The sequence below is a fragment of the Lissotriton vulgaris genome, chromosome 12, assembly GCF_964263255.1.
Source record: "Lissotriton vulgaris chromosome 12, aLisVul1.2, whole genome shotgun sequence".
NCBI classification, from domain to species: Eukaryota; Metazoa; Chordata; class Amphibia; order Caudata; family Salamandridae; genus Lissotriton; species Lissotriton vulgaris.
In genome coordinates this window covers 587995624-588139802 of record NC_141700.1, presented here as the reverse complement: position 1 = coordinate 588139802, position 144179 = coordinate 587995624, and positions in this window count along the sequence as shown.

Here is a 144179-nt window from a genome sequence, read left to right as displayed (position 1 = left end):
ACCGACGGACAGGTAAGGACGCTGGGAACCCGTTCGTGATCTTTTACCCGCTAGCCACCCTAGTCTTTCTTTGTAGCATTACTCATGTTATGCTCAACTATTTAAACTAGGCGACAGATATGCGCGGTTTTGGGACCTGATAACCAACTTTTGATAACAACACTGAAAATATAAGTGCTGATCTCAATACACAGACTCCCAAGTTTTCTTCAGAATTTATAATTTTCAATTCTTTAAACTAAGAATTATGATTTAATAATAATTTTTAATGGGATGCAGCCCTCTTAGTGCAGCGCATCGTGGTTCTTGAACTCACGGGCTATCTTGAACAACCAACTTCTTTTATGTAATATAATCTTAGAACATATTCAGATAGTGACAGTCATCATGTCCTGAAATTGTCCTTCTCCATATGTCTAATAGAGCGGGGCCTCAGTATCCGAGCCGTTGCCGGGTGAGGTGAGGCTTAATTCCCACACAAAGCTGGGTAAGTGTATACGAGATTTATTTTCATATTGTACACAGATTAACTGTATGTGACTATTCATAATGCACAGGATATAATTTGGCCGTCAAGAAACTGACTGGCCCACTGAGTGAATGAATATGCCATGATCGGAGTTCACATCACATTCATCAAAATCCACGTTATTTCATTGTTGACAAAAAAAAATTTCTGATGTCCACAGGAAAGGACTCCTCGTTATCCAGTTACTTACGAGGAAACGGTAGGGTGGTCTATCTGGCCACACCATTCCATCTCTACAATAATTATGTTTTCTTGATTAAATTATTATTTTTCACACTAACTATGGTGGATGTTGCAGTAGCGAAAAATTCAGCCTGACCCTGAAGAATGCCGGTAAACTGATACCATAACGGCAGAAACATGTTGGCCCAAATTTCACAAGCTTACTGTACAGTGATATTCTCACACTGTCATCACACTGTTTTTATATTTGACGTCTTGGTAGATACCAATAAACACATTTTTTTACCTTGACCGTCATTTTAAATCACTATCACGTATCTTTTTGAGCACTGCACTCTATTAGCACCACTTGCAGTGAGGACACATCTTTTTTCAGAAACAGGATCTATTGGTACCAAGCCACTATCCTTGGGCTTGGCCACACAAGAACCTGTTGATAAGGTCCTAGATGACGATGTTCCGCCACATGGGTGGGCTGATAGGACTTCTTTACATTTGATGGTCCCTCACCGTTAGTTGTGACTGTGGTGTGTGACTCTCCTTTGTGGCTACTTCTTTTGCTCAACCTTCCAGACCTTCAAGCTTCTTTGTTGTTGTAGCATAGTTCATAAGGGGTATGAGCTTGACAGGTCGGTAAATCTAGTCCCCTAGACCCTCATTTGACAGTTGTTTTTCCGGCTTCCTTCACAACCACAGTCCCTTTCACAATGTGCCACTATTTGAAGCATTGTGCCCCCTCTCATTTACTGTTGTGCGAGATGAGAGGCACATCCAATTTCTATCCTTTTAATATTGATGAAGCGGACAATGTGTATCTTAATGTGCAAAACTCCTTTGCACAGAAACATACTATTGAAAGCTTTACTTTGCAAAGAGTGGATCTGTTCTTTGGCATAAGGCAAAACATTGAACTGCTAGGAACTTATTTGTAACTTAGGCCCATTGTTATGGAAGGATGTATGGTATGAGTTAATACATAGGGTGAAAACAACAACTGATTGGTATAAGGAAGTCTTGGAACACAAACACACACATGCATAATGCACACACATACACACACGAGATCTACACTTGTAAAAACTAGTAACAAAGCAGTGTTTGGAAGCATGATATGCTAAAAAGGAGCCCAACACAACACTGCACCATAATATATCATATAAGGTTGAATCACACTTTTACATACTATTTTATGCTTCAAAATATTGCACATGCATCACGTCTCTACACCACACCACTCATTCCACCATCACATCAGACTAAGCTTAACAAGAGAGTAGTATACTGCAGCACACCATGTTCTACTATGCTACACAACAGAGCACCATATCATAATACAGTACTCCACCCCACACCATGGTTGTATGTGATTGCATAGAAAAATAATTGATGGCCTCTCAGAGAAACTATTTCTCATAAACTCTTTACTCAGATTCTTTCAAATTGATTAACATTTACCTTTTGGTAGAAAACAATTGTTAGACCTAGCTTTTCCAGGGGGTTGATCCTCAGACCTTTTTGTTTTTTGGCCTACAGTTTTGGACCCTGCTTTTGTTCGTTTTATGACTCTAGGCACTTTACCCCTGCTGATCAGTGCTAAAGTGCATATGCTCTTCCTGTAAATTGTGTTTATGGATTGATGATTACATGATTGCCATATTTGATTTTACTAGTCAGTCCCTAGTACAGTGCACTGTGTGTGTCCAGGGCCTGTAAATCAAATGCTGCTAGTGGGCCTGCAGCACTGATTGTGCCACCCACATGAGCAGCCTGTAAATGTCACTCAGACCTGCCACTGCAGTGTCTGTGTGCAGTTTGGTACTGCCATGTCGACCTGGCAAGTGTGCCAGGCCATTTACTGAGGTGTGACATGTCCTGATTTTGACATACAGTGTATTTTGTTTTTCACTATTGAAAGGCTATCTGTTATGTTATGTAAAAATATTTATAGAGTGCATGGCTGCCCCAGCAACGGGGCGTCCCAGCGCTAACTGTCTAGTATGGTGGGAGGCAGAGGCAAATGAGTGATTGGAGAAGAGCAAATTCTTCACCATCCTTCTAAAGATCCAGTGATCAGTGATGCTATGAATAGAAGGAGGTAGGGAGTTCCACAGGTCAGGTGCCAGTGCTCTGAACGAGCGGCCACCCGCTCTAGCCCTCCATATCCGAGGCACTTGTGCCAGATGCAGATATGCTGAGCGCAAAGCGCAGGTGGTTACATAAGGGGAGCACATAGAACTCAGAATCCCAGGGCAACGGGCCAAAAAGATCTTATGGATAATACAGAGAGCTTTGAAGTGAATTCTTTGTTCCATGGGTAGCTAGTGTAGCTGGCAGAGGAGTTCTGAGACGTGATAAATGTTTAGGAAGTGCAACCAGAGCGTGGGCTGCTGCACTCTGGGCAAGTTGGAGCCATTGGATCAACACTTTGTTCGATCCTAGGAGTAGCACAATGCATCTGTACCATAGGATAGAATGAGAGTTTATTTATAACATCTTTTAAATATAACTTCCTATTGGGACAAAGTAGAAAGATGGTGTTTAGTATGCTGAACTCAGGATATAAATATGCATCTTTTACTAACGATTATTTTTATATTCTGGATTTGAAAATAACATTTTTAGAAAGTGGATATCTTTTTGCTTAGCCATCCTGTGTGCCTCTGCTAGGTTTGGGTATTGACTGTCAGACTTTGGAGTGACAGGGGCTGGGGATGTGCTTTCTGTTCAGACAGCCACTTGGGGGGGTGAGGTGTGTCCTGTCTTTTCAGGGTGAGTCAAGGCTCTTCTGAATAGACCTGGGCTGCGTTCAGAGTAAGGGGAGGAGATTTCTTTCACACCTGAATGGGCCTGGTCTGCCTTGGACAATGCTGCCAAGGAGAGGAACTGTGTGTGCATCATGCTTGGGAAAGTATCTTCAAGGGCATGGAAGTGGAGCTTGCCCCCTGTTCAAGAGGTCTCAGGAAGAGCAAAGACCTCACCACCCTTCTGCACACCATCTCTGGAACTGCTGGTTTTAGCCGCCACAGAAGAAAGGAGCAGCCGACTCTGTCACCGAGTCTGTGGCAGGGTTTCGTATAGTGAAGGCATCACAGAAGGCCCATCACACTTTGCACTACATCCTTGGTCTCACTGATGCCATCTGGAAGATTGTCACCAAGCCGCTGCTTGCACTGCATCCTGCGGGCACCACACTCTGCACCACCTTGCCTCACCCTGCCTGGACGTCACCGACACCGTCGCTGCACGACCTCGACATCGACCGGCTCCGTGGCCTGCACCGCAACCTGCCAGCACCTCATCAAGCACTGCCTCACCCTGCACCGTAAGCCCTGCTCTCACAGACGCTGTCTGGGCGATCGTCACCGAGCCACTGCCTGCACTGCATCGTGAGGGCACCACACTCTTCACCGCTTCCATTTTGCTACGCAACCACAGCGGTTGCCCCAGACTGACTCGCAGCAACGTGACATTCGCAATGAGAAACGTACTGTTCATGAATCTTTCAATGCTTTAGCTGGCCCATACAGATGCGTTTGGCTGGACCTGGTAGACTCAGTTGTTTTCAGCATCACAGTAGCCCCGGACGGAGCTACCGCCTCGGAAGAACTGTGTTTTTCAGCTATTTCTGCAATTTAAAAGGTTATCTTGCAAAGTTACTATTTTTACAGTATTTTATGTTTGATTTTTGTCGTACTTGGTCTTGTTGGTTTGGATAAAGTTTTGATTATTTTTCTAAACTGGTGTGATGTCCATTTGTACTGTTTTCACTGTGTTATTGTATGCATGCACAAATGCTTTACATACTGCCTCTGAGATAAGCCTATATGCTCATGCCAAGCTACCAAAGGGGTGAGCAGGAACTATTTTAGAAGTGTATCCCCCTTACCCACCCTGACTAGGAAGAAGATTCCCTACTTGGACAACAGTGTAAACCATTGCCAACTAGAGACCCCCATTCTAACAACAATTATTTGAATTTTTTCGAAATTACTATGTACATGCTTATTTGTTTCTTTATAAATACCAACCTTGAAAATTTACTTTCTCTTTTGATTTTTCTACAAATTGTGCTGTTGATTTTTCTACTAGGTTGTATTGATTAGTTCCCCCTTCCCATCTCTTACCTGCTGACATCCTGTCACTGAGTGATGTTTCTTATATATTTTTTTAACTTTCTCTACCGGGATGTTATTCGCCAAACTCCCCTCCCTCTTTCCACTGATTGTTTCCAGGCAACATTCCTTCTCCCACCATTCCTTTTATTCTCCTTCTTCCTCTCTCCCCTTTTTCTAAATGCTCTGCCCCCCTCAATCCCCTCATTCATCAATTTCTAAAATTTGCCCATTTCCCCTCTGCCACTAATCCTCATTTTTTCATCCTTTTTGTTCTGTTGGCCCCCTTCTGTACCTTTATTCCTTCTTTTAGCCCTTTGTCTACCCTTCATCTCACAGCATATGTTGCTTAAATATGTTTTCCACTTTAATATTAAAATTAACCAGGATCGCTAAGGGGTCTTCATTTTTTTCTTCTTTTAATAACAGTTTAAAAACATGGGTTTCCTACTTTTTGGGTTATCAGAAACATACATTTAGTATTTTGTTTTTTAAGAATGTACACACTATACAACACCAACCAAAACCAGCATGCCAAAAACTGGCACATGTAAAAAGATGCCACTGTATATCAAATCAACATCACCAAGACACACTGCACCACATCACACTGTATTGCACCACACCATATAACTCTATACAAACAGCTCACCTCGCCACACCACACCATCCTTACCTGCTACCTTTCCACAACACAACACAACACAACACAACACAACACACAAGATCATATATATTATAACACATGATGCAATACTCCATGCCACCCCAATTGGCACTATGTTACACCACATTTAGCACACTGTCTGCAACAAACCTAATACAGTCATTGCTACATAACAGCTTATTGGACTGTATAACAGCATACCCCAGCAAATCACACCATAAGGCTGGTGTTCTGTAGTAACATACCATGTCACTACATACCTCTTCTTCTGCACTTAACAATCCTCTTCCTCTCTTTGCTTGTGATCTAGGATTTGGGATGCTATGCTTACCTTTATTGTCCCTCATGGGTGCCCTTCTCTAAATGGTCTAGGTCAGAGATATACATTTAAGAAGAACTGATACTATCACCCCACAGCACTCCTCACACTTCCCTTGAATTTTGTATTGCAATCCTTTTGATTACTTTCTTTCTATGGGTAGGCTCTGCTCATGGTGCTCTCATTCGCTGAGGTCTCCATGCTTGCTCCTACCCGGTACACCTTGGGGATCCGCAAATACCACTCCTTTGGACCAAAGTCAATGGTTACTTCCTCTTGCCTTTAGTTCCAGGTCCTCCTGTATACAAATGCTCCCCTTTCTCTCATCTTTCTTTAATACAGAGGGCCACCTCCTTTTGATATTGATGCCCCTCGCCGCTACAATCCTCTTGATTTATCCTCTTCCACTATTTTGAAGGGAGGGTGTAGATATTCACCCCCATTATTGGTCTCAGCATTTCAAGTTCTCCTCTGAAGCTGTGACCTCACCTCTGTTTAGGTCTTCTCAGCCCATGGTGGCGTTTCTCAATTGATGTCCATTGAACATCTTTGGCCACTGGTGACCTTTCCCCCTGCCATTGTATCAATCCCCTTAACTTCCAGAGTCAGCTGCATTCACCGCACCGCCTCTGGTGTTGTTTCAAGTTCATCTCAGCATGAGCGTGGCTCCAATGCTTTAACCCCGCTCAATACCCCTCTTCAGCATGGAATCAGGGTAACTGGCCTTTCCCTTGGTCCCAACTCCTGCTTTTCAATGCGCCTCCCTAGAGTCTCATTTTTTGCATGCTGCGCTTTTTCCTTTTGACCTAAGGCATCGTGCCTTTCACCTAACATCCCAATGTTTCTCCTTCTTCTCTTGATATTGCCTCAGTACTCACCGAGCTCTCAATGTCTCTACCCAGGTGCCTCCTCTATACCTCAATTTTTCCTGCCACCTCAACACAGCCCAGTCATGCTCTCTGACCATTTGAGACAGCCAGGAGAGAAGGGACCTCTGGTACTGACTGCATGTTCTGGTGAATCATATTTTCATTTTCAAAGCCCACCAGGAAGATGCCTATAGCATTATTTGAGGACCCATATTGCATATTTCTTCCCTGACCCCCTCCTGCCCCATCCGCCACCCACCAGTAGTCTCACTCTGGGAGACACCTTCTATCTCCCACCCTTTTGCTAGAAAAAGAACTCCGCTCTAGTGAATTCTGTTGGTTTCCACATCTCCACCACATATCTGTTGTGCTTCCAGGTCCCCAAGTTACATTCGCTCTTTAAAGTAAACAACCAAGGAATTTACAGCACTTCTCTGATTGTAGAACCATGCATTGTAGTGCTTTGGTGAGATTGATGAGCCCATGGCTAGGTGCTGGATATATATCTAAGTAGAAAATAAATTGGCAGCCGGAACTGGAATATACTTGCAGTTTAATCCTCCTCCTGAGTAAACTAAGGGGAGCACGTGGATGCAGAAGTGGACAGAAGACTTCAAAGAGATTGATACAACGTTATTTCATAAAAGCATGAAGAAACCAGCCACCCAATCCACAGGGGTGGGAAAAATCACCTAGTACTGGAAACAGCGCAGAGAGACGTAGTATTACTTTCTAAGGAGCAAGGAAAGCTGCCTAGGTTGGAAGAATGGAAACTCATCCTGGGCACTCTACTCTCAAAGAGGACCTGGGTAAATTCTTTCATTCACAAGGTCTAGTAAGCTTCCTTCCTACATGTTAAAATGGGCAATGACATATTAATGCACAGATCTTCAATGCATTAACACATCTAAATACAAGCACGTAAGGTCACCCTTTCGCAAGGGATCCTAAGACAATGTAGCCCAGCACCAGCTCTCCAGGCACAATTATCTACTGCAGTGGTTCTTAACCTGTGAATCTGCGAGGCTTACCCAAGGGGACCAGCAACTGCTTAACAAACAAAATATTATTAACAGATTAAAAAAGACTATGCAAATAACCATTTAAAACATTAAGTAGATTTGAATGAATCTGCAGTTGGAGGCTGGAAATTAAGTTGGTGTCCTCAAATTGATTCGTGGGAACAGTGTAAATGCATCAAACAGAATAGAGTAAGAGGAATTAGTGGCCTCAGTTGAATTTAGAAACACACACTCTTTTCCAATAAACAGAAAATTAGATTTATTTTATATTTGTTTGCTAAATAAATATTTCATAATTTGTGTATTGGTGCTTTTGTTTGCTGAATGCTTCTTTGCCTATTTTTGAGTATTGGTTTTCTGTTCAAATCATTCAAATGGCTTTAGCTGGGGTTCCTGGCTTCCAGGAATGCATCAGTGGGGTACTCAGTTTCCGAATAATGATTCAGTGAGAGTCCCAGGATTCCAGTAATTATTAAGTGGGGTTCCACAGAACTTAAAAAGCTAGGATGTAGTGTGTTTGAACTTAGCCTCACCCTAACACATTTATCACCTCCCATTCAACAAAACAGAACAGACACACGATTGCACAGGTTCATGCAACCAGCACAGCACACAGAGTTATATACGTAGGAAACTGATGCTCTTCAACAACTTTCAGTTACCACTCAACAGACCAATGTACACCTGCACACACGTGATAAAAACGCAACTCAAAAGAATACACTGGCAGACCATGTAAATGTAAAAATGTAAATGTAAATTGATACTTGTATAGCGCACTACTCACCCGCAAGGGTCTCAAGGCGCTTGTACGAATACCACTGTGGAACCCATCCTGGCTTTCCCTGTGAGGCGTCCACTCCTGGGCACCCCCAAGGTGGAGGCCAGGCATCCTTAGCGTTGTGGGGGCCGTTGTCCGGGACCATGTCACGCCGTCACACAAACAACACAAAACAGGCATGTGGCTGGCATGGGGATGTTGTTCATCAACACTAAACTCTGCACCCAGAGTACACTTTAATAAGACACTATACAACAATAAACCCCCATCAGGCTGCAAAACCAACATAACAAAAAAACAAGTAGCCAATATAGTGCCCATGCTACAGAGCGTATTCCCCCAGAGGAATAAACATACATACACAACCACTCACTCAATATTAAGAAAAACGCAATAATGTATTAATCTTAGGTAGACAAATATATCTCCAAACAACTAGCTACACATTGTACAATAGCCCTGGTTTGAGTCTCACTGTAAAGGGATAGAAAAAGGCACACACTTCCCTGGTATAGTCACTTCATTATAACCAAGTCATCATTCACTGATTACTCATCAAACAGTAGGAACACCCTAGTCCTTACATGCAATGCAGACTATGTCCTCAATACACATTTATGGGCCTCTCTTCCCACAACAACCAATTGATACACTATGTACAGGCATCACACTAGACACCACAAGGAACATCGATACCTACTCTGATCAGCAAGAAAGTCCAGACTGGGGCCACAGTGAATTGCTGTTTAACACTTTATAAATGATGATGCAGCACAACCAAACACTGCTTACCAACACTACACTATAGCAAGCCATACCACACTGTGCAACATATTGGAATAGCATACCCCAACACATCACATCAAAGCACATCCCACCATACAGCATCATACATCACTACATCATCCAACTACACACCCTGCCACAACATGCCAACTTTACCACAGTATATCACAAAACGACATCAAACCACATTGCAGCCACTATAATGTTTAGATCTATGCAGCACTCAGAAATGTTGGTTGTCCCCTACATGGGCATGTTACATTGTCAGCGTAGTTAGACAATGCCACAGGATTGCCAAGGCCCATTCAGCACAAAGCACGCATTCTCACATTCTTCACACCTGATCACACCACAAACTCTCCAATCACACATTCCTCTCTCCTTCAGCATGTTAGGGAATGTGTTAAGCATACTGATCACCATTTACTTGGCCTCTTATGGCTATAAACTGTCTGAGAATCTTAGAAGAATTACTATTGACATGTGTGTGTTTTTTCAGTGGAGCGACCTCTGTAGGTGATTTCAGTCGAAGTTTTTTAAGATGTAAACGGGCCTTGGGTGCGTGTTCTCTCGGCAGCTCATGGCCAGAGCCGTCCTAGAGTTTATACTGCCAGGAGTGAAAATGAGCAGGTATGTCACATTACACATCCCCATCCCAGCAGGCACGAGCACGCGCACAAATCCACATTTATTTAACACAAACAATGCTCCCATGACTAGGGCCGTTTGCACTAATACATTTGATAAGACATGCAGAGTTCATAGCACGTTATAACACTGACACACAATGAACGCGAGGCTAATGAACGAAGAATGCCGTGAGGTGTGCACTCAATCTGAACATCTTTACTTTAAACTCGTTACATTGATGTAAGATATGTAATAAATGCATGTATGTAGGACTTATGATCATTTTATATTTTTATTAGCGCTTTGATGCAGCCAACTGCCTGCTTCAGTGCTGCATGGCACCAACATAGACAATTAACATTATCATATGTATGAATATGAAAATAATATTTAGATGTCAGTTTCACGTTATCAGTCTTTCACAAGTAAACGAATAATTGAACTTAGACCTCACTCGATGTGAAAACATTTTAAAACAAGCAGGGTTACCTTTATTAATGCATAATCGTGCACTTTTACTGGCAGAAAGCAAACACGCTGGTACGCAATCGTCAATGAAATGATGTTGTGCCCCCTTACCTCCTGTCCCCTGAGACAAATATCTGGGTGTGGCTCGGATGGTAAGAGGGACCATCCTGGGTCTGGCACAACTGTCTCCCGTCTCCCCATGGTTTGTTACTGAGTGGTGCTTATGCACACAGAGAGTCTGGCGAGACCCTGGCATCAACAGATTAACCCTATCTTTGCCTGGTTCAGCCAACTTCCCATTTTGCACTCGCTGTCCCATCCAATCAAACAATTGTTCATATAAGATTTCCTGGCTGGCTGGTATCAAGCCACTGTTGACAGATATGGGGATGGGGGACCTCTGGCCCATCCGGACACAGCCGAGTTTCCATCAAAAAAAGTTTACAGCGCTGTGTTCTGGGAGATGATGAAAGTTAAGAGATTCCCCTCCCATGTCAGTAGATCTTTGACAACAGTTTTCCTCGATACCAAGGATGAACCCTTCCTGGAAGATTACTGGGATATCATTACGAAGCTTTCCGACCGCAAACTTTATCACCAGTTCAGAGTAGGTACCTTACTACTACAATGGTTATCTAGTAGATGGAACTCTGCTGCTAGCGATAAATGTGTATTTTGCCCAGATCACATTGATACCATCGATCATTTTCTATTTGCTTGCCCTGTGTATCATCAACAAAGGCGCATCTGGTTAAAACCTGTATGTTCGCTTATGGGAACAAGATCAGCACTGGTTGCAAGTAGAATACTGAAAAATTATACCTCAAACTTAGTTGTAATTGGTGTAGCAAAGTTTTTGAGCTGGGCCTGGGTTCATCGGATTAAAAAAGGGGGGTATGGCCAGCAGGAATGATTGAAGCTACGGTTATCTGAAGTAGGGGCTGCTGTTGGAAATTAGTACAGGATTGGAGAGTTTACACTAGAGATCTTTTATATTAGATATGTTTAAGTCTATTGCTTATTTCTGCATTTAATTCTATTTTAGGGATGGTTTTATAATGTAAATATTCATGTATTTATTTATTATTGGATTTTAGAAATGGGTTTAGAACCTTGATTATGATGAATTTTATCTTGTATGGAATTTGTATTAATTTGTTATAGATTGTCTTTTATGATGAAGAATCGCAATAAAGACTTAATGACTGACTGACTGAATGTGAAAATAATATTTAGGTGTCAGTTTCACTTTATCAGTCTTTCACAAGTAAACGGATAATTGAACTTAGACCTCACTCGATGTGAAAACATTTTAAAACAACCAGGAAGTTACCTTTATTAATGCATAATCGTGCACTTTTACTGGCAGAAAGCAAACACGCTGGTATGCAATCGTGAATGAAGTGATGTTGTGCCCCCTCACTTCCTGTCCCCTGAGACAAATATCTGGGTGTGGCTGGGATGGTTATAGGGAACATCCTGGGTCTGGCACAACTGGCTCCCGTCTCCTGTGTATCTCACATGCCTTCGGAGCTTGTGCATTTCAGTGAATTAACCACATCTATTCGTGGGCAATGTTTGCATCGCACTGAAGAAAGCCTTGGCTTGTTACTGAGGGGTGCTTATGCATGCAGAGAGTCTGGCGAGACCCTGGCATCAACAGATTAACTCTATCTTGGCCTGGTTCAGCCAACTTCCCATTTTGCACTCGCTGTCCCATCCAATCAAACAATACACTTACATGATATCAAACATCCTTTAACATATTCATGTCACATGTTATGTTATGTTAATAGATGCTTATATAGCGCACTACACCTTTGAGTTTCATGGCGCTGAAGACCAAATGCTACAATTGCGAGGTTACTAAACGTAGGCTTGCTCAAATAACCATGTCTTTAAAGCCTTCCTGAAGCGTAGGAGATTTTCACAGTTTCTGAGTGTCAGAGGGAAGGAGTTCCAAAGCCTAGGGGCCAGGCAAGAGAAGCGGCGACCTCCCAGACGCTTCCGTTTGAAAGTCAGAATGGTAAGCAGGCTGACATGTGCAGAGCAGAGGTTGCGCGTGGGGCTATGCTTGGTGATCATACTGCTGATGAATTTAGGGCAATTGCCCTGCAGAGCCTTGAAGGCTAGGCATCCCGTCTTAAAGGCTATACACTGGGCTATCGGAAGCCAGTGTTATTTCCTCAGAACTGGACTGGCGGACGTCCATTTGGGTTGTTTTCCAATCAGCCTTGATGCCTGGTTCTGTACCATTTTAAGTCTTTTTTGCAGGCCGATTGGCAATCCCAGATAGATGAAGTTGGAGAAGTCAAGCCGTGAATGGATAAGAGCTAGCACCACCTGTATTAGAACAGAGTGGGTCAACAGGTGAGCAGTTTTCCTGACTTTCCGGAGTTGGTGGACACTAGAGGAGATTACAGCTCCCACCTGTCCGCGGAGCGAGAGGTCAGCATTATTGATGACCCTCAAACTTTTCACTGATGGGGTGGGGATACGGGGAGACCCCAATTCCACCGGCCAAAAGTTGGAGCTCCAACTGTTCTCATTCTTCCCTGGCAAAATCAGCTCTGTTTTCCCCGGGTTGAGCTTGAGATGGTTCATGTCCATCCAGCGCTGGATGCGGAGCATGGTGGACTGGAACTCCGCTACGGCGTTAAGGTATCAGAGTGGGAAAATAAGTTGGAGATCATCTGCATAATTGAAGAGGGTGACGTTTCTGTTTTTTAATGAGTGGATCAGAGGTCTTAGGTATAGGTTAAACAGCAGTGGGAATAGGGACGAGCCCTGTGGTACCCCACAAGCAGAGGCGAGTTTTGGGGCGGTAAAGTTCCCCAACCTTACTGCTTGGGTGCGATCGGCAAGGAAGGATTTGATCCAACCAAGTGCCGGGCCCCGTAGGCTTGCTTGCTCGACACGGTTCAACAGGATGTACGGCAGTACAACGCGATCAAAATGATCGTGGTACTTCACGACGCAGCCATTACAACGCAAGTCGTTACTACGACTTGCGTTGGATGGGGCTGGATTGTGGATTAGTTTAATTTTCTATTCCAACTCCAGCCCACGTAACAGTAGGGAAGGTGTTGGAATAGAAAATCAAACTATTCCTTTACCAAGAGCGCCCTCCAAAGCAAGTTGTAGTAACGACTTGCGTTGTAATGGCAACGTTGTAAAGGACGCGCAGTGTAAACACCGCATCATAAAGGTTGTTTACCGGTTCAACAGGATGGTATGGTCGACCGCGTCGAACGCGGCCGACAAATCCAAAAGCACAAGTGCTTGATGGTCACCCCTATATGCCGTTGCTCTGAGCGTATCCAGGATTGCAAGGATCACAGCTTCCGTAGAGTGTAATGGGCGGAAGCCAGCCTGTTTAGGCTCTAGGCAGTTCGAGCGTTCAATGAAACCGGACACACACCCGGCTACGTGAGCTTCTAATGGTTTTGACAAGAAAGGGAGGAGGGATATGGGGCGATAGTTAGCTGGATTGCTAGGGTCGGTCCCAGGTTTTTTTATGAGGGGTACAACCATAGCATGCTTGAAGGCGCTGGGGACTTTGCCCTGGGCGAGCGATTCGTTGAGAAGTGGCAGCACACTGTGAGGCAAAGAGGTAAAGATATCTTTCAGGGCATGCGGAAGGCAACAATCCTGTGGGGAACCGGATTTAACACGGGTCGTGAGTTCTAATAGTGTGTTGGGACCTATGGGTGGGAACGTATCTAGCATGCATTGATTGCTGAAGATGTCGTCTAGAGGTTCCCAATTGGTAGTGCACGGGAGACTGGCTCTGATAAAGGAGACCTTTTTTAAAAAGTAATCACTCAAGGTGTTACTGAGATCCTGTGTAGGGGTCTGGGGAGGCAAGGCTCTGGTATCGTTGCATAGATCATTCACAATTTGGAACATTTCTTTAGATTTGTTATGGGCATTAAGTAATTTTTCGGAGAAATAGGCCGTTTTGGTGGTCAGGATGGTTTTCTTGTATTCGCGACGAGCCGTCGAGAATTGTTCCCTGTCTGTGGGAGAGTATTTCGATCTCCATTTCCTCTCGTTTTGACGCAGCTCAAGTTTTTGTTTTTTAAGGTCCTTCGTGAACCATTTATGAACATCAGAATGGCGAGCAAGAGAGAATTTAACCTTAGGGGCGTGAATATTGCTGGCTGATAGTAGCCACTCGTTGACCTTTTCCTCCAAGGAGTTAACATCCTGGCTAAAAGTGGGTAGGGAGTTCTCCAGGGTGTTAATGAAGTCCACTTTGTTTAGTGAATTCCATTTCTGGTAGCTCCCCCCGCCAAGGGGGTTGATCTTTTAACACCGTTGTAGGTAATGGTAAATTGTATTAAATGATGGTCTGACCAAATGCATTGGGAAATTAAAGGAGTGGAGAGTGAAATATTGTGGGACCAGATGTGGTCCAAGATGTGTCCTTTTTCATGGGTGGGGGAATGTACATGTTGGACTAAGTTAAGATTGGATAATAATTCGACTAATTCGGTGGCATGAGGCCCGCCCAAGACCTCGTCCAACCAGTAGTTCAAGTCCCCAATCAGGAGTACCTTAGCATGGTTTATCACTAGATAGGCCATTTGTTCACTGAGAGACGCAGGGAAAAAAGGCATTGCCTGCGGGGGGCGGTAAATGAGAACCAATACCAGGGAGCCTGAGTCCATGTCGAGTTTTATGACCAGGTTCTCTGCCTCGGGGAGGTTGGGAGAGGTCATGGAAGAATTTTTTTTTTTTTTATTAATTATAGCCGCGACCCCTCCTCCCACCTTCCCATGAGCCCTATTTTCCGACAAGATGTAATAGTCGGAGGCAAGGGCAGCCAAAATGTCAGGCATGGAGTCTTGGGTGAGCCAGGTTTTAGTAATAAGGAGAATATCTGGTTTCTCCGAGATAAGCAGTAGAAAAATGTCAAGCTGGTGTTTGGGTAAAGAGCGAGTATTAAGGTAGAGGAAGCGTAAGATGGTCTGCTTGGTTGCCATGATCTTACTAGCGGCATGAGGATGTGGGGGAGGAGCTTTCTCTAGCTGAGACGGAGGGATAACGTTAGCTAAGATGTGGCTGCAAATGATGGAATCCAGGGGGGGACACGCACTCACCGAAGATCTTAGTGCCCATAGCTCTTCAGGGGCATATCTGATGATTTGTCCAGGGTCCCTGGCCCCTGGGCCCTGTCGGGTGCGGAGGGGCGCACACAGGTTTGCCTTTGGCGCGCCATCGGCGTGCCCGCTGCGCTCATCCGCTGTGCATTCCCACCATGGCCTGATTATATCTGACCGGAAGAAGGGGGTGTGTCTTGCACTACCCGGTCCGCCCTCCACTCAAACAGCTGTCAGCTGCGGTGGACCGGGGACGGAGCTGGAGGTGTGCGGCGCGATAAGAACAACAGCGAGTCAAGGTATTATAAAACAAACAAGTTGCCAAAATGAACATAAATGTTTAAAAAGTCCTAATGCCAGAGTACAGCGCAGGGCACAGCCTGCGGTAACGCTGCTAGTGAAGCTTAGGTCTATGCCTATGTAAACGTCCTCCATGTTTTCTTTGGACATTCACCACGTATTACATGTGATCATCTGTCATAGCCGGTATCTTCTGCCTGCCTGCCTATGGTTGTTCCCTGTGCAAGCAATGTGTTTCCATGGCGTTGCTGTTATTCATTGCCTACTCTGTGGCTTCTGCCTACCCTAAGCTAATACTGGTTTGGTTGCTTGAACATATTTACACTACATCCTGGTATTGTTCACCAACATCACTATTTTTGATCATTTAACATGTTCTTCTGCACTTACTGTTTCTTTCTCTTACAAGATTATGCAGGCCTCTGTGGCACACTCTGCCTACCACACCCAAACATTGCTCCCTGTTTGCATTCCCTTCATTTTTCTGTCATTGCCGCAATTTATTCCCTACAAATTGACTCTGGCTACCTTACCTCAATATTCATTCCCTGTGCATACACTGTGATCTCTAGCCAATGCTGTTAGATATCGCCTACAGTGTGACCTTTACTTGTGCATGCACTGTGGTCTCATGTCGCTGCTGTTTTCTATTGCCCATGTTGTGATGCCATATTGAGATGTGTCATGATTTGTTGATATACGTACTATTTTCTTTTGTGTTTAGCAAAACAACATCTCTTTACCCTGGTCCTGCTTGCTGTTGTTCCCAATATGCATCTTGTCCCTTTGCTATAGGGCCCTGTGACCTCACTAACCTCATACTCCTGCGTCAAACACAGCATGCCTACAATAGATACATTAGGACCTCCAAAGCAGCGTTCTTTCAAAACCAACTTGATCCCGCTACTAACAGACCCAATAAACTGTATAAATCATCAGAAATCAATCGACTTGTAAAAGCGATCCCACTTCCTCAAATAACACAGCACCCCCTAACCATGAATCTTTTGCCTCCTTTTTGGCTGAGAAAACAGCGTTAATCACCAACAAGATCCAGATCACACTTAGTCTTCTACTGCCCCAGCCCGTCCACTCGCCCCCAATGGACCAGGATGCTCGTCTCTATAACTCACCTAAAAAGGATGCATCCTGGTCTAGTTTCATGATTCTTGATGAGATTGGCACGCTGAATCTTTTGAAGTCCTTGAAATATTATAACCACTTCATTGATCCCCTCCCCTCTAAACTCCTTAATAAGCCCATTCTTCTCTTACTCCCTCTGTGGATTAAGATAATTAATGCCTCCCTCTCCCAGGGCTTCCACCCGATTGCCTTTAAATGGGTCAGTTTACCCCTATCCTAAAGAAACCAAACTCTGATCCGTCCAATCCTAACATCTACAGCCCCATCTCTAAAATCCCTACTCTGGCCAAAGTCTTAGAAAAATGTGCGCACTTACAGCTCCTCAATCACATTGAACAATTCCAACTCCTCGACCAATGGCAATCTGGCTTTTGGTTGGGTAATAGCACCAAAAGGGCCATGATCTATATTGTTGGTAATGTCCTACGCTTGCTTGACCGGAATGAATCTTGCTTCTTGCTTCTTGATCTGTCAGCAGCCTTTGACACCATCAATCATGCCACCCTGCTCAAAATTCTAGAACATAAGCTGGGCCTCTCCGGCACTGTGATAATCGGGTTCTACTCCTTTTTACAGGTCTCAGCACTTCCTAATCAATCATACCTTGTCTGAGCAGACCCCACAATCGCTGGCCGTCCCCCAGGGCTCTATCCTCTCTCCGACCCTATTCAACCTCTACATGGAGCCCCTAACTGATATCCTCAAATGCTCCTGCATCTCCTACCATATGTATGCTGACGACACCCAACTCAACATGAGAATAACCTCCACTGAGGACATTTTCACCTTCAATAACAATCTAATATTAACACAACAATGGCTGACTCACAATCACCTCAAACTCAATGCCCTTAAAACTGAATTCTTACTGATCGTTCCACCCACTTCCACCTCTAACGTCAAGGAATGGATGTCCCTTCTCTCTGCCTTAAATTGCAACCCTCACATTGTCAACTCCACCAAATCCCTAGGTATCATTCTAGAGAAAGACGTCTCCTGCAGAAACGTATCAGCACCATCACCAGATGTGCCAAACATCAGCTGCATATGCGTAGACAATTAAAACCTTTCTTTCCTGCAGCTAACCTCATACTGGCTGCTCGGGCACTGGTGCTTCTGAAACTAGACTATGGTAACACTACCCTATGGGCCTCCCGAAAAATCTCACTTGCCTCTCTTAAGAGCACTCTTAATTCAGCAGCCAGGCTCATCATGGGATCTAAAAAAATTGATCACATCACCCCTGACCGTCATGCTTTGAATTGGCTGCCACTTGCGGCTAGCATACATCACAAAATTGCCTGCATAACCCATAAAGCGTTGCACCACAACACCTCTTCCACCTGTCCCAGAAACTAACTCTGTTGGGCGGGAACACAAGCTCCATACTGCACAAACCACAAAAATGTAAGGAGAAGAAAAGTCACCCTCATTCCTTCTACAGAATGGTCCCTAATATCTGGATCTCTCTTACCACTGAGATCAGATGTAACCCCTCTTCAAGATAGAAGTTAAAAATTCCTATCCAACAAATTCCTATTTCACTGAAGACGTGGCCTCACTCCGCTCCCTGTTTGACCTTGCCCCCCCATTCAGTCGGCTGACTTCCCTCACTCCGTAACTTACCTGAGTCTTGGACTTATGTTTCATTTAACCCCCTGTTATCCTTCGTATCGCTACCCCAGGGATAACTGTGCCACTAGTCCCCCACCCTGCTCCCTCCCTCCTTAACTATCTCAGTACTCTTATGTTCTCTGCTGTTCATACTCTTCATCGTTCTACTGTCTATCTGCACAGCTATGTACACTTTTATGTAACTCAGGCACCACTGCAATTCTACTTCAAATTCAAATTCAAAAGAACTTTATTCGGTTTTCGTGGTGAAAGCCATAAAAGTACAAATATACACAATAAAAAAGAAGGAAAGTTATTAATAACATTAGATTCATAATGTATTAAAAGTTAATCTCTCACAGAGAGCACTATACTGTCTCTAAAGTCTGTGTTTAATGCAGCTATATGGTTTTCATAAGTTCGTGCGATGCCTGAGGCACAGTTTTAAATAGTGTGCGACAGATTTCGTTGCTAAGGTGTTTTCCAGGAACTGTAGCGCCAGGTACGCTGGGCGGCATCTGCGGACCTTCATGACTTTTAAAATTGGTATAATCCACCTTTTGCGAAGTGGCGTGTAAAATCTGCAAAAAGAAGTTCAAAAGTTTATTATGTTTTGGCTCTCGATGAGGGCCACATAAAGTAAAACACACAGTATACATCACAAAAAAACAACAAAGTAAAACCATACAGTCGAGCATAAGCGAGGAGACACATACAATCATTAGACGAGCAATCCCCAGCAATTCCCCGTGCATTATTAATAAATATCTAAAAAACTTTTTAAAAAATTAAAAATTCTGTAGCAAAACATTTCATTAGGCGGGCAATAAAGTGCATGGAGAAACGTATTTACATTTAAAATTCCTAGTTGCAGACAAATTGGTTTTAGCCATTTAAGGCGAAAAGGGCGCAATACCTTACATACAAACAAAACATGGTTACGATTCTGTACAGCATTATGACAGAAATTACATACAGGAGACACACCGTACCATTTTGCGTGAAGAGAATTTAAAGGAAGCAGATCTTGTCTCAATAAAAACCATAACCTTCTGACTCTATGAGGGATGTTCCAAATAAGATATTGTTGGGGCTGTTTAAATAAATATGTATTTAACAGAGATTGTCTTTCTTTTTTTCTTGATTGGGCTATCCTATCTAGTTTGTAACATAGTTCCCAGGATGCATTTTTTAATTTCATCTTAAGTTCAACAGGGTCTAATAAGAACAAGATGTTTGCATCCAACTCTAGTAGACTTACAGCCATTCTAAAGTTTTTTACCAATAAAGAGAAGTCGTTGAGATCCCCCAAAAGTTCTCTTTTAATCGCTTCTCTAAGGGAACCAATTTTACCTCTAACCAGACAGGCTACCCATCTTACAAGGGCAATCAACCCCTGTACCCAACCACTTCTCAAACCAAATTCTAGCCTGCATGAAATGTCAGAGCAGGCCGTATTAAGAGAAGATATTTTCCTTAAGATCTTTCCTTCTGTTTTCTGCACAAATCCCCAGTGTTTTAAATCCACTAATTCAATCCCATACAGGAGAGTAGCGGGTATCTTTGCTTTAAATACATCAAGGAATAATGTGAAATGTCTCTTCCCCGTAGCATTATATAAGGAACACAATCCCATCCCATGTGATAATGCTTTACGAGAATTGTGCTCTATGTGGGCAGTCTCACTTATGTTTGCTGTAATTATTTTTCCTAAAAAGGTGTAGGTTTTAACGACCTCTAATTTCTGTCCTCCTAATATCCAGTTATAGTTTGCAGACCTGCATTTTTTCTTACCGAAAATGCACATAATCTTGCTTTTAGTAGCATTAATCTTCATAAAGTGTGTTTCTGCGAAGAGTGTTAATGCATGCAGGCGATTTGACAGGCCCTTCGGGGTTAAATCAAGCACAAGTATGTCGTCTGCATACATTAAAACAGATATCGGTACTCCCCCAATTTTTGGGGCTAGTCCTCCACTAGATGTTATTTGGGAAGGTAGGTCTGCTGTATATAGGGAGAACAGTATAGGGGCCAATATGCACCCTTGTTTTAATCCATTCGGGGAAGGGATTGATTGGGAAAGTCCCCTTTCCCCACCTAGTAACAACTTGCACCATGTGTTGGTGTGAAGGGACTTTACCAATTCTAGTAAATATACTGGCATACCCATTGTGGCAAGTTTTTTCCATAGCATTGACCGATCTACCTTATCAAACGCGGTTGAAAAATCAATGAATGCCACATATATTCCGCCTCCTCGAACACGGACATATTTGTCTACAAGCACCTGTAAGGCAGTTAAGTTATCAAGAGTTCCATGCTCTTTACGAAAGCCAGTTTGCTGCATAGGTAAGATATCATTTACATCTATCCATTTCATAATTAATAGTAGAACACATTTTGCGAAAATTTTCCCTATTGAATCTAAAAGTGCTATTAAGCAATAATTCTTAGGGTTATCCCGTTCTCCCTTTTTAAATATGGGAATCAGAATACTACCCCTCCAAGAATTGGGGACTAATTTAGTAATAAAACATGTATGAAACAGTGGGAGTAATATCTTACTCCATGAAGTAACATCCTGCTTTATTATAGTCATGGGCAATTCATCCGGGCCCATGGCTCCGGAAGAGCGCATACTTCTTATCACAGCTGCTATGGATTCCTCAGTAGGAAGATCTCACAGCTGCTATGGATTCCTCAGTAGGAAGATCTGCAAAAGAAGAGAACGTGTATCGTGGACTGAGATGAAATAGAGTCACATGGGCATGGTGTCGTATTGGGTGTCCAAATATTCTGTGACGGAAATGAAACCATAATGTGAAAGAGATTGAACCTGAAGCGGGTGAGAAGAAACTTTTCAAATTCCGTCAGGTCGTACTGCAGATACGGTTGAATAGATGGAATCAGTTGTATCATAAGGCAGTGTTGAACTGATGGCTTTCCTATTTCGGACATCAGTCGCAGTTGAGTTAAATGAGACAGGCATAGCTTTTTTAAATCTTTCTTTGCTATGTCTGTTACTGACTGTGGTTCTTCGAAGAACCTCGAGAGACCGATATCCGCAAGGAAGGATTTTACATAACTTAGCCACTTTATCTTATTCATACCGTCTAGTTCCATACAGTCCTCGATGATTGCTCTTGTGAGGTGGCATTCATCTGTTGCCCATATTCTGCGCCACAGCATGATGGGTTGAATCTTGATGAGATCTGAAACATGATCCAATCCAAGTTCCAAGTGGCAGCCGAACGTAGTTGTTGTTTTAGGGACTGCTAGTAAGAATTTTAGAAAGAGATTTTCAATTTTCTGTATTTGTTCAGCGTTGGCTGTTCCCCAGACTCCTGCACCAAAAATGGCCGTGCTGATGCATTTTGCGTTATAAATTTTTAACATCTCTGTTATAGGTCTTTTTCCTAGACGGAGGGAGAACGCTTTTAAAGCACCAATTGTTCTTGTGAGAGATAGCTTACGCGAAGTGATTGCTTGTTTCCAGTTAAACTCTTCGTCAATAGTGATGCCGAGGTATGAGTACGTTTTAGTTCTTTCAAGAGGGATTTTATCCACGAGTATTGACTTTACTTTTTTCCTTTTGGTACCAGCGTGCATCACAAAGGTTTTTTTTATATTGACTTTTAGGTTGAGACTTGCCATGAAAGTACAATAGTTGTTTAGTGCTTTTTGTAACTGGATCGGGGTTCGTGCGAGGATCACCGCATCGTCGGCGTATAACAATGCTGGGATCGGTCGCCGACCCACTTCTGGCAGGTCTTTTACGCCCTGTAGCATAGCAGCTTCGAGTCCGTTAGTATAGAGCGTAAATAAGAAGGGGGCCAATACGCACCCTTGCCTGACCCCCTTCTGTACTGGAAGCTGTCTGTGAGTTGGCCCTCCAATCCATATCGAACCTTTCCCTTGGCTCCAGAGTATAACTCACGCAGGACATCTATGATTGCAGGCTCGATCCCCATTTGCAGCATTATTGCCCAAAGTTTTGAATGTTCTACACAGTCAAACGCTGCCGTAAGGTCAACGTAGACCATGTGTAGAGTTGATTTTTTTGCTGAGGTGTATTTTCCAGCCAGTAGTGTTAAGTTCAAAACTTGGTCCACAGTGCTCAGTCCTGACCTAAACCCATATTGAAGATCTGATAATGCCCCGTGTTCTGTTGACCACTCCTGGAGACGGTCTAGAAGTATCCTCCCTGCCATCTTTCCGACCGAATCCAGGAGGGAAATGGGACGATAGCAAGTAGGAGAGTCTCTGTTGCCTTTCTTAAATATGGGGACCAGGATCGATGTAGACCAGGAGTTCGGGAGGCTGATTTCCTTGGCTGCATTTAAAACCTTGGTTAAAAGAGGGGACCAGAGATCAGGAAGTGATTTGTAAAGGTCCATTGGGACTGAGTCCGGTCCTGGGGCTTTGCCATTTTTTGCAGTCTTTATCGCTTTTGTTACTTCGTTCATAGTGAAGTGAATTTCAATCGGGTAGTTCACCGGAGGGAGGAGCTGGGGAGTAGGGACCAAGTCTCCGGGTTTATCCTTACCGAAGACCCCTGAGAAATGTTGCACCCAGTCCTCGGCGTTAATTGCAACATCCAGCGAAGGACCGTCATTGTTTCCATTTAAGAATGGCGATTTTACGATTTTCCAGAAGGCTACATTGTCCTTTTGTGTGCTGCTGTTTAAGAGTTGGGTCCAGAGATTACTTTGTATCTCTTTTTTTCTCTGCCTAAGTGAGAGCTTGTATGTTTTCCTTAATTGCACAATCTCTTCTCTGTTCCGATCTTTCTTTGCTAAGGCTTTCTTTAATGCTGAGTAGGTTTTTGTGCACTGGGTGTTAAACCAACCTTTTCTTAGAGTGTTGTTTTGTTTCCTAGGTTTGGTTAGTTCTGTACCGATGGCTTTCACTATCTCATTGTAATTGGTCAGAGTTTCCATTGGAGTAGCCAGAGGGTTTAGACAGTTGTCAATATGAGTCCTGCATTTTTTGATTATACGTGTGCAGGTTGAGTCTTGGTCTAGGTTACCCCATTTGAGGGTGAAACCGTTCAGTCTGTTTAATGTGAGGTTTTCTTGATGTAGGAGGCCGGTGTAATCCTTAGCTTGCATTTTATGATGGTCAGGCTCTAAGTAGATTAGTCTAAGTGGATGGTGGTCACTAAGTGCATTGTTATCCACTGCAAAGTGCTTTATGCGTGTGGCGCTGTTAATGGAAATTAAGATGTAATCAATTAATGTTTGGGCGCCTCTTCCATGGAACGTTGGTGTAAATTGGATAGTTGGCGTCGTTAGCAAGTTTGCAAACCCTATGTCTAACTCAGACATGATAGCCTGTATGATGTTTCCTTCCTCTGTATGGGAAAAATGGGTAATCGGGTTATCTTGTTCATCTATGATCCCACATGTTGGGGCGTCGCTTTTGCTACAAATATGAAGATTGAAATCTCCGCCCCAAATTATGGAGTGGGTAACTTTAGCGTGTTTGATTTTTAATTCATTTGTTACGTCGCTAATTTCGCTTAGAGTTTTGGTAAATTCCGGCAGGGTCATATTGTTCTAAAAGTTTATTGTGGTGTAGGTGACTTGGTGTGATACCTTTATATCGATGATCTGATAATTCTGATGGAGTGCTATTGGCGTTATGTCCTGACAGGGCCAAAGGTTGGAGATATATGTAGTTAGACCCCCTTTGCTTCTCCCAAAGGATGATTTTGTTGCTTGGGAGAAGTAGGTTCTGAATCCCACCAGATGAATTGGATCGTTCAGCCATGTCTCCTGGAGGCAAACCAAGTCATTTATGTGAACCAGATCTAAAAAGGTTTTTTCGAGATACTTGGTTGCCAGACCCGCCACATTCCAGAATAGCATTTTCCTCTCAATTTCTGTGATGGAGTTGGCAGATTGAGACGGCGGATCAGGTTGTTCTGCTTCTAGAATCGGATTTAGATGGTCTGTGTTCGGAGTTACCTCGTCTAATATGTCCGTGGAGGGGTGCAGCATAGACTGTGGTCTGAGGACAGATTTGCAATGGTGAGGACGATCGTTGGTCTGATTACTTTCATTTTGAGTTGTAATTTCTAAGGTAAGATCGTCTTTTCTGTCTTTTTGTGAGCTATGGACCTTGTCAGACGGCTTACTCTTCAGTTTGGTTGGTGAGAGGGAAAATTGGAGTCTAGGACTGTGCGGAAAAGTTGATGTGACATGCTGTGATAGTGGTCAGTCGACCATGTCTAAACAGCTGTAATGATTGAAGGTTGGGATTCCGGTCCAGGGTTCTCTGTACTGGTGTTGGTACGTCCTCCTGCCGTAGTTGTTCCAATCACCTCGTTCTCTGTGGTCATATCCCCATTCTCCCTGCGGCTGGAACCTTTGGTGATTGCCCTGCCCTCTGTCGCCCTGATTCCAGTTTCTTGGACCTTGGTCGGGTTGGCTCCATGACCAGTTTGATGGCCAGCTGGGGTCCTCGAAACGGTTGGTTTGTCGAGGATAGAAGAACGATAATCGTTTGACATTTATACCATCGCTCTCTTCTGGGCTGTCCCAAGAACAGATGTAGTCCACTGCCCGTGGATTTTCAAAGTTAACTATTATACAGTCACCGTGAATTGTTTTTGGCTGGTGACCTATCCAGGACACCCTTCTCACTGTGGTGATTCTAGTGATGGTGTTTGGGTGATTGGGCCTGTTGATATTTAGCCAATAGCGTGCTTTGTTTAGTAGAGACCAGGTAGGTTCATCTGTGTCTTTACTTAGTTCTGGGACTCCGGTTAATATAGCAACAAAGGGTGCTGCTTCCGGCGGGAGATTTACTACTTTGGCCATCTTTTATTTGTACGCTCTGGTTTGGTATTTGTTCTCTGCGGTACATCTTGTCGGGGAGTATTTGATACAGGTGGATTAGTAAAGGTAGTTGCTGATAATATTTTTTCCGGAATCTGGTTTGAAGGTGGTTGGTTTTGTGGGTCTGTAGCGGTTTTTTACTTTGTCCTGGTTAGGTTTGGGTTTCGAGGGGACAGTTGGTTTAGTTAATGTTCCTTTTCGTTCGCTTGTATTTGTGTTTATGTTGTTTGTAGGTTTTGTAGTAGCAAGATTGTTCACTCCCTGTTTCTGAGTGTTGGTGACATTCGTTTTACCAGGGTTAATAGTGAGATCTGATAAAGTTGAAAGGTCTTTTTTCTTTGAAGTGGTAGTTGTATTTGCTGTGGCAATTAATATAGCCATTTGCTTTTCTATTATTTCAAGACTTTTTTGTATGGGGTGAAGGATTCTACATTTAGATTACTTGTGGTTTTTGTTGAATATTGAGCCGATTTGTCTTGTCGAGATTGTTTTGAATTAGGTCTGTTCGGGTGATCTTCAATTATAAGTACGTCAGACATAATATTGTTAGAGTGGTCTGTGTTGAGAGTATTCTGTAGGTTTAGAACCTTTGAAGATGATTCAGAATCAGGGTTTATGAGAGTTGTGCGTGTTGGACTCATAGAGCGTAGTCCAGGTTGGGTCTGAGTTTTGGGAATAGCTCCTTCCCTGATACCTCTGGAGTCAGATTGTGTTAGCTCCGTTTGTGTTGGTTGTATTGTAGCAAAAATGTCGGGAGTCTGTTCGAGGTCCTGAGAAGATTGTGAATTGGACAATTGCGAAGCTACTGAAAGGTCAACTGTATTTGGTAGTGCGTGTATTTCAGCATTTGTCTCGGAGGTTGACTTGTTCTGTAGAGCAACGTTTGGAGTTTGAGCCTGTGCCAGGACACCCATGGATGAACGTCGTGCTTGATCGAGTTCATATGAGACACGGCGATCAATCATCAGTACTGTTTGGTCAATGGTTTCATATACTTTATGGAGAAACTGTTCAATGGGGCCAACTGTGGTCACCATATTTTTCTTTAAGGTTTTGCTTCTTGTGCCTCTTGTTGACATAGTGTGTCTCTTGGACAAGTAGAATGGAATATCTGGCTTTCCAATGCGTTATGTTTCGTAAGTTAGTGTTATGCACTCAGTGGGTATATTTAAGACTGTTGCGCAAGTAGTTACCTTACGGATGTTAGGGGGGTGCGCCCGGTCCGGTCTCCTCCGGTCTGTGACGGGCTAGGACGGGCCCACCCTTGGCCCAGGCTTCGCACAGCGTCCCGCTCGCGTCCCGCGAGACGGGTATGGTGCTGATTTAAAGCGCCGCCTGGCGCTTGGTGATGTCGCTGGACCTCGCAAGGGCTTCTGGAACTTGTAGTGAAGCCCCTCGCCGGTCTCCTCCTGGCGCCCCCGCTCTTGATGGTATTTCGAGCGGCCGGGCAGCTGGAAACTGGCGGGCGGGTGCAGCCGTTCGCAGGGGTGCAGACAGCGGGATTCCTGCTCACAAGGATAGCGGGACAGCAGCTAGGGCAACAAAGCAGTTCCACAAGGGATCGCCATTCTACTTATAAATCCCACTATTCCAGGTGTACTAAATATATTCACACATATATATATATATATATATATATATATAATTTCTCTCTAGGTATCTCTTGTTACTGATATAGTTCCTACTTTGTATAGCGCCATGTTGCCTGGAACACTAATCCTGTGATGTCAGCTCCCTTTACTACCTTGTGCGAATTTATGCATCCACCCTCCCTTCCATGGCAACTCCCTTTCATATCTACCTCAGGACTCTTGGCGCTCATGTATCCTACTGTCCCACGGACTCCTCTTTCATACAAGTGTTGCTGTGCATCTTGTCTGGCGCCTTATGTGACCCCAGTATGTGATGCTCTTTTGTTCCATATCCCATTGTATACCATTTGCATTTTTACCATTACTATATTTATTTGTACGAACCCTTTATGTACCTCAATTTATTATTCTTGTGCTTACGATTACTATATATATATATTCACTTAAAAAACCATAGGTTTCAGGCCTTATATAGTTAGGAATTAGCATTTTAAAAACCTTGCAAATTCACTTAAAAAACCATGGTTTCAGGCCTTATATAGTTAGGAATTATCATTTTAAAAACCATTGAAATGGCTCCTATATAGTTAGTTGTACTAACTATATTTCGCGCACCCACAATCCACTGCTGATGATGTCACATATTACATCATTAAAGACATGGTCAGTGACATCACTGATGACATCACTGATGACATCTCAAATGACATCACTGATGACATCTCATTTGACATCCCTTGGGGGTCCTTCTGGGACCCCCTGAAAAGGGCTAGAGGGTTGGGGGGTCTCTACCCTGCCCCCTTTACGTGTTTTCCACTCTTGTTTTGGGCTCTCTTGTGCCTCAGATCTCCTGAAAAACAAGATGGTGGCCAACACTTCCTGGTTTGGACAGTTTGGAATGTTGACAGTCGTCTGCCAGCCAATCAGAAACTCGCTCGCGCACGTAAGGGTACGCGTACGGTGCGGGTACGGTGAGCACATATAGATTTATAATTTGCTCAAATTCAATTTTCTCAACAACTATTGGAGGGATTTTCACCAAATATAGAAAAGGCACTACTGCATACATGTCCCTACCATTTTGCCAAGTTTGGTGTTATTCCGTTCAGCCGTTCGGGCTGTAGCCGTGTCTAAAGGTCCCATAGAAAATGGCATTTGAAAAATTTCAAATTCAATTTTCTCAAGAACTACTGGAGGGATTTTCACCAAACATAGCAAAGGCACATCTGCATACAGGTCCCTATGGAAATTAACATTGGGAAAACACGTTTTGGGACCCCCCTTTTATCTCGGGCCCCGCTTGACGAATCCCCCCGAAACTTCCAGGAAAGGAGCGGAGCATGGATGAGCAAATTTAAGGAAAATTACACGCAGATTTCTCAATCAGCGCCAAAGTTATTCCCAATAGAATGTTGGAGATTTCCTATGGTAACTAGGTCCTAACTATATATACCCACTGGCGAGCGCCAGTAGGTAATATATATATATATATATATATATATATATATATATATATATATATATATATATATATATATATATATATATATATATATATATATATATATATATATATATATATATATATATATATATATATATATATATATATATATATATATATATATATATATATATATATATATATATATATATATATATATATATATATATATATATATATATATATATATATATATATATATATATATATATATATATATATATATATAACCTACTGGCGTCTCGCCAGTAGGTATATATAGTTAGGATTATTTGTCTATGGAACTTTTGAAAATTCTATGTCTAATAACTTTGGCGTTTGTGGACGGAATCGGCTGCAATTTTCAGGAAAATGGCACATTTTGTTTCTGAGCAGCCCCCGAAAATTTGGGGGGGTTTCGTCAAGGGGGGGCCGAGAAAAAAGGGGGGTCCCAAAACGCGTTTTTCCCATGTTAATTTCCATAGGGCCTTTGGCCTCACTTTTAGCTCGAACGGCTGAATGGATTTGCACGAAACTTGGCAAAATTGTAGGGACTGTTAGCCCGATGTGCCTTTGCTAGGTCTCAATATATGTGCTCCAGTGGATTTTGAGAAATTAACGATCAAAACAAGATATATATCTGTAAAGCGCTCCGGGCTGCGCTCCGGTCCGCTTACTTTTCGCGAAACGGAACTTTGCGCGCAGAAAGCTGATTGGCTCTCCGGTGTCTGTCAACATTCTAAACAGTCCGGAGCGGCCGCCATCTTATCTCTTGGTAGGATCGAGAGAGAAGAAGAGGTGAAAAACGAAGGGGGAATTTAATGAAAGGGGGCAAGGTATACCTCTCTTGACCCTCTAGGAATGATGTTGGGGTTATTAAAGGGCCCCGTGGGGAAAAAAAATAAATAATAATGAATAATAATATTAGTTTTCTTTCAAACAATATTCATGATATCACAGCAGAAGGTTTTTTCACATGGTAAAATCACCTTAGAACCCACCACAATTCCTAAAACGAGTATGGTACCATCAACAAATGATTTATAATGTAACTAAAGTCCTAAAACCCTCTATTAACTACAATGCTTTTTAATGAGGTGCTATCATGTATATTGGTCCCAAGATGGCTGCCAACACTTCTTGGATGAAGTGCTGACAGCCAATCAGATCAGATGTGTGGTTAGGCTCCGCCCAGATATATATCTTTTTTTGAACCTAAATTACTCAAAATCCACTGGAGCACATATATTGAGACCTAATATATCTCATGATTTTCCCACAGTGGTTTGGAAGGGGATCTATAAGCTAAACTGAAAGCATATTTTCTGTAAATTCACATTATCTTTCTCAGTCATGTGAAAATGAAGTCTGACATTCTCAGTAAAACATGTACATCCAACAAGGACAGAGACTGTCAGTTGATTCCTTTGTGTTCTACTGCAGCCTCCTAGAGTGTTCTAAAGAACAACTAGAGCGCTAACAGTCCTACTTATTACAAAGGTATGGCACACCTGAAGCCATCTTGATTGGAATAAAGTGGTAACTCTTAAAACATTTAATTTAAAAAGAAACAACATGAGGGGGTATATTTTGCCATAGAAAGTATGATTAGTGCTGCAGAATGAAAAATTAGGGCACATTTTGAGTGACTTCTCAAATCCTTTTCTATTTCATTAAAACATTCTGACATGCAGTCTCCCAAAATGGCCACCAGAGACAAAAGAGCCCAAATGTAGCCCAAATATCACCCAGATGTAGCCCAAGTATAGCCCAATGACAGAATGTCCCAGAGTGTTCTAAAGAACAACTAGAGCGCTAACAGTCCTACTTATTACAAAGGTATGGCACACCTGAAGCCATCTTGATTGGAATAAAGTGGTAACTCTTAAAACATTTAATTTAAAAAGAAACAACATGAGGGGGTATATTTTGCCATAGAAAATATGATTAGTGCTGCAGAATGAAAAATTAGGGCACATTTTGAGTGACTTCTCAAATCCTTTTCTATTTCATTAAAACATTCTGACATGCAGTCTCCCAAAATGGCCACCAGAGACAAAAGAGCCCAAATGTAGCCCAAATATCACCCAGATGTAGCCCAAGTATAGTCCAATGACAGAATGTCCCAGAGTGTTCTAAAGAACAACTAGAGCGCTAACAGTCCTACTTATTACAAAGGTATAGCACACCTGGAGCCATCGTGATGGGAATAAAGTGGTAACTCTTAAAACATTTAATTTAAAAAGGAACAAAATGAGGGGGTATATTAAGCAATAGAAGGTATTATTAGTGCTGCAGAAAGAAAAATTAGGGCACATTTTTTTTTTTTTTTTTTTAAATTTTTGAAGACCTTTATTGTGCATGTTGCAGAAAAACAAATACGGGCCTACAACCATCCGGCCGGCCACGACATATATGAGCACAGGTGGCAACAATACGGTCTACCGACGGCATCATGCGATACAACAACAATTAATAACAATTACACTGAAAAGGACGTGCCGCCAGGGAGAAGGATCAGTGAGGTCAAATTTTAAAGTTTTTGGTAAAATAAAACAATAAAGGAGTGGTGTAAAGAATATCCGAGTCCGTAGATTGAGTCCACATGAATAGGCAACAATAGAAATGATATCAATTACGTAAAGCTCTTCGTCAAGGCGACAGAACAATAGGTAAAACAAAGCGGACAGCAGTGATCAAACTCGTGTCGCGCCCAGTGCCACCCACTCCCAACCATCCTCTGTCACAGACCCAGAAAAGAAATTAGTACAAGAAAGCGCAGGAAAAGAAGAGAAAAGGCCCATAGAAACTAATATGTAAACTAAAATCTACCCCCCCACCCTGCACCAACGCGGAGGCTACGGCCTACCCCCCCCGACAATGTGCCTGTCGCCCCATAAGGAACCCGAAATATAGTTCAAGCAAGGAAAGAAGAAAGAAAAGGAAGAAAATAAGAAAAACATTACCATGAAATATAGAGAGCGAGAAAAGGCCACCCTAATCTACAACCCTCAAAAAAACCCCTACACGTGGAGCGGGAGGAGGAGCCAACCGAGCCATTCCCAGTATTCCTATCAGCGACAAAGTCCCCATACAATTTACAGTCATTGAAAACCAATTATTAATACAAGAGCAGCTAGGGAAAAACATTATAACTTGTGCGACTTAAGCAAGGTTGTACAACTTCCAGTCCCGGTCCCACCCGCCCAGCAATCGGCAGTACAAGGAGAACCTAGCCCTGACCCGACCTCGGACAGACCCAGGAAAGAAGCACAGGAAGAAGGCCCGCCCCCACCAGGACAAAGAACCAACATGGCCGCCCATCAATGGAAAGTAACCCCATAACACAAAATGGCCAGTGAACGTCACCAATAAATACTGTCTTCGTCGCAATCAAGTTCCACGGTCCATCGGGGAAACACAGGGCCTCCGGGGCACAGGGCAAAGGCAACAGTGGCAAGACCCGGGCGTGAGGCCGTAACACTGTTGCAGGCGGCATATCAACCAGTCCCGGAGACAAAGGATACAAAGTAACACAGGCAAATGTACTGGCCGGCCCATGGCAGGCGTCCATAGAGGCAGAGACAGTCACGACTGCACCGTCAGAAATGAAGGGCCCTGCATCCCTCGTCGGTTCGGTTGAAGATGAAGCCAGATTGGGCTTGCCCTCCACATTACGATCGCCGCGTAGATCGGATGTCATTGCGTCGAGACATTCACCCAGCGCTCTAAAGCCCACATACATGTCCAAACGGAGGCTAGACAGGGCGGCCAGGATATCCCTGTAGGAGAGCGGTGGTTGGAGCTCCTCACATTCGTGTTCCCGGAGGGGAACGATCACATCGGCTTTCAGCGCTCGTCGGGCGACACAACCCGCAGACAGGGGTATGCGCACCCCCTCAGTCTCCGAGGCAATCAATCCCATCCCGATGTGCGAGGCACAGAGCAAGCCACAAAACGAGTGCAGCGCAAACCGTCCCCAACACAGGGCTCCAAGCCCGTAGAGCCGGTGAAGGTCGGGCTGTCGAGACTGGGGGCTGTAGTACCGCTAGCCGTCACCCCGGGACAGGATAGCAAGCATCCGCCGTTGCACCAAAATGGCCGTGTCCCCTTTATCTTTCGCTGCCAGTCCAAGACAAAGGCGCGTTACTTACGAGGCATCTTGAGGGGCAGGTAAACCACAGGGCTCCGAGGGCGGCAGTCCACTGCAGGCAGCTCAGTCAGGAGCTCAATCCGGGGAGAGACGGCCACCCTCTCAGAGTCAGCGAGTCGCGGGCAAAACGGCCGCTCCACAGCCTACTCGGCTCGGGGACGGCCAGTGGCGTGGTTCTGGGGTCAGGGCTTGACTGCGGCTATCGCGTATCTCCAGCTGCCGGGCGAGCTGGGAGGCCCGGGAAGGATGAATAAAGTCAGCACAGCAGGGCGCATCGTCCGCCGTCGGAAAAATCAGGATATGAAGCAGGACAGCAGTGCAGAGGACAGGGAGCCGCCGGAGCCGGGAGCCTACACGTCTTCACCAGTCGCCATCTTGGCTCCTCCCATTAGGGCACATTTTGAGTGACTTTTCAAATCCTCTTCTATTTCATTAAAAAATTCTGACATGCAGTCTCCCAAAATGGCCACCAGAGACAAAAGAGCCCAAATGTAGCCCAAATATCACCCAGATGTAGCCCAAGTATAGCCCAATGACAGAATGTCCCAGAGTGTTCTAAAGAACAACTAGAGCGCTAACAGTCCTACTTATTACAAAGGTATGGCACACCTGAAGCCATCTTGATTGGAATAAAGTGGTAACTCTTAAAACATTTAATTTAAAAAGGAACAAACTGAGGGGGTATATTTTCCCATATGAATTATGATTAGTGCTGCAGAAAGAAAAATTAGGGCACATTTTGAGTGACTTCTCAAACCCTCTTCAATTTCATTAAAAAATTCTGACATACAGTCTCCCAAGATGGCCACCAGAGACAAAAGAGCCTAAATGTAGCCCAAATATCACCCAGATGTACCCCAAGTATAGCCCAATGACAGAATGTCCCAGAGTGTTCTAAAGAACAACTAGAGCGCTAACAGTCTTACTTATGACAAAAGTATGGCACACCAGAAGCCATCTTGATTGGAATGAAGTGGTGAGTCTGAAAACACTCAATTTAAAAAGGAACAACATGAGGGGGTTAATTTTGCCATAGAAAGTATGATTAGTGCTTCAGAAAGAAAAATTAGGGATCATTTTGAGTGACTTCTCAAATCCTCTTCTATTTCATTAAACAAATTCTGACATGCAGACTGAAACATGCACTTTGAATACCAGCAGCAGACGTCCCTGGTGAGCAGTAGCTTTACTACAGTGATCTAATGTGAAACTAGAGTGCTAACATTCAGAATTTATGGCAAATGTGTGACACATCTGAATGCCTTCTTGATGGAACCAAAGTAAACAAGCATTGAAAATGCAATAGATCTCGCCCTCGTTTAAGTTAAAGCCATTCTGTTTGTAATGAGGTGGCTTTTTAGCTTTGCTTTTATTACTGTTTTTTCAACTTTCATGTAAATAACATGCATCTGTATGCATATAAGTATATGTATGCATGCATTTATGTTTGTATTTATATAGATATACAGATGATATATGTTTATATATGTATGTATATATATATATATTCACTGAAAAAACCATAGGTTATAGACCATATATAGTTAGGAATTAGCATTTACAAAACCTTGAAAATTCACTGAAAAAACCATAGGTTATAGACCATATATAGTTAGGAATTAGCATTTACAAAACCTTGAAAATTCACTGAAAAAAACATAGGTTATAGACCATATATAGTTAGGAATTTGCATTTACAAAACCTTATTTTACTTACACAAAACCATTGAAATTCCATATATAGTTAGTTGCACTAACTATATATCGCGCACCCGCAATCCACTGCTGATGATGTCACATATTACATCATTCATGACATGGTCAGTGACATCACTGATTACATCACTGATGACATCTCAAATGACATCACTGATGACATCACTGATGACAACATCCAGTGACTGTATGTTTCTGTAAAGTTAAAATATGTCTTACATATTGAAGAATGAGTGGATGTATAAGTGTCTGGATGAAGGATTTAGTAGGTGCATGACTGACTGTATGAGTGAGTGATTAAATGTGTCTCACTGAGTGCATGGGTTAGTGACTAAACTGTCTTAATTTGTGCATCATTATGTCTGTTGTTCTGTAAACTGTTGCATGTGTTGATAAGTAGCTATATGAGTAACTATATGGGTTATTGATTGGTTGCCCAAGTATTTGTATGGGAGACTGAGTGTGTGTGTGGGTGGCTGGGAGGTGTATGACTCTGTGCATAGATGTGTGAGCAGTTGATTCACTAGATGTATGGTTTCAAAAGTGCATGTGGAAACAGCTGTATGGGCGGTTGACTGTGTGCATGAGTGTATTGGTGAGTGAATGGATATCTCAGTGCTACATGTCAAAGTAAGTACATATGTAAAACACAGTACATGTGAGAGTTGACATATATAAATAACTGTGCATAAGAGCCAGTGAATGTGTGAGTGGCTGTATGGATCATTGTGAACTTGTATCAGGGATTGTATAAGAGAGTAAATATGTGTTAGTATAAGTTTGAATAAGTAAAGTTTGTATAACTGTATAGTTGAGGAAATGGAGGTGTGATTGATTCTTTGCATGACTGACTAGGTGTGTGAGTAACTCCATGGATGAGTGACAGTCTGTGAGTGTCTGTTTACACTGATTGTATCTAAGGTATATTAGAGTCTGAAGAGGTTCATCGTATTATCACATGAATGATATCATCAGTGATGTGATCAGTAATGTCAAATGAGATGTCATCAGTGATGTCATTTGAGATGTCATCAGTGATGTCATCAGTGATGTCACTGACCATGTCATGAATGATGTAATATGTGACATCATCAGCAGTGGATTGCGGGTGCGCGATATATAGTTAGTGCAACTAACTATATATGGAATTTCAATGGTTTTGTGTAAGTAAAATAAGGTTTTGTAAATGCGAATTCCTAACTATATATGGTCTATAACCTATGGTTTTTTCAGTGAATATATATATATATATATATATATATATATATATATATATAGATATAGATATATATTACCTACTGGCGGTCGCCAGTAGGTATATATAGTTAGGATTTTTTCCCTATGGGATTTCTGAAAATTCTATGTCTAATAACTTTGGCGTTTGTGGACGGAATCGGCTGAAATTTTCAGTAAAATGGCACATTTTGTTTCTGAGCAGCTCCTGGAAATTTGGGGGGGTTCCGTCAAGGGGGGGCCGAGAAAAAAGGAGGGTCCCAAAACGCGTTTTTCCCATGTTAATTTCCATAGGGCGGTTGGACTCACTTTTAGCCCGAACGGCTGAATGGATTTCCACGAAACTTGGCAAAATTGTAGGGACTGTTAGCCCGATGTGCCTTTGCTAGGTCTCAATATATGTGCTTCAGTGGATTTTGAGAAATTAACGTTTAAATCAAGATATATATCTGTAACAGCGCTCCGGGCAGCGATCCGGTTAGCGAACTTTTCGCGTATCGGAACTTTGCGATGCGAAGCTGATTGGCCCTCCGGTGTCTGTCAACATTCTAAACAGTCCGGAGCGGCCGCCATCTTGTCTCTCGGTAGGATCGAGAGACAAGAGGAGGCCAAAACAAAGGGGGAAATGAAGGAAAGGGGGCAAGGTAGACCCCTTCTGATCCCCTAGGATTGATGAGGGGGATATTATAGAGCCACGCGGGGCCCCAAAAAAAAAAAAATCCGATTTTTTCGCCGTAGAGACGCGTCTTGGTACGCGAACCGGGCAGCTAACCGGGCAGCTAACCGGGAAGCTAACCGGCAGTGTAACGGGAGTCTGAGGAGTAGCTGATTGGCTGTCAACATTGTAAACAGTCCGGAGCGGCCGCCATCTTGTCTCTCGGTAGGATCGAGAGACAAGAGGAGACCAAATCAAAGGGGGAAATGAAGGAAAGAGGGCAAGGTAGACCCCTTCTGACCCCATAGGATTGATGAGGGGGATATTATAAAGCCACGCGGGGCCAAAAAAAAATCCAAAAAAAAATCCGATTTTTTCGCCGTAGAGACGCGTCTTGGTACGCGAACCGGGCAGCTAACCGGGCAGCTAACCGGGAAGCTAACCGGCAGTGTAATGGGAGTCTGAGGAGTAGCTGATTGGCTATCAACATTGTAAACAGTCCGGAGCGGCCGCCATCTTGTCTCTCGGTAGGATCGAGAGACAAGAGGTGGAAAAAAAAAAGGTGTAAATGAATGAAAGGGGTAAGGCAGACCCCTCCTGAACCCCTAGGATTGATGAGGGGGCTATTAAAGTTCCCTGCGGGGCAAAAGAAAAAAAATTGCGATTTTTCGCAGTAAAGGTGCTTCCTGGTACGTTAACCGGGCAGCTAACCGGCAGCGTAATGGGAGTCCGACATATTGTGTTTTTTGAACGTTTGTGATATGTGCACGTGTGGATTTTGTCGAATTAAGGTTAAAAAAAAATATATATATCTTTAAGCGTGTTCTGGCGCGCTTACGTTTTGGGTTTGGTTTGCGCTGCAGAGACGATATGTCACGGTTATGCGATGCATCATGAGGCGTCTCACGGGCTACGTGATACGCCACTTAATAAAGAATATATTTTACAGCTATAGATATTAGCTTTTAAAAAACCAATGAAATTCACAGAAAAAACCATAGGTTATAGACCATATATAGTTAGGAATTTGCATTTACAAAACCTTGAAAATTCAATGAAAAAACCATAGGTTATAGACCATATATAGTTAGGGATTAGCATTTAAAAAACCTTATTTTATTTGCACAAAACCATTGAAATTCCATATATAGTTAGTTGCACTAACTATATATCGCGGACCCGCAATCCACTGCTAATGATGTCACATATTACATCATTCATGACATGGTCAGTGACATCACTGATGACATCACTGATGACATCTCAAATGACATCACTGATGACATCACTGATGACATCTCAAATGACATCACTGATGACATCACTGACATCTCATTTGACATTACTGATTACATCACTGATGATATCATTTATGTGATAATACATCTTCAGACTCTAATATAACCTTAGATACACTCAGTGTAAACAGGCACTCACAGACTGTCACACATCCATGGAGTTACTCACACACCTAGTCAGTCATGCAAAGAATCAATCACATCTCCATTTCCTCAACTATACAGTTATACACACCTTACTTATTCAAACATATAGTAACACATATTTACTCTCTTATACAATCCTTGATACAAGTTCACAATGATTCATACAGCCACTCACACATTCACTGGCTCTTATGTTCAGTTATTTATATATGTCAACTCTCACATGGAGTGTGTTTTACATATGTACTTACTTTGACATGTAGCACTGAGATATCCATTCACTCACCAATATACTCATGCACACAGTCAACTGTCCATACAGCTGTTTCTACATGCACTTTTGAACCCATACACCTAGGGAATCAACTGCTCACACATCTATGCACAGAGTTATACACCTCCCAGCCACCCACACACATACTCAGTCTCCCATACAAATACTTGGGCAACCATTCAATAACCCATATAGTTACTGATATAGCTACTGATTTAAACATGCAGCAGTTTACAGAACAACATAAATAATGATTGCCAAATTAAGACACTTTAATCACTAACCCATACACTCAGTGAGACACATTTAATCATTCTCTCATACAGTCAGTCATGCACCTACTAAATCCTTCATCCAGACACTTATACATCCACTCATTCTTCAATATGTAAGACATATTTTAACTTTACAGAAACATACAGTCACTGGGTGTTGTCATCAGTGATGTCATCAGTGATGTCATTTGAGATGTCATCAGTGATGTCATCAGTGATGTCACTGACCATGTCATGAATGATGTAATATGTGACATCATTAGCAGTGGATTGCGGGTCCGCGATATATAGTTAGTGCAACTAACTATATATGGAATTTCAATGGTTTTGTGCAAATAAAATAAGGTTTTTTAAATGCTAATCCCTAACTATATATGGTTTTTTCAGTGAATATATATATATCCACTGAAAAAACCATAGGTTATAGTCCATATATAGTTAGGAATTAGCATTTACAAAACCTTGAAAATTCACTGAAAAAACCATGGGTTATAGACCATATATAGTTAGGAATTAGCATTTACAAAACCTTATTTTACTCACACAAAACCATTGAAATTTCATATATAGTTAGTTGCACTAACTATATATCGCGCACCCGCAATCCACTGCTGATCATGTCACATATTACATCATTCATGACATGATCAGTGACATCACTGATGACATCACTGATGACATCACTGATGACATCTCAAATGACATCACTGATGACATCACTGATGACATCTCATTTGACATTACTGATCACATCACTGATGACATCATTCATGTGAGAATACGGTTCCAAGGTGTCCCAGGGCCATTTTAGTGGACCAGGCCCAAATCCAAAGAGCCGGCCGCCATTTTGAGAGTCCTGTTGCAGCCGCCTATCGCTGCACCGCAAGAGTGGGCGTAATTCAGCTGGATGGTGGGCGAGACGCTGTAGCCGCAAGAGCGGGCGCAACTCAGCTGGATGGCGGGTGAGGCACTGTGCCGCAAGAGCGGGCGGAACTCAGCTGGATGGCGGGTGAGGCACTGTGCCGCAAGAGCGGGCGGAACTCAGCTGGATAGCGAGTGAAACGCCAAGGGGCGCCCCACTGCAGCTGAGGAGCCTCCACCTGGGGAGGCGGGAGAGGCCCGTTCGCGCGCCTCCCCCCCCCCCCCGGGGCACCCCACGCCGTCTTTCGGCGCAGCATTGTAGGATGGCCACACCAGTGCGGCAACTTGCTGGACACCACCTCAGTGCCATCCGGATCTCGGCGCGTTGTGCTGCCTTCGGCCTACTGTAGCAGCAAGTGCGGGCGCAACTCAGCTGGACAGCGAGTGAAACGCTAAGGGGCGCCCCACTGCAGATGAGGTGCCTCCACCTGGGGAGGCGGGAGAGGCCCGTTCGCGCCGCCTCCCCCCCCGCCCCCCCGGGCACCCCACGCCGACTTTCGGCGCAGCATTGTAGGATGGCCACACCAGTGTGGCAACTTGCTGGACACCACCTCGGTGCGATCCGGATCTCGGCACGTTGTGCTGCCTTCGGCCTATTCGCACATCGGTCCGCTACTGACGCCGCCTCACAGGCCAACGGATTTTGTAGGCTTTTTATAGCCCAAAGCCGCATAAAAGGTCATGTGACTTGTTTATAAAACTTTTCATTGGTTCATTTTATTTTTGGTTTCCTAATGATGGAAGGCTTGATCATATGACCTAAAAATAACACTTTTCATTGGATTGAAACATTTTTTTTTCCCAAATGATGAAAGCCCCACCTCTTTTTTTTCTCACTCTGCAGTCCAAAAAGGTTCCGTTAGATGACAACAGAGGGGACAGGCAACAAGAACCATCAGTCAAAAGAGGGGAGGGCAAGTTCTTCCCTACCGGGTCACGTTGGGGCTCCACCGGAAGTCATCGAATTGGTAGTCTACAGTGTTTTTGGATGTTTCAGACTGAAGCTGGCATCAGCATGAGAGCACCACCATCTCGTGGCTCCGTTGTGGCCATTCCGCAAGCAATCATGGCAGCCGCTCCCCACCAGAAGCCTGCGGGAGTCGGGGGCGCCGATGACTTTTGTAGAATCTTCAAGGCTGAGGGGACGCTTTCGGGTATGGGCCCCAAGCCCTAGCAGGCAAATGTCCGAGTTCAAATGTGTCCCAGGGCCATTTTAGTGGACCAGGCCCAAATCCGAAGAGCCGGCCGCCATTTTAAGAGTCCTGTGGCAGCCGCCTATCGCTGCACCGCAAGAGTGGGCACAATTCAACTGGATGGTGGGCGAGACGCTGTAGCCGCAAGAGCGGGCGCAACTCAGCTGAATGGCGGATAAGGCACAGTGCCGCAAGAGCGGGCGCAATTCAGCTGAATGGCGACTGAAACGCTAAGGGGCGCCCCACTGCAGCAGAGGAGCCTCCACCTAAAAATTTGGGGGGGTTTTATCAAGGGGGGGCCGAGAATAAAGGGGAGTCCCAAAACGCATTTTTCCCATGTCAATTTCCATAGGGTGGTTGGCCTCACTTTTAGCTCGAACGGCTGAATGGATTTGCACGAAACTTGGCAAAATTGTAGGGACTGTTAGCCCGATGTGCCTTTGCTAGGTCTCAATATATGTGCTCCAGTGGATTTTGAGTAAGTTAGGTTTAAAAAAATATATATATCTGGGCGGAGCCTAACCACACATCTGATCTGATTGGCTGTCAGCACTTCATCCAAGAAGTGTTGGCAGCCATCTTGGGACCAATATACATGATAGCACCTCATTAAAAAGCATTGTAGTTAATGGAGGGTTTTAGGACTTTAGTTACATTATAAATCATTTGTTGATGGTACCATACTCGTTTTAGGAATTGTGGTGTGTTCTAAGGTGATTTTACCATGTGAAAAAGCCTTCTGCTGTGATATCATGAATATTGTTTGAAAGAAAACTAATATCTCATGATTTTCCCACAGTGGTTTGGAAGGGGATCTATAAGCTAAACTGAAAGCATATTTTCTGTAAATTCACATTATCTTTCTCAGTCATGTGAAAATAAAGTCTGACATTCTCAGTAAAACATGTACATCCAACAAGGACAGAGACTGTCAGTTGATTCCTTTGTGCTCTACTGCAGCCTCCTAAAGTGTGCTAAAGAACATCTAGAGCGCTAACAGTCCTACGTATTACAAAGGTATAGCACATCTGGAGCCATCGTGATGGGAATAAAGTGGTAACTCTTAAAACATTTAATTTAAAAAGGAACAAAATGAGGGGGTATATTATGCAATAGAAGGTATTATTAGTGCTGCAGAAAGAAAAATTAGGGCACATTTTGAGTGACTTCTCAAATCCTCTTCTATTTCATTAAAAAATTCTGACATGCAGTCTCCCAAGATGGCCACCAGAGACAAAAGAGCCCAAATGTAGCCCAAACATCACCCAGATGTAGCCCAAGTATAGCCCAATGACAGAATGTCCCAGAGTGTTCTAAAGAACAACTAGAGCGCTAACAGTCCTACTTATTACAAAGGTATGGCACACCTGAAGCCATCTTGATTGGAAGAAAGTGGTAACTCTTAAAACATTTAATTTAAAAAGGAACAAAATGAGGGGGTATATTTTGCCATATGAATTATGATTAGTGCTGCAGAAAGAAAAATTAGGGCACATTTTGAGTGACTTCTCAAACCCTCTTCAATTTCATTAAAAAATTCTGACATACAGTCTCCCAAGATGGCCACCAGAGACAAAAGAGCCTAAATGTAGCCCAAATATCACCCAGATGTACCCCAAGTATACCCCAATGACATAATGTCCCAGAGTGTTCTAAAGAACAACTAGAGCACTAACAGTCTTACTTATGACAAAAGTATGGCACACCAGAAGCCATCTTGATTGGAATGAAGTGGTAAGTCTGGAAACACTCAATTTAAAAAGGAACAACATGAGGGGGTTAATGTTGCCATAGAAAGTATGATTAGTGCTTCAGAAAGAAAAATTAGGGATCATTTTGAGTGACTTCTCAAATCCTCTTCTATTTCATTAAAAAAATTCTGACATGCAGACTGAAACATGCACTTTGAATACCAGCAGCAGACGTCCCTGGTGAGCAGCAGCTTTACTACAGTGATCTAATGTGCAACTAGAGTGCTAACATTCAGAATTTATGGCAAATGTGTGACACATCTGAATGCCTTCTTGATGGAACCAAAGTAAACAAGCATTGAAAATGCAATAGATCTCGCCCTCGTTTAAGTTAAAGCCATTCTGTTTGTAATGAGGTGGCTTTTTAGTTTTGCTTTTATTAGTGTTTTTCAACTTTCATGTAAATAACATGCATCTGTATGCATATATGTATATGTATGCATGCATTTATGTTTGTATTTGTATAGATATACAGATGATATATGTTTATATATGTATGTATATATATAGATTCACTGAAAAAACCATAGGTTATAGACCATATATAGTTAGGAATTAGCATTTACAAAACCTTGAAAATTCACTGAAAAAACCATAGGTTATAGACCATATATAGTTAGGAATTAGCATTTACAAAACCTTGAAAATTCACAGAAAAAACCATAGGTTATAGACCATATATAGTTAGGAATTCGCATTTACAAAACCTTATTTTACTCACACAAAACCATTGAAATTCCATATATAGTTAGTTGCACTAACTATATATCGCGCACCCGCAATCCACTGCTGATGATGTCACATATTACATCATTCATGACATGGTCAGTGACATCACTGATGACATCACTGATGACATCTCAAATGACATCACTGATGACATCACTGATGACAACATCCAGTGACTGTATGTTTCTGTAAAGTTAAAATATGTCTTACATATTGAAGAATGAGTGGATGTATAAGTGTCTGGATGAAGGATTTAGTAGGTGCATGACTGACTGTATGAGTGAGTGATTAAATGTGTCTCACTGAGTGCATGGGTTAGTGACTAAACTGTCTTAATTTGTGCATCATTATGTCTGTTGTTCTGTAAACTGTTGCATGTGTTGATAAGTAGCTATATGAGTAACTATATGGGTTATTGATTGGTTGCCCAAGTATTTGTATGGGAGACTGAGTGTGTGTGTGGGTGGCTGGGAGGTGTATGACTCTGTGCATAGATGTGTGAGCAGTTGATTCACTAGATGTATGGTTTCAAAAGTGCATGTGGAAACAGCTGTATGGGCGGTTGACTGTGTGCATGAGTGTATTGGTGAGTGAATGGATATCTCAGTGCTACATGTCAAAGTAAGTACATATGTAACACACAGTACATGTGAGAGTTGACATATATAAATAACTGTGCATAAGAGCCAGTGAATGTGTGAGTGGCTGTATGGATCATTGTGAACTTGTATCAGGGATTTTATAAGAGAGTAAATATGTGTTAGTATATGTTTGAATAAGTAAAGTTTGTATAACTGTATAGTTGAGGAAATGGAGGTGTTATTGATTCTTTGCATGACTGACTAGGTGTGTGAGTAACTCCATGGATGAGTGACAGTCTGTGAGTGTCTGTTTACACTGATTGTATCTAAGGTTATATTAGAGTCTGAAGAGGTTCATCGTATTATCACATGAATGATATCATCAGTGATGTGATCAGTAATGTCAAATGAGATGTCATCAGTGATGTCATCAGTGATGTCATTTGAGATGTCATCAGTGATGTCATTTGAGATGTCATCAGTGATGTCATCAGTGATGTCACTGACCATGTCATGAATGATGTAATATGTGACATCATCAGCAGTGGATTGCGGGTGCGCGATATATAGTTAGTGCAACTAACTATATATGGAATTTCAATGGTTTTGTGTGAGTAAAATAAGGTTTTGTAAATGCGAATTCCTAACTATATATGGTCTATAACCTATAGTTTTTTCAGTGAATATATATATATATATATATATATATATATATATATATATATATATATATATATATATATATATATATATATATATATATATATATATATATATATATAGTTAGGATTTTTTCCCTATGGGATTTTTGAAAATTCTATGTCTAATAACTTTGGCGTTTGTGGACGGAATCGGCTGAAATTTTCAGGAAAATGGCACATTTTGTTTCTGAGCAGCTCCTGTAAATTTGGGGGGGGGGTCGTCAAGGGGGGGCCGAGAAAAAAGGGGGGTCCCAAAACGCGTTTTTCCCATGTTAATTTCCATAGGGCGGTTGGCCTCACTTTTAGCTCGAACGGCTGAATGGATTTCCACGAAACTTGGCAAAATTGTAGGGACTGTTAGCCCGATGTGCCTTTGCTAGGTCTCAATATATGTGCTTCAGTGGATTTTGAGAAATTAACGTTTAAAACAAGATATATATCTGTAACAGCGCTCTGGGTAGCGATCCGGTTCGCGTACTTTTCGCGTATCGGAACTTTGCGAAGCGAAGCTGATTGGCTCTCCGGTGTCTGTCAACATTCTAAATAGTCCGGCGCGGCTGCCATCTTGTCTCTCGGTAGGATCGAGAGACAAGAGGAGGCCAAAACAAAGGGGGAAATTACCATAAGGGGGCATAGTAGATCCTCGTTGACCTCCTAGGTTTTATGTGGAGGTTTTAAAAGGGCCCAGCAGGGTCAAAAAAAAAAAATTTTTTTTTTTTTTTGCGTGGTGAGCGCCAAGTTCGCAAACCGGGAAGCGTTCTGGGCAGCGTACTATAAGGAAAAAAGAATGATAGACTTTTCAAATACTGTATGTTAATTGTTTGTTGTTTTTGTTGATTTTTTTTGTTTTCTTTATTTTTAAAGCTTTTTTTTTATTTTGTTTGTGTTTCATATTTTATTAAACTTTCTAACATTTCAGTGTCTGAAATGTCATTATTTTCTTGGAATATTGTTTGCAATCTGTGAGGTTGTAAAATGTCCTCATTTTCAAGGAGGTCATCTACTGCTTGGACACATTGCAGTAGTTCTTTGTCCAAAGTTTCGTCCATAAATTCAATGTCATTTTGATCAATTGTATCAATCAATTCTTGGCTGCTCTCTTGCAGGTCCATTTCAAAAGAAACTTGGTTTTCGCCTTCCATTTTGCCTGAAATTTGGATTAAAAAAATATATATTAGTAGAGATAGGGCACTGTTGGGAATAATTTTAGATAGGCATTTTTTATCAGTGAATTTATCTTTGGGCAGTGTATAGTATCAGAGTGGAAGTAGGAATATATAAAAAAGTGTATGTGATTTAATGTAAGTAAATTTATAATTATACAAGAGAAGTCTAAGTCCATCCATAACTATAACAGAGAAGTCTATCTAAATCTATAACTACTACAGAGGGCTAGTATATAACTATCTGAAAAAGTTTACCATATTTACTTATAGTGCACAATATACTTCAGTTTTAAAAATAACAACTTACCTTTAGAAACAAGTTGAAGTGATTAGTGATATTCCAAATGATATATACAACAAGAAGTAGTAGTCAAAATGGCTGTGTTTCCTTCTCTTCCTTTATATATATTCAGGTATATAACCAATCAAATGTCAGGTAATAAAAGTAGAAAATGAAAGTAACATTTTCATTGGTTGTCAATTCCAACACTTCAGATGTGTTTTGTGAAGTAATTTACCTCACGGTATTTAGAGAGGTCTACAGGCTAAATGGCTAAATGGAATTTCAATCAAATTTGTGAAAATGAAAGGGATTGTTATGTAGTATGAGCTAATCTATATTTGGTGAGAGTGTCTCTAGTTGTTTTTCTGTAAATTACTTTCCCACCTTTTTTTTGGACCGCTTCCCGGGAAGCGGCTCGGATCGCGAACCTTAAGCGTCACGGGAGTCCTCCATTTTGTGTTTTGGTCGCATTAAGATACAAGATGGAGGGCAAATAATGTTCAGAATGGGTAGAAGGGGGCATGGTAGATTTATCTTGACCCCCTAGGTTTTCTGAGGGTGGCTGAGGAGGCTTATATGTGCGGAAAAAAACATTTTTTTAAAAAATTCCGCGAGGTTAGCTTTCGGTTAGCGAACCGGGTAGCGCCCCGGGGAGCGTATTTTGTGGAAAATTAGTGAAAAAAGTTAGAAAAAAATAATAATTGTGAGTGATCAGATGAAGGGTAGCTCTGAGAAGAGCTTTTGGGTTTATGGTACATTTAGGTACTTATAAGTAGGTACCAATGCACAGTCTTAAATTCAGAATGAAAATTCTGTTGCCCTCATCTGAGAAGTGAACTCCATCTCCTCTGTAGATATCTTGCATGTAGTAACGCAAGTTATTGTTGTACAAGGAGCCCATTCCATGGTCTCTCATGTAAGCTGAAACAGATTTGTTTACATGCTTCCTCGCTTTCTCAATTTGTGGACAAAATTGGTTGGACCACCTCCATTTCTGTCTTTGGCATATATTGGAATATACCAAGGCAGTTTGAGGAAAAAGTGCCATTAATTGCTCAAAGGTGTCCTTTAAAAGCATTTCCAGACCTACCCCAGTCAAAGTGCCCAAATCATTACCTCCACAGTGCACAATTAACAGGTCAGGTTTTGGCAAATGCATAAAGGTTTTCACCAATGGTATCAATTGGTGACATTTTAATCCTCTTTGGCCCTACCACTTAATTTCCACATCTTGTAAATTGAGGTTAGGTAAATTTCTGTTCTCAGCATACCTTTGAGCCCAGTGGATGTAACTATGTCCAACAATCCAGACATTAAACATGGTGGGAGAAGGTTGTGCTGCAGTCAGATGAAGTGTGGTAATGAAAGGGCAGTTGAAACAATAGGAGTTTGTAAAGAAAAAAAACTGTGGATTTCCAGTGCTAATGATTCATTAGCAGTGATTGGTGCATTTCCATTTCTGAAAACAGAAAGTTAGGGTGCATGGATGTGTTCTTTGAAAGATGTAATTTGAATGGTCAAGGAAGAAACATTTAATGAAAGATTGCACTGGATACGCAGGTGCACTGAGAGTTCAGAGTTCAATTGAAACATTGTATCTCACCTGTTGAATTCTTTATTTTGTTCGCGAACTGGAAGCGAAGAAAAAAAATATTTAAAAAAAAATTATCAATAAACATCTAAAATATATTTTTGGATTTAAAGAAGAATACATTTTACAGCTACAGATGTTAGCTTTTAAAAAACCAATGAAATTCACTGAAAAAACCATAGGTTATAGACCATATATAGTTAGGCATTAGCATTTACAAAACCTTGAAAATTCACTGAAAAAACTATAGGTTATAGACCATATATAGTTAGGAATAAGCATTTACAAAACCATATTTTACTCACACAAAACCATTGAAATTTCATATATAGTTAGTTGCACTAACTATATATCGCGCACCCGCAATCCACTGCTGATGATGTCACATATTACATCATTCATGACATGGTCAGTGACATCACTGATGACATCTCAAATGACATCACTGATGATATCATTCATGTGATAATACGATGAACCTCTTCAGACTCTAATATAACCTTAGATACAATCAGTGTAAACAGACACTCACAGACTGTCACTCATCCATGGAGTTACTCACACACCTAGTCAGTCATGCAAAGAATCAATCACACCTCCATTTCCTCAACTATACAGTTATACAAACTTTACTTATTCAAACATATACTAACACATATTTACTCTCTTATACAATCCCTGATACAAGTTCACAATCATCCATACAGCCACTCACACATTCACTGGCTCTTATGCACAGTAATTTATAAATGTCAACTCTCACATGTACTGTGTTTTACATATGTACTTACTTTGACATGTAGCACTGAGATATCCATTCACTCACCAATACACTCATGCACACAGTCAACCGCCCATACAGCTGTTTCCACATGCACTTTTGAACCCATACATCTAGTGAATCAACTGCTCACACATCTATGCACAGAGTCATACACCTCCCAGCCACCCACGCACACACTCAGTCTCCCATACAAATACTTGGGCAACCAATCAATAACCCATATAGCTACTGATCAACACATGCAGCAGTTTACAGAACAACAGACATAATGATGCACAAATTAAGAAAGTTTAGTCACTAACCCATGCACTCAGTGAGACACATTTAATCACTCACTCATACAGTCAGTCATGCACCTACTAAATCCTTCATCCAGACACTTATACATCCACTCATTCTTCAATATGTAAGGCATATTTTAACTTTACAGAAACATACAGTCACTGGATGTTGTCATCAGTGATGTCATTTGAGATGTCATCAGTGATGTCACTGACCATGTCATGAATGATGTAATATGTGACATCATCAGCAGTGGATTGCGGGTGCGCGATATATAGTTAGTGCAACTAACTATATATGAAATTTCAATGGTTTTGTGTGAGTAAAATATGGTTTTGTAAATGCTTATTCCTAACTATATATGGTCTATTACCTATGGTTTTTTCAGTGAATTTTCAAGGTTTTGTAAATGCTAATTCCTAACTATATATGGTCTATAACCTATGGTTTTTTCAGTGAATATATATATATATCGGATATAAGACCATCCAAATGTGAAGTAGATAATCATCTGGCACTCCAAGGTAGGGTTTAAAAACACTCCATTTATTTGCATTTTTAGACCAATTACATCTACGCGTTTCAGAAGTCTCCTGCCTCCTTGTTCACGATGTTGAGCCACCATTTTTTTCAGATTAAAATACACACTGCAGTGGTGATAAAAACTAATAAAGGACACATCATTCTACTAGTAGGACTCTGCGTAACATAATGCGGCGGCCCTATTTCAATATATTTCTCTCTATATTTAGAGATATATCGGTTCAGCTATCCTTCCACTCACTCTCATTTACACAATTTTGAATTAGAATTCATGGATATCTGTAGCCATAATTCATAACTATTATTTGGGAGTATTAATTCCTCAATTTTTTCAAATCTATTGCACATTTATATTGAAACACAAACTATTTAAATTTCAAATTGTGCATTACATAATTTCAAAAGTGCAAGTGCATTGGGCTATAGGAAATTTCAGCTTTTACCAAAGTATGGCGGCAAGTGCCTATTCATGTTGGGTGCAAATTCCAACAGATTTAAAGTGCAAGTGCAGTAGTACAAATAAGCATTATTCAATCATTGTTATTTAGACCTCAAGTTAATTCACTATAAAGTGCAAACGCAGATAGACATAATTATTCATGACCTATATGCAATTTTAAAAGAAACAGGTCACTATTTATATCCATCTAAAAGTATGTTTCCAAAGAACAAAAACAGATTGACCTGTAACTTATAATGCTACCTAGCACCTTTAAAGTGCTGGTGCTTATGTAAACTAGAGATAACTTCTCCAGATAAATACATCACTCTCCTCAATGTAAACATACTTCAAAACAGTACAATGATATAGAAAAAGTACAAATACATATGTAAACGGGATAAAATGTATCCATGTAAACATTTCACACTTCACAATTTCACAACCTATTTAGATACAGTACAACAATCTCAAAAAGTGCAAGTGCCTAATAATCCAAAATGGAATGAGCTATCCTTCCCAACTTAATGACACAAATCCTATGTTTTCATGTATCTTAAGAACCACCACTGCAAAAATAGAATTTTTAAAAAACAAACAAACAATTCATGGTCTTATGTGCAGGTTCTCCTATTATAACTCTTCATCAAATTCATCAAGACAGACAGGTATATAAGTCCTCATCTACGTTAAGCCCATGTGGTTCCTTGCAGTTAAATTCCAGAATAAAGTATGTTTCTAATTTCCGGAGTTCTCTTTCTCTGTCCCCCTCTCTCCTTTTCTTTGGGACAAATGCTATGCATGTATACTGCAGGCTCACAGGGTTACTTTGGTGATGGGACTCAAAATGCCTAGCAATAGGATATGTTCTGTCTTGATTTACAATCGCTCGCCTGTGTTGAAGGATTCGTTGGTAAACGGGCAGAGATGTGCTTCCTATATACATTTTTGTACAGGAGCATTGTAACAAATAAACAACAAAACTAGTTCTACAAGTCAGAAAACTTCTAATGGTTACTGTTTGTTAAAAAAAAAATCTAAAATCAGTACGGTTCATGCCATGCTGGCATGCCTTTCATTTAGCACACTATCTAAAACCTGGCTTCTGATGTAGCCATTTGGGGGCACCCTTCTTTCTTTCATTGAATTCGCTTTTGACAATCAGGTCCTTTAGAGATTTAGATTTTTTATATGTGATCTCTGGATTTCTTTTAACTCTGGCCCCCAACACTGGATCGTTTCTTACCAGGTGCCAGTGTTTATTCAGGATAGATCTAATTTCTCTATGTTTTACGTTAAAGGTAGTTATAAATCGAGAGTTATCCTGATCTCTCAATTTCTCCCTCTGTTCCTACTGTCGTTTTGTTCTAGAAGGTTCAAATAGTATCATATGTCTCTCCAGATTTTTAACCTTTCTTGATGCTCCTTTCAAGACATCTCGGCGGTATCCCCTTTGGATAAATCTCGGAGTCATTTCTTTTTCTATTCTGTCATACTCTTCCTCACTGCTACAGGTTCTCCTAGCTCTATAGTATTCCCCAAAGGGAATACTTCCAATTAACGCAGCAGGATGAGCACTTTCTGCATGGAGAACTGAATTTCCAGCAGTAACCTTGCTGAATATAGTTGTCTCTAATTTTCCATCAAAAGGTTTAATCCGAATATCCAGAAAGTCTATTGTGGTCTTGCTGTAATGCCCCACAAATTCTAAATTTAAAGAATTTTAGTTGAGGTCATTTATGAACAGCTCGATGTCTGTCTCCGTGCCCTGCCACAGTGCGAAGACATCATCAATGAACCAAACCCACAATAGGACATGTTCAGTCCACTGGTTCAGGGGGCCGCCTCCGAGCACTCAATCCTCCCACCAGCCAAGATGTAAATTGGCATAACTGGGGGAGAAACAGGTGCCCGTTCCTGCAGATAGAAGTCATCACCAAAGAGAAAGATGTTTTTTGTGAGGCACCATTCCATTAGCTCTAAAATCATTCTATTCTGGGAGGCAAATCGTACTGGTCTTCTATTTAGAAAATGTTTGCATGCTCTCAGACCGTTGGTATGTCGTATACTAGTATATAATGTTGATATATCTAATGTCAACAATACCATGGTCTTTTCATTCAAGCGAATATCAAAAATACATTTAAAAAAATCAGTTGAGTCCTTAATGTATGAGGGAAGTGATCTCACTATTGGATTGAGAAAATAATCAATATAACGTAAAGCATTTTCAAACAAACTACCACAAGAAGAAATATTAGGTCTCCCTGGTGGACTAGTGGGGTTCTTGTGTATTTTTGGGAGCATGTAAAATACTGAGATTACTGGTTTCTCTCCTTTAATAAATTTATATTCATCCCAGCTTAACAGTCCTTCATCTCTGCAATTATCCAGTCTCACAAATAATTGCTCTGTTACTTTCTCATATTCCTTAGGACTGAACCTGCTGTAGCAATTACCATCCTGCAATTGACTAAGCACTTCTTTCTTATACTGCTCCCTTCCCCACAGTACAATGTTCCCTCCTTTGTCCAAGGGCTTTATCAAAAGCCCATCTTCTTCTTGTAGTTTTTTCACAGTTTTATGGAATAATGCTTTCTTAGGATCCATTTTCCGTTTATTTTGACTTCTCACAGAATATAGATTTTTAAAATCTCTGGTTACATTTTCCCCAAAGATATCCAGATTGTCTATCACAGTTTGGGGTACAAATCTGGACGGTGCGCTAAACGGTGTATGATCACTTTTTTCCAAACCAGTTCCCATTCCAGTCAAATCCTCACTTTCAATCTGACTAACATCATTGAACAAAGAAATCATGTCTCCTAAGGCCGGTATATCATTAACGCAAAGGAAGGCTGTATTGTTAGTGGATATAGGAATCTGTTCTTGTACTTGAAGATTAGTTCCATATTGACCTGCATGCAACTTTGATAACTTAAGCTTCTGGATGTAACGATATAGATCCATTCTGCTGTTAGGATAATTATAATCATTATTGTCTCAGAAAGATAATCCTAATTTCAATACTGTTTCCTCACCCTCTATTAACTCCACAGTGCTCAATTAAATAATTGTCGCATTGTCCGTCAATGTTTTAATTGTTTCTTCGTGTTGGAGCGCAACAATCTTTATGTTTATCAGCCTTGCGCTCCTCCTGTATCCCTCGCTTCCTCTTCCTTGTCTTCTCTTCCTCGGCCTCTTCCCCAAACCTTACTCTTCCCATGCAATGGTCGGACTGTTGTTCCTTCAGCATAAAACGGAATTCCTCTGTTACAGCCAGTCTCTCATCCCTAGATCTTCTGCTATTTGGTTCATCTGATTCCTGCTCACAGCCAGTGTCTGAGCTGACTTCACTTTGTGAGGCAGTATGCTGGTCTACTTGGCCACTATGTATTTTTTGTTGCCTTGCCATATCAAATTTCTTCGCAAAGGTATAGATTCACCCAGACTCGTAATCCATACGATCCCTTATAAATTTCGTGGCTTTTCTATCCTTTATACGTTTCTTATATTTCTCCAGCCTGTTTTTTTTTTTTTGTGAAAACCTTTATTCAAAAAAGAAGGAGATACATGCGCAGGCCCACAACCATCATGGCCGGCCGCAAAGACAATCAATGAATACAGGAGAAACTGAAGCCAAACAGTAAACAGGATATATTAAAGTATACCAAATGTGGTTGTGGGGCTCGCAAACAGGATGTGAGGTTTTCATTTTAAATTTTAGAGAAAGAGTAGGGGCTGCAACAACAAGGACATCACACCTCACAGGATAGGAGCACAAAGGAGACAGTTGGGAATTACCACAATTACAGTCGGAGATAGGCTATAACTAAAGCGACTATGCAATCCAGGCAGCCACGGTGATAATTATGGACAATAAACCACATTACAATAATCCACATTTCTAAAAATCACCCCAGAAAGCCTACCCCCCAAGAACAGAAAAACAGAGGCTTGTCGAGAAGCCGAAAAAGAAAAAGGAAAGGTGCAAGACCAAGAGACAGCCAACCCTACGGAAGAGGAAAGAACCCTCCCAAAGCCGGAAAAGAGCGATAGGGACCATAGAATAAAACAAACTAAAATAACAAACCCCCCCGCACCCGCCACCCTGCACCCCTGTAATGGCTACGGCCTAACCCACTAACAGCGTGCCTGTCGCCCCGGAACTGCCCCACAGAAGGGAAAGTATATATGAAGAAGTGGAGGAGGAGAAAAACAGACAAGCCCCCGGACACCTGATACTCCCCGCCGACGGTGACCCCCCCATAGCACAAACATCATCAATAAAGCAAAGAACAGTCAGCATTATCACGGGGAGGACAGTCACCAGGAACCCCCCCCTCCCACCCCCGGCCCGGTGAGATATTCAGTGCAGTCCCGGCAAAAATAAACGGAGCAACCCCAGGGAAATAGAAGCAACCCTGCAAGCCTCACGAGGAGATCTATCGCCAGAGTCACAACAGTTGCAAGCCAAAGGAGCGTCTCAGATGGTCCAAAGCAGTGGCGAGGAGCAAGAGAACCCCAAAGTCAAAGTCAGCCCTGGCCAGTGCGAATCCGTACCAGAGCACATCCCGACCAAGCCACATCCGACCAGAGGCAGTCAAAGCGTCCATGGCGGACCAAGGCAGTGAAGGTGGAACAAAGTCCGGTCTCAAAATGGTGGCATCCGTTAGGTAGACGGGCCAGAACAAAGGAAAATGGCGATCCTCTTCGACGAGACCCTGAGACTCAGCAATGAAGAACAGGACATCCAGCAACGACACACCATCGGATAGGAGACTTAGAGGGAAGACCATGTACTGCAGCAGATGAAGGAAAGATGAGGTCGACTCTCCGAGGAGCAAAGTCGGGCCGCCGCTCGGGCCCCTGCAAATGGCGGGTCAAATCGCTCGTCGGGATCACAGACTTCTGTGCAGGCGCTGCAGCGTCTGTGGCCGGTCGCGAGCAGGCATCATCAAGCTTCGCCACCAGGGAGACACATGCGCCGGTGAATTGCGAGCGGAGCCCCCCAATCGCCGCCATTACGGATCTCAATGAATGTGCGCCATCCATCCCCTCCATCCCGGGGTCGAGAGGACGGAGGGGGGCACAGTCTCCAGCCCACATCGCCGGGCTCCGGGCACACATTCAGCGATCGCAACAACAAGGGCGCCCCGCACTGGCACACTCAGGACAGACACCGGCCGTGGGTGCAGCCCGTTAGCCCCGGGACCGGGAAGCGAGGGCCAGGCACACAACCCACAGCCACGGTGCAGGAGGATCGCAGCACGTCACAGCGTCTCTTCTCCGGCACCATCCAGCAACGAGGACGAGAGTCAAGAGCGGCAAGAATTATCCAGACCTGGAAGACCGGCCACAATCGCGGTCCCACAGCCGATGTTGATCAGGGCCCTCTCGGGTGATTCAAAAATCGAGGTCCCGGCGGCAGCCCGGGAGTAGGCCAGAAACGGGACACAACATAACTTCGTCACTGAATAAGGTAGGAAATCCGGGAAAGCACCGCTGGCATCAGGCGACCTTCAGACATCCGGGCACAGGGCGTGGGTAGAGGATAAACGACAGGATAGACGAGCTGCCGGCGGAGGTCGGCGGAGCCGGGAGCTTATGCGGCCATCTTAGTTCGCGGCGTAGCTCCTCCCCCCTCCAGCCTGTTTTTTAAATCACTTTTGAACTTGTTGATTCTAACTTTGTCATCATTTTTGTTTAGGTTGTCATTTCGTTCTTTTATTTTCGCCACTACTTCCAAACGTTCTTTCTCAGCATATTTTACCAAAATGCGTATCATATTGGTGGAGCTGGCCACTCTCCGAGCATTTCTAGATCTGGGTTTTCGTAGGAGGGTGTAATCATTATTCTAAGTCCACGTGGGACATGTCCCACTTGTAGATAATTACGTAGAGATGCCACTTCCCACCATCGTGAGATTTCTCTCTTTTTAAATTTTTCATAGTTTTGCAGTTGTTTATTTAAATCATTATTGCCTATTGGGGCAGCCGCCCCTCTTTCCTTCTGCACAGGTCGCGCTTTTTCTTCTAGGAGTTTTAGGGCCTCTTGTTCCCTAGCTGCACATTCTTCGTCACTCATATTCTGACTGGTGTCACCCTACGGAGTTGGCACACTTTGTTTTACCCGCTCTCGCCCACGAAGAGGATTACTCGCAAACGAATAACAATGCTCGTCTCACTGTGTCCCGACCCAGCTCCCATCACCGCATGCAGTATTCCGCTGCTATGGAGGAGTTTATCGCCGCGCGGACTCACCAAGACTCCGTGATCCTCTGACCTTCGGTTTCCCGATAAGCAACCACAGTCCGCTCACTCCACGACTTTGGGATTGCAGCTAGCAGCATATACGGGGGCACGCCTATCTTCTTTTTTCTTTCAATTTCGGCGGTTTTCACTGGCGTGCTGCCTAAGTGCTGGTGGTGCCGGTTAAGTGACGTTCCACCACGTCTCCCAATATCGGAAATAAGACCATCCAAATGTGAAGTAGATAATCATCCGGCCCTCCAAGGTGGGGTTTATCACACTGTTTATTTGCATTTTTAGACGAATTACATCTACGCGTTTCGGTAGTCTCCTGCTTCCTTGTTTATTTATTTATTTATTTATTTTCTTATATAGCGCCTGAGTCAATTCCCGAAGGGATATCTCCGCGCTTGTGCTCCTATCTGATAGACTCAAACATGATCATATGCTGGTAGCAGAAAAATGTTTCTCAAAACTGAGTGAATAGATAGGTTTTGAGATTTTTCCTGAAGGATTCTAGATTGGTGATTTGTTTCAGCATGGGTGGGAGAGAATTCCAGAGAACAGGGCCTTTGTAGGAGAGGGCGCGACCTCCTTGTCTGGTTCTTCTAAACCTTGGGACCTGTAGTAACTGATGACTACTGGAGCGTAATGTGCGTCCAGGGATGTATGGTACAAACTTTTCCCTCAAATATTTGGGTCCTGTGCCAAACAGACATTTGTGTATTATGCAACACGTCTTGAATTCTATGCGTTGCCTTATCGGCAGCCAGTGAAGCTGGTGAAGAAGAGGACGAGAGGGGGTTCTAGGTTGAACATTAAGAACCAGCCTCGCCGCAGTATTTTGGACCACTTGTAGTTTTTTTATTTGTTCCTCATTAGCCGCGATAAGCAAGCCATTGCAGTAGTCCATCCTACTGATTACTAATGTCTGGACTAGTGTTTTCCTATGGTTATCGGTCAGGAATGGAAAAACACGCCGTAACAGCCCGATAACGCGGAAGCATGCTCCTGTGTCTTGGTTGGTGTGTTCTTTGAATAGGAGTGCTTGATCCAGATGTACTCCAAGATTTTTAACAACTTGTTTCGGGCTGGGGACAGGTCCCAACTCCAAGGGCCACCATTCTGGGGACCATAGGAGAGTAGCCCCACCAAACAACATGACTTCCGTCTTGGCTACATTGCACTGGAGGTAGTTTTGTGCCATCCAGTCTGACACTGCTCTCATCCCATCTGCAAAAGATTTTTTAATTGCGGGCGTCAGGGTCTGGAAGGGGAACAGGAGTTGGGTGTCGTCAGCATACGACACCGGGGTGAACCCGTATTTTCTTACAATGTCCGCCAAGGGGGCCACGTACACGTTAAAAAGCGTGGGGCTTAGGCATGAGCCCTGTGGCACTCCCTTGGTGAGCTCCCTTAAGGTTGAATTATGGGAGCCCAACTTGACTCCTTGTAGACGACCCGAAAGAAAGCTTTCCAACCAGGACAGAGCCATGCCTCCTATGCCCACCTCCTTCAAACGACCGAGAAGTATTTCATGCGACACCGTGTCGAAGGCAGCGGATAAATCTAAGAGCACCAGAATCGTTGATCCCCCCTCATCCAGTGACATCCTGATGTTATCGGTCACTGAGATGAGGGCCGACTCGGTGCTGTGATTGGGCCTGAATCCAGATTGAGAGTGGTCCAGGCCCTTCGCTGTCTCGATGTAATTCGACAAATGGGTCTTCACATGCCTCTCGGGCATTTTGCTAAGGTATGGCAGGAGGGAGATGGGTCGGAGGTTAGAAAGGTCTGTCCATGGAAGTGCGGCACTCTTCCGGATAGGGTTCACCACCGCTTTTTTCCATTCCCCAGGCACGTGTCCTTCCCTGAGAGATTGGTTTATTATATCTCAGATTTGAGGTCCAAGAAGAGTGCTCAGGGGGGCCATAATTTTTGCTGGTATAAAGTCGTCGGGCGATCCTGACTTTATGTGGCCAATGAGGGAGGGGAGGTCTAATTCACCGACTAGTGGAAAGGCTGTCAAGGAGACGTTTCTTTGAATAGGTGGAGGATTAGGAGCACAAATGTTACTTTGATGGCTGGGAGCCTTCAGAATTTTCTCGTAGATTAAGTTGAGTTTATTTTCAAAGAACAGAGAGATGTTCTCGCATAAGGGTTGAGAATAGTCGCTGGGCTATCACAGGCTGTCGGTTTTACAAATGCTTGTAATATTTTGTATAATTCCTTAGAGGAATTGCCCGCCTCTGCGAGTTGCTGAATGATGCTGTTTTTCCGTGCCAACTTTATGTTATTATAATAATTGGACTGAGCTTCGCAATGTGCTCTACTATTTTCTTCTGTGCGCGCTTTCCTCCATTTTTTCTCTATCTTCCTGCAGCTCTGCTTCTCTACTCTCAGTGCCTCAGTGTACCATTTTTCTTGTTTACTTGTAGGAAATTGTTTATGCAACTTCAGGGGGGCCAATTTATCTATTGCTACAGTTATAGAATCATTGAATTTGGCTAGGGCGCCCTCCATATCATCTGTTGCCATAAGGTTAGGTTTTTCCCAGACCTTTTGTAACTCCTCCTCCGTTACTCTGCCACTGTCAACGCCATACTGGTGGAAGAGTGTTCTTTTTAGGGTGCTTGTCCACTTCCGATATACAGAAATCCAGCAAGAAATGATCTGACCAATCTAGCTGGACGGTGGATTGGCACTGAATTTTGGTGCTGTTTGAGAAAAGCAGGTCTAGAGAATGGCCTCCCTTATGTGTAGGTCCATTGTTCTGCAGCTCCAGACCTAGAGTGGACAGGTCAGCAAGTAAGGATTTAGTTTCAGGAAGCTCTAGGATATCTGTGTGAATGTTAAAATCGCCAAGGAGCAAAAAATCTTCATTGGCTCTAAAGTGAGGAGCTAAAAGCTCCATAAGAGAAAGAGTAAAACCTGAGCGAGGTCTTGGTGGGCGATAAACTAGCGCTCCCTTACAAGATGCTCTTGTGGCAGTAATTACTCTAAAAACCATTATTTCCATATGTGGACTACATTTTTGTTCTAAGATAGTAACTTTCAAATAGTCTTTGTATACAATGGCTATTCCACCACCTACTTTATCTGGACGATCCATATTTAAAAACTTGTACCCTTGAGGAACCCCATAAGCTATGGCAGGTGTTGTATGGGGTTTAAGCCAGGTCTCTGTAAAAAAAACCAGATCGGGTTGAGATGTTTGTAGTAAGTCCCATATTTGTATTTGGTGCTTGGGCATGGAGCGAACATTTAATAGTAAACACTTTATCTCTTTTGTTGGGAAGTCTGTTACAGTGTTTACCTCACTAATGGAGTTTAAATAGGATGCTTGAAAATGACATTTACAGCAAGAAAAGGGGCCCTCCGGGCATGGCCATTTATCACTAACACAGTCGGGAAATGAGGGTTGTCTAAGTGTTAGTAGATTTTGACGAGAATACCTGAGTATGGAATTCTCCATGGTAGAGCAGTCCAAGGGCATGGAGGCTATGGACCCAGGTCCCGGTCCTGTCCTGTCGCGGATGGGCGCAGACTGGCAGCTCTTTGGCTGCTCTTCGGCGTGTCTTCGGCTGCGCGCAATCGCTGCGCGCTCGGAGGGGTGCAAGGGCTAAATAGCCCCAGAAGAAAACCACTAGAGCGCTACCCGCTACAGTGGTTGCCGGAAGTTCCGGAAGTTCTTGGCTCTCACCTGCCCGCCCTCCACACAATGGTACTAGTTACCCTGTCGGAATGAGGCAGTCAGGAAGAAACGTTGAACCAAACACTGCTTGCTGCCCTGAGAAATGCAAAGCTAAAAGGTGCTTCCCCTCCTATCGATTCAGGTAGGGAGAAGCTCAACACGATGGTGCTCAGGTTAGGTTACATGCGTGATGTTAACAGCATGTAAAGTGTGCGCTGGATTTTTAAAAGACTAGCCAAACACAAAGAAAGTCAATAAGGATAAAATGTACAATTTTCAGAGCGCAGCATAGATCGCTGTAAAGGGGACCAAAGTAGAAGCAAGCGGCTCGTGGACTCTGCCACCGTCACTTACCGCAGCTTCACTGTTAATTGTGCTCCGCCTAAATAGCCCCAGAAGAAAACCACTAGAGCGCTACCCGCTACAGTGGTTGCCAGAAGTTCCGGAAGTGCTTGGCTCTCACCTGCCCGCCCTCCGCACAACGGTACTAGTTACCCTGTCGGAACGAGGCGGACAGGAAGAAACGTTGAGCCAAACACTGCTTGCTGCCCTGAGAAATGCAAAGATAAAAGGTGCTTCCCCTCCTATCGATGTGCTCAGGTTAGGTTACATGCGTGATGTTAACAGCATGTAAAGTGTGTGCTGGATTTTTAAAAGACTAGCCAAACACAAAGAAAGTCAATAAGGATAAAATGTACAATTTTCAGAGCGCAGCATAGATCGCTGTAAAGGGGACCAAAGTAGAAGCAAGCGGCTCGTATACTCTGCCACCGTCACTTACCGCAGCTTCACTGTTAATGGTGCTCCGCCTAAATAGCCCCAGAAGAAAACCACTAGAGCGCTACCCGCTACAGTGGTTGCCAGAAGTTCCGGAAGTGCTTGGCTCTCACCTGCCCGCCCTCCGCACAACGGTACTAGTTACCCTGTCGGAACGAGGCGGACAGGAAGAAACGTTCAGCCAAACACTGCTTGCTGCCCTGAGAAATGCAAAGCTAAAAGGTGCTTCCCCTCCTATCGATTCAGGTAGGGAGAAGCTCAACACGATGGTGCTCAGGTTAGGTTACATGCGTGATGTTAACAGCATGTAAAGTGTGCGCTGGATTTTTAAAAGACTAGCCAAACACAAAGAAAGTCAATAAGGATAAAATGTACAATTTTCAGAGCGCAGCATAGATCGCTGTAAAGGGGACCAAAGTAGAAGCAAGCGGCTCGTGGACTCTGCCACCGTCAATTACCGCAGCTTCACTGTTAATGGTGCTCCGCCTAAATAGCCCCAGAAGAAAACCACTAGAGCGCTACACGCTACAGTGGTTGCGGGAAGTTCCGGAAGTGCTTGGCTCTCACCTGCCCGCCCTCCGCACAACGGTACTAGTTACCCTGTCGGAACGAGGCGGACAGGAAGAAACGTTGAGCCAAACACTGCTTGCTGCCCTGAGAAATGCAAAGCTAAAAGGTGCTTCCCCTCCTATCGATGTGCTCAGGTTAGGTTACATGCGTGATGTTAACAGCATGTAAAGTGTGTGCTGGATTTTTAAAAGACTAGCCAAACACAAAGAAAGTCAATAAGGATAAAATGTACAATTTTCAGAGCGCAGCATAGATCGCTGTAAAGGGGACCAAAGTAGAAGCAAGCGGCTCGTATACTCTGCCACCGTCACTTACCGCAGCTTCACTGTTAATGGTGCTCCGCCTAAATAGCCCCAGAAGAAAACCACTAGAGCGCTACCCGCTACAGTGGTTGCCGGAAGTTCCGGAAGTGCTTGGCTCTCACCTGCCCGCCCTCCGCACAACGGTACTAGTTACCCTGTCGGAACGAGGCGGACAGGAAGAAACGTTGAGCCAAACACTGCTTGCTGCCCTGAGAAATGCAAAGCTAAAAGGTGCTTCTCCTCCTATCGATTCAGGTAGGGAGAAGCTCAACACGATGGTGCTCAGGTTAGGTTACATGCGTGATGTTAACAGCATGTAAAGTGTGTGCTGGATTTTTAAAAGACTAGCCAAACACAAAGAAAGTCAATAAGGATAAAATGTACAATTTTCAGAGCGCAGCATAGATCGCTGTAAAGGGGACCAAAGCAGAAGCAAGCGGCTCGTGGACTCTGCCACCGTCACTTACTTGTTCGCAATGTTGAGCTACCATTTTTTTTCAGATTAAAATACACACTGCAGTGGTGATAAAAACTAACAAAGGACACATCATTCTACTAGTAGGACTCTGCCTAACATAATGAGGCGGCCATATTTCAATATATTTGTCTTAATATTTAGAGATATATCGGTTCAGCTATCTTCCCACTCGCTCTCATTTATACAATTTTGAATTAGAATTCATGGATATCTGTAGCCATACTTCATAACTATTATTTGGGAGTATTAATTCCTCAATTTTTTCAAATCTATTGCACATTTATATTGAAACACAAACTATTTAAATTTCAAATCGTGCATTACATAATTTCAAAAGTATATATATATCTATTCACCTAGTATGTACTCTATATTATTGTTTGTGGTTACTCTGTATAGCGCTCTGATACATAAGTCTCTGTTCCATGTAAGTTGCTTTAAAGAAGCCTGGGGTAAGGCTTTATAAACATCCCAATAAAACGATCATTATTTACCATTTTTTTACATTTAATATAAAAATGTTATGTTATCTCATGTGTTATGTTTTTGTTTGCAAGTGTTTAACATGTTGGCGATGCACATCTCCAGCCAGGGATCTGGCTAATAGGCTCAAAGCCAAACATGATTTTGTTGGCACTCTAAAACAAACTCCATTTTTTTACAATGTAGCTGTTGACTCTTCCTTCGGTGGGGAAAGGCAGCACAGCTGTTGGCATCCGTTACTGAAACACCAGCATGTTTATGTTGCTGTCCATTAAATCATTTGCTGAAGTTCTTTGTTTTCCTCACAATGACATGGGGGGGGAGGGGGGGGGGGGAGCTATCGACGTTGCATTATTTGCAGACTCCACTCTGCTTCTTGGGTGATTTCAGAGGACGCAGCAGCTTCAGCAAAAGATGCAGTCCTGCAGAAACACACACATCACTGGCTGAAGGATCAGCACCACCAGGGATGATGCTTGGCTGCTTGTTTTCATCAGTGTCCCCATTAACCCCTTCCAGCCCAGGCATGAGCGGTGCACAACAGAACAGAGTCTGTGCCAGGGAGGAACGGTGCCTTCGATGGTGCCAAAGGGAAGAAAAGAAAGAAAATATTTGGAACATGACTGCTGTGTTCGCCAGACTGAAGCGTTTTCTACTGCTGTTGCTGGAACACTTTAGAGTAAAAACAAAATGTGCAAATGTCCAGGGGCCGTTTCATGAAGCGCGCACTAGCAGGGCCGGACTGGCTACTGGGCTTTCCTTAATAAACAATGCAAAACAATCAGAGCTGCATATAGCCCAGTTTGGAAACAGAGAAGCAACCGGCTGCGGCCCATTCCGATAAGAGTGTTGGGGTCAGGTGGGTGGGATTTCGACATATGACAACGAGGGAAAATGTATTATTTATTTAATTTTCCTTGTGGAACCTCCCTCATCACCAACCCGGCCCCACCGCTCTTACTAGCACGGACCGCGGCTGGAAGTAACCGCTACTCATTGTTTCCGAGCTGTAATGTCTGCAGCTTAAAGCACAAGGAGGATTATTTTCAGTTGGGCGAGCTGTACTGTACCACCAGGGCAACAGAGACTGCTGCTGTCCGCGTTCCCCGCAGGTGGACATTCGCAGGGCAGCCTTTTAGTGCTCACTAGTCGAGCCCCCGCTCCCTCCTTGGTCCCAAGGAGGGGAAGGCTCTGTCTGGCTCACTAGCCCCTCCCCTGGGCATGTGCACTGTGTGTGCATCCAGGGGAGGGCACACGCTTGGGGGGGCGGCCCAGGTATTTAGGCCCCTGCTGCCCCCCAGATCGACCTCTTTACCGACTGTTCTGCGCCTGCCTGACGCGCTGCACAACCTTGGAAGGAAGGTTAGTTTTCAAGTTTCAAAGCAACATACTAATTGCAACTCGACACATCTAATCTACATGGTCACCTGCCCCTGCAGACGTCAATATATAGGTATGACCTGCAGAAAAATTAAGTTACGAATTGGAGAACACAGGAGCAATGTCAGAATGAAGAAAAACACCACGAAGCTCTGCACACACTTCGTGGAAGCAGGACATACCTGTGATGAGTTGAGCTGAACAGTACTAGAAATGCTACAAGACAAGAACAACAACGCAGAGCAAGTTCTTTTTGAAAAAGAACAAAGGTGGGTGGACCGTCTTGGCACCCATATATCAGGGATGAATGATAATATTCCCTGGAGTCAGTTTTATTGAAAACATCTCTATTAAGAACATCTAAAACATGCACCTGAATATCAGACTTGCAAACCATTCTGATGATGGCAGGAACAACTCATCCATTTTGGTAACTGTGATATAAAATTGGCATCATCCCACGGATGTCTGTCACTCTTTTCCCCAATGTCTAAGTGGAGTACGACCATAAGGTAAATATATATGGATACTCTTAAATCCACCGACGAACTCTGTTTGTCAGAGACTTAAGCTAACCATAGTAGCAGGACTGTTTCCATCCCCGCTTTTGAGTTGGTTAATATTGCACCCCTTTCAAGTAAACACCAGGTCCTTGAGCCTTTATGTTTTAAAAAAATATAAATAAAGCATGTTGTTTTTTGAACTGGTGGAGGGAACCATCTTGGAGGGACTAACTTGTTTGTATTTTAGTCCTTTTTTAGTGTCTAGACTCCTGCCTAAAGACTGGTAGGCAGAGCCCCGCCTGTAAACAGGGGCAGAGTCAGCACAGGGACTGAAAGCTGGTCCTCGTGGGTAAGAATTATGTTTGAAGACGACTTTACTCGGGGAAGAAGTCCTACTTATTATATTCTAACCGAGTTGGTAAATTTTTCTAGCAAAGACCACTCCTAGCGACTCTTCACTCCTGTAGAAGCCTCTAAGAACGCCTATTAAGGTATTTTTTCTAAAATAAATTGCCGCGTGTATAAATATGCACTTTATTGGAATTGGCACCCATAGAGCAGCGTAATAATTGACAACATCTTTTGAGCACGTGATTTGTAGTCTAACTACAGAAGTCTGTCACTACAGGGACCCTGCACTCTTAGCATTCCACTCCTACCCCACCAATAAGCACGAAATGCACAAGTAGCCTCCTCTCTGTGTTTAGAGACTTGAAACCTGTTTTCCCCTGCCCTCCTTCCTTCTCACTATTAATGTATCTACAATTAGGTGCATACCTTTTACTAGTAATTCTAGTCTGTGTGCTTTAAGAAAAGTTTTATGCCTACTCACTGCATTTAACATACCATAATATAGTGTATTGGTTTGTGTTCCCACATTATAGGTGGCTGTATAAGAAATTCCATAATAGCTATAGGAACCTACACAAGTTGTGTAAGTACCTTCTGTGTATGTATTTTTGTCTTTTTGTCCTGACGAAAGCTCTACAGACCCGGCTGGGCTCATAGAGCTGAAACATGTTGACGCATCCATATATACATAGATATATGGTAATCTAGTTGCCCGATTACATATATATCGAATTTTTTAACAACAGTGCCAACCTTTTTATTAAAAATTCTTTTTTGGTGACACATTGTTTTTTATATTTTTCCCTTTCCTATTATTTCTGGACACTTCTATCTGGACCAGAGGTAGCCTCGGGTGAGGCAGGCATACCGCACGGTTTTTGACTACCCTATGAATATGCCATGACGCCTGACGGGGCGGATAAAAGATACACTGCATCGACTAAATCAGGCTGTCTATGAGGGTTTTCAAAGACTAACCGAATGTTTAGTAGACACCAGTGTCCATTCCCTTTTGATTAATTCAGTATCTAACTAGGGTAACTGAATGGACCTTGAATCCTCTTCCCTCCTTTTTGATAGAAGTACTCCCGCCTCTTGCCCGCTCGCCCCCTTAAGGGGGTCGCAGCAGGGCCGCTGGGGCTGGGGTCGAACTGGTGCATGCTTCTGGCGATTGACCGGTTGCTCCCTCACGCCCGCCCCCCCCCCTTATGGGGGTCGCAGCAGGGCCGGGCGGCCTGCATAGCAGCGGGCCGCTAATGTGAGGCCTACCATCCCCATTGTGGTGTGCATTATTGCTGGGGCGGCGGCGTTGCAGACGCGCCCAGGTATGGCGCGGGGGGGTTGCAAATTTATGTGTACCCCCTTCGCGTGCCCTCCAGCTCTGCGGCACGATGTGGGACCGTGAGCGGCCCGAGCTTCCTGTGCCAACCCGGGTGGGCTTTTGCGGGCCCCGCCCGCGGTCGGGCCTGCATGCGTTCCGGGGGCAGTTGCCCTTTTTTCCCCCGCATGTGCGCTCCCAGCAGAGGAGGTGGGCGAACGGCTAGGGCGTGCCCTCGGACTAGGAGGAACAGGGTTTGAGTCTCGGTAAATTGTGCTGCACTGTCTTGGTAAATGCCCCAAGGAGGAAGAGCGTCGGGTGGCTCCTTTTCCGGGTAAGGCCCTTCCCGCCCCCCTCCCCCCACTCATATGCTCAATTCACAGTAGGGCGAGGTATTGCAGGTGGGGCGGAGCTGCTAGCACGTCCTGTGTGGCGCGGGGGGTAATTTGAATCCAGCGGGTGTACCCCCTCACGCCCCCACCACCTCCGGGGCCCGAATTGGTGGCCGTGTGCGGCCCCGGGCTCCCTGTGTCGCCCAGGGCGAGCTTTTGCTGGGCCCCGCCCACGGTGGGGCCTGCACGCGTCGCGGGTGTGGTTGCCCTTTTCGCCCCCTCAGGGTCTTTTCCCCGGGCATGGCCCTGCTCCCCTCCCAGCCCAGGCTCTCAGTAGGGGAGAGGAGTTGGCCTTGCGGCTCGGGTGCCCGACCTTGAGTCTCGGTGACGACGCTACACATCCTGTGATTAGGGGCAAATCACTTAATCTCCCCGTAGCTACCAAAAAAGGATGTGTGTCCTCATGTAACGTAGCTGGTGCTATGCAGAGCTTGTGTGTCTGGAAATTCTGTGCGCACCTGTGTAGCACGGGGGGGTTTGGACCAACGGGTGTACCCCCCTCGCGCCCCCGCCAGCTCCGGGGCCTGATTTGGTGGCTGCGGCCACGGCCCCCCCGGTTCGCCCAGGGCGGGCTTTTGCTGGGCCCCGCCTGCGGCCGGGCCTTCACGCTTCCAAGGGGAGGGGCAGTTGCCTTGTTACCTCATCTGGCTCTACCCTATGCAGATCTCTCCACGTTACTCGTCATTCTGATATGTGTAGTGACAGCGGCCGCCACACATGAGAATTCACTGGGCCACTCACGTGGGAAGTCTTAGCAATGTAACTGCAAACTTAATTAATTAATTGTTAATAGATGGAAGAAAAACACGATAATGCCTGGAAACAACCAATTATCAAAATGGATCTAATAGAAACAATGACGTACGTGGAAACACTATGGTAACTCTTTTTTTAAATCCAAGCGTTGTTTGCACATAATTTTCTGAAGTAGTATGCACAAAAACCTGTCAAGCGTTAAGTAATATTAATCCATTGGAAACTGGATTTAATAAGTGTGTGCTATTAAAAATGTATGAGTTGTGTGATCGGATGTTATGAGCTGATGGATGCATCAACCATAGGCTTGCGGGAGCCGACATATATATTCCACACACATACAGCTCCATTTCCTTGAAGAATCGCTCAGCCATTGACATATGGAATGGGGAATAACATGTTGGACGCAGATTAACTGCTTTTGTTTCCACTTGCTTACCGGACATCTATTTCAAATCGTCCTGGCAGGGGAGTTGTGCCTGGTTTTGCCCCACCCAGCAATCCCAGGTGCGGTTTCTACACCACATGGAATACTGTTTCAGGCGAAAAGGGGCGGTTGTGGCACAATAGTGGTTACTGTGCCACTTGTCATCCTGCCATTGGAGGAGGCAGTCACATGCAGAAAGAAGTGCTGATGCTCATGTAAAGCGCTCTGATGCCTTCGGGTCTAGTTTGCGCTATATAAAACTCCACAAAAAAATTATTATTCTGTGGGAGCCTACAATGCCCCCTGAACGGTAGGTGCAATAGACAATGAATGATATCACAGTCTGCACCCAACCTCATGATTGGGGACCCTATTAAAGGACGGGCAGAAGAGAGCAGTGTTAGAGAGACCTACATTGTGGCTTCTGAAGAGTCGGCAGTGACTTTGTAGGAACCCTCCTGGCCTGTTTGTGAAGTAGGTCTACACCCGCATGGAGGGTTGCAATCCATCAATGCAGCGGCTGGGGGGCTCGGGGGAGAGTCATTAGGATTCCTGGTACTCTCCAAATTACTTTCCAAACGTGCCCTTGGGAGGGGCATCACTTGTGTGCTATTAAGGAGCATAGTGTTTGGGCACAACTCACATAGGTTAATTTACATATAAAGCTTTACTCGTACACCTCTGCGATGCGTTGCCTCTGAGACCCTGGGGAGGCAATGCGACAACCCCCCTGCAGCAGCGGGCGTGTTACGACGAATCCGGTCTGTATGGGGAGGAAGGCGGACTTGTATGGATTCCGGTGCGTAGGTTCCGTAGGAAGTTTTCTCTCACAAAGGCACGATGCGATGATCTTTGGAGTTGCCACGATGTCCGGGGTGATGATGCGCGGACCAGCAGTGATCTCTCTCTCGCAGCTCCTCGATGCGATGGCTTCTTGCAGCGACGTGATGCGGTCCGCAAGCAAGCGGTGCGGCGATCTCACCCAGGGACGACAGGCTCTGCGACGACACTCGCAGCGATGGTAATCTTCCCTCACCGGTCTGGTGCATCCCGCAAAAGGAGGATGCTATGGCCCTGGCAGCGGCAACAGGCACTGCGCCGATCTCGACCTTTGTAGCGGCGGGAATTTCCACGCACTGTCGGGGATGTGCTCCGCAAGCAAGCGATGCGACAAAACTTGCAGAAAGTCTTTAAAAGCTTGGTTTCCAGCTTCCCAACACAGGCACAACTTCTAGAGGCACCACGCATGGGTCACACACTCCAGGAAGGACAGAACTCTCTCAGTAGAGTTCAGGGAAGCTAGGGGTGAAGTCCTTTTGTTCCTGGGACTTCAGAACAGGGAGCCAGCTCTTCTCAGGCCCTTGGAGATTCCTTCAAGCAAGGGGACACAGCACAAAGCAAAGTCCTTCCCCTCTCCTTGGCAGCAAAGCAACAGCAGGTCAGTCCAGCAGAGCAACAGCAGGACAGTCTTCGTTCTTCAGTTTCAGCTTTCTCCTTGGCAGAGGTTCCTTCTTGATTCCAGGATGATCTAATTTTCTGTAGTCAGGGGTCCTGTACTTATACCCCTAAAAGTCTTTGTCCCCTTTGTGCAGGAGGGCTTGAGCCCGGTCTGAACCAGTTCTGGGTGTTCCTTGAGCACTTTGTTTTCCTGGCTTCTCCTTACCTTTCAGAGTGAGGGGCAGGGTCGTCAGCCGCCCAGCAGGAGGTGGAGCCAGCATTGTGGAAGGCAGGCACAGCCCTATTCAGGCCCAGGTGCTATCTCCTCCCACCACTCAAGTTGCAAATATAGTCATTCAGCTCAGGGCTGACTCATCCAGCCTCCTGGGGAATCTCCAACCCCTGTCACTCTCAAACCAGACAGTCAATTCACAAACAGGCCAAGGCGGACAGAAAGGTCAGACAAGAGAACAGCAATTTTCTGAAAGTGCTGTTCTCAAACACAGGATTTAAAAACAACCTTTCCTAAAAGATGTGTTATTAAATTCTGAGTTCAGGGATACTAGACGTTTATGTCCAATCTTGCTCCTATGGGAAGATATACTGGTAGCCACTTTAGCTAGCATCCCCCATGATAGCCTATGGGGCAAGATAGCCTTACAATTGTGAAAAACGAAAATGGCTGTAATTCACTACCAGAGCATGTCACCTGCACAAGTACATGCGATACCTTTCACATACACTGCACCCTGCCCAGAGGGGTACCTTGGGCCTTCCATAGGGGTGACCAATGTGCACAGAAAGTGAAGCGTTAGGCCTGCTCAGTGGGGACCCTGACCAGGAGGACATGGCAGTTCACAGACTGCACACAGGCACTGTGGTGGCAGGCCTGAGACACCATTTTAGGGCTACTCATGTGGGTGGCACAATCAGTGCTGCAGGCCCACTAGTAGCATTTGTCATCACCAGCCCTGGCACACCCAGTGCACTTTACTAGGGACTTCTTGGTGATACAAATATGCCAATCATATATATCCAATCACAATAACAATTTACACAAGGAGTACTTACACTCTGACACTGGTCAGCAGTGGCAGAGTGTCCAAAGCATCTAAACCATCAAAAACGAAATCCAGCACAGCATCAAAAATACAGGAGGTAGAGTCAAAAAGATAGGGGGAAACCACACCAAGGATGCCTGGTCTAACACCTCACATATTACATCACTCATGATATGGTCAGTCACATCGCTCATAATATCCCTGATAACATCCCAGCTTCCCAACACAGGCACAACTTCTAGAGGCACCACGCATGGGTCACACACTCCATGAAGGACAGAACTCTCTCAGTAGAGTTCAGGGAAGCTAGGGGTGAAGTCATTTTGTTCCTGGGACTTCAGAACAGGGAGCCAGCTCTTCTCATGCCCTTGGAGATTCCTTCAAGCAAGGGGACACAGCACAAAGCAAAGTCCTTCCCCTCTCCTTGGCAGCAAAGCAACAGCAGGTCAGTCCAGCAGAGCAACAGCAGGACAGTCTTCGTTCTTCAGTTTCAGCTTTCTCCTTGGCAGAGGTTCCTTCTTGATTCCAGGATGATCTAATTTTCTGTAGTCAGGGGTCCTGTACTTATACCCCTAAAAGTCTTTGTCCCCTTTGTGCAGGAGGGCTTGAGCCCGGTCTGAACCAGTTCTGGGTGTTCCTTGAGCACTTTGTTTTCCTGGCTTCTCCTCACCTTTCAGAGTGAGGGGCAGGGTCGTCAGCCGCCCAGCAGGAGGTGGAGCCAGCATTGTGGAAGGCAGGCACAGCCCTATTCAGGCCCAGGTGCTATCTCCTCCCACCACTCAAGTTGCAAATACAGTCATTCAGCTTAGGGCTGACTCATCCAGCATCCTGGGGAATCCCCAACCCCTGTCACTCTCAAACCAGACAGTCAATTCACAAACAGGCGAAGGCGGACAGAAAGGTTAGACAAGAGAACAGCAATGTTCTGAAAGTGCTGTTCTCAAACACAGGATTTAAAAATAACCTTTCCTAAAAGATGTGTTATTAAATTCTGAGTTCAGGGATACTAGACGTTTATGTCCAATCTTTCTCCTATGGGAAGATATGCTGGTAGCCACTTTAGCCAGCATCCCCCATGATAGCCTATGGGGCAAGATAGCCTTACAATAGCGAAAAACGAAAATGGCTGTAATTCACTACCAGAGCATGTCACCTGCACAAGTACATGCGATACCTTCCACATAAACTGCACCCTGCCCAGAGGGGTACCTTGGCCCTTCCATAGGGGTGACCAATGTGCACAGAAAATGAAGGGTTAGGCCTGCTCAGTGGGGACCCTGACCAGGAGGACATGGCAGTTCACAGACTGCACACAGGCACTGTGGTGGCAGGCCTGAGACACCATTTTAGGGCTACTCATGTGGGTGGCACAATCAGTGCTGCAGGCCCACTAGTAGCATTTGTCATCACCAACCCTGGCACACCCAGTGCACTTTACTAGGGACTTCTTGGTGATACAAATATGCCAATCATATATATCCAATCACAATAACAATTTACACAAGGAGCACTTACACTCTGACACTGATCAGCAGTGGCAGAGTGTCCAAAGCATCTAAACCCTCAAAAACGAAATCCAGCACAGCATCAAAAATACAGGAGGTAGAGTCAAAAAGATAGGGGGAAACCACACCAAGGATGCCTGGTCTAACACCTCACATATTACATCACTCATGATATGGTCAGTCACATCGCTTATGATATCCCTGATAACATCCCAAATTACATCGCTGATGACATCATCCAGCGAAGTAAACTTCAATATACTTAACAAAAAATAACATTTATTCATTTTTTTAAATGAGAAAAGGAGACAGGTGAGCTCACTGTAACCTTATCAACAACTACACTCTCTTATCATCCAGGAAAGAGTTCTCAGAGTATAGTCCTGTCTCTTCTAAACCACCACTCTGTATATTAATTACCAAAGTAAGACATTGAACTGTACATTCTTCTCCATCACAAACCACAACAACACAATTCTTCAACCTGGAAAGAGGTTTTAGTATAGAAATCTGTTTTAAACAAACCACTACAACACACACCGAGTAGAGAGGTCTTAGCGACAGGCCACTGTCACAAACCACCAGTAAAATTATTCTTCATCCTGGAAAAAGGTGTCAGCAGAAAGGTCAGTTTGTTTCTATTACGAGAGGTCTAAGCAAAGTGGTTAGTATGTCATAAAGCACAACTATAATCAGCCATCACTGTGGAGTGTAGTCTCAATGAACAGCTTAGACTGTCGCAAGGCACTACCATACACGTGCACCAGCAGGGGACATGTGCCATCATAGATGCTTATTAACTCATAAAAAGTACATCTGCTTTAAAAAAACAGGATTATGGCTCAGATGATATATGTTAGAAATACTAACACTCATTAGTTGTACAGAAAGAATGGTAATTTAATTTATGCAGTAGCTCAGTGTATAACTCTCAGTGTTAGAAACTTTTACGAAACACTTACACTCAATGGATGATGTTATCAGTGATTTCATTTGAGGAGAAATCATCAGTGATCTCATAAGTGATGTCACTGACCATGAGTGATCTAATATGTGAGATCATAAGCAGTGCATTGTGGGGCGTAAGTTATAATTAGCTCAGGTAACTATAACTGCTGAATTTATATATATATATAGCAGCCCTGGTACCTTACTATACAGTGCAATCCTCAACATCCCTCTAGGTAGTCAGGTTCCCTGTTACCTAGAAAAGATTTCAATCATGCAGATTGTCCGATGTACTGATCCTGCTTATATCTGTTTCTATGTATGACAGTTTCCGTGGCTAGTCAAGTTCCTTGTTAGCCATGGTAACAAAATCAATGAATTCTTCACTTCCGTATGTATATTCATATTTATTACATTTTACACATTTTAGCACTTTTTATTAAGGGGTGTTCTTATCACTTTTAACATGATAATATTTTTATACCTGTATGGAATGTTTTAATATTGCTTTTCAAAATGACAAAATTGTGATTTTATCCTAATTGTTGAAATAAGCATTATTGCATTTTTATACACAGGTCACTTTATCATGCATTTTGTACATTACACATTTTCTCTCCCTGGAGCACGTGTGTTACTGCTTTTTGCACAACTAGACCTTGATCTAGTAGTACTGTTATTTGCACTTTTATATCTTGCTTGCCTCCTTAATATTTGAAGACCTTCACTATATACTTTATGACATAGTATTTAATGGATTTATCCAGTTATATGTTTTCAAATTTCGCTCCAAGACATGTTTTTAAAAAAAAGAATTTCATTTATAAATTTACAATCGTCTTGTTAAGTTATATATATGTATCTAACTTATTTTGCGTATTTGCACATAAAATATTTCAAGAAAACATGATATGTTTTGTATGTCTATAGTCATGTGACTACATTGAAGGTGGGGCTTAAGCAAGTCACTGAGCATTATAAAAAAAAAAAGTTTGACTAGATCTTTGCATGTGAACAAGGTCTCGTGGAGCCCGAAACGCATATTGCCCTCCTGTTTTGCCAGCTGACACTGCAATAAAGTATCTGTGAAATCCAGTGGTCCGTCTCCTACCTTGCTTCGCCGGTCCTGGGAGGATTTGGAAGTGACGCTTCTGGAGTTTAAAAGTATATATATATACATATATATATATATATATATATATATATATATATATATATATTACTGCCACTCCACTTCGCAAGCAGGGACGCAGGCGCTCTCTTCTCCCGAAGAGACACATGGAGCACAGACCCAGGTTAGTAGAAAATCGTTGGTTTATTAGCTGCTACTCAGTCGGCCATTACGCGTTTCGGTACTGACGTACCTTGATCACATGACACAGTAAATGGTCACCTGGTTTCTTATATACCAACATTTGCGTTTTTTTCTCTTTTGCTGGTGATGCATTTTTAAAGTGACAGTGCTCTGATTATAATATCAAATCTGTACATATGTTATAAAAGCATTTTGGCTCCATATTGCATTTTAGCAGACATTTCATATCGGTATAAATACCTTAAGATACATTCACATAGTAATCTGTACACGTTCAATTTATCTTTCTGTGCAAATTTCGCAATAAAGTGCATTATATCACGGTATAAATACCCTAGAGCAGTTTAAAAAGAGTGGAATAAATATATAAATAAATAAATATATATACATTTGATTAAAACAAACTCATTTCTCCTTTCGCTCTGTGCAAATTCGCATGTGCAAGATAATGTCTCTATCGATTTTCACATTACATATGTTTAGTATCTATGAAGTTGATTTGTTGGGGCCACTTGTGTATTTCTGGACAGATTTTGATGTGGTTTAAAAAGTCCTATTCAGAAGCCTCTGATAAGGACGGTAATGCAAAAGAAAAGAAAAAGAACCGTGTTATTGTGTGAACCCAGATGACACAGAAAAAGGAAAGAAAACACCCTGAAGAAAATGTGACAACCTACAATTCATGGTTTTTTATCCATGAATTAGTTTGTTAAAAATCAATTGCTATTAAAAACCTGTTTATGCAGTTTTCTGTTGTTTTCTATTGCGGCTCTGTCTTTTGTGATACACTAAACTCATTTGTATTTATCTGGGGAGTTGTTTATGGGTATATATTTGTTGTTCTATTGCTTTCCCTATACCCCATTTCCACTTTTATCTATACTGTCCTCCTCTTGACTATTATTATAGGCATGTGTACAAATCTTCAGTTATATTAAGCCCATACGGTTGTTTAGAATCTAGCTTTAGTATATAGCTAGTTTCCAATCTTCGTAGTTTTTCATCTCGATCCCCTCCTCTCTTACTTGGGGGTATTGTGTCAATGAGGTAGTATTTCAGTGATTTAACATCTCCCTGATGTTTTTCATTAAAGTGACGGGCAACTGGGTAGCTCGGGTCTTTGTTTTTAATTGCACGTATATGTTGCAATATTCTTTTATGCCCCTGCAATTTTGTGCTTCCCACATATCTTAAATTGCAGGGACACTCGAGGATATAGACCACATATTCCGTTTTGCACGTTAGCATATGTTTAATCAGTTGTTCACCTTTTCCAAATGCTAGTGCAAAACTCTTTTTGTTCACCCCATTCAAGCAGGCTTTACACGTGTGACATTTGTAGAAACCTCGTCTCTGGTTAAACCAGTTCTTTTTAGCGACTTCTATTGGATTGTTCACTACTAATCTGTCTCTCATATTCGGTGCTCTTCTATGAGTGACTGTTGGTTTGCTTGGTAAATGAGGACCTAATACCGGGTCATTTTTAACCAATGGCCAATTTTTTCGAATAATTCGACCAATTTCTTTGTTTTGTGTGTTATAGCTTACAATCATTCTGAAGTCGTCATCTTGTGGTTTCTGTAAGTTGGATACTTGTGTATTTGTTTTTGCTAAGGCTGTTTCTAAGAGGGCGTTCCTGTCTACCTCGTTGCTTTTTGTTATTGCCTTTTCAATGCAATTTATAGAGTACCCTCGTTCTAAAAATCTGTTCTTACTTGATTCTTGTGCTTTGGAGAGTTCTTCTGGTGTGCTACATATGCGTTTAATTCGCAGCATTTCACCGTATGGTATGCTGTCTATAAGGTGTTTCGGGTGATGGCTGGTTGCATGTAGTATAGAGTTTACAGCTGTTGGCTTTCTATGTATTTTTGTCTCTAGATTACCATTTTCGATAAACACCTCTACATCTAAGAATGTTACATTTGTAGGGCTGATATCTGCAGTAAAGTTCAAGTTAATGTTATTCTGGTTGAGCTTGTCAATGAATATTTCTGCCTCTGATTTGGTGCCATGCCATATTACAAACAGATCATCGATATATCTCCACCAACATTTTACATGATCATTCAGTGTGTTGTTGAAGTTTCGATGGAGAACCAATTCCTCCCACCACCCCATATGGAGGCAGGCGTAGCTAGGGGAGAAACTAGCTCCCATAGCTACGCCTCTTATTTGTTGGTACAGGTTGTGTTGGAAGAGAAAGATGTTATTAAATAAGCAAAATTCCATCATGTCCAATAACATTTTACTGTGTTCTGCATAGACAATGTCTCTTTGATTCAGATAGAATTCCGTGGCCCGCAGGCCATCTCTGTGGCTGATGCTCGTGTATAACGAGGTGATGTCCATTGTTATTAACAAGAAGTCTGGTTGCCATTTTATGTCTTTTATTTTAGCCAGGAAGTCCCCTGTGTCCCTCAAATATGAGGGTAATTGTTGGACATATTCTTGTAGGAAGTGGTCGATGTATTGCGACATATGTTCTGTTAGGCTGTTTATTGCAGAAATGATCGGTCTGCCAGGCGGGTTCAAATTATTCTTGTGAAGCTTTGGAATGAAATATAGCACCGGTGTTGTTGGGGTAGTATTTTTTAAAAATAAAAATTCCTCTTTATTTATCAAACCTTTGCTTTTCCACGCAAGTAACTTGGCATATAGTTTTTCATTTGTCAATTTCAAAATAGCTGGGTCACATCTGCGATAACAGTCCTGATCCATAAGTTGCTTTTGAGCTTCTAGTAAGTAGTCTGTTTTCTTCCAGATAACTAGATTGCCCCCTTTATCTGCATTCCTTATCACCACTTGTCTGTTTTTAGATAGTTTACTCATCAGTTGTTTGTATCTTTTTTCCATATTTCTTTTCTTCCTGTTTTTTGGTTTGTTAATGGCCATATTGAGATCTTTCAATTCCCTCGTGATTTGTTCGTGATAGATGTCTATCCCATCTCTTGGCATTATTGGGACAAACTTGGATCGAGGTTTGAAATATATATATATATATATATATGGAGCAAGATTCTGTTCCCAGTTCTGACCACAGAAGTAACGGACCACCACACGGTTCGGCAGAGTGTCACAGCGAACTTTTATTATCCATTTAACAGCAGTTCAGGTAGGCATGACGCGTTTCGGGCAGGAACTGCCCTTGATCACATAACGGAAATGCAGATTGTATCACCTTAAATAGCGCACACACTCATTTTTTTCTTTCTGTAATCACACCACGTGTTCTAGTGATGAGTCAACATAGAAAACAGACTTTTTCAGCGTGTTAAAGTGTCTTAAATGTGCACAAGGAATTATAACTTTGCCCATATAAATATAAGTATAGCAGCATGATACATATTGCACAGAAAATAGAAATTCTTTCAAATGCAGTTCTGGATGCAACCGAAAATATGACCGCTTAAATGCGTATTGGCGTGTACCCATATCAAGCCCTTGACATAATCCTTAAAACCACTTAATACAACTGTCGTATTTGTAAATAGTAATCCAGTTAATGAAGCCTATTGCAATCAATAAATAATATATAAATATGTTAAAATAGTAGAAAAATATACCTCCGATAAAAAGTGGTCAAATGGTAATTTACATAAATAAATATTATGTTAAAATGATTTTGCAAAAAATGGCAATTAATCTAATAACTGGCTATAACGTAGCTGTTGTGTGGTCAAGTACATATATTGGCTCCTAAGAGTGGCACGCCTAAGGGTCCCGTTGCTGGTAAGAAAAGAGTACTATTTATAAAGTGCTAGTGCTGACCTATTATGATTAGGGTAGCATCTCTACCCTCGAGCCACTGGTTTTCTAAAACAATAGATAACCAGATATGTGCAAAGTCGACTTCCCATTATATAAAGTGCTGAGTGAGATAAGTGCAACCAAGATAGTATAAAAGGTTTAAAAACAAAGTGATACTCGGGAGAGATATACACTCATAGGTTCAGTAAGAGTCGCTCAAAGATCTTAGTAAATTTATTTACATCTTGTGTTATAGTTATATAGACACCTGGAGATTTAAAGAGACCAAAAGTGACAAGACCAACTGAATTGGTGGACCGGGTACAGGAAAAAATAATTATTATAGCAGGAAGGTATGCATGTCCTCCCTGTCATTAAGGCCATTAGGATGCTTGGAATCGAGATTAAGAATATATCTCGTCTCCAACTGCCTTAAAGCTTTATCTCTGTCCCCACCACGCTTGGGTACCGGTGCCTGATCAATTACAAAGTAAGTAAGACAATTGACGTCTTTGTTATGACTCACCTTGAAATGCCGGGCTACCGGTTATGCCGGGTCACTATGGATGATGGCACGAATGTGTTGTAGGATGCGCATATGTACGGGATTTTTTGTGCTGCCAACATAACGCAAGCCGCAGGTACATGTAAGAACATAAATAGCGTACTCAGTGCGGCAGTCGTATTTCCCTCTGATGGTTTGTGCTTTATTTTTAAACGGGGTGTTATAAGTGGCAGTGTTGGCTCCAAAGTTACATGCCCTACATGTAGCACATTTACGAAATCCATTACTGGAGGGCATCCATGTTTTTATGCTGGTAGATCCAGTGGAAATCTCTTTAGATAGGAGATTCCCTAAGTTTCTAGACTTCCTAAACGTCACGCTAGGGTGTTCTAATAGCGTGGCTTTAAGAATAGGGTCTGTGAGAACAATGGGCCAATTCTTTTTCATGATGTTCCGTATTTTGCGCTCCTGTCTACTATATGTGGTGATTAGTCTTGGGGAACTGTTATCATCTGCTGTACTGAGATCTAACTCTGTGGTGCTGGGCAGCAGGGTGGATCTAGGTCTTTCATTAGTTTTATTCATGGCTTTGTCAAGGATGTCCTCGCTATACCCTCTTGCTCGCATGCGATCTAAGCATGTTCGACTACAGATGTTAAATTGTTCCGGCGTGCTGCAAATGCGTTTAAGACGCAGCAATTCACCATAGGGTATGCTGGCAATTAGGTGGCGCGGATGAGCACTAGATGCGTGTAATATTGCATTTCCAGCAGTTGGTTTTCTATACGCTGTAGTGGTAAGTGTCTCATCAGTTATTATTATTTGAACATCTAAGAATTCAAGCATAGTATCACTTATGTTAGATGTGAAGTGCAAATTGAACTCATTGTCATTCAAAAGTTCTACAAACTGTAAAGCACTCTGCTTGTTACCTTTCCAAATAACAAAAACATCGTCTATATAACGAAGCCATGAAATCACATTATTTTCAAATGTCATTTTGTGTTCCTTCATGAGGACCTGCTTTTCCCAAAACCCTACATGCAAGCATGCATAGCTCGGAGAAAAGCAGGCCCCCATGGCCACCCCCTGCTTTTGTCTATACAGTTCCTTTTCAAATGAAAAGTAATTGTTGTTCAAGCACCATGAAATGAGTGAAATCAACATTTTGTTATGCATAGCATATTCAGCAGACCGTGTATTCAAAAAATGTTCCACACCACGTAAACCACAATCGTGCCTTATACTTGTATAGAGAGACTCTATATCAAGAGTTAACAGAATCCATTCCTTTGACCAGGTTATGCCATTAAGGTGCTGTAAAAAATCGCCAGTGTCTTTAAGATACGAGGGCATCGTTTTCACTAGGTCCTGTAAATAGAAGTCAATGTATGAGCCCACATTTTCCGTCATACTTCCTATCGCCGAAATAATCGGGCGACCAGGAACCGGAACAGTGTTTTTATGAATTTTTGGGAGTAAATATAAATAGGGCAACCTTGGATGGGCGTTGAACAAGAACTTATGCTCATCATTTGATATTAGTCCATCTGATTTCCACTTTGATAGTTCTTTTTTTAAATTTTCCTTTGCTTTGTTGTATTTACTCCATGATGTCAATTCATAACACTCATTATTATTAAGTTGTCTCTTGGCTTCCAAATCATACTGTTGTTTTGGCCATAGGACCACATTGCCCCCTTTATCAGATTTTTTAATAATAACAGAAGCATCCTTGGCTAGCTTGTCTGTTAGTTTATTCAGAGCAATTTGTCGTTGATTGAGGATGACCTTTTTGTTATGGTTGATGGAACAGTTCAATTCATTAATTTCCTCTACGACGCGATCATGAAAAACGTCGATTGCATCCTTTGGCATTAGAGGAATAAATGCAGACTTGGGTTTGAAAGGGCTTTCCCCTGCGCCCTTCTGTAGTAAATTTAATTCTTTTACTTTTGCTTGTGTGGGTGCCTGGGAATTCAATTCATCTTCGTGATTCAAGCCATGTAAAGCCCATAACGCTGGTATTTCTCCTACTGATAGGCCAGAGGGGTTAGAGGCTTCCTGCTTGTGTTGTTTGTTTTCCCCTAGATCTTTAAGGGCATGAAACTTTTTAAGTTTTAACTTCCTGATGAAAAGAAATAAATCCACCCGTGTAGATGCATAATCAAAATTAGTGTTATATATATATCGTGGAATCCTGTGAGATTAGTGCATACGCCTCAATCGCGCATTAACCAAAAAGCTGGGATACGGACCCAAATTGCTTCTTCACAATGTTTTATTCGCCCAAAGTCAGAGACGCGTTTCGCGGCTCCCGCCGCTTGTTCACTCGACCGTCTCCTACCTTGCTTCGCCGGTCCTGGGAGGATTTGGAAGTGGCGCTTCTGGAGTTTAAAAGTATATATATATATATATATATATATATATATATATATATATATATATATATATATATATATATATATATATATATATATGCAAAAAAGAAGCAGAGAACTCTGGGTAGTTCTCAAGTTTAGGTGGAGAGCAGCGACACTCTAGATCTGCTCACCTATTTTTTTGACTTATACTGGGTGCTCCCTTGTGTCTGGACAAAGCTATACCGCTCTAATTAGAGTGAAACACTGTGTCAGGTGTTGCTTTTACTCATTTCAGGTTGGCTTGGTTGGTATTTTACCAATTCAAAGCTGTAATATTGTGCCTGGAGTGGTAAATGGATTTTGTCATTTTACAGCTCTACAAGGACAGCACTATGCTAGTTCTATGCTTAAAGACTTTGCTGTAGTAATGGCAAAAGACTTTGTCAATTTCTATCTCGGCGTGGCCCGCTCCAGCGAATGCCTTTAACAAGGGAGCGGGACTTTAATAGCCGGTATAGCCCAGCTACGAATGGCCATAAGGCTATTAGAACATTCTGCTGCTAGAGGGCAGAATGTTCAAACAAATGTAAACAAAGGCATATCGGAACCCGAGGGGGTTTAAATTCCCTTGGGCTCTGAGAGGCCTTTGTGAAAACAACATTGGAATGTTGCTTTGCGGGCCTTTACCGGCCTGTAGAAGCACAGAGTACTCCATTGTCTTCAACGGAGTGTGCCACATTCCAATGTTCTAATAAAGAATGTATCTCAAAGGTACTAAAGCACACCAGTAAGCTACTATTAAAAGAACCCATAATAGTGCTAAACAAAATCCTTCGGTAATTCAGAATGATCACTAATATTGTACTACATCACTCCTTGTATTTTTCAGGAAGAGTATAGTCTTATGATTTTTTTGTTTTAAAAATGTACTTTGAGAAATGTGTTTCAGGACTTTTAGAGTCCTGTTATATTTTGTGTTTTGTCGTGTACATCGGGTTTAACTTTAGCTTCCTTTGGAACCTTTGTTTTTCATACATAAATGGTAACTTTATTTGTGTAGTGATTGTTTAAGCATAGTGTACTGTTTTCTAGCATTGCAAATAGCAAATATTCCTATTAGTCTGCTCATTGATACCAATCTTATCAATATCAGAAGGGCACACATTTTAAAGCACATTGTGATAGTAACTGGCCAAAGTTCTCTTTATTTGAGCAAATATTTAGAATGAAATAGGGGTCCACCTCGCTGGAGGATTTTTGGGAATAGAAAAAGCAAAAGCAGCATTTTAAAGCACTGTGCAAAAATAAAATAGATAAAATAATTTATTATAAAGACTAGGAAGAAACCCTTAAGGAAATTGGTCAATGATGCAGTTTAATGCATTCAGGAACAAAAAGATAAAAACATTGGGCCTTATTTACAGCAATATGACTCAGCCCTGTGATTTCCCTTGTGTACTATAGAGCATGGGTAGCTGCGTTGCAGGGATGATTGTTTTTGTGCAGAAAAGTTCACCTCCCTGCATACAAATAATCATTGATGGTGTTTTCCTCTTTCTATGTGTGCTGCAGAATGCAGCACATATAGAAAGAGAAAAGACGAGGAGAAATAAAAGTTTTTCTCCTTGTTGTCCCTCCTTACGCCACCTCTGGGGAGGTGTAGGATTCTGACGCATTCCGAGGTTTACGAAATGTAGTAAATCTGGGAATGTGGCAGAATCCAAGGGTGTTTCCTGGGAACACCCACAGCAACACCCATGGCATGCCCCTTTCACGCAAAGAGAAGGGGTTGTATTTATAAGGCCATTTGCGAGGCCTTGTAAATATGGGTCAGCACACAGCGCTGCCGGTACGTCAAAAAAAGTGATGCACATTTGGTGCAAGGGGCTTGTAAATGAGCCCCTCAGTTTAGAGCATATTTATCCACAAGTTTACACAGGCATTGTGGTGTCTCCTATAGGGTAACTTGAAGGAAGATGAATGGCAATAATGTATTTGGAACCAATTGGATCAGTAGCAGTGATGGAATCTGGTAGGGTGTGATGAATAGCACAAAATGAAATTATTATTATTTTAAAATGTACTTCGAAATAGGAACATTTTATAACAGTTTGTCTATAAAAGAACAGAAAGGCAAGATGGATTCCTATACCGCTGAACAAAATAATTGAGGTGTTCGCTGATACCTAATTAACTCTGGGGCATATTATCAAGAACTGCGATAAAATTATCACCGCTTTCGCGGCAGGAAACTGCCGCTAAAACGGTGATAATGGGCTTGATAATATGCCCTTGTGAATTCCCAGGTTAACACCAGAAGCCCATTATCGGCGTTTTAGCGGCAGTTTCCTGCCGCTAAAGCGGCGAAAATTTTATCGCAGTTCTTGATAATATGCCCCTCTGTCCCTGCCCTACCCGCCTTTCAGAGACACCACATATAATGAAACCTTGCCAATAATTAATGATGGCTCAGCAGTGTACAGAGCAGACTCGCTGCTCTTACAGTGCTCCAATATCAAATGAAGGAACCCTGGAATAGGTTGCACCCAAGGCCAAAAATGCACTTTTGCCTCCAAACTGCAGAGAGTTCCACGCTTTGTGGCAAGCTTAACAGTGAGTAACCTGCAAGGGTGACTACAGCTGTCGTTCACTGTCTCTACAGCAAACAGAAAAGACCCGGATTTACTGAACATGAAACCCCATGCTGGCGGGGTCTCTTGAACAGGGACAGCAGACCATGTGCCCCACCTTGTTGCAGCCTCCGAGACAAGGAACAAACCTCAAGGCTCTGTTGAAAATGTGCTGACCTTCACTGCTGCAGACCATGTTGGCAGACTATAAGCCCCCTTTAATGCGCTCTCCTCTAATGCCTTTAATTGTCCAATGCAAAAACAACAATTGATGGACAGAATGCAGAACAATGTCATACATTCACCCCAGTACAGAGATCTGGGCCTAAATCCATCGTTTTTTTGCACTCCACACCACCCCAGTTCAGACATGGCCATATGCAAATCAGCCTTGACCCTGTGCCTCATGGGAACAGTCTAGCCCGAACTGCCAAGCCATGTCTTTCCTGGACCGGAATGAAGCATCCTAGGACCGGTTTTTGGCTATCAGCCGTCTTCAGCCAGGATAGCTTGACTCCAGTGGTGTGGAGAGCATGGGCCTCACGTCTGAGCATACCCATCCCACTCGGGGTGACAAATGCAAAAACAACAATTGATGGACAGAATGCAGAACAATGTCATACATTCACCCCAGTACAGAGATCTGGGCCTAAATACATCGTTTTTTTGCACTCCACACCACCCCAGTACAGACATTGCCATATTAATTGTCCAAAGGCAGAGGACAGTTCCAGCCTGCATCAGACAAAAACACTATCAGAGACCCTTAAATGTGAGATCTGGCTCCTGGGTGGGCTTTGGGACTCGTATGGGAGGGCCTGGTCCTCCCTCTAGAACCGGGCCTGAGAAGAAAGACACCTTCATTTGAATTATAGAAACCCAAATTAAATTTCATCTGAATGTACATTGTGGTGTCCTGCACCAAAGCTGGCCTGGGGCCTAGAAATGAGCATTGGCTGGACACACGTGCTACGTTAGTGGTTAGTAGCTAACTGACCACGCCCAGGCTTGCCGGGCTTTTATTATCAGCTTCACGTTACGCTCACGTAAGGGCTGTACCAAAGCCCCTTTACGCCTTAGGGGCAAACACATTTAATGGACAGTGGGAGGGGGCGTGTTGCTGCAGTGGTACACCCCACTGGCAGCAACACTACATTCCTCCTTTACCTGGGGATGAAATAAACAGAACAGGAAAATAACACGCAACAGTTCAATAGTCTATCAGGTCAGCACACCTTGCTGTGAGGACTGGCTGTGGAGCGTAAACAAAGTCCACTCAAAGTCTCTGGATCAGTCTCTGCTCAAAAGGTGGCACACAACATCTCAAAAAGCAAACAAAAGAACAGTCTTACTTTAGTCTCGGCGGGGTCAGCCATCTCGATCAGCTCAACGCCAACACTGTGCTACAAAGTCCCGGTACCTCTGGGAAGGCTTTGGACATGGACGCAGGCTGTATCTTGTTTGGCTCCGGCACTCTCCTGTAGCTGGGAGCGGTTCTTCTGCGCTCCTGCTGTCGTTGACGTTGAACTCGTCCTCTGGACTCTCTGTGGTTGGAACAGTCGGGGCGGTGTCTTCGGCTCGAGCTGTCGCAGCGCCAGCTTCTTCCGGTCCTGATGGCAGCATCTGGGATGTCGTTTGCCACTCATCTTGATCATAGTCAGGGTCTGGTACTTGCTTGAAAAACGAGATGTTTCTTGTGACAGTCTCTCCACCCCTGACAGCCGTGATCATGGTTCCTTTGATCTCGGTTACAGTCCATGGGTGTAGTTCAAATGGCAGGCGGAACTTTCCTCCGGGGTGGCGGTCTTTCACTAGAACCTTGTCCCCTACTTGTATCGGGCTGTCCGATGCTCGTCTCCGCCTGGACGCCTCTTGGTTGGTTCTAGTGCGTTGCTCCATGGACCTGTTCTCCGGGTTTGGGGCGAGCTCCCAGGCTGGGTGATGTAGGATGGTGTCTGCCATGACCCGGTTAAATGAGAGTCGGCTCGGGGAGACTCCTGTGGTGCAATGTGGTGTCAGGCGGTATTCCCGGAGGAACTGGTAGATGGCTAACTCCAGGCACTGGCCGTCAGCAATTGCAATCTGTATTGTTTTATTCAGTGTTCTCATCAGTCTCTCGACCTCTCCGTTGGCTTGAGGCCATCTTGGCGTGATCCGTCTGTGCTTCACGTTTTGGCTCTGGAGATAGTCTGTGAACTCGCTGCCATTGAATGGCGGGCCGTTGTCTGTGCGGACTTCTTTCATGAGCCCATGGGTGGCAATTATCTTCTCAAACTTTGGTATCACTTCTGAGGCTGCTGTTGACGATACGATTTCCACCTCCGGGTAGCGGGAGTAGTCGTCTACCACTACCAGCATATACTTGCCTCCGGGGAGGCTGCCGAAATCTGCACTCACCCGTACCCACGGGGATGTCGGGCCTTCTTCGGTTGCGACGGGCGCCGGAGGGTTGGGAAGACTTGTTGCCAGACACACGGGACACCTGTGGACCACTTCTTCGACTGCTCTGTCTAGCCCGGGGAACCATACCTTGCTCCGGAGTCTACTTTTTGATTTGATGATCCCCTGGTGCGATCCATGTGCGAGCAAGGCGGCTTGATGGGTCAGGCTGCTGGGCAGTACCAGGCGGGGGCCTCTCAGGAGGCATCCTTCGGTGGAGACTGACAGCTCATGTCGAATCAGATACAGGGCTTTCAGGATGGCTTGGGCGTCAGAGGTGCGGAAGGACGCAGGGCTCTGGAGCGCCTTCCAGTCTCCGCACTCGACGGCCTGGATCGCAATCTGGAGGCAGTCGTCATCTTTGGTGGCTCTGGAAACTTCCTCCAGGGACATGGGACGTGGTTTCGACCGCTCGATGACCAAACAAACGTATTCCTCAGTAGCAGCTGCCTCGGCGGCTTCCGCGTCCGTGACGGGGCGAGCGTGTCTGGACAGGTAATCAGCAGGATTGCGTGTGCCGGGCCGGTACTCCACGGAGAATTGGAACTCTTGCAGCTGCAACACCCATTTTTCTATCCTCGGGGGTGGGCGGGAGGATGAGCCTTGAAAGAGCGGTATGAGGGGTTTGTGGTCGGTGATGACTGAAAAAGGGTGGCCATAGAGGTAGATGTGGAAGTGGCGGCACCCCCACAGAATGGCAATTGCCTCCCGCTCAATCTGCGAGTAGCGCTGCTCCGTAGGTGTGAGGGTACGGCTGGCGTAAGCTACGGGGGCCCACTCTCCACATGACTGCCGTTGCGACAGGACGGCACCCAGACCGGTGGGGCTGGCATCCACTAGCAGTTGCGACTCATTCCGTGGGTTGAAGTACGCCAGTGTCGTGTCGGCTGACAGGGGTGCCTTCGTGTTGTTGAAAGATTCTTGTTGCTCCGGACCCCATTTCCAGGTGACGTTCGACTTGGTGAGGTCGCGGAGTGGTCCCGTCAGGTCGGACAAATCCTTTATGAAAGCCCGCAGTACGTTACCATGCCCAGGAAGCTGCGGACTGCTGTTATGGAGGTGGGCGCTGGCGCGTTGTGGATGTCTCGCACTTTGTCTGGGTCGGGCCCCACTCCTTGGTCGGAGAACTTGTATCCGAAAAAGCTTATGTCCTTGCGCAGGAATTCGCATTTGGCCTTGTGGAGCGTCAGACCTCTCTCTTGTAGACGGTTGAACACGGCTTGGAGCCGTCTGAGATGTTCCTCCAGGGTCGGGGCATGCACCAGGATGTCGTCACTCACATTTAGGACTCCATCAAGGCCTTGGAGGACGGTGTGGATGATGTTCTGAAACACCTCGGCGGCGCTGGAGATGCCGAAGTTGAGCCTCGTGTACCTCCACAGGCCAGCATGTGTGGAAAAAGTTGTGATTGGGCGCGAGTCCGGGTGCAGCGGGATCTGATGGTACCCCGACCGCAGATCCATCTTGGAGAACCATTTGGTTCCAGCGAGCTCCCCGATGATGTCATCGATGGTTGGCGTCAGATGACCTTCTCTTTTGATGGCCAAGTTGGGGAGGCGCATGTCCACGCATATCCTCACTGCGTCAGGTTGCTTTGGCTTCTTGGCTACGACTATAGGGGATACCCACAGGGTGGGTCCAGTCACCCTCTCGATGATTCCGGCTTGCTCTAGCATTTTAAGTTCGGCTTCCACTTTGGGTCGGAGGTGGAAGGCAATCTGCCTGTGTCGGAGGGCTACAGGGGCCACTGACTGGTCGATGTGGAGTCGGACGGGAGGGCCTCGCAGACATCCAATGCCTTCGAACAGCGAGGAGTGGTCTGCGACCAGGTGATCTAGGCCTTGTGCTTGTACTGTTAGGGCAAAATGGATGAGCCCCAGTTCGCGGGCAGTCTTGCAGCCGAGGAGGAACCCTGACCCTTCCTGGGATACATAGATCTTTGTCTGCAGCTGCGTGGAGTTGTGAGACACGGTTGTCCGGAACACGCCGCAGAGGCGCAAAGGGCGTCGGGTCCCGTAGGCGAATACTTGCACTCTGGTGGGGTGAAGCATGGGGGCATCTTCCAGGCACTGGTACACGCTGGTGCCATTAGGTTTATCGTTGCGCCGGTGTCGATGAGGGCTCTGACCGCTTGGCTGTGGACATGGACGGTGCACATGGGTTCGTTGGACGATGTGGCTGCCAGGGTGTTGAGCATGCGTACCACGTGGACCGACGCGGCGTCTTCCTCGTCGTCCTCCATGTCGCTGCTGTTAGACGTGTTCGGTAGTGGCGCTACCTGTCGCGCCTTCCTGGCCGGGGCGCTTTGCTTCTTCCGCTGCGATGACAGGCAGACGCTTGCAAAGTGGTTGGCCTTCCCGCATGCGCTGCAGATTTTTCCTTGGGCTGGGCAGGCGCCTTTGTGTGGGGTGGCACCTCCGCACCAAATGCACGATCGGTCGCGGGAAGGCTGGTGAGGTGGGTCCTTTTTCTGAGGTCTCGTCCGGTTGTCTGGACGCTGTGACTTTACCGCGCACACTGGTTCAGTCTTGATCTTGACTGCTGGGCTTGGCTCCATGTGGGCTGCTCGAGCCTTGGAGAGCTCTTTAGAGCGTCCCAAAGCAAGGATATCGCGCATGGGCATGGCGTCCGTTTCCAGCACTCTCTCTCTCAGCTTTAGAGATGAACACCCTTGGATGAATTGGGCGCGAATTTCGTCATCCGCGTCCGGGAGTCTGCACGTGCTGGCTAGCTTCTTTAAACGCACGTAGAATACATCAACTGACTCCTCCGGGAGCTGGCGAGCCTGACGGAGTAGGAAACGTTCGTAGTCCGCGCTAGTGAAAGGCTCGAAGTACCTCGTGATGGCGTCTCGCAGGGTGGCATAGGTGTGAGGCGGGTCCCCCTCAGTGATGTCTTTAGAGATATCATGGATAGCCTCTCCTCCCAGGTGTAGCAGCATGGCGCGACGTCGTGCTACGGCAATGTCAGCTGCGATAAAATAGTTCTCCAAGCGTTCAACCCATTTGCGCCATCGCGTAGCCTGCGAGGGAGGTGTCCCTGTGATGGAGAAAGGCTCCAGAGGAGGTACGTTGGCCATGGTGGCAAAGCAGGGCACTGTGGGGCGTCCGGGCACTCCTAGTAGGCAGGGAAGGAGGCTGAGTGGATTCCACGAGGTCTTGGAGCGCTGAGCAGGATGTACCAGGAGGTTAGGGCGCACTTGGCCGGCAGGGGGGGCTGTGAGGTGGCCACAACGTAGTGAAAAGAGAGCTGGCACTCAGTAGGTGCACCCAGGCGCTGGTCCGCCGGAAGCGTGAGGTAAAGCAGGGCCTGCGGGGCCGAGGACACGCTAGAAGCGTGAGAGGAGCACTGGAGCGTCGGAGGCGCGTACAGCGCATGCGCGGGAACACCGGGGGTGTCGCGCTGGGCCGGCGTCTTCAAGGGCGCGAAGGCCGTGGCGCCGGGGCCGCAGGGGCCTGTGGGGCACGTCGCTGCTTGTACCTTGGGTGACTCCCCAGTCACGGCGACGTTGGCGGCTGCAGGACGGCTCCGGTGGCAGGCGGGAGCCGGGCGAGAACGCCGAAGGGCAGCGCGGGCCGCTGGAAGCCCGCAGGCGGGGCCGCTGCTTCCGCGAGGCGGACTGGGTGAGTCCGGCAGGGTGCTGCGAGCGAGGCCGCTCGGGTTGGGTTGCGGGGCAGCGGGGGCGCCGATGACAAGGCGCGCTGGTGAGAAGCACGCGGTGGGGCCGATGAGACCACCGCTTCGTCGCCAATGTGGTGTCCTGCACCAAAGCTGGCCTGGGGCCTAGAAATGAGCATTGGCTGGACACACGTGCTACGTTAGTGGTTAGTAGCTAACTGACCACGCCCAGGCTTGCCGGGCTTTTGTTATCAGCTTCACGTTACGCTCACGTAAGGGCTGTACCAAAGCTCCTTTACGCCTTAGGGGCAAACACATGTAATGGACAGTGGGAGGGGGCGTGTTGCTGCAGTGGTACACCCCACTGGCAGCAACACTACATACATGTATTTTATAAAAAAAAGTCACTTGAAATGGCGTCCAACGCCAATCATGGAACGCATTTAGCTATTCATATTTATTTTCGGTTCGTAGCCACCGGACGTCCTTAGAGATCATGACAACTGCTCTCTGCAGGTGGACCCTTAATTTTTTAATTTATATTTACATCTTTTTAGTGATTTTCTTCCCGCGCTTACTGAATCGCTGAGAGCTGAATTGGCAGAAACTGTATCTGAGGCAGCAAAGTAAACAGAGCTCTTCAAATCTCAAGACATTGCCTCAATTTCAGCAAAAGTCGTTCCTCACTCTCCATGTTCCCCGACTAAATTAAATCCAGATGTTTACATGGAGTGCAATATTAACAGATGGCTCCCCCGGGAGGACGAGAGATATTCAGCTGAGTGCATTAGTATTCGAGACAAAATGCCTTCGAAGTGAAAACACAGGTTTGCTTTGGGAATGTAAGCTGACCAGCTCCTTTTTTATATATAAACTTAGTACATTTTCTTAGTTCTCTGGCAGAGGATTCTGCTCAAGGACACAAGTCTTTGAAAAAAGCAATGCCATTTAAGCGATATCAAAAACAAGAAGAGATCTAGAACATATATTCACGGTTATTTTTTTCTTCTAATATTTTGCTCAAGTTGAAAGGCCTCTAATGAAACTAACCAAGCAGTTTAATTTTGTACATTATTAAAAACAAAAACATTTCCTTTTACCAGGTCACACAGGAATGACAGGTCGACATACTTTAATTCTATGACTATAGTTCAAGGCGCTTGACATTTTCTGCTCCACCAGGAACCTGCAGATTTTAACTGCCTGGGCAGCAGTCAGAGATGGAACCATTAGAACTGGAACATTCCACACAGTGAAGTCACTCGCACCAGATCAGACATAAACATGAAAAGGAGGAGACGCCTGCTGCCACACACGCATCTAACCACCACACTCACCATACACACCATCCACCCAAAACTAATCAGCCACCACCCCAACCCTTCTCTCCCTTCACCACTGACACCCACCTGCTACCCACTCACCACCACTCCAAACCCACTACCAAGACCACCCACCCACCACCACCTGCCCACCAACACCATCTTCACACTACCACTGTCACCCACAGGCCACCACCACACCTACCCCTTGCTTCTCCCCCCTGCCATACAGTCTCCACCATCAGCAGCTCCATCTGCCACTACCCATCCCTTCCTCACCACAACTGTAATCTATCTGCCACTACACCCACCACTCTCTGTCAGCACTCACCACTACCCCCGGCCACCCACTCTGCCACCTGCCACTAGCACTGTCCTCCCTACCCATTCACAGGTGCCACTTACTCCCCCTACTGCCATCACCCACATTCTGCTGCAAGAACCACTGCACCCTCACCATGCCTCATCACCACCAAAGATCACTCATCAACGCAACAATCACCGCCACCCATCCCATACCCAGACTCATACACCAGGTATTAGGCTAACTTACAAAACTCACAACAGAAGCGACCATCAGGAAGTGCATTCAGCACAGTCCCCCCAGTGCAGTGGTTCTTAACCTTTTGACTTCTGTGGACCCTCACGAATAATGATTGGAAACCAGGGACCCCCACCCCCAAGGCAATTTCAAAGATTTGAACCACGAAACAATACACAGATGATGAAATATCTGATTAAACTCATGATATTTATATTTATTTATTTGTTTATTTATTTATGTGAGTTTTATAGAGCGTGAACTAGACCTGTGAATGTATCAGAGCGCTTTACAGGATTGACAGGTAAGATACATGAACTTGGGATGGTTGGATACAGTTGGGGTAAAAACAGGTAGTTGCAAAAGTAAGAGGAAAGAGAAGAATAGCAGAAACAAATCATGGAAACAGTTGGGATAAGAGCATATAGCACCATTATACAAATGAGGTACTGTCGAGTCCAGGGAAGGATGCCCAGAAGAGCCTGTGGGTACCATCCAGGTAGCTGTAGGTAAAGCTTAATAATATGAGAAAACAGTTGCTGAGGTGATTAAAATGTGAGCGTTAGGAGAGGAATTTTTATGAAACAAGGAAAAGAATAAGCAATAACACATTTTGGAAACATTTGGGATAAAAACAAATAGCACATTATACAAAGTAGCAATCTCAGTTCCAGGGAATGCTGCCCAAAGGTGCCAGGTGGGTATAATCTGGGTGACCGTGGTTAAGGCCATAATGGTAAGAGAAAACAAAGACATAGGCGTTATTAAATGCGAGCATTAGGAGAGAAATTTTCCCATTAGGAAAGTCTTGGCCTCCTTTTTAAAGTGTGCCAAGGATGAAAGTCTTCTGATGGCGGGCGGGAATGAGTTCCAAATTCTTGGGGCGGCCCCAGAGAAGGCCCGATTGTACGTTTTTTTTCCCCCACACATGCTGGTTGGAGCAACATGTCTCTGGTGGACCGTGGGTTTCTAGCTCCTCCTGAAATCACAAGTTTTTTGGCAAGATATGCTGGGGAATTGAAGTATAGGGCCTTGTGTGTGATGCAAGCCAGCTTAAGTTGGATTCTGGCCTCAAGAGGAAGCCAATTTAGAGCTTTTGAGGTGGGGAGAGATGTGGTAAAATTTCTTTGAGCCTGTTAAGAGTCTCGCGGCGGTGTTAAGGCAGGCTTTCAGTGGAGCCAGAGAGTTCTTGGGGAGACCTGCGAGGGTAGATCAACCATAGTCCAGTCTGGAGATGACTAGTGCCTGGTTGCCATTTTTAAGTCGGGAGTGTCGAGGAAAGGTTTCAGGTGTCTTAGGTAGTTCAGGTGAAATCTGGCGGTTTTGGCCATCGATTTGACATGGGCACGCATATTAAGGTTGCAGTCAAGGGTTATTCCAAGGGATTTAGCAGAGTCTAAAATTGAAGGAGGGCAGTTTAATGCTGTGATTGCCTTGATCCATTTATGAATGCCCGGGGTGGTTTTAGGAGGGGAGATAAGAAGAAATTCTATTTTTTTGCATTCAGTTTGAGCTGGTTAGAGGTGAGCCAGTGCACGGTCAGTTTCAAGGTCTTATTTAGGGAGTGGATATCCTCAGGAGAGGAGATTTTAATGTAGATCTGTGTGTCGTCTGCATACATGTGGTAGGCGATGTTTGGTCTTATTTAGGGAGCGGATATCCTCAAGAGAAGAGATTTTAATGTAGATCTGTGTGTCATCTGCATACATGTGGTAGGCGATGTTGGAGGTGCATAGTACTTCTGTGAGCGGTTCAAGGTAAAGATTGAAGAGGGTAGGGGACAGGGTTGATCCTTTGGGGACTCCAACCCTGATCGGCGAGGGACCGAATAGGTTTCTGTTGATCAGCATTCCCTGTGAGAGATTCTGGAAGAAGGATCTGAACCACTCTAGGACAGTGCCATCTAGTCCAATCCTAAGTTTGAGGCGATCAAGGAGAGTTTCGTGGTTGACCGTATCGAAGGCTGAGGATAGGTCTAGGAGGATGAGAAGACAGTTTTTTCCTTGGTCAAGGGCTAGGAGGGCATCATCCACAATGTGGAGGAGGGTGGTTTCCATGCTGTGTCCAGGTCTGAACCCGGATTGGAAGTCATCCAGTAGGTGGAAGTTGGTAATGTGTTGGCTCAACTGCTGTTGCACACATTTCTCCAGAACCTTCGCTAGAAGTGGGATGTTAGATATCGGTCTATAGTTGTCAGGGAAGGCTGGATCTAGCGTAGGTTTTTTTAAGATGGGGACAACTTTGCCCGCTTTAAGGGAGTCAGGTATCGATCCCTGTAGTAGGGATGCATTGATTATAGCAGTCCAACAGGGGATGATCGCTTGAGAGACGGAGGTTAGGCAGTTGGAGGGGAGGGGAACATTGTAGTGATTGCTTGGGTTTAAGGAGGATAGGATTTTCTAGACAGTGTTCATCATAGATTTTAAAGTTGTACCAGTGCGCTTGGTTTTTAGTTGAAGCCTGGGAGGGCAGCGAGGCGAGCAGAGGTAGAGCCGGCGTAGTATTTTGGGAGTGCATTGCAGAAATGAGTTTGTTTCCTAAGGCCCTGATTTTGTCAATGAAGAAGGAGGAAAATTCCTCGCATGAAATTGGTGATATAGGGGTTTCTTTGGATGTTATCGCCAGTTTGTTAGATTGGTGTTTAACCCAATCAAATAGCTTGTGAGGTCTGCTTTTGGAGTTCTACAGTTCAGTTCTGAAGAATTCTTTTTTTGAGTTGAGGATTTTCCTATTGTAGGCGTTTCTGGACTGGCAGAGGAGTTTTAGATGGGCTGCTGACGCGTGCTTTTTCCAATTACGTTCTGCCTGCTGGAGGATTCTCCTCTCATTGTTGAGGGATCCATTGAACCAGGGGTTTCTGTCTTTGATTTGGGTTCTTTTTAGTTTTAGCAGGGTAAGGTCATCGAGAATGTTAGAAATAGTTGTGGAATAATGATCAGTGAGGTTGTTGACCGTAGAGGTATGAGATGTGGGGAGCTCAGTCTCACAGCGGGCAGCCAGTTTCCCATGATCAAGGTTCTTGGTGTCTCTAACCCAACGTTTGGGAATCACAGGTTTTACATTTTACATTTACATTTACAGGTTGTGGTGTCCAAGTTTTGTTGGAGCCAGGTAGATGGAAGGTGATGGCATGGTGGTCAGACCAATCACAGGGGTGTATAGAGATTAGTTTAACCGCACATTCCTTTGCTATGATCCAGTCAAGAGTGGCGCCTTTCGTGTGAGTTGGGAGTGAGCCGGCATAGGTAAGGGCTTGGTCGGCCAAGAAATATCGGATGGCGGTGACCTGAAGGTCCTTGGGATCATTCCAGTGCAAGTTGAATTCACCAAGGAAAATGTCATTACAGTTGCGGGAGGTTTTGGCTGTGATGATTTCCATGAGGAGGTCAGGGAAGGTGTCGTTCATGCCTAGGGGGTGGTAAAAATTGTGCAAACTGCACAGTTGGATGAAGTTGTTGCATATGGAAAGTGCAAGGTATTCGCAGGAGTCTGTACGATCAGCCGAAAGTTCCGTAACAAGGAGGTTAGAGCGATAGATGCAGGCAATACCTCCCCCTTTTTTTTGGATTGCCTGTCCAGTCTTACGATGTTGTAATTGGGCGATACTAAGAGGTCTACATGGTGAAATAGACTCATTGAGCCAAGATTCGGTCAGGATTGCAAGGTCCGAGTTTAGGCTTAGAATGAGCTCTGCAACATCAGAGGCATACCTACCTGCCCAGTGGCATTTGATTAGGAGGCCTGATAGAGGGCGGTCTGAGTGTGCGTCATGTGTAGGGGCAGAGAAAGGAACTAGCGCTTGGTTGCTCTGGATCACTCCTCTGTTGCGGAGGGTGGTTAATCTGAAGGGGTTGGTTGCAACCATGCAAATGGGGTGTTTGTAACTCAGATCTGAAGGGCATGGGGTTATTAGTGCTGACTCATATCTAATGAGGAGGTCTGCAATTTCTTCCTCCGTGAGGTCTAGAGGGCTGGGTGTAGCAGGGGGAGGTGTGTAGGAAAGGAGGAGGGACAGAGTTTCCTCCTCTGAAAGGTGGCAAGGCAGCTTGCGAGGGCACAGGTGTATCAGGGAAAGCAGAAGAGGGTGAAGGAGGAGCTCACAGGAAGGGGGGAGTAATGTTCTGTGAGAGTTTGAGATTTGAGAAGGAAAGTTCGGTGAGGTTTAGCAGGTTCTTTAGATCCAGTATGGAGTTGTGGATGCTAAGGGTTAATTTGGTAGCCTGTGGTGGAGCATGTCAATATCGCTGTATGGGTGATGCTCTTGTGAGCAGGGGTCCGAAGGAGAGGGAGGTGATGGTGGCCTGGTAGTGAGGCTAAGGCAAGGAGTGTCTTGAGACCTGGCAGGAGTTTTACTATCCATATGGGAGGCAGGATTTGTCGGGCGGTGGATTGGAGGTTTGGGAACGCCTCTGTTGGCAAGTGCTGGTAACATGGTAGAAGGGCTAGGTCGGGAGGAGTCGAGAGCCCTGGGGGGAGTATCACGAACCTTGAGAGAGGGAGGAGCAAGCCGGTAGGAGGTCGAGGAGATCTGTGGTTTAGGCACGTTTTGGTTGGCCTGTGCTGGAAGCTTTGTTGTGGGGCTAAATCGACTGTTGTCGCAAGCCCTAGGAAGGGTGGTTTGTAAGAGGTTAGGCACCCATGTAGGATTTGGCCAGGGGTGGTACAGGGGGAGCATGGACAGATGAGGGTCTTGCACAAAGCTTTTGAGGCGGGTGAAGCGGTCTGCAAATGTATTAAGGTCATTGGGTGGCCCTTGTATCAGGATGAGGCCGTTTTTGTATATGGTGATGGTGAGGTCGGCACGCAGTTTTGCGGAGGGTGCGATCCTGAGCTTATGGCCATGAGGAATGTTCCTAGTTTTGTGTACCGTGAGGTGGGACGAGAAGGCTTTGTGCCACGAAGAAGTTTTCCTAGAATAGAAGATGAGGTCGTTAATGACTGCACCCTTGTCAGTGCTGAAACGCAAGTCGGAGACCAAGGTATCAAGATGACTTTTCAGGGTGGAGTGTTTGAAGGATTTAGCGGAAGTTTTGGAAATATTAGGACGGTATACAACAGTGTAGGTGTTGTCGCCCGTGGAGGTCAAGCAAGGCCCTGCCATGTTGTGGAGTGAGGAAGTTTCCGCCTAGGAGGTCCAAAGAAATGCCGGGCTATGGCCGAGTAGGAAGATAGCAGTCTAGCAGGGTGTCCCAGGGACCAGGGCGGCGAGTGCCTAAGTGGATGCAGTGACTTAGAGGAGTGCCTTACGCCACCTCACGATGGCTCTGTGGAATTTGTGTTTGTGGGTCTCCAGCGTCTGATTGGACCGAGAGCGAGAGCTTTTAAAATTTATTTAAGTGAGTGCATAAATAAGTAAATCTTTTATCATAACTATTTTTCTACAATTGCTTCACTATTGAATTACAAAGAAATAAAATTCATTTAAAGTACAACACCACTTGAAAGCCGGAGTTTATTTAATGCATCTTAATCTACATTTATTACCCTTCTTTATGCATCTATATACCTTCCATGTACTTATGTATCTATATATTTATTACTTTTCTCAAAATTCAACATATCCACTGCACTACCCTATTTCTCACTGTATACCGCTCTCAATATATCCTCTACCTCAACACTCTGACTCATCTCAAACCTCTTTCTACTACTCTTTACAGTGCACTGCCATTTTTCTCACACTATACCTCTATCAATATAACCTCTACCCCACTCTCTCTTTCCCCACACCACTACTATGATCCCCAAAATAACCCTTTCTAGACTCTTCCCTACTCTACTCCTTGCATGATCTCATACCTCTTTTACTATTCCGATCTCCCAAAACAAGCCTTTCTAAACCTTTCCCTCTGACTCATCCCCCTCCAACCTCCCCTTTACATGTCCCAAGCCTCCTACTACTGCTATGAGCACCAAAACACAAAATAAATAAATGCATTTTTAAATCCTTCCCTCTTCTATCCCTCCACTACCCTTTTCAATCCAAATAACAGACTAATATGTCCACCACTAAAATTACCTTCATATTTCACTATACTAATTCACCACTAAACCTTTTGGGGTTCCAGAGTAGTGTGCTACTCACAAAAAAAGGGCTTCGACACCTCATCTGGGGTAGCAAGCACTATATAAATACAAACCTTTTTCCCTCTGCTATGCCTCCACTATCCTTCTCATTCCAAATAACTGACTAACATATCCACCACTCAAATTACTTTCATATTTCACTATACTAATTCACCACTAATCCTTTATGGGTTCCGAAGTAGCGTGCTACTCGACGAAAAAGCACTTCAACACCCCATCAGAGGTATCTAGCACTATATAAATACAAACCTTTTTCTCTCTTTTATCCCTCCACTATCCTTCTCAATCCAAATAACTGACTAACATATCCACCACTCAAATTACTTTCACATTTCATTATACTAACTCACCGCTAATCCTTAATGGGTTCCGGAGTAGTGTGCTACTCGCCAAAAAAGTGCTTCAAGACCCCATCAGGGGTACCAAGCCCTATAAAAATACAAACCTTTTTCCCTCTTTAATCCCTCCACTATCCCTCTCAATCCAAATAACTGACTAACATATCCACCACTCAAATTACTTTCATATTTCACTATAGAAATTCACCACTAATCCTTTATGGGTTCTGGAGTAGCGTGCTACACGCCGAAAAAGCGCTTTGACACATCGTCAGGGTAGTAAGTGCTACATAAATGAAATTACAATACAATACAATACATAAAATACATTTTAAAAGTATCACAATAATGTAACAAAAAGACATTATATAAAATGAGATTTCAGTAAACAACATGTTTAACAACCATATTTAAAATAACACAAAGAACGATATTCTTACCTTTGATATTGATGTCCACAATATTTTTGACATCACAATATTTCATAACCATTTTGTGACACCGTACTTAATTTTTGATATTCCGTCCAAACACTTATTATAGAACCAGTTGTTAACATATAGATATTTTCTTTCATCATGACCTTTTAAGTGAGTGAAACTCGTTTCTTTATGGTGAGAACATCGAGATTCTAATGTCAGAAGGGTTTGGAGACCAGAAATATATGTGAACTTTGAAGTTTCTCACGTACTTGAATTTCTTGGTAAGCGATTACAGGCCGTGAATTATTCATTATAAAGGCAAGTGTGCGCTACCCATAGAGATATGCTCGACCATCCAGGAGGGTTCCAGCAGGTATAAATTATATAACTAGTACAAGTATAAAGATCCTATTTAGTCCTCCTGGCGTGCTTTACAGAAAAAGTGACTACAATTAGACTTGTGGGAATAACTGGAAAAAGCTTTTCAAATGAGTTGGTTGATATAACCACAGTAATCATTAAAATGAAAATTGATTGCAGTCAATTTTTCGCTTTCCTAAAAAAAAAACGTCCTTCAACATGAAACTTAATTTCAAGAAGGCAATCAAGAGCAGATAGTCTAGTTGAGGTTTAAACGTTTTGTAATTGATAGTTATTTAATGCTTAAAACATTTTTAATGGCATCATTTTGCCTGGCCCGTGTTTTGACAGGCTTTTTAAAAAGTAGAAAGCATAAGATGAGGTTTACATAATGGGTGAATCTCCTTATTTTACATCATTATGTGTTGCATTAATACATGTTGGACATGCTGAAAATTTCAAATAGGAATGTACTCCTGTTGTTAGAGAAAAGCAACAGCATTTTATCGCTTCTTTGACTGGAGAGTTGTTATCTGGAATCCAGGAATCAGGGCAGTTAAGGATATACATGTAATTGTTGTGAATGTATCTAGGACCCTAATTAAATATTCCTGATTCATAGCCTTATGCGGTTATGATAAATCATGTCCTTATAAAGGCATAAGAATCTTACCCATATTTAGTCATAGCCCACGCAGTCCAAATACAGCAAGGCTACTTCTTAGATTCCTAGAGAGCACAACGAGTTCGTTCGACACACCAAACCTTCAGCAACCTGGAAATTCCCCATGTCTTTGTTTTGATTTGTCACTGAACTCCTGCGAGCACTAAAGGAACAGTCAGTTCTTAGTGACATCTTTTATTGACGTCTTATGTCCAACCTTACGTCAAACACAGCACCTTCCAGGTATAAATATACCAACACTTGCCTTAAGCAACACACGGTGGTGTGGAGCAGAGAGGCTATCTACTTATCCGAAGCCCAGCTGATGCGAGAGCCGAAGGAAGCCGTCCCTCCCCTTTGACACACTGGAGAAGCTGCCTTTTCTCACGCCGATAAATCCAGCTCCAGTGTTTCCAGTCACCCTTGCAGGTTACTGGGAGATCGAGTCCTGAGAAACGAGAAACAAGACCTCCTTCATTCTATAACCAAGGTACGGAGCTGATTCAAACCTTAGAGAGAATTCTTGATTCAGATTCTTGGCAAAAAACCTAACTTAACTTAAAACTGCAACTTACTTACTCCTTCCCACGTATTAGGCTTAGGTCAGGTACACCGGGGTAGGCGTATTTTAGAAGCACCAGTTGAGTTTGTTAGTCAATGTTTTTATATATGTAAATATTGTATCCGTTTTAAAGTATCATATGGCTAAGAAACCATATCAATGCTTTTACAGTATTATTTTATAATACTCCTTTTACTGTACGCACTTTACTTCATGATAAGTATTGCAATTGTGGCAATTCATTTCTCTTGCATGAGAAAGAAGACCGCTCAATAAAATAACACCTTTTTATTGAAAACGCCCGTCTCTCTATTTCTCTGCACCCTGGTGAAAATAAGCATGCACGATTGACTGAGTGAAATAGCTGTCTATTTTTTTCACACAACTCTGGAGATATACTCCTTATTCTGGGGGAGCAAAGTTGTCATGTTATATGGTTGTCAGAAGCTAATCCCTTTTTGTCTAAATCAGGGAAGTTAACCCCTCCCTATTAATTCGAGAAAGTTTCTAGTGACCTCTGAGCTAGCTGGCAAAACTAATTAAGTCTAACATAGTCAGTAGAGACCTAGATGACCTCAGTCCTACGTCTACACTGCTGTTTATGTTATTCCAATGCGCAGAGCCTATTGGGAATATAGGAACTAAACTACATGGTTCACAATGTATGGTAAGGCGATAATCTAATGCAAGATACTAGAGTAACTCAGTCGTGCTTTTCACACAGACCCCTTTCTCCCGTAAAAACTCCAATAGACGTCTGGAGTGGGTAAAAGGTAATATCCGCCGAAACTTAGTAGGATGAGAATCCTATGTATTAGTTTACGGTATAGTCAACGTTGAAGGATACAGTGTTCCAAAATATTGTGCACCTAATCTTTGTTTCCTTGAAACTTGATCTGCAAAAAAAAAAAATCTGTCAGTAAAAATGTCAGACAGTGAGGATGAAAGGGAAAGAGTTAGACTAGCAGCTCAACTCTTAGCGGAGGACACAGTCATCCAAAATGCAGACCCTGATGTAATACTCATTCCGGTCAATATAAGAAAAACCATAACTATAAAACTTATAGAAAATGGGGTATCACCAAGAGGTGGTACAGTTGTATTTGTGGTAGGGGCACAAGAATATCGGCAGACAGAGGTATTCTATTCCTGGATAACTTTTCCAGCAGCACATGCTGTGACACGTGAGTTCCACTAATATAAAATAGCGGAATCTCCAGAGGAATACTCTCCTTTCGAGGAAATTGAAATTCCACTAACATACCAAGAGCACCTGCTCTTATTTAATGGCACCCTAAAACATCAAAATCACATTACCAGGCTCGGTCCACTAGGTAGACCAGGAGCCACGTGGCCGGTTCTAGCCAGCTACACACCACATCCGGACATTGAAGCAATGTCAGAGAAGAGAACTTTTGGTTCAGCTAAAACAATTAATTAAAATTCATAGACAATTGGTCCAATATGTCATGCGGACATCAACAGTCCAAACTACAAATAAAATTCCACAAAACACCCCTCATCAGGGGAATACAAATAAAATTACACCACAGAATATACAATCATGTCTTGGTAAAACACCCGCAAAACGGGAACAAATTCCTTTCTGGTTAGCTCAAAAAATCACTCAGATAGAGGCAGTATTTCCTGATACTACCCCTCACGAAAAACACAGAATTCTGACTATCTGTCTCCCAATGGGAATTGCACCACGTGTGGAGGACTGTGACACTTGGGGCACGGTCTTTGCTTCTATCTACACGAAAACACATGGTGTTCCGTCAATGGCGGTTATACCAGATGTACTAAGACAGATTCAAAACAAATACGGTCCAGAACCTGCTTTAACTCTGGGTATGAAATTACTGAAAGACTTCAAGCAGGTCTCAGCTATATTTTTAGCCAACATAAAAGGAGAAGCAACATGTGTGGCAATCTGCCAAAAATTGAAGGAGACGGATATAACAGACCAACCTTTTGAACTTGCTAAAAAAATTGAAAAATCCTATGAAGAATTAGGCAGAGATAGTTTGAGTGGTAAACCAGTAAAACCCCAACGAATTGAAAATCCTGAAAAAACTTTTATTAAAAACAACCTTAATTCTCAAATGAAGAAGTGGGAAGGTAATAAACAAACCACTCCCAGAGAAAAACGATTTCAGTCCAGAGGAAGGTCTCACCAATGGAGAAATAGATCTCCAGGAGGAGGGGACAAGTCTCCCCAAGGGGAGCCCTCTGAAAAAAGATACAACCTTAGAGATAGGGATAAATTAAGAAAACCTGACAGATATCAAGATATTGATACACGTCCCTCTTGATCTTTTCAGACTTCCTCACAGAAATCGGAAAGAAGAGGACGGTCAGAACACAAGGAAGAGCACGTCAAGTCCAAAGACAAAGAACCTGCTCATCAAAGTAAAAAATCACAATTTCCTAGAACTAGAAAGAAGGTAGCAAGTATTAAAATTAAACATGCCGAGGATCCTGAGGACACAACTGAAAAACGGAGAGTGGGCCCAGACAATGCTAGACAGCGCTGCAGAAGTGACCATAGCTCGCAAGATCCTGATGAATCTTCTGGAGACAGTGGACACGAATGAATACATTCAGGTGGAAACTGCAGACACGCGAGTTAGCGTGCCCCATAAACTATATGAAATAACATTACGTATAGAGGGAGATAAAACTAGGAAAATAAAAGGTCTCTTTTGGGAGAATCTATCTAAAGGCTATGATATCCTGTTATCTGAAAAAGACGGGCCACCAGAGTTTGTCAGGGAGTGCCCTCATGGCGAAGAAATGATTATGCCTGCCTTCTCAAATCATATCCCAATTCATAAAAAATTCACATTTGCAAGAAAATGGGCAGTGGTCTAAGCCCCTGCTTTATATAAAAATCACGTAGGATGGGATGAGGATTCTCCTCCCCACAAAATCCAGTTAAAAAATCAACCTACTGCACAAAGGCAGTACCCAGTTAAACAAGAAGCTAAAAAGCAAGTCAGGGAGATCTTAGATCAACTTGAATATCAGGGGAAGATTGAAACATGCACCTCACAAATGACCAATCCTTTGTTTCCTGTCTCCAAGCCAGACGATTCATATCGTCTAGTTTTGGACTACAGACATCTAAACTCCTGCTGTAAAACTTTTGCAGTCCAAAACTCACAGTGCAGCACTAATGAATAACATCGTGCGCAAAAAATATAAAACGACATTAGATATCTCTAATGGATTCTTCTGTCAAAACATTGCACCTGAAAGCAGGTATTTGACCGCTTTCTCAATAATGGGGTCGCAAAAACAATTTTGTCGACTCCCACAGGGATTCAAGAATAGCCCAGGATTATTCTCAGCAAGGGTAACAGAATTACTACAAATGTATGATGATGAGGCATTATCCTATGTCAATGACATCTATCTTACAGACGATGACCTGGAGACTCACTTGAAAAGAGTGAACACCATAATACTTGGGTTCGCATCGGAAGGTTACAAATTCAACTTTAAAAAGTCAAGAATAGCCCATCTAACTGTCCTATTTTTAGGATATGAATTATCAAGTGAAGGCAAAAGCCTAGCAGACAATTTCGTAGAGAAATGTGCAGTACTCCAAGCACCAAAAACGCTGAAGAATTTAAAATCAATTCTAGATTTCCTGAATTTCGAAAGAACATACATTCTAAATTATGCAGAGAGGGTTAAACCTCTCTACAAATTAATAAAACCTGATTTCAAACCAAATAATTGGACTCAAAAACACACAGAAATTTTGAGATCATTACAGACAGACATGTTAAATAAAACAAAACTGCAAACACGCACAAACGAACGCAATCGTGTAATCCGAGTCATTCCAGGAAGATGCGGATTCACACACCTGACCTCTAATGAGGGAGAAACGGTACCAATAGCTTACAAATGCCATTTGTACACACAAGCTGAAATGAAATTCAGTTCTACAGAAAAAATTCTGACAGCTGTTCAAACTGCTGTAGCAAGAGAAAGAGCCCTAGCCCAAGGCAAGAGAATATCTGTTTTTACAGCAGAATCAGCCATTGAGGCATTAACAAGCCCACGCAATCTAAATGCTGTGGCATTAGATCCGAAATGGATACAATGGGAAAATTCTCTTACTACAGAAGACGTGAAATACTATTTTGATCCGAAAATGAAAAAACTAGAAAATCTGGAATATGAATATGAATATCCTCTGACGACCGAAATCCTGCCTCTCGAAGAATACACCTGTGTAATCTACACAGACAGATTTGCACAACATTTTGTTGTGGAAAAGCAAATTTACAACAACGCGTGCACGATTGTTAAAGGTCGTTGGTGCTTAGGTAAATTCAGACCAATGGTCACTAAAACCAAATCCTTCAGAAACTGTACAGCTCAGCGAGCTGAAATAATATCTCTAAAGATGGCGCTTGAAATGCCGATCGCGAATTCCCCACACTAATAGTGTGCGATTCACATTACTGCGTCCAATCTTACAATAAGAACATACAGACTTGGATTCAAAACGATTATAAAGATGACACAGGTGCCACAATAAAGCATAACAAGCTTTGGGAACAAGTAGTTCTTTTGCAGAAAGAACTACAAAAGACTCACGTGATACATACACTGAGTCATCCACGTGATGGCGTTCACGTTGCAGGGAATTCATTGGCTGATAGAGCCACAGTGGCAGCTGGTCAACCGGCTTCCGTAGCCACCAAAAAGCGTTCAGAAAAACAAATAGATGGAGAAACCATGCTGGCAGTAAAAGCCTCATTAAAAGGCGACTATGCAGCATTACCTCTCAACTATCCACTCAATAATACATACATAATTGATGCGAACTCCGTTCCGTTTGCTCGAATCCCTGGAGTGGGGGATAGAGTAATTCCAAACACGAACCGGATAATCTTCTTGATACAAGAAGCACACATGGGATTGGGTCTGAGGCACCAAGAGATCCTGAAATCTCTGATAGAATTACAATCACAATACTGGTGGCCGGGGAGGAGTGTAGAAATTTACAATTTTGCAATGAATTGTGAGGACTGCAACAGAGATCGCAGTTGTAAACCGGACCAGGCACCAGCCCAGACACCATTATTAGACAGCATCAGGCTATCTATGCACAAATGCGGCCCCATAATTATTAAGACTAGATTCACTAAAGATGTGGCCCCAGCGCTCGGCTGACCACAGAACTGTTATAAAAGATTTGCAAGTCTTTATCGGCACATACGCAATTGGCATGCTACATTCTGACCAGGGTCCTGCCTTTAGCTCTCGAGCTTACAAAGAGGCCTTGAGCAGCATGGGCATTGCATTGCGGTACTCTTCTCCCTTCCATCCTGAGGGAAATGCGGTTGTGGAAAGAAAAAACCGCGACATAAAACAATCTATAACAGCGAGGGTATTAGGTTCGGGTGATGGGTGGGTCAAACATCTAACAAGTGTCCAACGTAGTCTTAACAATTTGCCAAGAAATTCTCTAAAGGGTTTCACTCCATACGAACTATTGTTCGGCACTAGAATGAAAATCCAGGATTTAGATTGTCAAACTTCAGTGGTGGAAGAAAAAACCTTTGATATCAAAGATCGTTTGGCTGTTTTACAGGACTTGAATGAAACAAGAAAAAGACTAAGTAATATAAAGTCTAAGCCAACAACCACTGAAGAACCACCTGTCTCAGTAAGACCTGTCTGGATTCCAAAGATTGGGCATCTGGTCAGAGAAAAGATTGTGGTAAAGAAGGAATTTGGGCCTTCTTACAGAAAAGCAGTACCTGTCTTAGCTATCAGCGGAACAAGTTCAGTAGTACTACCGCCACTTGCTTGTAAAAAGGAGAACAGAGTTGTATCAATCGACCTGGTGAAACCACAATCATGTGGCCAATAATAAGTAGTAGGCCCAGTGGACTCCCAAGAAGTAGCAGAAGACCAAATCTTGCTACAATCCAAGAGGTTCAAACTGAAAGACTAATCACTTTCGATAAACCATCAGTGAATAAAAAAGGACTATGCAACAAAGCCATGGAACTTGTGCCTCTTGAAACCCAAATTGCAACAGTTCATGAAGAAACACCAGTCTACAACGATGTTGCCTCTGACTATACAAATGTAACAAGAGAAAATGCAAAGATCAATGGAAATCCGGAAGCAATCCCACCAATTGAAAGAACTGCATCTGGCTACTTTATCAACTTTGAGGATTTTTCCGATGATCCGAGTGAACATGGAGACAAGCCAGCGACAAAAACTTTGAAATGAAAATTACAGAACTTTTTCATCAACTCAAAGAAACATATCTGATTTCACCTTGGATTGAACTATGGATTGTGTTAGGTGTCCTTATCTTACTACTTTGGCTCCTCTTAGTTTTAATTTTGGGAAAATGTATTGATGGAAAATACAGTACAATGGACGCAGCAAGTCAGAACATCAACTTGGTCCTGAAACCACAAAGATCATCTCACATAGAGAAAAGAGAACTATAATCAGTGAACATCACAGCAAAGCCTATACCTGGTGGTATAGCATGGAACAGAACTGACTATGAAATCCATGGCCCGGTAGAGCTCTTGAAGTATCCACATCAATTCAAGATTTCATTAAGTGACTTTGTGACACCAAGTTCTTTCTCTGATGATTGGGACTTTGAAAATATTAATAGTATGATGTCAGATTTAGAAATGTCAGCAAAATTTAAAGAACATGATTATTTACAGGGTTCATCGAATTATGAAGAAATGTACTGTTATAACCACTATGGTCATCATTATCTGCATAAGTCTGTGAATCCTAGAAATGTTTTTACTTATAATCAGTGGGAACATTGTCCAACTCCGCCAATAGGCAGTTCGAAAATGTTTTATGAAAAATTCCCATACTTTTCAGGGTTTAATCACACTGATCCAGAAATGTTTTATTTCAAGATGTTAAATAAGACAGGAATGAAAAACATGCTGACAAATACTAAATTGATTTATTCTGAAAAATGTTATGATAAAATGTCTACATTTGGTTTTGAGTTTTGGAAAAATAACATTGAAACAAAAACCATCTGGGGAACAAAAGAATGGCAGGTGCATGGTCTAGAAGCATTATTTAGAGCGTGCATGATCCCAGAACAAATAATGTTCCTGAATGACACAATTCAGCAAACAACCTGTCTTGGTTTAGCTAAGATAAAAGATTTAAATAACCCGTCTATACCAAAACCTATGCCTGATAGAAACACCACTACTGATGAGGGGTTAGACGTGTCCTATATTTTAAAACAAAACAGAACAAATCCTGATTGGAAAAAATGGTTGATCTGGCCCATAGACACAAATAACTGTCACAATAGATTCCTGAACAAAATACACGGGTTCAAACAGAACAGGCCAGACCCTAGATATTCCCAGAGACAACATCCAGGGATAGTTACAATATATAGTGTAGGAAAACTATGCCTTGAATGGCTACAGAAATCCACACTTCCCGAAATAAAGCAACACTTAACTTTACTTAAAGAAGGTGCTGACTTGCGAGATTTCATAATGGGACCCCGCAAACAGCGTCAAAATCGTTTCATATACGCCGGTATATACGCAGCTTACAATGAAGCTTGGAAATGAAAATAAATTGAAACTGCAGACAAAAAACGGGAAATTGACTGTATCAATTTGGAGAAATCACTTTCTGTAGTGGACAATGGGTTAACGACTCTGCCCTCCGATCAGCCGAAAGTTCCGTAACAAGGAGGTTAGAGCGATAGATGCAGGCAATACCTCCCCCTTTTTTTTGGATTGCCTGTCCAGTCTTACGATGTTGTAATTGGGCGATACTAAGAGGTCTACATGGTGAAATAGACTCATTGAGCCAAGATTCGGTCAGGATTGCAAGGTCCGAGTTTAGGCTTAGAATGAGCTCTGCAACATCAGAGGCATACCTAACTGCCCAGTGGCATTTGATTAGGAGGCCTGATAGAGGGCGGTCTGAGTGTGCGTCATGTGTAGGGGCAGAGAAAGGAACTAGCGCTTGGTTGCTCTGGATCACTCCTCTGTCGCGGAGGGTGGTTAATCTGAAGGGGTTGGTTGCAACCATGCAAATGGGGTGTTTGTAACTCAGATCTGAAGGGCATGGGGTTATTAGTGCTGACTCATATCTAATGAGGAGGTCTGCAATTTCTTCCTCCGTGAGGTCTAGAGGGCTGGGTGTAGCAGGGGGAGGTGTGTAGGAAAGGAGGAGGGACAGAGTTTCCTCCTCTGAAAGGTGGCAAGGCAGCTTGCGAGGGCACAGGTGTATCAGGGAAAGCAGAAGAGGGTGAAGGAGGAGCTCACAGGAAGGGGGGAGTAATGTTCTGTGAGAGTTTGAGATTTGAGAAGGAAAGTTCGGTGAGGTTTAGCAGGTTCTTTAGATCCAGTATGGAGTTGTGGATGCTAAGGGTTAATTTGGTAGCCTGTGGTGGAGCATGTCAATATCGCTGTATGGGTGATGCTCTTGTGAGCAGGGGTCCGAAGGAGAGGGAGGTGATGGTGGCCTGGTAGTGAGGCTAAGGCAAGGAGTGTCTTGAGACCTGGCAGGAGTTTTACTATCCATATGGGAGGCAGGATTTGTCGGGCGGTGGATTGGAGGTTTGGGAACGCCTCTGTTGGCAAGTGCTGGTAACATGGTAGAAGGGCTAGGTCGGGAGGAGTCGAGAGCCCTGGGGGGAGTATCACGAACCTTGAGAGAGGGAGGAGCAAGCCGGTAGGAGGTCGAGGAGATCTGTGGTTTAGGCACGTTTTGGTTGGCCTGTGCTGGAAGCTTTGTTGTGGGGCTAAATCGACTGTTGTCGCAAGCCCTAGGAAGGGTGGTTTGTAAGAGGTTAGGCACCCATGTAGGATTTGGCCAGGGGTGGTACAGGGGGAGCATGGACAGATGAGGGTCTTGCACAAAGCTTTTGAGGCGGGTGAAGCGGTCTGCAAATGTATTAAGGTCATTGGGTGGCCCTTGTATCAGGATGAGGCCGTTTTTGTATATGGTGATGGTGAGGTCGGCACGCAGTTTTGCGGAGGGTGCGATCCTGAGCTTATGGCCATGAGGAATGTTCCTAGTTTTGTGTACCGTGAGGTGGGACGAGAAGGCTTTGTGCCACGAGGAAGTTTTCCTAGAATAGAAGATGAGGTCGTTAATGACTGCACCCTTGTCAGTGCTGAAACGCAAGTCGGAGACCAAGGTATCAAGATGACTTTTCAGGGTGGAGTGTTTGAAGGATTTAGCGGAAGTTTTGGAAATATTAGGACGGTATACAACAGTGTAGGTGTTGTCGCCCGTGGAGGTCAAGCAAGGCCCTGCCATGTTGTGGAGTGAGGAAGTTTCCGCCTAGGAGGTCCAAAGAAATGCCGGGCTATGGCCGAGTAGGAAGATAGCAGTCTAGCAGGGTGTCCCAGGGACCAGGGCGGCGAGTGCCTAAGTGGATGCAGTGACTTAGAGGAGTGCCTTACGCCACCTCACGATGGCTCTGTGGAATTTGTGTTTGTGGGTCTCCAGCGTCTGATTGGACCGAGAGCGAGAGCTTTTAAAATTTATTTAAGTGAGTGCATAAATAAGTAAATCTTTTATCATAACTATTTTTCTACAATTGCTTCACTATTGAATTACAAAGAAATAAAATTCATTTAAAGTACAACACCACTTGAAAGCCGGAGTTTATTTAATGCATCTTAATCTACATTTATTACCCTTCTTTATGCATCTATATACCTTCCATGTACTTATGTATCTATATATTTATTACTTTTCTCAAAATTCAACATATCCACTGCACTACCCTATTTCTCACTGTATACCGCTCTCAATATATCCTCTACCTCAACACTCTGACTCATCTCAAACCTCTTTCTACTACTCTTTACAGTGCACTGCCATTTTTCTCACACTATACCTCTATCAATATAACCTCTACCCCACTCTCTCTTTCCCCACACCACTACTATGATCCCCAAAATAACCCTTTCTAGACTCTTCCCTACTCTACTCCTTGCATGATCTCATACCTCTTTTACTATTCCGATCTCCCAAAACAAGCCTTTCTAAACCTTTCCCTCTGACTCATCCCCCTCCAACCTCCCCTTTACATGTCCCAAGCCTCCTACTACTGCTATGAGCACCAAAACACAAAATAAATAAATGCATTTTTAAATCCTTCCCTCTTCTATCCCTCCACTACCCTTTTCAATCCAAATAACAGACTAATATGTCCACCACTAAAATTACCTTCATATTTCACTATACTAATTCACCACTAAACCTTTTGGGGTTCCAGAGTAGTGTGCTACTCACAAAAAAAGGGCTTCGACACCTCATCTGGGGTAGCAAGCACTATATAAATACAAACCTTTTTCCCTCTGCTATGCCTCCACTATCCTTCTCATTCCAAATAACTGACTAACATATCCACCACTCAAATTACTTTCATATTTCACTATACTAATTCACCACTAATCCTTTATGGGTTCCGAAGTAGCGTGCTACTCGACGAAAAAGCACTTCAACACCCCATCAGAGGTATCTAGCACTATATAAATACAAACCTTTTTCTCTCTTTTATCCCTCCACTATCCTTCTCAATCCAAATAACTGACTAACATATCCACCACTCAAATTACTTTCACATTTCATTATACTAACTCACCGCTAATCCTTAATGGGTTCCGGAGTAGTGTGCTACTCGCCAAAAAAGTGCTTCAAGACCCCATCAGGGGTACCAAGCCCTATAAAAATACAAACCTTTTTCCCTCTTTAATCCCTCCACTATCCCTCTCAATCCAAATAACTGACGAACATATCCACCACTCAAATTACTTTCATATTTCACTATAGAAATTCACCACTAATCCTTTATGGGTTCTGGAGTAGCGTGCTACACGCCGAAAAAGCGCTTTGACGCATCGTCAGGGTAGTAAGTGCTACATAAATGAAATTACAATACAATACAATACATAAAATACATTTTAAAAGTATCACAATAATGTAACAAAAAGACATTATATAAAATGAGATTTCAGTAAACAACATGTTTAACAACCATATTTAAAATAACACAAAGAACGATATTCTTACCTTTGATATTGATGTCCACAATATTTTTGACATCACAATATTTCATAACCATTTTGTGACACCGTACTTAATTTTTGATATTCCGTCCAAACACTTATTATAGAACCAGTTGTTAACATATAGATATTTTCTTTCATCAGGACCTTTTAAGTGAGTGAAACTCGTTTCTTTATGGTGAGAACATCGAGATTCTAATGTCAGAAGGGTTTGGAGACCAGAAATATATGTGAACTTTGAAGTTTCTCACGTACTTGAATTTCTTGGTAAGCGATTACAGGTTGTGAATTATTCATTATAAAGGCAAGTGTGCGCTACCCATAGAGATATGCTCGACCATCCAGGAGGGTTCCAGCAGGTATAAATTATATAACTAGTACAAGTATAAAGATCCTATTTAGTCCTCCTGGCGTGCTTTACAGAAAAAGTGACTACAATTAGACTTGTGGGAATAACTGGAAAAAGCTTTTCAAATGAGTTGGTTGATATAACCACAGTAATCATTAAAATGAAAATTGATTGCAGTCAATTTTTCGCTTTCCTAAAAAAAAAACGTCCTTCAACATGAAACTTAATTTCAAGAAGGCAATCAAGAGCAGATAGTCTAGTTGAGGTTTAAACGTTTTGTAATTGATAGTTATTTAATGCTTAAAACATTTTTAATGGCATCATTTTGCCTGGCCCGTGTTTTGACAGGCTTTTTAAAAAGTAGAAAGCATAAGATGAGGTTTACATAATGGGTGAATCTCCTTATTTTACATCATTATGTGTTGCATTAATACATGTTGGACATGCTGAAAATTTCAAATAGGAATGTACTCCTGTTGTTAGAGAAAAGCAACAGCATTTTATCGCTTCTTTGACTGGAGAGTTGTTATCTGGAATCCAGGAATCAGGGCAGTTAAGGATATACATGTAATTGTTGTGAATGTATCTAGGACCCTAATTAAATATTCCTGATTCATAGCCTTATGCGGTTATGATAAATCATGTCCTTATAAAGGCATAAGAATCTTACCCATATTTAGTCATAGCCCACGCAGTCCAAATACAGCAAGGCTACTTCTTAGATTCCTAGAGAGCACAACAAGTTCGTTCGACACACCAAACCTTCAGCAACCTGGAAATTCCCCATGTCTTTGTTTTGATTTGTCACTGAACTCCTGCGAGCACTAAAGGAACAGTCAGTTCTTAGTGACATCTTTTATTGACGTCTTATGTCCAACCTTACGTCAAACACAGCACCTTCCAGGTATAAATATACCAACACTTGCCTTAAGCAACACACGGTGGTGTGGAGCAGAGAGGCTATCTACTTATCCGAAGCCCAGCTGATGCGAGAGCCGAAGGAAGCCGTCCCTCCCCTTTCACACACTGGAGAAGCTGCCTTTTCTCACGCCGATAAATCCAGCTCCAGTGTTTCCAGTCACCCTTGCAGGTTACTGGGAGATCGAGTCCTGAGAAACGAGAAACAAGACCTCCTTCATTCTATAACCAAGGTACGGAGCTGATTCAAACCTTAGAGAGAATTCTTGATTCAGATTCTTGGCAAAAAACCTAACTTAACTTAAAACTGCAACTTACTTACTCCTTCCCACGTATTAGGCTTAGGTCAGGTACACCGGGGTAGGCGTATTTTAGAAGCACCAGTTGAGTTTGTTAGTCAATGTTTTTATATATGTAAATATTGTATCCGTTTTAAAGTATCATATGGCTAAGAAACCATATCAATGCTTTTACAGTATTATTTTATAATACTCCTTTTACTGTACACACTTTACTTCATGATAAGTATTGCAATTGTGGCAATTCATTTCTCTTGCATGAGAAAGAAGACTGCTCAATAAAATAACACCTTTTTATTGAAAACGCCCGTCTCTCTATTTCTCTGCACCCTGGTGAAATTAAGCATGCACGATTGACTGAGTGAAATAGCTGTCTATTTTTTTCACACAACTCTGGAGATATACTCCTTATTCTGGGGGAGCAAAGTTGTCATGTTATATGGTTGTCAGAAGCTAATCCCTTTTTGTCTAAATCAGGGAAGTTAACCCCTCCCTATTAATTCGAGAAAGTTTCTAGTGACCTCTGAGCTAGCTGGCAAAACTAATTAAGTCTAACATAGTCAGTAGAGACCTAGATGACCTCAGTCCTACGTCTACACTGCTGTTTATGTTATTCCAATGCGCAGAGCCTATTGGGAATATAGGAACTAAACTACATGGTTCACAATGTATGGTAAGGCGATAATCTAATGCAAGATACTAGAGTAACTCAGTCGTGCTTTTCACACAGACCCCTTTCTCCCGTAAAAACTCCAATAGACGTCTGGAGTGGGTAAAAGGTAATATCCGCCGAAACTTAGTAGGATGAGAATCCTATGTATTAGTTTACGGTATAGTCAACGTTGAAGGATACAGTGTTCCAAAATATTGTGCACCTAATCTTTGTTTCCTTGAAACTTGATCTGCAAAAAAAAAAAATCTGTCAGTAAAAATGTCAGACAGTGAGGATGAAAGGGAAAGAGTTAGACTAGCAGCTCAACTCTTAGCGGAGGACACAGTCATCCAAAATGCAGACCCTGATGTAATACTCATTCCGGTCAATATAAGAAAAACCATAACTATAAAACTTATAGAAAATGGGGTATCACCAAGAGGTGGTACAGTTGTATTTGTGGTAGGGGCACAAGAATATCGGCAGACAGAGGTATTCTATTCCTGGATAACTTTTCCAGCAGCACATGCTGTGACACGTGAGTTCCACTAATATAAAATAGCGGAATCTCCAGAGGAATACTCTCCTTTCGAGGAAATTGAAATTCCACTAACATACCAAGAGCACCTGCTCTTATTTAATGGCACCCTAAAACATCAAAATCACATTACCAGGCTCGGTCCACTAGGTAGACCAGGAGCCACGTGGCCGGTTCTAGCCAGCTACACACCACATCCGGACATTGAAGCAATGTCAGAGAAGAGAACTTTTGGTTCAGCTAAAACAATTAATTAAAATTCATAGACAATTGGTCCAATATGTCATGCGGACATCAACAGTCCAAACTACAAATAAAATTCCACAAAACACCCCTCATCAGGGGAATACAAATAAAATTACACCACAGAATATACAATCATGTCTTGGTAAAACACCCGCAAAACGGGAACAAATTCCTTTCTGGTTAGCTCAAAAAATCACTCAGATAGAGGCAGTATTTCCTGATACTACCCCTCACGAAAAACACAGAATTCTGACTATCTGTCTCCCAATGGGAATTGCACCACGTGTGGAGGACTGTGACACTTGGGGCACGGTCTTTGCTTCTATCTACACGAAAACACATGGTGTTCCGTCAATGGCGGTTATACCAGATGTACTAAGACAGATTCAAAACAAATACGGTCCAGAACCTGCTTTAACTCTGGGTATGAAATTACTGAAAGACTTCAAGCAGGTCTCAGCTATATTTTTAGCCAACATAAAAGGAGAAGCAACATGTGTGGCAATCTGCCAAAAATTGAAGGAGACGGATATAACAGACCAACCTTTTGAACTTGCTAAAAAAATTGAAAAATCCTATGAAGAATTAGGCAGAGATAGTTTGAGTGGTAAACCAGTAAAACCCCAACGAATTGAAAATCCTGAAAAAACTTTTATTAAAAACAACCTTAATTCTCAAATGAAGAAGTGGGAAGGTAATAAACAAACCACTCCCAGAGAAAAACGATTTCAGTCCAGAGGAAGGTCTCACCAATGGAGAAATAGATCTCCAGGAGGAGGGGACAAGTCTCCCCAAGGGGAGCCCTCTGAAAAAAGATACAACCTTAGAGATAGGGATAAATTAAGAAAACCTGACAGATATCAAGATATTGATACACGTCCCTCTTGATCTTTTCAGACTTCCTCACAGAAATCGGAAAGAAGAGGACGGTCAGAACACAAGGAAGAGCACGTCAAGTCCAAAGACAAAGAACCTGCTCATCAAAGTAAAAAATCACAATTTCCTAGAACTAGAAAGAAGGTAGCAAGTATTAAAATTAAACATGCCGAGGATCCTGAGGACACAACTGAAAAACGGAGAGTGGGCCCAGACAATGCTAGACAGCGCTGCAGAAGTGACCATAGCTCGCAAGATCCTGATGAATCTTCTGGAGACAGTGGACACGAATGAATACATTCAGGTGGAAACTGCAGACACGCGAGTTAGCGTGCCCCATAAACTATATGAAATAACATTACGTATAGAGGGAGATAAAACTAGGAAAATAAAAGGTCTCTTTTGGGAGAATCTATCTAAAGGCTATGATATCCTGTTATCTGAAAAAGACGGGCCACCAGAGTTTGTCAGGGAGTGCCCTCATGGCGAAGAAATGATTATGCCTGCCTTCTCAAATCATATCCCAATTCATAAAAAATTCACATTTGCAAGAAAATGGGCAGTGGTCTAAGCCCCTGCTTTATATAAAAATCACGTAGGATGGGATGAGGATTCTCCTCCCCACAAAATCCAGTTAAAAAATCAACCTACTGCACAAAGGCAGTACCCAGTTAAACAAGAAGCTAAAAAGCAAGTCAGGGAGATCTTAGATCAACTTGAATATCAGGGGAAGATTGAAACATGCACCTCACAAATGACCAATCCTTTGTTTCCTGTCTCCAAGCCAGACGATTCATATCGTCTAGTTTTGGACTACAGACATCTAAACTCCTGCTGTAAAACTTTTGCAGTCCAAAACTCACAGTGCAGCACTAATGAATAACATCGTGCGCAAAAAATATAAAACGACATTAGATATCTCTAATGGATTCTTCTGTCAAAACATTGCACCTGAAAGCAGGTATTTGACCGCTTTCTCAATAATGGGGTCGCAAAAACAATTTTGTCGACTCCCACAGGGATTCAAGAATAGCCCAGGATTATTCTCAGCAAGGGTAACAGAATTACTACAAATGTATGATGATGAGGCATTATCCTATGTCAATGACATCTATCTTACAGACGATGACCTGGAGACTCACTTGAAAAGAGTGAACACCATAATACTTGGGTTCGCATCGGAAGGTTACAAATTCAACTTTAAAAAGTCAAGAATAGCCCATCTAACTGTCCTATTTTTAGGATATGAATTATCAAGTGAAGGCAAAAGCCTAGCAGACAATTTCGTAGAGAAATGTGCAGTACTCCAAGCACCAAAAACGCTGAAGAATTTAAAATCAATTCTAGATTTCCTGAATTTCGAAAGAACATACATTCTAAATTATGCAGAGAGGGTTAAACCTCTCTACAAATTAATAAAACCTGATTTCAAACCAAATAATTGGACTCAAAAACACACAGAAATTTTGAGATCATTACAGACAGACATGTTAAATAAAACAAAACTGCAAACACGCACAAACGAACGCAATCGTGTAATCCGAGTCATTCCAGGAAGATGCGGATTCACACACCTGACCTCTAATGAGGGAGAAACGGTACCAATAGCTTACAAATGCCATTTGTACACACAAGCTGAAATGAAATTCAGTTCTACAGAAAAAATTCTGACAGCTGTTCAAACTGCTGTAGCAAGAGAAAGAGCCCTAGCCCAAGGCAAGAGAATATCTGTTTTTACAGCAGAATCAGCCATTGAGGCATTAACAAGCCCACGCAATCTAAATGCTGTGGCATTAGATCCGAAATGGATACAATGGGAAAATTCTCTTACTACAGAAGACGTGAAATACTATTTTGATCCGAAAATGAAAAAACTAGAAAATCTGGAATATGAATATGAATATCCTCTGACGACCGAAATCCTGCCTCTCGAAGAATACACCTGTGTAATCTACACAGACAGATTTGCACAACATTTTGTTGTGGAAAAGCAAATTTACAACAACGCGTGCACGATTGTTAAAGGTCGTTGGTGCTTAGGTAAATTCAGACCAATGGTCACTAAAACCAAATCCTTCAGAAACTGTACAGCTCAGCGAGCTGAAATAATATCTCTAAAGATGGCGCTTGAAATGCCGATCGCGAATTCCCCACACTAATAGTGTGCGATTCACATTACTGCGTCCAATCTTACAATAAGAACATACAGACTTGGATTCAAAACGATTATAAAGATGACACAGGTGCCACAATAAAGCATAAAAAGCTTTGGGAACAAGTAGTTCTTTTGCAGAAAGAACTACAAAAGACTCACGTGATACATACACTGAGTCATCCACGTGATGGCGTTCACGTTGCAGGGAATTCATTGGCTGATAGAGCCACAGTGGCAGCTGGTCAACCGGCTTCCGTAGCCACCAAAAAGCGTTCAGAAAAACAAATAGATGGAGAAACCATGCTGGCAGTAAAAGCCTCATTAAAAGGCGACTATGCAGCATTACCTCTCAACTATCCACTCAATAATACATACATAATTGATGCGAAATCCGTTCCGTTTGCTCGAATCCCTGGAGTGGGGGATAGAGTAATTCCAAACACGAACCGGATAATCTTCTTGATACAAGAAGCACACATGGGATTGGGTCTGAGGCACCAAGAGATCCTGAAATCTCTGATAGAATTACAATCACAATACTGGTGGCCGGGGAGGAGTGTAGAAATTTACAATTTTGCAATGAATTGTGAGGACTGCAACAGAGATCGCAGTTGTAAACCGGACCAGGCACCAGCCCAGACACCATTATTAGACAGCATCAGGCTATCTATGCGCAAACGTCCGACCGGACAAATGCGCCCCATAATTATTAAGACTAGATTCACTAAAGATGTGGCCCCAGCGCTCGGCTGACGCCAGAACTGTTATAAAAGATTTGCAAGTCTTTATCGGCACATACGCAATTGGCATGCTACATTCTGACCAGGGTCCTGCCTTTAGCTCTCGAGCTTACAAAGAGGCCTTGAGCAGCATGGGCATTGCATTGCGGTACTCTTCTCCCTTCCATCCTGAGGGAAATGCGGTTGTGGAAAGAAAAAACCGCGACATAAAACAATCTATAACAGCGAGGGTATTAGGTTCGGGTGATGGGTGGGTCAAACATCTAACAAGTGTCCAACGTAGTCTTAACAATTTGCCAAGAAATTCTCTAAAGGGTTTCACTCCATACGAACTATTGTTCGGCACTAGAATGAAAATCCAGGATTTAGATTGTCAAACTTCAGTGGTGGAAGAAAAAACCTTTGATATCAAAGATCGTTTGGCTGTTTTACAGGACTTGAATGAAACAAGAAAAAGACTAAGTAATATAAAGTCTAAGCCAACAACCACTGAAGAACCACCTGTCCCAGTAAGACCTGTCTGGATTCCAAAGATTGGGCATCTGGTCAGAGAAAAGATTGTGGTAAAGAAGGAATTTGGGCCTTCTTACAGAAAAGCAGTACCTGTCTTAGCTATCAGCGGAACAAGATCAGTAGTACTACCGCCACTTGCTTGTAAAAAGTAGAACAGAGTTGTATCAATCGACCTGGTGAAACCACAATCATGTGGCCAATAATAAGTAGTAGGCCCAGTGGACTCCCAAGAAGTAGCAGAAGACCAAATCTTGCTACAATCCAAGAGGTTCAAACTGAAAGACTAATCACTTTCGATAAACCATCAGTGAATAAAAAAGGACTATGCAACAAAGCCATGGAACTTGTGCCTCTTGAAACCCAAATTGCAACAGTTCATGAAGAAACACCAGTCTACAACGATGTTGCCTCTGACTATACAAATGTAACAAGAGAAAATGCAAAGATCAATGGAAATCCGGAAGCAATCCCACCAATTGACAGAACTGCATCTGGCTACTATATCAACTTTGATGATTTTTCCGATGATCCGAGTGAACATGGAGACAAGCCAGCGACAAAAACTTTGAAATGAAAATTACAGAACTTTTTCATCAACTCAAAGAAACATATCTGATTTCACCTTGGATTGAACTATGGATTGTGTTAGGTGTCCTTATCTTACTACTTTGGCTCCTCTTAGTTTTAATTTTGGGAAAATGTATTGATGGAAAATACAGTACAATGGACGCAGCAAGTCAGAACATCGACTTGGTCCTGAAACCACAAAGATCATCTCACATAGAGAAAAGAGAACTATAATCAGTGAACATCACAGCAAAGCCTATACCTGGTGGTATAGCATGGAACAGAACTGACTATGAAATCCATGGCCCGGTAGAGCTCTTGAAGTATCCACACCAATTCAAGATTTCATTAAGTGACTTTGTGACACCAAGTTCTTTCTCTGATGATTGGGACTTTGAAAATATTAATAGTATGATGTCAGATTTAGAAATGTCAGCAAAATTTAAAGAACATGATTATTTACAGGGTTCATCGAATTATGAAGAAATGTACTGTTATAACCACTATGGTCATCATTATCTGCATAAGTCTGTGAATCCTAGAAATGTTTTTACTTATAATCAGTGGGAACATTGTCCAACTCCGCCAATAGGCAGTTCGAAAATGTTTTATGAAAAATTCCCATACTTTTCAGGGTTTAATCACACTGATCCAGAAATGTTTTATTTCAAGATGTTAAATAAGACAGGAATGAAAAACATGCTGACAAATACTAAATTGATTTATTCTGAAAAATGTTATGATAAAATGTCTACATTTGGTTTTGAGTTTTGGAAAAATAACATTGAAACAAAAACCATCTGGGGAACAAAAGAATGGCAGGTGCATGGTCTAGAAGCATTATTTAGAGCGTGCATGATCCCAGAACAAATAATGTTCCTGAATGACACAATTCAGCAAACAACCTGTCTTGGTTTAGCTAAGATAAAAGATTTAAATAACCCGTCTATACCAAAACCTATGCCTGATAGAAACACCACTACTGATGAGGGGTTAGACGTGTCCTATATTTTAAAACAAAACAGAACAAATCCTGATTGGAAAAAATGGTTGATCTGGCCCATAGACACAAATAACTGTCACAATAGATTCCTGAACAAAATACACGGGTTCAAACAGAACAGGCCAGACCCTAGATATTCCCAGAGACAACATCCAGGGATAGTTACAATATATAGTGTAGGAAAACTATGCCTTGAATGGCTACAGAAATCCACACTTCCCGAAAGAAAGCAACACTTAACTTTACTTAAAGAAGGTGCTGACTTGCGAGATTTCATAATGGGACCCCGCAAACAGCGTCAAAATCGTTTCATATACGCCGGTATATACGCAGCTTACAATGAAGCTTGGAAATGAAAATAAATTGAAACTGCAGACAAAAAACGGGAAATTGACTGTATCAATTTGGAGAAATCACTTTCTGTAGTGGACAATGGGTTAACGACTCTGTCCTCCAGAATCTATTCACTGGACAGCATCGTATCATCTGCTATTGATATAATAGAGCAGGACATGCTAATGTTACAACATCATTCAGAGTGGGACTGTCTCCAGTCCCCAGAAATGCACAGCATGAACGCTATTTTTGGCTGTACCTTTTAGAACCATTTTAATTCCAATTTTTTCAAAGTAATCCGTAATCCTTAATCATTAGTATACCAAATCTTTTGAAGACGGGAACACGCACTCTGTGTAAACGTAATTTTTCAAGTTTCTACTGTTCAAATGGTGTCAATAAAGACTTTTTCCAAGAACATGATCGAGACCTAAAGTTCAGACCAAGCAGTGTTTATTCATATCACATAACCCAATGCATTTCGGGCTTCACGCCCTTCTTCGGGGGTCACGGTAAATAATGATAATACAACATAATTATAAAACTGTTCGCACCAATATCCACGTTTTTCAATGTCAAACCATATGCAGCAACATTTATCTCTTGTTACTATAAAGTGATCCCAGTATACCTCAATTGATTTACACAAGTGAACCAATAAAAACGACCTCAGTTTGGAACCCATGCCTATTCGCGTCACTTCCCACTGTTGGATCATGCTGAGCCACCCTCTTCTAGTGAGTTATACATGGGACAAGTGGATGTTGGGAGATGGAGTTTTTTAGAAAAGGACCTCGGGTGTAATCAACAGTTCAAACGGAGAGAGCGGGAACTCCTCTGACTTTGCACCAATCGGATCACTTGATATGCATTTAAAAGGGAGAGGGACTGTTGGATGTAGGAGGGTTTTCGGAGCCAGATGCGAGGCAATGTGACCTTTAACCTTGTAATGGCAGGTATGTGTTACTCAGGGGACGAGATCTCATGACTACTGCAAGAATATGTGTGGCGTTCTTTTAAAATGTCGGAGATGCCGTATGGGTTATAAATTTGTTAAAATGTGTTAAAAACAATGTGTACTGCATATAATTTTCATCAGAGCTGATGTTTGTATGTTTGAATTCGTAATGAATGGAGGAACATAGAACACACAACATACAGAACGGACAGGTTGCTTCGGGACTAAGGGGTGTTATGTTATGTTATGGGTGTCTTATATAGCGCTCGGCTACTCCAAGGAGTGTCCCGGCGCTTTCAAACCCACAGCAGACTACAGAGGGCAGGCAGAAAAATGTAAAAGAAGCAGGCGGATCACTGTCCATAGAGCCACGTCTTCAGACCCTTTTTGAAGGCCAACAAGTTAGGAGTACAGCGGAGTGACAGAGGGAGGGTGTTCCAGAGCTGGGGAGCCAGACATTTAAAAGAGCGTCCCCCAACCCTTGCTTTCCTAACAGCAGGGACAATGGCAAGACCAAGAGATTCCGATCTAAGGGATCTAGTTGGTTTGTAGAAAGCAAGACGTTTCTGAATATATTCAGCTCCCACAGCATGGAGAGCCTTATGTGCCAGCGTTAGTGTTTTATAAACAATCCGCTTCCGAATAGGGAACCAATGAAGGGAGTGTAGTAGATCCGAGGCTCTCGCTCGACGGGGAAGGCCAAAAATCACGCCTGCCGCCGAGTTTTGGACCACCTGAAGTTTTTGTAGTAGGTAATCCGGGAGACCTAAGTATAAAACATTTGAATAATCCAGCCTAGAACAAATAAGAGCCTGGACCGTAGTCTTCCTATGCGCCAGCGAGAGCAGAGGAAGGAACTTGCGTAACATTTTGAGGAGACCATAGCAAGTGCCAGTCAGACCAAGGATCTGGGACTTAAGCGATAAGCTGGTGTCAATTTTGACCCCCAAGTTCTTAGCAGCCAAGGAGGAGGACGCAGGAGGAAACATGTTCACAGGCCACCAATCCCCCCAACTCGGGCAAGCCAGACATCCGAAGAAAAGCACCTCTGATTTATCAGGGTTGCACTTGAGGCTATTTCGCTGAAACCATTCGAAAACAGCCCCAAGACACCCGCGGATGCTCTCTCCATCAAACTCTGCCCCCTTACCACAAGTGAAAAGGAGCTGGGTGTCATCAGTGTATGTCGCCAATAGAAGAGGGTGGCTCAGCATGATCCAACAGTGGGAAGTAACGCGAATAGGCATGGGTTAGAAACTGAGGACGTTTTTATTGGTTCACTTGTATAAATCAATTGAGGTATACTGGGATCACTTTTATAGTAACAAGAGATAAATGTTGCTGCATATGATTTGACATTGAAAAACGTGGATATTGGTGCGAACAGTTTTATAATTATGCTGTATTATCAATATTTACAGTGACCCCCGAAGAAGGGTGTGAAGCCCGAAATGCATTGGGTTATGTGATATGAATAAACACTGCTTGGACTGAACTTTACGTCTCGATCATGTTCTTGGAAAAAGTCTATATTGACACCATTTGAACAGTAGAAACTTGAAAAATTACGTTTACACGGAGTGCGTGTTCCCGTCTTCAAAAGATTTGGTATACTAATGATTAAGGGTTACGGATTACTTTGAAATTGGAATTAAAATGGTTCTAAAAGGTACAGCCAAAAATGGCGTTCATGCTGTGCATTTCTGGGGACTGGAGACAGTCCCACTCTGAATGATGTTAGTTCCCCTGTGCTCATGGGCATGGCACTACAGTAAATTGCACGCACCTAAAGATTAACTTGGATAAAATGGTCATAAATCGAGAAGATAGGTGTGCGTCCTGTTCTCATTAAAAAGCATTATAACTATAGCCCAACCTTCAGGACAGCACCCACAAAAGGAAGAATGGAATGGTTATCGACTACACGAGTTCACGCACAGAACAACACCGTGGTTCAGCGCAAGGGCAGAGGAGGAACTGTGTAATTATGAGACTGTTGGAGATCAGCACAACACTAGAACTTTTTGAAGAAATATAGACAGACCATGGACAATTTGGTTTTGTAGTAACAGGCGTTTTCAGTATAGTGAGTTATACATGGGACAAGTGGATGTTGGGAGATGGAGTTTTTTAGCAAAGGACCTCGGGTGTAATCAACAGTTCAAACGGAGAGAGCGGGAACTCCTCTGACTTTGCACCAATCGGATCACTTGATATGCATTTAAAAGGGAGAGGGACTGTGGGATGTACGAGGGTTTTCGGAGCCAGATGCGAGGCAATGTGACCTTTAACCTTGTAACGGCAGGTATGTGTTACTCAGGGGACGAGATCTCATGACTACTGCAAGAATATGTGCGGCGTTCTTTTAAAATGTCAGAGATGCCGTATGGGTTATTTAGGTTTTTTACCGCTAGTTAAAATGTGTTAAAAACAATGTGTACTGCATATAATTTTCGTCAGAGCTGATGTTTGTATGTTTGAATTCGTAATGAATGGAGGAACATAGAACACACAACATACAGAACAAACAGGTTGCTTCAGGACTAAGGGGTGTATGTCGCCAATAGAAGAGGGTGGCTCAGCATGATCCAACAGTGGGAAGTAACGCGAATAGGCATGGGTTCGAAACTGAGGTCGTTTTTATTGGTTCACTTGTGTAAATCAATTGAGGTATACTGGGATCACTTTTATAGTAACAAGAGATAAATGTTGCTGCATATGGTTTGACATTGAAAAACGTGGATATTGGTGCGAACAGTTTTATAATTATGTTGTATTATCATTATTTACAGTGACCCCCGAAGAAGGGCGTGAAGCCTGAAATGCATTGGGTTATGTGATATGAATAAACACTGCTTGGACTGAACTTTACGTCTCGATCATGTTCTTGGAAAAAGTCTTTATTGACACCATTTGAACAGTAGAAACTTGAAAAATTACGTTTACACGGAGTGCGTGTTCCCGTCTTCAAAAGATTTGGTATACTAATGATTAAGGATTACGGATTACTTTGAAAAAATTGGAATTAAAATGGTTCTAAAAGGTACAGCCAAAAATAGCGTTCATGCTGTGCATTTCTGAGGACTGGAGACAGTCCCACTCTGAATGATATTAGTTTCCCTGTGCTCGTGGGCATGGCACTACAGTAAATTGCACGCACCTAAGGATTAACTTGGATAAAATGGTCATAAATCGAGAAGATAGGTGTGCGTCCTGTTCTCATTAAAAAGCATTATAACTATAGCCCAACCTTCAGGACAGCAACCACAAAAGGAAGAATGGAATGGTTATCGACTACACGAGTTCACGCACAGAACAACACCGTGGTTCAGCGCAAGGGCAGAGGAGGAACTGTTTAATTATGAGACTATTGGAGATCAGCACAACTCTTGAACTTTTTGAAGAAATATAGACAGACCATGGACAATTTGGTTTTGTAGTAACAGGCGTTTTCAGTATAGTGAGTTATACATGGGACAAGTGGATGTTGGGAGATGGAGTTTTTTAGCAAAGGACCTCGGGTGTAATCAACAGTTCAAACGGAGAGAGCGGGAACTCCTCTGACTTTGCACCAATCGGATCACTTGATATGCATTTAAAAGGGAGAGGGACTGTGGGATGTATGAGGGTTGTTGGAGCCAGAAGCGAGGCAATGTGACCTTTAACCTTGTAACGGCAGGTATGTGTTACTTAGGGGATGAGATTTCATGACTACTGCAAGAATATGTGCGGCGTTCTTTTAAAATGTCGGAGATGCCGTATGGGTTATTTAGGTTTTTTACCGCTAGTTAAAATGTGTTAAAAACAATGTGTACTGCATATAATTTTCGTCAGAGCTGATGTTTGTATGTTTGAATTCGTAATGAATGGAGGAACATAGAACACACAACATACAGAACGAACAGGTTGCTTCAGGACTAAGGGGTGTATGTTGCCAATAGAAAGTTACACAAACCTGGTGAAAAGTGTTAGTAAATCTTGGTCTCAGTTGCTGTCATCAAAACTATTACTAGATGTGGTCGGCAAGGCCACCCAAAGCCAATGGTTATACCAAAATAAATGACATTTATACAGCAATGTTTTAACCTTTAGTTATATTTCCAATTTCTTATCCTTAACATGAAAAACACTTTTTAAAAGAAAGTCATGATTGTCTGACCAACTTAATCCTGCATCTTCATTTTTCCTCCTTCAGAGCAACCAGGATTGATGTAGTGCATATTCTGTACTCAGTGTCACGGAAGGAGTGGCCTTACAGGATGAGATTCATGGGCAGGCAGATTTGGAATGTGTATGCTTGAGGTGAACCAAAGCAAAATTCCATCACCAAGTCAAAAACCTAACAATGTAAATATTAGTACCTTCAGCTGGTGCTGTTGGACCTGGTACTTCTTAAAAACCATTGAATACGGACTGTCACACTATGAGCTGTTTCAGACCTTATTATGGAACATACGTACTGATTCAAAAGGGTCCCAGATTAAGTTTTATCATTCACCATAGTGAAAAATCCATATTATTTCCACCAAGAATAAAGACCATGGCTGTCTGGAGCCAGGACATAACCACATACAAAGAACACGCTGGGATATTTTGCACACCACTGACAATCATTCCTGATCACAGCGTACATTGTAAGCCCTTTGATCTCTCTACCTTATTTGGGACTGGAGTAGCTCTAGCCTCCCACTATGACTAGGGTGTTCTCTCAAACTTCTCAGAAAGGGGCAGAACAGTGACTGAGCAATTTCAGATCGTGTGTTTGAGTTTTAGGAGTTATACTTTTAACATCTCTGTTAGAATCACTGTTTATGGAAGGACAAGTTTGCTATTCCTGAGATTGAACATTGGTTCCATACCTAGCTGTGTGCAAGGTTTGTAAAGGTCTCGTAATCTGTAACATGGTGCAGGAATTTCACCAATACACCCTCTCTCACCCAGCCAACTTGGTGAGATCCACCACAAAGCACAAATTTAGTGCCCAGCAGGAATTAGGTGGTTCCTCCCCTCTTTCCATATGACTTTCTAACTTCTCCAGCCCAGTCCAGAACTGCAAAAGTGTTGAGTGATTCATGGAGCCTTGGAGTAATTGCTCCACATTTCCTCTTGTCAGCCTAAAAATTACCTGCCCTGCATGGTGTCAACAATGGACAGGCCCAATCTTTCAGAGCTTACTCTCTGGAACTGACCAACTATTACAATGCCAATATTTCATCTGAAATCCCTCCCCATCCGGACCCACTGACCCACCGACCTTACCTGTACAAGCCACAACTGCACTAGATCAAATTGCAACCCAGTTAGTCCAGCAGCTCAATGAGCCAACCAGGCACTGGTTTCCTCGTCATCCAATCAGCAAGTCTTTTCCTTCCTTTAGACCTCAGCCAACAAGATGTTAAATCCCCTAAAGGCTCACAATTGATCCCTACATGCTCCTTGGTTGGGTGAGCCATGTCTTCCTCTCGTACATGTTTCTCCATCCTAGCCACCCCTCCCGATAAGGAGTATGGCTGTTTGCTCTCGGCTGGATGTGCACAGGCTCACCCTGTCTTGTAGATGGTGCCCAAGTGACTCATTAACTACCAGGGTTAAGGCCACATCCTAATTTAGTTCTGTCAATGGACAGAACTGAGGGGCATATTACCAACAAGTAGAGATATTTATCGCTAAATTTTTTATCGCTGAGCATCGCCGGAATTTATCGCTGAGATAACGTGCTATTAGCAACGTTTATCTCCAAAGGGATACATTTTCCAGCGATAGCGGCAAAATGAGTGAATATCACTGAGAATACAGCGATATTCACGCATTAGCGACGAAATGCTCTTAGCCATGTTATCCACCTCCCATTGGATAACATGGCTAAGAACTGGTCTGGGCAGGTGTGAGTATTTGGAGATTTTCGCGCATAGCGCGAATATTTCCATCCCTACGCCAGCCTTGCTAATAGGCGATAGCGATGTTAGCGACTGTTTTCAGTCGCTAACAGTTTGGGTACGCCCACTTTGCATGTCATTAGTGATAAATATCGGTAACATGCAAAGCGGGCCCCAAACCTCTCGCTATCACCTAAAAGCTGTCGCTAACTGCTGTTAGCGACAGCTTGCTAATAGGGCGATAGAATTATCGCCGCTTAGCGGCCGAAAACGGCCGCTAAAGCGGCGAAAATTCTCTATCGCCACCCTTGATAATATGCCCCTGAATTTCTGTAACCACCACAAGAAAGCCTGCACTCAACGTTTGCACTGCGGATTTTAATCCAGGTACACCTAAACAAAGGCTCAGCATTCTTCAAAATGAATGAAATACAAGCTGTTGTTCTCTTGTTCGCCTTCGAACTAAGATATTTGTTTTATTTCATGTTTTTTTTGATAAAGCGCCAACCTAGGTACACCTAGTGGAGAACTGTTTTATAGCATTTCAAGCATGAGGTGCAATACATAGAACGAGACAGCTTGTGTGTGTGTTGTCTCCAGTTGACACAGGCTTACTGAAATCAGCATATAATGGGAGGGAAGGTTGGAAGAAGTCATACCAATACCACTGAATTTTAGAAAATAGTTTTAAACCTGTTTACTGTTTGAGCGACAGGGAGCTAGCGTCCTCGTCCCCAGCCACACAGCACTTAGGTGAAGCCAGGATAACCCGGGTCTCCATGCTCCAAGGTCAGTAATTAAGTAAGAAAATCACATCACCTGATGGTAGTTGCGGCCTTTGAGGATAAAAGAACAGCTTTTGAGGATTCATAAGACATGAAAGGAGGCCCATGAGCTTGGGAGGTGATTGTCAATGCAAGAGCCAGGAGGAGTCAGCCGTACAGAGTGCCCAACTTGCGTGCTTCTCAACTCACCCTCACTTGGAAGGGGTCATTTTTCACCCTTTTTTTTAAACACACCGTAGGCCCCCTTGGACTTCACTGGGGGTCACGCGGGCTGCACAGCTGATTCACCCCGCCATGCAAACCTTACCCTCCAAAAAATTAGACTCCATTTAATTCAATGGGACCACCTGCCACAGTCACCCAACCTCACCCTCGTGAGACTCTAAATATTGGGAGGCATGGAATTGTGGCCTCAACAAACCTCCTTTCCTAAAGAGGACATTTTTTATAAGATATATAACTTGCCCGGCCAAGCAAAAGTGAATCCAGTGTCAGCATACCCCTACCCAGCAGAATGTTCAGAAACCATGAGTACCTCTGAAGATTTATTTTGGTGAATTCTAATTTTTAATTCACTCTTAAGTCTAACTTGTCAGTATGTACAGCCTGTAGATGAATCGCAATCAAACATTCCAGTGTGTTCCCAGGAGCACCTGCACCATATTAATTACCTCCACGAGTAATAAATATGACCAGATTGGCAAATAATGACTCGTTTTTAATAATGTTGACTTTTGTTAAACTGTAGTCACGGTTTATGCTGCGAGCTGAACTCGTGCAGCTTGATGACAGGATTTTACATCATCCGGGGTGTTAGTTCGATGAATCACGGTGGGAGCCTGCAAGGGAATCGGTGAGAAATCGGCTACTGACAGAAATCCTGGCACGCGCCAGAGGAGAATCTTGGAAATGAATTACACATTGTAATCTGAACATAAAGATACATCTGCCTAAAACAGCCAATTACATTAGCAGGCCACATGCGAGGACAAAATATGTCACGATGGCAGAAAAAAATCTTGCAGAAGAGCCAGAATGTGAAGGAGAAATCATAATTCAAAAACAAGCAATTACAATGCAACGGTCTCGCCTTTGTAAAAGTTAGAGCTTTTGTCATTGTTAATGACAATTTTTTCTGTATATGTTGTTGTAGAAATGTGACTGGTTTTACGCCCTCCTCACAGTCCCTTGTCCAGAAATACATGCCTGCTGCTCATGAAACTAGCAATAAGCTCCTTACCCATTTACTCTGCTCGAATGCCGAGTGGGCAGGGGTGAACGCTTGCAGCGGGGGAGGGGGGGTCGAAATGTGCCCATTTTCAATGCATGGCGAGAGGGGAAAGTTACACACCACACACTGTCCTGGCATGGAAATATTATGAACGTATACTGAGGGAGCCCTGGCATGGGAAGATTATGAACGTAACATAACATGTATTTGTAAAGCGCATGTTCACCCAGAGGTCTCTTGGCGCATGGGAATATTACAAACCCCTCTCAGGGGAGCCTTGGCGTGGGAATGTTTTACAGGTGTCCTGATGGAGGCCTGGCATTGGAGTGTTACAAACCCTATCCGAGGGAGCCCTGGCGCACGATTATAACCACAACCTGAGGGTCCGTGACACGATTGTCTACTGACATGAGTTGACTTTGCACCACTACAAAACTTTTTATTTACTGTACAGGTAGGAGGACTGTCAATATTGGGCGTAAATGAAAAAGTGATGAAAACAGGTATTGTTGAGGAAGCGGTGGCGGATTACAAAACAGGGTATTTCTCGGCCTAAGTGCAGCATTAATCCATCCTCCGCCCCATGTGCCCTTTCCAAGAATCACTGCAAGAACTCACCACAAAATGCCCCACTGTCACAGCCATGTTGGAAATGGCGCTTTCCCAGCCCTACCAACCTTTCAGGGACTGCCCGAGCTCTGGATGCTTTTCAAAGGCAGTAACCTGAAAAGAAATCGCCCAGAATTTATTGGGTCTGCCGTAAGAGGAGCCGTCAAAGAGACCTATTGCTATCAATTCTTGACACGTTGCTTTGGCTGAGCCAAGAGAGTATTTGACGCTCACCTGTTGCTATCGGCTGTTCAGTGTAATATTCTGCCATATAGCCAGTGCTTGCTATTGCAATCCAAGAGGGACTATTTCGCACCCCAAGACTACTTTGAACCATAACACAGTAACTTACTTAAGTCATAGATGCAATGTATACAGCTGAGATAGCTTCCCGAGCAAAAACACAGCCGCACCTGAGTACTTCACACAGGTCTTTAGAAGACCTTTTACGCGTCAACGAGGCTTTGTTGATTTTCACCCCTTCTTCTAAAGCCCCTGCAACTCCACTCTGCATATTTCTAGAAGAGTCAGCCCCCAGCCCCCCTCCCGCAATTTTTAGTTGTCCCCCCCCCCCGAAATTTGGCTCTCTAGTTGCGCCTCTGCTCTGACTCATCCCAAACCTTTCAAACTACAATGATCTCCCGAAAATCCTTCGCAACTCTTCGCTCCTTCTATCTGCGCGTGCCCACCATTCCTAATATTGGCTCACTTCCTCCCTTCACTAATCCACCTGGATTAATGTGGCCTCGTTCAAAATACTGGAGTAAATACTGAAGTAAATGCGTGAAATCAGAGAGAATAAAGTTAACAGATGTACCACAAGTAATCCTACAAGGGAAAAGGAACCACGTTACCAATCTACTATCGATTTACATATAGCTTTGGAATCCGGAGTAGCGTGCTACTCGCCGCGATGCGCTTCAACACCTCGTCAGCACTAGTAAGCGCTATATAACCAATTTACAACACACGCAAGATTTAGTAGGCCTAATAGTTCTCTAATCATTTTTTTTTAAATCAAGGAGCCATCTTATAGCGTCCCAACTTTTGCGAACTCCAGGAACGTTTTTAAAAGACAGCCATGGAAAGTCCCCTCTTAGTCTTAATACAGTGCTCGGACTCGGCCTGCAGTCAGTAACGCGACTAGAAGCCGCTACAAAGCAGCGCAGCGCTACCTCTATTCAACAATTTGAAGTCTAAGCGGACCACAGATCTAACCGCAATTGGATCTCACTTTTGCGGTCTGGGGTCAAAGCCTCGTGATTACCCGAGTGATCGACCTCGGAAGCATGAAAGGCTGATTCAAAGGGGTCGGTGACACTCGGGGAAACTTCGCAGCATGTATGGAACCCACCGAGCTCTCTCTCGCCTGTACCTTGTGGCCCCTCTGGGGGTGTCCTTATCTTATCTTATCTTAAGAGGGACTTGTATAGCGCTCTGTCACCATAGGTTTCCTGGCGCTGGGTGGTACTGAGAGATGTAGAGAGGGGGAGCTAGCCAGACTGTGTAAAAAGATTGGTTTTAAGAAGTTTTCTGAATTCCAGCAGAGACATGGAGGATTTGAAAGATAACGGCAACTGGTTCCAGAGTTTAGGAGCCAGATGAGCAAATCTGCAACCACCATATTTTTTGAGTTTGATTGGGACTGCGGTCAGAAGTTGACGGTGGGAGGACCGAAGGTCGCGTGCCGGACGGTAAGGAGTCACTAGGGACTTCAGAAAGATGGGGGACGTACCAGTCACAGCTTTGTAGGTCAGGCAGCCGATCTTAAATGCAGCTCTCTGTTCAACCGGCAACCAGTGGAGTTTACAGAGTAGTGGTTTTGCAGACTGCCACTTCGGGGTCTTAAAGGCTAGTCGGGCCGCCTGATTCTGCACGACTTGCAGCCTATGTAGCAGGTATTTCGGTAGGCCATGATACAAGGAGTTGGAAAAATCCAGGCGGGAGAGCACAAGGGCGATTAAAACTTGTATCAGGGCTTCAGGCGAGAGTAGGTGGGAAACTTTCCTGATTCTCTGAAGCTGAAACATACACGAGGATACGACTGCGCCAACCTGAGGCTTGAGGGAGAGCTCTGAGTCTATGATAACCCCCAGGCTCTTTGCCGATTTAGCCGGGATGGGCGGGGAGCCCAGCTCTGTAGGCCAAAACTGTGGGCCCCAGTGAGTGGAGCTACTGCCAGGGAGAATTAGCTCAGTCTTCCCTGGGTTCAGCTTGAGCTGATTAAGGTTCATCCATTGCTGGATATGTAACATGGCCGCCTGACAGTCGAGAGCTGCTTTAGGGGTGTTAAGAGGGAAGATGATTTGCAGGTCGTCTGCATATTTGAAGACGGTAATGTCCCAGCTCTTCAGGGAATGGATGAGCGGGCGAAGATAAAGATTAAAAAGCAGGGGAGACAGAGAGGAACCCTGAGGCACTCCACAGATGAATGGTTCCCTAGTAGCCGTGAAAGGACCCAGGTGAACAGCCTGGGTTCTGCCTGTCAAGAAGGATTTAATCCAGACCAGAGCCGAGCCCCGGATACCGGCTTGCTCGACACGGTGGCGAAGGATGTTATGGTCCACCGTGTCGAACGCTGCCGACAAGTCCAGAAGGATCAGGGCCTGAGGAGACCCTTTGTCGGCGTTGCTCCTGAGAGAGTCCATAACCGCTAAGATCACAGCCTCAGTAGAGTGGGCAGGTCTGAAGCCAGCTTGGTTAGGCTCAAGGTAGCCGGAGGACTCGATGAACTGAGAGAGGCAGCAGGTGACATGTGCCTCCAAGATCTTAGAAAAATAAGGCAGGAGAGAAATAGGCCGATAGTTGGCAAGGTCCTCTGGGTCGGCTCCGGGTTTTTTCAGCAAATGGTCCTTGCGCCTGTCATCCATGTAGCAGGGAGTGTAGACACAGCAGCAGCAGCATCGGTGGCCTGGCCATAGCGTCTCGGAGGAGAGGTCACAGGTATAGCGCACAGAGCTCGGTGCTCTCCCACGCTCTGCCATCTGCCATCGTCTGACCCGCTCTCACAAAATGAGGCTCTGCCATATACATGTTGCCCCGTATTAAATAGATCGGCGTTTCGGTCAGCCAACTTAATTTAAAGAGCCACCAATGGTAATTCCATTGCCGTTTCAGGTGATAAGTGGCGGTGTAAATGCACGCGCTTCTTTTCTAAGTACTAAAAGTGTTTTATCCTAAACAGAGGTGCGTATCACTTAGTACCCCCACAAGGATAATTAAGACCAGCAACTTACTTCAACCCTGGCGACTCCCCTCCGGCACTCACGTGACTATCACGTCATTCGTCTCACGGGCGTCACTCTCTTAAAGGGGAACTCATTGTTGTTACGGCGAACTTTATTAAACAAGCTCTCACCCGAGGCGGCGGTCGGGGGAAATGAGTAAACACCTACCTCCGAATGACGGCGAGAAAAGGGGCGGGACTTAAAAAAAGACACGGAAACGCCACCGAATCGCGTCCTGACGGGGAAAGAGTAATTGACAACAATGTCTTCCAATGGCTAGCCTCCATTTATGGAGCTAGCCAATGGAAGAAGGGGCGGGTTCAAGTCCCCAATACTAAGATAACATTAAATTTTGCCTGCGCGAGCACTGCTGCGCAGTGCTGCGGCCAGGCGAAACCTAACAAGTCAAATTGTTTCATATTTATCTAGAGGGAACAAACTGAATACCACAAATTAAGTACTCCGCTGAAAAAGAGACCTGCACAATTATTTGCTGACTTCTCTATTGTATTAAAAAAAACGGAATTTTATGCCTACTACTTTTGTGATATGTTGAATAGGAAATTATAATCAAATGTAGAACGTCCCCTCTGTCTTTTTCTGATTACAATGTGGCTGTCACCTCCTCTTTTTTTATTTTTTAGTTTAATTGTGTTTTTCTTATTATTTGAGATTAGTTCGAGGCAAATATTACCCTCCTAAAGGCATCCATGTACCCTGGCGCACCTCACCAAGGGCTAGATGTATGACCCATTTTTGCATGCGCACCCGTTTGCGCATGCAAAAACATCACGGGCCATGTACAAGCCTATTTAGCAAGTCGCAATTTATTTGCGACTCACTATTTGGAAGGGGCATTTCCTTCCAAATAGCGAGTCTCAAAACCATGGACTAATGTTTTACGACCGAAACTGCGGTTGCAAAAAACTCGCAATTACCACCCACTTCAAGTAGGTGGTAATGCATTCGCCAATGGGAAGGGGTCCCAGGGGACCCCTTCCCCTTTGCAAATGCATGCGAAAATATTTTTTAAGGGCAGGCAGTGGTCCTAGGGACCACTGCCTGCCCTTAAAAATGAACCAAAAACATTATTTTATTTTTTTAAATGCATCCCGTTTTCCTTTAAGGAAAACGGGCTGCATTTTTTTTTTAAATGCTTTATTTCAAAGCCGTCCAAGACATGGAGGTCTGCTGTGCCCAGCAGGGCACCATCCCTGGGAGGGCCAGCCATTCCCAATGTGCTCGCAAATTTTGAGAGGCTCATTAATATTAATGAGCCCCGCAATCTGCGACCCCATTGGGAATCGCAAACAGTGAAAAAACACACTATTGAACATTTTATTTTGCGCCTCGCAATTTGCGACACGCAATTAGCCGCAAATTGCGAGGCACAAAATAAAATGGGCGTACCGCTTCCCCCAAGGGCCTAAAGAAATACGACTACAGACACTGGATACCTTCTCTGTCTACACTATATTCAAACCCACATTGCATCATCTACAAAGCCATAACAACCACAACCCCCACCTATCTGGTGGATAAATTCACCACCCCCAGTGGACCATGGGACATTCGCAGTCAGAACACTTTCAAACGGTAGAAAAAATTGTACCAAAAAAAATAATTAGGCAGCAGATCTTCTACATCCATGCATCCTGGAACTGGAACAATAGCCCCTGTATCCATTCAGACTGTCCCAATCCTTCACCAATTTAGGAAAGAGCTGAACTTACACCTCCAAAGAATACTGCAGCACTGTCAAGGTACAGTACACGTCCACGTTCAGAACTCAAATATCCCTACATTCACTGATTGTTCCCTTTACACCAGGGATATCATCTGTTTGTGCAACTTTCTCTAAAGGCAGACATTTGTTTTTGTACACGTGTGAGTTTGCATTTCATTTTTTTACTACTTATTCTTAATCATATTCTTCAATCTATGTATGGAAATTGAACCTGCTTAGCCAATGAAAAAAAACATCTTTCCTCTCACAACTGGAAGCAGCGCTGCTCTGCAAAACCTGTATGCTTGGTAATAGAAGTCTCAGTTTCCTAGCCCAATATATCTCTCATTTTATCTCATCTTTAGTACTTCCGATCAGCGGCGACTGTCAAGTAGGCAGAGTTGGGGGGGGGGGGCGGGCAAATGTGTAGTTGATGCATGCATGCATTAAAGGTGAGTGTAAATAATAAAAAATAGCCACTAACCTTGCTTGCTGCATGATGTCTGCTGTCCTACTCGCCTACTCGCTTCAGTCCTGTTCTCCTCTGTATCCTCCAGGCTCAGTGGGTTTCTGCAAATTCCCCTAACCAGTCCTGGTGCTGCTCCTATGCTGGTAACCAGCATGAGAGAAGTGCCAGGATTGGAGAGAGCGGCCTTTCTCAGTGCTCTCAAGAGCACTGGAGTCCTGTGTTTTCTCTAACCCAACGACAGCTGGGTTAGAGAGGTTTAAAATGCTAATGTTTGACTGACCATTGCAAGACGGCTGGCCAAAGAGACATACACACTTTAAACCTATGTGCACATATGGCTTAGCACTCCTCCCTGCTGCAGCAATGGGCCCGGGCCCTCTATCCATCTTGACACTCACTTCAGGACAGGTGGATGAAAAATAAAATGGTAATAAATTAACTTTATTACCATTTTATTTTTGATCTCTGGGGCTTTCCTGGGGGTCAATTTTTGCAGTGGGGTGATGCTCCTCTGTCCTAATGCTGCGATGGTTGTGCTGGCTTTGTTGAAAACGTGGTGAGGGCATGGGTCAGATGGGGAACCGGAGTGGATGGAGTTCATGGTCTTGATGGTGTCTTCGTTGCTGACGTTGGACCAGGTGGTCAGACGGCTGGTGCGGGCGTTGGTCGCAGGGGTGGTGGTCACGGCGGTGGGTGTGGGGGTGGCAGTGTTGAAGCTGTCGTGGATGTCGGTGATCTTGCGGTGAAAGAAGGTGGCCAGTGAGTTGCACAGGTCTTGTGATGGTGGAATGTCGTTGGCATTGGAGCTAGGGTTGGAGGGTTCTTTCACGATGTTGAAGAGCTCTTTGCTGTTGTGTGCGTTGCTGTCTAGGCGGTCCTTGAAGGCGGTCCTCTTGGCGGTCCTGATGAGTTGGTGGTGTCTGCATGTGGCATTCTTGTGGGCTGTGTAGCTGTCTGGTATTCGGTCACGCAGCCAGCTCTTCTCCAGCTTCCGACAGGTGCGCTTGGAGGTCCGGAGGTCTGCTGTGAACCATGCGGCTTTCTTGTTGGTGTGATTGGTGGCGGCGGTCTTGAGTGGGGCGAGGGTGTCGGCGCAGTTGTTGATCCACTGTTTGAGGTTGATGGCGGCAGTGTAGGGTCGGTGGGGTCGGGGGGTGTTCCCAGCGCGAGGGTGGTGGTCAGCTGGTCCTCGGTGACTTTGCCCCAGCAGCAGCGTGGCATCTGTTGGGTGCTGTGGTGTGTGGTGGGTTTCCTGAAGGTGAAGTGGAGGTATCGGTGGTCTGTCCAGTGGGGTTCGGTGGTGTGGTTGAAGGAGACGTGGGGACTTGCGGAAAAGATGGGGTCCAGTGTGTGTCCAGCGGCGTGGGTGGGTGTCATCACAAGTTGCTTGAGTCCGAAGTTGGCGAGGTTGTAGATCAGGGCGGTGAAGTTGGCGTCGTTGTTGTTCTCGAGGTGGAAGTTCATGTACCCGAGGAGGATATAGTCCGTGGAGGCAAGGGCGTGGGTGCTGATGAGGTCGGCGATGGAGTTGCTGAACTGTGGTCGGGGTCCGGGTGGTCTGTAGACAAGTGCTCCTCTGAGGGTGGTGTTGGGGTCGGTGTGGATCTGGATGTGCATGTGCTCGGCGGTGGTGGGGGTGTCGTCGGTGTTGGTTGAGACTCTGAGAGTGTCCTTGTGGATGATGGCGATTCCCCCTCCCACTCTGTTGGTGCGGTTTCTGTGGGAGATCTTGTAGCCTTCAGGGATGGCTATGGCGATGTCTGGAGCCCAGGTGGTGTTCAGCCAGGTCTCCATGAGGAAGGCGAGGTCAGGGGTGGTTGAGTCTAGGAGGTCCCAGAGTTCAATGGCGTGCTTACGGGCGGAGCGGGTGTTGAGGAGGATGCATCGGAGATGGTTGTGTTCTCTGGTTGATGGTTTGGCGGGCCGAATGCTGGTGAAGCTGCAGTTCCAGCAGGTGAAGGGCCCTTGGGTGCGCTTCGGGGTGGCCCAGTAGCAGGAGTGATCTCATCCAGGGTTGAGTGCATGGAGGGTGCTGGAATCGTAGTGCAGTCTGGTGTTGTGGCGGCTTCGGAGTCCAGGGGTTCTGGCGCTGGGCGCGGTCCAGGCGCGGACGGGCGCAGACGGGCTTGCCTTCGGCGTGTCAGCGCCGCGGCCGCGCAGCGGCTGTCATAAGAAGGGGAGGTGGGAGGGAGGAGCAGCTGGGAGGGGGAAGAGGCAATGGGGGCGGGGGGTGGGGCCACAGGTACACAGCAGAGGGAACAGGGAACGAGCACAACAACAGGAAGGAAACAGACAAGCCTAAGCTAAGGCAAGGCAGCAACAGCAATAAAAACAGAGGCAGTACGGTCACAATGCAGGAGGGCACAGAAAGAAAACTGGGGCACAAATACAGCAGTCACAATACAGTAATGGGGGCACAGAATGCGAGCAGCAGCTACATACCTAAGGCCCACTGGCCACCAGGGATGAGGCGCAGGTGGTAGCCTGCGGGTGGAGGCGGGCCTCGAACCCCCACAGACACGGAGTCAGCAGCGGGAGCGGGGGCACAGGGGCAGTCAGGTGGAGCTGCGCAGCGTGGGGAGCGACCTGCCTGAAGACAGGGTCAAGGGTCGCTCTCACTGCCGCACAGCGGCTGCCATTAGAAGAGGAGGTGGGAGGGAGGAGCAGCTGGGAGGGGGGAGAGCCAATGGGGGCGGGATGTGGGGCAACAGGGACGCAGTGGGGGGAAGAGGGAACGAGCACAACAACAGGAAGGAAACAGACAAGCCTAAGCTAAGGCAAGGCAGCAACAGCAATAAAAATAGAGGCAGTACGGTCACAAAGCAGGAGGGCACAGAAAGAAAACTGGGGCACAAATACAGCGGTCACAATACAGTAATGGGGGCACAGAATGCGAGCAGCAGCTACATACCTAAGGCCCACTGGCCACCCGGGATGAAGCGCAGGTGGTAGCCTGCGGGTGGAGGCGGGCCTCGAACACCCACAGACACGGAGTTGGGAGCGGGGGCACAGGGGCACGGGCACAATCCGGTGGAGCTGCGCGGCATGGGGAGCGACCTGCCTGAAGACAGGGTCAAGGGTCGCTTGACCCTGCGATCAGCATTCAGTCTTACTTGTTTCTGCTTCTAGGTAACTGCATCTGTCTGCTTTTTTTCTACTGTTCCCTCTGATGTTACAAATTGGCCCTACGCCTATTGACTGCTTTTTTCCTTAAATCACGCATTTGGTGGAGGATTTAAAATGTTCACGAAAGGTAGTCACGCCTCCTGATCACGCAGAGACCACATGCAGGAACTGCTTCACTTAGGGAACTCAACTCTGCCCTGATTACGACGTTGAGTGTCAGAGAGTAGAGGCACATATCTTCAGTCTTTGGGTTGGGGGGGACAAGGTTCACGTAAAATGTGGGATTCAAGGTAAGAGAGAACTATATCTATTCAATGGCCAAAGAGAACAGGCTCAGAAGGATTTGTTACTTAATCCACCTAATTGACCAGATCTAGGGTACAGGCCACACATTGAGGACTGAGGGCCTCATTTAGAAGTCATGCAGTTCTGTGCAGCAGGTCACCTTGCTGTGCTGCACTGAGTGACCGGGAAAGGAATGTGCAGAATTTAAGGCAATACAGCACATTCCTGTCCTTTTCCATGCGCTAGTGTCCATTTGGCAGCCTAGCCCAAATGCCGGCAAACTTGGGTTCCTGTGTTGCATGCAGGATTATTTTTGTGCAGGAAGGACCACCTTCCTGCACTAAACCAATCCCCTGAGCCATATTCCTCTTTCTATGTGTGAGCAAATTTATGCAGTGCCTTTGTGATGTGTTTATATAAGAGAAAGCTGGTCTATGAAGCATGTGCACAAGTTGGATATAAAGTGCTTTACCTAGTAAATAATGAAATAAAGCTTTAGTCCTATAAACTCAATACATTTGACTCCATCCACTGCTCTCCCCAACTGACACATAGATAATGCTATAAGAAGTATAGACCTCAATAAATTTAATTAAAGATATGTGCAAATAAATTATGCACCTACAACTGGGATGTATGACGTTAGCACGCATACTATTACCACGCATACCTTTACAACGCGGTATTTACAACGAATACCGTTACAACGCATAGCGCTTTGAGGTGCTGGATAGTGGTAAGTATAATTTTATATTCCAACTCCAGTCCCCGTGGACACTAGGGAAGGTGTTGGATATAAAATTAAACTTATTCCCTATCCTAGAGCGCCCCCCAGCGCAATGCGTTGTAATGGTATGCGTGGTAATGCCTGCGTTGTAATGGTAGTGCGTGGTAAAAAATGGGTGCTAAACGTTGTATACCCTTCAACTGTCGACGGGCACACACAATACTACTCATCCCCTTTCCCAACAAACAACAAATAAACTTAGACACTCAATTATCTTAAAAAAATAACTTCCAAGGAAACATTACATTTCTTGATCTATGTCGAAACCCCCAGACGCTTCTCTGACCCCACCTTTCCGCTTCTTTCTCTCTCATCCCCATTCACAAGTCTATATCTTCTTGCATCATTTTCTAATTTCAGCTCCTTTATCATCCACCATAAAATGATTCTTGCTTTAAGGATGTCACCCTGCTCAAAAGGCCGCCCTTAATGATCACTCATTTTCACTGAATAACAACCTTCTTCTGTTGCTTCCGTGTGGTCTTTAAACTGCTGCTCCTTTTGCCATCTTGTTGCCCTTTTATCCAGACCCACTGCCCGACACACAAATAACTCTATTGTACACTCTTTCTTATTTCATGATGTCCTATTTTATTTTATTTTATACTATAATGCTATTCTTACAGCACACACCTAGCCACATGGGCAGCAGTGTACTTTACACACAACCAGGTGTAACAATGAAATCTAAAGTTACAATGGCAGAAAGTGAAATTATCCAGTCCATCTGGAAGGTGTAATCTGAAGACGTGAGTCTTTACGACTTTTCTGAATGGCAGCACATCCGAGATTAGTCTGATGTGCTCGGGGATAACATTTCACCATCTTCATTTCCCATTCTGTTCTGTTACTGAGAAAGCAATGCAGTATTTCCTGAAGGAGGGGGAGCTGAAACATTGTAGGGGTTTATCTATTTGTAATTCTTCAGTGAGTTTATCTATTTCAGTTATTTTACTTCCAATCCACTTGAACTCCCATAGAAAATGTCGCTCTACTCTCAGCATACATCTTTGAACAGAAATACACCAGTCTTGGAACGAAACAAGAACTTTACTCAGAGGGGTCCTAGGATGCTATTTTTCCGGTCCACGGATGCCCTGGCCTGGCAGTTCAGGGGAGCAGGTGCAAGGCTGATTTGCATATGGTTGGGTCAAAACTGGAATGGTGTGACTAGCAAAATAAAGATTAAATAAACCCAGATCTGTGACTGGGGTGAATGTTGGACAATGTTTTACATTCCATCCATCATCTTTTTGTGTTGCATTTTCGCCCTAAGTGGGAAGGGTATGCCCATACGTGGGTCACTTACTCGCTAGCCATCGATTTCAAGCTAGCCTGGTGATGAGGGGTGATAACCCTGAAACTAGTCCTATGATGCCTGTTTTCTGCTCCAGGGAGGACCTGGCCTGGCAGTTTGGGCTGGACTGTTCCCATGAGGAGCAATGTCAAGGCTGATTTGCATATTGCAGGGTCTAAATTGGAATGGCATGGTGAGCAAAAAAACATTGGATTAAACCCAGATCTGTGACTGGGGGTGAATATTTGACAATGTTCCGCATTTCATCCATCATCTTTTTGTGTCTCATTATTATCTGCCATACATTTTTGTACTCCAGTGTGTCCAATCTTACTTATACTTTCAAATACTGTCATGTGTCTTAGTTAGGCACACGTAGAAACAATGCCATCTTTCACCATGAACACGTTTCTTAAGTTACCTTCCCTTTCAAACAATAAACTTTTACACACATTTGAGTGACAATGCTGAATTAGTTTATCTGAAGTTGTTTCCCTTACAGATTCCCCTTTGCAAGACCATTATCATGACTCCTTGAACACCATGTATAAGGCCTTGACACACATTGTGCAAATGTCGTTCTATTTTTTATCCTCAAAGCGACACAGATATCTATAGACGATAACAATGCTGGCTTGTCCAAGACTCACAAGAATGCATTTCATTATAAATAAGCATTTCCAGGTTCAGTTAGAGGAGTGTTTTGCTGTCATTGGCGAAGTCTCTATGTGCTGAACTTCCGCCCAGCAGCCTGCTGATATTTCTGCGAAGGGTGTCCAGTTTGTAACCAAAATAGGGACTTACATATTTTCCCTTCAGGTAACCAGGGTTGAATCATCCAGTACGGGGATTCTTGGCAGAACACACACACCCTAGACACTTAGATTAGGGACTGCATAGTAGGAATACATCAGATTTTCTCTATAGTTTTATGTGCTTGCATATATACATTGTTTTAGTACGATGGTGGGCATTTTTATTCTGTTTACTGTCCTGGTACTTCTAATAACTTGTATCTGCTTCTGTCTATTGATCATTGCAGCACATTTACTCTATACAAGAACCACGCTGGTTCAATAAACATTGAAAACATCACACTGTGTATTTCTTGTATATTTCTCTGAGAATAAGAGAGCAATAGTGACTGAGCAAAAGGGATCTAAATCTGTTACCATGATTCCTGGGGGAGAAGAGTTGTCATATGCAGTGGTTGCCAGACCCATTTGATACCCGACTAGGTTTAGGGAGTGTGTATGGTGGTACTGTGAGCTAGCAGGCCTTTGGACAACTTATCCTGATGGGGTGCATAGAATCAGTCTGGTACCAGAGAAACGGCTATGCTGTCCACACATGCGCAGTGCCAACCGTAAAGTGGAAATTACTGACAATACCCCTTCTCGTCGCTTACTGAAGTACTTAGTTACCACCAGAATGCAATTCGTGCTCCCAATCTCCTATGGAAGAGATCCATCGAATCCATCTTTCGTCGCAGCATCCTTGCACAACTCAAGGAAACCAGTAGTGGTCTCTAACACCTATGTGAGACTCATGCATTACACATTATATTACTGTTTTTTTACTTAGAAGTCAGCGCCTAACCACCAAAACATACACAACTTTACTGTTAGTTTTGTAGAGTAGTTCCTATATTCCCAATAGGCACTGCGCATTGGAATAATATATACTATAGATTTGATGTTGGACTTATGTCTACTAGGTCTCCATCGAATATATTAAACTTAATTATGAGTGCCAGCTAGCTCAGAGGTCACTAGAAACTTTCTCGAATAAACAAGAAGTTTCTGACAACCGCATAAACATGACAACTTTGTTTCCCCAAGAATAAACATATCTTCAGAGTCGTGGAAACAATAGATAGATATTTTACTCAGTCAATCGTGCATGCTTTGTTTCATCAGAGGTGCAGAGAAAATAGAGAGACAGGCGTTTTCAATAAAAGGGATTTATTGAACAGTCTTCTTTCTCATGCAAGTAAAGTGAACTGCTAGAATCGTAATGCAGACTGCAAAGTATAATGCGTACAGTGAGAAGAGTATTATAACATATACTGTAAAAGCATTGTATGGTTTCTAAACAATAGATAAATACATACATAAATAACAATGGCTAAAAGTGCTCAACTGGTACTTCTAAAATACACTTACCCCGATGTACTTAACCTAAATCTAGTATGAGGGAAGAAGTAAGTGTGGTGTAGCATAGGTTTAGTTTCTTTGCCAAAAATCTATCCAAGATTTCTCTTTAGGGTCTAATCAGCTCCATACCTTAGTTTAGAACAGGGGTACTCATAGTACGGCCCGCAGGCCGCCAGCGGCCCGGCAAGCCTTCTTTGGCGGCCCGGGGACCTTGCACACATCCTACCGGTGTTTTTTTTTTTTACAATGTCAGCAAACACCGCAGGTTGGACTCCGAGAGACTCTGCTCTCTGGGGGCTGGGCGATGTTCCGGTAATAGAGTGGAGATGCAGGGGCGCTAAGGAGAGGCGAAACACAACAAAGCCTCATTTGCAAGTAAATGGTCTTTAAAAGACCTGTGAAATACTCTAGTGCGGATCTGTGTGTGCCCGGGGAAGCTGTCTGAGACGGGCTGCCACACCGGGGGAAGGTGGGGGGTGGAGTGGGCGGGGGGAGAGGGGATGGGGGAATTTGCTGAAGCCCTTTCGGCCAGGCTCTGGGCTGGCGTGGGTGCACACTGCACACTTACAAGTGCAGGAATGCCAAAAATGATTCCTCAAACCGTGACCATGCCACGAACACGTCATTGAAATAGCTCACCTCACATGCATGGGCATTTAAATGTTTACATTTTTATGATTGGAATAATAAGGCTATGAAACTCAAAGCACAACACATTTTATGTGGTCACAATTCAGTTCATCACGAGAAGAATCAGGAATGTGGCGCAACTTCACATAAGGCTGCTTTGTGTTACTGCTCCGTCATGGGAGGGCCTCAACCTAGAAATTAATGTTGCTGAACACTTGGTAAGATCACACACAGCCAGCCCTAATAAGTAATTTCAATTAGTACACGACCTTTCAATTTGCGCATAGATACTGAAGGGGAATCATACATATCCCTGTACTTTTATGGTTCACAACAACCGAGCATACCTATCCCCAGGACTGTTGCTGCTTCCCGTGGTACTCATAGTGAGGCCGGCAGGTCTTCCTTGGCAGCCCACTGACCTTGCAGTTAATGTACCCATGGACCTCCAGAAACCCACTTTTACCAGTGACAGATGAGAGTGGAGAGAGAGAGTGGAGAGACAGAGTGGAGAGACAGAGTGGAGAGAGAGGAGAGAAGGAAGAGTGGAGAGAGTGGGAGAGAGAGTGTGGATAGAGAAAAAGGAAAGAGAGAGAGTGAGAGGTTGGTGAGAGAGAGTGGAGAGAGACTGACTAAGAGAGAGATAATGATTTACTGAGAGAAAGCCTGACTGACTAGAAGAGAGAGAGACTGACAGACTGACTGACAGAGACTGACTGACAGAGAGAGAGACTGATTGAGAGAGACTAACTGAGAAAGACTAAGAGAGACTGACAGAGAGTGACTGAGAGAGACTGAGAAACTGACTGACAGAGAGACTGACAGACTAGCTGACTGACTAAGAGAGACTGACTGATAGAGAGAGATTGACTGATTGGGAGAGGCAGACTGACTAAGAGAGAGACTGACTGAGAGACTGATTTACTGACAAAGAGAGACTGCCTGACTGAGGGAGAGAGACTAACAGACAGAGAGACAGAGTGGCTAAGAGAGAGAGACTGACTGACTGAGAGACTGACTGACTAAGAGTGAGACGGACTGGGACAGAGAGACTGACTGACTAGGAGAGAGAGACTGACTGCGAGAGAGAGAGTGACTGAGAGAGAGAGAGTAACTGACAGAGAAAGAGACTGGCTGACAGAGAGAGAGACTGACTGACTAGGAGAGAGAGAGACTGATTGAGAGAGACTGACTGAGAAAGACTGAGGGAGACTGACATAGAGGGTGACTGATAGAAAGAGAGTAACTGACTGAGAGAGAAACTGACAGACTAGCTGACTGACTAAGAGAGACTGACTGACAGAGAGAGATTGACTGACTGACTGAGAGAGAGTCTGACTGACTGGGTGAGACAGGGACTGACTGACAGAGAGACAGAGAGAGAGACTGGCCTCAGCAGTAATGGAGTTTGCTCCAGGAATAAAAAGTAAACCCTTGGAAGTCCTCTTGACTTTAGGCAGTTTTTGGTCCATGCCTTTCCACCATTGCAGGCTATTGCGGGGCTAAGGATGGGCCAAAAGTAATGACGGAATTGGGGTTAAGTGTGTATGAAGGTATGCAATGCCTGTTAGGATTGCATTGTCTACTTTTTTAAACAGGGTTGATTTTTTTTACTCTAGTCCCGCCCCCCACTGACCCCACCCCCCACCGACCCCACCCCTACTACTGCGGCACTCGGCCACAAACTACACTGTCATTTTGGCCCCCGACAGAAAGTTTGTGAGTACCCATGGTTTAGAATGAAGGAGGTCTGGTATCTCTGTCTCGGGACTCGATTTCCCAACACCCCGCGAGGAGAGCTTGGAAACACTGGAGCTGGATTCTCAGCGAGAGAAAGGACAGCTTCTTGATCAGTGCATCAGCTGGAGGGTCGGCTTCCTTCGGCACTTGCTGTAGCGAGCTGCGTTGGGAAAGTAGATAGTCGAACTGCTCCGAACCACCGTGTCCTTGCTAGAGCAAGTGAAGGCATATTTATACCTTGAAGGTGCCTAGTTTGACGTAAAGTTGGGCATAATAACGTCATCAGAGA